Source organism: Pristiophorus japonicus, chromosome 6 (genome assembly GCF_044704955.1).
Source record: "Pristiophorus japonicus isolate sPriJap1 chromosome 6, sPriJap1.hap1, whole genome shotgun sequence".
Taxonomy (NCBI): Eukaryota; Metazoa; Chordata; class Chondrichthyes; family Pristiophoridae; genus Pristiophorus; species Pristiophorus japonicus.
This window is the reverse complement of record NC_091982.1, coordinates 234,765,038-234,901,529: the sequence shown is the minus strand read 5'-3', so window position 1 is coordinate 234,901,529 and position 136,492 is coordinate 234,765,038. Positions and strand designations below refer to the sequence as shown.

General features: G+C 44.5%; 2 protein-coding genes across 5 annotated transcripts; one reads left to right on the top strand and one right to left on the bottom strand.

The window, feature by feature from the left end:
* Nucleotides 1-41,003: 41,003 nt before the first annotated feature.
* eif2a (eukaryotic translation initiation factor 2A) lies at nt 41,004-103,832 on the bottom strand. 2 transcript variants are annotated; one of them, XM_070882399.1, is made up of 14 exons: nt 103,759-103,832; nt 89,611-89,680; nt 86,943-87,017; nt 86,395-86,513; nt 80,472-80,571; nt 69,852-69,934; nt 66,297-66,370; nt 65,045-65,189; nt 56,011-56,127; nt 50,882-51,453; nt 44,416-44,526; nt 44,068-44,178; nt 43,765-43,830; nt 41,004-41,246 (listed from the first exon to the last, which is right to left on the bottom strand). In XM_070882399.1, exons 1-14 carry the CDS (start codon nt 103,784-103,786, stop codon nt 41,181-41,183), a joined length of 1,737 nt encoding a protein of 578 aa, XP_070738500.1. In that variant the 5' UTR covers nt 103,787-103,832; the 3' UTR covers nt 41,004-41,180. The 2 variants fall into 2 exon arrangements, with proteins under 2 accessions (XP_070738500.1, XP_070738499.1); XM_070882398.1 differs by lacking the exons at nt 89,611-89,680; nt 103,759-103,832 and adding an exon at nt 89,362-89,539.
* A 406-nt stretch (nt 103,833-104,238) lies between these two features.
* LOC139265403 (stress-associated endoplasmic reticulum protein 1) lies at nt 104,239-128,048 on the top strand. Of its 3 annotated transcripts, none has more exons than XM_070882395.1 (4): nt 104,239-104,389; nt 108,484-108,606; nt 114,315-114,390; nt 127,007-128,048. In XM_070882395.1, exons 2-4 carry the CDS (start codon nt 108,523-108,525, stop codon nt 127,045-127,047), a joined length of 201 nt encoding a protein of 66 aa, XP_070738496.1. In that variant the 5' UTR covers nt 104,239-104,389; nt 108,484-108,522; the 3' UTR covers nt 127,048-128,048. The 3 variants fall into 3 exon arrangements, with proteins under 3 accessions (XP_070738496.1, XP_070738497.1, XP_070738498.1); XM_070882396.1 differs by lacking the exon at nt 104,239-104,389 and adding an exon at nt 104,400-104,720; XM_070882397.1 differs by lacking the exon at nt 104,239-104,389 and adding an exon at nt 105,480-105,509.
* Nucleotides 128,049-136,492: the final 8,444 nt, after the last annotated feature.

Below are 136,492 nucleotides of genomic sequence, written 5' to 3'. Positions count from 1 at the left end.
GGCAGTAAGGTGGCAGATGGAGTATAATGTGGGGAACTGTGACGTTATTCACTTTGGAAGGAAGAATAGAAAAACAGAATATTTTTTGAAACTTTTACATGTTGGTGTTCTGAGAGATTTGGGTGTCCTTGTGCAACAAACACAGAAAGATAGCACACAGGTACAGAAAGCAATAAGGAAGGCAAATGGCATGTTGTCCTTTATTGCAAGGGGGTTGGAGTATAAGAGTAAGGATGTCTTGCTACAATTGTACAGGGCCTTGGTGAGACCACACCTGGAGTACTATGCACAAGTTTGGTCTCATTATCTAAGGAAGGATATACTTGCCTTGGAGGCGGTGCAACGGAGGTTCACTAGATTGATTCCTGGGATGAGAGGGCTGTCTTATGATGGGAGATTGTGCAGAATGGGCCGATACTGTCATGTATTCAACTATCATTGTAACCCATGTATAAGCTGACCTAAGTTGTACACCTTGAGAACATTGATCACAAGGGGGTGAACTTGTGGGAGACACTCCTAACCTGACTTTCAGCTATAAAAAGGGAAGCTCCACCCACCTTCATCACTTGAGGTCTTGGTAATAAAGGTAACTGCTCACAGAGTGACCTTCTCTCAAGTATGGGCCTCGTGTGCATTTATACTGTATAGTAAGGACATATCAAATACTCTCTGGAGTTTAGAAGAATGAGAGGTGATCTCATTGAAGCATACAAGATTCCGAAGAGGATTGACAGGGTAGATGCTGAGAGGTTGTATCTACGGGCTGGAGTGTATAGAACTAGGAGGCACAATCTCAGGATAAGTGGGAGGCCATTTAAGACAGAGATGAGGAGGAATTTCTTCATTCAGAGGGTTGTCAATCTATGGAATTCTCTGCCCCTGAGGGCTGTGGATGCTGAGTCTCTGAATATATTCAAGGCTGCGAGTTAGATTTTTGGAGTCTTGGGGAATCAAGGGATATGAAGATTGGGCGGGAAAGTGGAGTTGAGGTCGATGATCAGCCATGATCTTATTGAATGGCTGAGCAGACTCGAGGGCCGTAAGGCCTACTCCTGCTCCTATTTCTTATGTTCTTAAAATTACTTTAACCCATTACTGGGCTCTTGGTGGGAGAGCAGGATACACTCTATCATTTCCTTCTGACTACTAGCTATTTTTATGTTGTCTGTATCTATATAAAGGTCTTTTTTTCCTCAAAAGAAACTTCTGCAGATATGGGAATGTGCTTAATCTCTTTCTGATGTTGTTTTACACACTTAAATGTTCGGGTAAAACTGTTGCAGTTTTTTTTTAGCACTAGTAGATCTGATATGTTTGTCTCGCCATCGGAAATCTTGGATTTGAAGAAATGTTTAGAGATAGTGATCCAACCACAGAGATCATGTGACAGAATTCAGCACAACAGAAAAGCCTGAGACATTTATAATGATCATTTGAACTCTGAGATCATTTGAACTCTGAAATTAGGCTACAGATACCCTGGTATCTACTATTTTTTTTATAAGTAGCAAATACTGGACAGATTATACATGATTTTATTTACCCTTACTGTTATGTTCAGAATAACGCCACAAGACTGTATGCTGTAAGCTCAAACTGATGTGACCTTAGTCTCTTTAATGTAACTGCAGAGTGAAGAATCAGCATGGCAGACAACCTTTTATACTTGGGTGAGTTGGTTGGATTATTGCTGCACTGCAGCGCGGCTGGTCTGATTAGACTGTCGGGCATAGTGGGTTCATCCTCGTGATTGACAGCGAGGTCGATTGCTGGTTGGGTGTGTGGGTGGATCAATGATGGTGATTCCTCGTCAAACTATTCTTGGTTGTCAGTGAATCGCAGTTTGGTCTGATCCAAATGCTTTCTGCACGTTTGTCCATTCAGAAGTTTGACAACAAACACTCTATTCCCCTCCTTGGCTAAAACAGTGCCAGCAACCCATTTGGGACCAAGACCGTAATTAAGAACAAATACAGGGTCATTAACCTTAATGTTGTGCGATACAGCCGCGCGATCGTGGTACATGTTATGCTGGTGACACCGGGTTTCTACATGATCATTGAGATTCAGGTGGACTAAGGAGAGCCTGGTTTTGAGTGCTCTCTTCATTAACAATTCTGTCGGGGGAACCCCAGTAAGTGAATGGGGTCGCGACCAGTAGCTGAGCAGAATCCGAGATAACTGGGTCTGCAGGGAACCATCCGTCGTGCGTTTCAAGCTCTGCTTAATAGTTTGGACTGCCCGTTCCGCTTGACCGTTGGATGCGGACTTAAGTGGGGCGAACCCGACATGTTTGATGCCATTGCGGGTCATGAACTCGTTGAATTCCGAGCTGGTGAAACTTGGTCCATTGTCACGAACAAGGATGTCGGGCAAACCATGGGTGGCAAACATGGCCCGGAAGCTTTCAATGGTGGCAGTGGACGTACATGATGACATTATTACACATTCAATCCGTTTAGAGTAAGCATCTACTGCTACGAGGAACATCTTTCCTAGAAAGGGGCAAGCAAAATCTACGTGGATCCTGGACTACGGTTAGGAGGGCCATGACCACACATTCAGTGGGGCTTCCCTTGGTGCATTGCTCAACTGTGAGCAAGTGTTACATTGGTGTACGCATGACTCCAATTCTGAGTCAATGCCGGGCCACCAAACATGCGACCTGGCGCTGGCCTTCATCATGACTATGCCTGGGTGGGTACTGTGTAGGTCGCGTATAAACGTTTCCCTGTCTTTTTTTGGCAAAACCACGCAATTCCCCCATAGGAGACAATCCGATTGGATGGACATTTCATCCTTGCGTCGGTAAAATGGCTTAATTTTGTCTTGCATTTCCCCAGGAACAGCCGACCAGCTCCCATTAAGGACACAGTTTTTTACTAGTGATAGCACAGGATCCTGGCTAGTCCAGGTCCTGATCTGGCAAGCCGTGACGGGTGACCCCTCGCTCTCAAAAACAAGAAGCAAGTCTCCGGGTTGCGCCATTTCCACCTCGGTGGTGGGCAATGGGAGCCGACTGAGGGCAACAGCACAGTTCTCAGTGCCTGGTCTGTGACGGATTACCTAGTGCCCATCTTTGGATGCGGGACGAAGCATTGGTGTTAATACCTTTGCTTTCTGAAAACAGGGAAATGAACAGTTTGTGGTCGGTTTCAAGCACGAACCGGAGTCCAAATAGGTATTGGTGCATTTTCTTAATTCCGTATACGCATGCTAATGCTTCTTTCTCAACCATACTGTAGGCTCCTTCAGCCTTAGATAAACTTCTGGACGCGTATGCAACCGGTTGCAGTTTGCCTGACACATAGGCTTGCTGTAACACGCAACCGACCCCGTACGAAGATAAAGAACATAAGAACATAAGAATTAGGAACAGGAGTAGGCCATCTAGCCCCTCCAGCCTGCTCCGCCATTCAACAAGATCATGGCTGGTCTGGCCATGGACTCAGCTCCACTTACCCGCCCGCTCCCCGTAACCCTTAATTCCCTTACTGGTTAAAAATCTAACTATCTGTGACTTGAATACATTCAATGAGCTAGCCTCAACTGCTTCCTTGGGCAGAGAATTCCACAGATTCACAAGCCTCTGGGAGAAGAAATTCCTTCTCAACTGGGTTTTAACTTGGCTCCTCCATATTTTGAGGCTGTGCCCCCTAGTTCTAGTCTCCCCAACCAGTGGAAACAACCTCTCTGCCTCTATCTTGTCTATCCCTTTCATTATTTTAAATGTTTCTGTAAGATCACCCCTCATCCTTCTGAACTCCAACGAGTAAAGACCCAGTCTACTCAATCTATCATCATAAGGTAACCCCCTCATCTCCGGAATCAGCCTAGTGAATCGTCTCTGTACCCCCTCCAAAGCCAGTATATCCTTCCTAAAGTAAGGTGACCAAAACTGCACGCAGTACTCCAGGTGCGGCCTCACTAATACCCTATACAGTTGCAGCAGGACCTCCCTGCTTTTGTACTCCATCCCTCTTGCAATGAAGGCCAACATTCCATTCGCCTTCCTGATTACCTGCTGCACCTGCAAACTAACTTTTTGGGATTCATGCACAAGGAGGGGTCATTCAACCTGACTGCCTGCCTCTCTTCCGCTCTTACATCCGGTCCAGGGTGTCCTTGGAGATGGAGCACGCGGTGTCCACCGGTACGCTCGCGGCCTTCCGCGAGAGGTGGGCACCGGAGGGACTGGAGTGCTTCATCACGCCCGGCAACCAAATTTTAATTTGATTTTACGTTTTAAAGTTTAATTTGTTTTAATTGCCGGTGTTTTTAGTGTCCCCTTCCCTTTTATAGGGGGCACTGGGGAAAAATTGTGATTTTAGTGCCCAAAAAAAACCCCCAAAAAAACAAAAAAAAAAAACAAAAAAAGGAAAAAAAGGGCCTTGTAAATGTCTGGTGTGTCACCCAGGTCGGGTGGCATGGTTTAATGTGTTTTGTTTTGCAGATAAACTCCAAAAAGAGTTTCATGCACAAGGACACTCTAAAAGAGTTTCATGCACAAGGACATGCGGTGTCCACCGGTACGCTCGCGGCCTTCCGCGAGAGGTGGGCACCGGAGGGACTGGAGTGCATCATCACGCCCGGCAACCAAATTTTAATTTGATATTACGTTTTAAAGTTTAATTTGTTTTAATTGCCGGTGCTTTTAGTGTCCCCCTCCCCTTTTATAGGGGGCACTGGAAAAAATGTGATTTTAGCGCCCCCCAAAAAAAAGAAAAAAAAAACACAAAAAAAAGAAAAAAAGGGCCTTGTAAATGTCTGCTGTGTCATCCAGGGCGGGTGGCACGGTTTAATGTTTATGTTTTTTTTCAGGTAAACTCAAAAAGAGTTTCATGCACAAGGACACGCGGTGTCCACCGGTACGCTCGCGGCCTTCCGCGAGAGGTGGGCACCGGAGGGACTGGAGTGCATCATCACGCCCGGCAACCAAATTTTAATTTGATTTTACGTTTTAAAGTTTAATTTGTTTTAATTGCCGGTGCTTTTAGTGTCCCCCTCCCCTTTTATAGGGGGCACTTGGAGAAAAATTCAATTTTGTGCCCAAAAAAAAAAAAAATGGCATTGTAAATGTTGGTGTTTCCCCCAGATCGGGGGGCACGGTTTAATGTTTTTACGTTAACTCCCTAAAAGAGTTTCATGCACAAGGACCCCCAAGTCCCTCTGCACCTCAGCATGTTGTAATTTCTCCCCATTCAAATAATATTTCCTTTTACTGTTTTTTTTCCCAAGGTGGATGACCTCACACTTTCCGACATTGTATTCCATCTGCCTAACCTTAGCCCATTCGCTTAACCTATCTAAATCTCTTTGCAGCCTCTCTGTGTCCTCTACACAACCCGCTTTCCCACTAATCTTTGTGTCATCTGCAAATTTTGTTACACTACACTCTGTCCCCTCTTCCAGGTCATCTATGTATATTGTAAACAGTTGTGGTCCCAGCACCGATCCCTGTGGCACACCACTAACCACCGATTTCCAACCCGAAAAGGACCCATTTATCCCGACTCTCTGCTTTCTGTTCACCAGCCAATTCTCTATCCATGCTAATACATTTCCTCTGACTCCACATACCTCTATCTTCTGCAGTAACCTTTTGTGTGGCACCTAATCAAATGCCTTTTGGAAATCTAAATACACCACATCCATCAGTACACCTCTATCAACCATGCTCGTTATATCCTCAAAGAATTCCAGTAAATTAGTTAAACATGATTTTCCCTTCATGAATCCATGCTCCATCTGCTTGATTGCACTATTCCTATCTAGATGTCCCGCTATTTCTTCCTTAATGATAGCTTCAAGCATTTTCCCCACTACAGATGTTAAGCTAACCGGCCTATAGTTACCTGCCTTTTGTCTGCCCCTTTTTTCAACAGAGGCGTTACATTAGCTGCTTTCCAATCCGCTGGTACCTCCCAGAGTCCAGAGAATTTTGGTAGATTATAACGAATGCATCGGCTATAACTTCCGCCATCTCTTTTAATACCCTGGGATGCATTTCATCAGGACCAGGGGACTTGTCTACCTTGAGTCCCATTAGCCTGTCCAGCACTACCCCCGTAGTGATAGTGATTGTCTCAAGGTCCTCCCTTCCCACATTGCTGTGACCAGCAATTTTTGGCATGGTTTTTGTGTCTTCCACTGTGAAGACCGAAGCAAAATAATTGTTTAAGGTCTCAGCCATTTCCACATTTCCCATTATTAAATCCCCCTTCTCATCTTCTAAGGGAGCAACATTTACTTTAGTCACTCTATTCCGTTTTATATATCTGTAAAAGCTTTTACTATTTGTTTTTATGTTTTGCACAAGTTTACCTTCGTAATCTATCTTTCCTTTCTTTATTGCTTTTTTAGTCATTCTTTGCGGTTGTTTAAAATTTTCCCAATCTTCTAGTTTCCCACTAACCTTGGCCACCTTATACGCATTGGTCTTTAATTTGATACTCTCCTTTATTTCCTTGGTTATCCACGGCTGGTTATCCCTTCTCTTACCGCCCTTCTTTTTCACTGGAATATATTTTTGTTGCGCACTATGAAAGAGCTCCTCAAAAGTCCTCCACTGTTCCTCAATTGTGCCACCGTTTAGTCTGTGTTTCCAGTCTACTTTAGCCAACTCTGCCCTCATCCCACTATAGTCCCACTGTAGTCCCCTTTGTTTAAGCATAGTACGCTCGTTTCCTACACAACTTCCTCACCCTCAATCTGTATTACAAATTCAACCATACTGTGATCACTCATTCCGAGAGGATCTTTTACTAGGTGCATCAAGATGCATCACAAGCTAGTACTAAATGTTTACACGGGTCATACAATACAAGTAACTTGTTAAAACATAGATTTCTGGCCTTATCGAAGGCTGTCTCTTGAAATTTATTCCAAACCCAGTCATCCCCCTTACGTAGCAATAAATGCAAATGTTCCAGCAAAGTGCTCAACACGGGTAGAAAGTTACCAAAATAGTTGAGGAGTCCCAGGAACAAATGCAGCTCCGTCACATTCTGTGGTCTGGGTGCATTCTTGATGGCCTCCATCTTAGAGTCCGTGGGTCTGATGCCTTCTGCCGCAATCTTTCTCGTCAAAAATTCACCTCTGGTGCCAGGAAAACACACTTGGAGCGTTTCAGCCTGAGTCCCGCTCTGTCCAGTTGCTTTAGAACCTCTTCCAGGTTGTGCAAGTGTTCGGTGGTGTCACGACCAGTGATCAGGATGTCATCTTGAAACACAACGGTGCACGAAACCGATTTCAGCAGGCTCTCCATGTTCCTCTGGAAGATGGCAGCAGCCGAGCGAATCCCAAAAGGGATTCTGTGGTATATGAACAGTCCTCTGTGCGTGTTGATGCACGTCAATTTTTTCGAAAGTTCAGCCAGCTCCTGTGTCATGTAAGCAGAGGTTAGATCCAGCTTGGTGAACGACTTACCCCCTGCTAGCGTTGCGAACAGATCCTCCATTTTGGGTAGTGGGTACTGGTCTTGTAACGAGACTTGGTTGATCGTTATTTTGTAGTCTCCGCAGATTCTGACCGTGCCATCGCTTTTCAACACCAGAAAAATTGGACTGGCCCACTCGTTGAACTCGACTTGCGATATAATTCCCTCTCGTTGAAGTCTGTCCAGTTCGATCTCGACTTTCACCCACATCATATATGGAACCGCTCGGGCCTTGTGATGAACGGGCCGTGCTCCAGGAACAAGATGGATCTGCACTTTGGCGCCTGTGAATAGGGATAGAAATTTGTTTAGCACTTGAGCACATGAGGCGTCATCCACCGAAGACAGTGCTTTGATGTCTTCCCAGTTCCATTGGATGTTTTCTAGCCAGCTTCTGCCGAACAGCGTTGGGCCATCGCCTGGTACAATCCATAGTGATAAATCATGCACAGCTCCATCGTACGATACCTTCACTGCCGCACTGCCGATGACTGGTATGAGCTCTTTGGTGTAAGTGCGCAGCTTTGTATGAATTGGGCTTAGTTTTGGCCTTTGTGCCTTATTGCCCCACAATTTCTCAAAAACCTTCAGGCTCATAATTGACTGACTCACCCCCGTGTCCAATTCCATGGAAACTGGAATGCCGTTTAATTTGACTTTCAACATTATCGGAGGGCTTTTGGTGGTGAAGGTGTGTACCCCATACACTTTCTTTTCAGTCTCAGGTTGAGTTGCCTCTCTTACTCGTTCAGCTTGATCCGCGCCGGATCGGTCATCTTCTGCCGACTCTGACCCGTTTGCACATTTGCTGGAGGTGGCCCATTGTTCCACAGCCTTTGCACACATAGTGCTTGAATCGATATTGATGGGCTCGATGATTACCCCTGCAGCGCCAACAGGGTGTTAATGGATTCGCAATCACGCCCCATGGCGAACTCTGAGTCATCCTAGGTCTGGCCTCTGCAGGCGTGTAGGCCCTGCCATGTACAGTTCTGCCTGCTGAAGGCATTATTTTATGCACAGCACTTGCCGGTGAGCTTCGATGCTGAGAAGATATCTGCTTAGTGTTATCATTCGTGGACATGAAAGCCTGGGCTATCGTGATGGCCTTGCTCAGATCTAGGATTCGGCAGACAGCAGTTTGCGAAGAATGACCTCGTGGCCGATTCCAAGCACGAAAAAGTCCCGCAACATTTCCCAAAAAAATCCAGCAAATTTGCACGGTCCCACAAAGCATCTTAGGTCGTCAACATAGCTTGCCACGTCCTGGCCCTCAGAGCGATGGTGCGTATAAAAGCAATACCTAGCCATTAAGATGCTCTCCTTCAGCTTGAGGTGTTCCCGAACCAGCGTGCACAACTCTGCATATGTCTTGTCCGTTGCTTTCGTCGGTGCTAGCAGATATTTGATGAGGCCACATATCGTGGACCCACAAACGGTGAGGAGAATTGCCCTGCGCTTGACCGTGTTACTGTCCATATCCAGCTTGTTGGCCACGAAGTACTGGTCAAGACGCTCAACGAAGGCTTCCCAATCATCACCCTCAACAAATCTCTCAAGAATACCAATGGCAGCCATAACTGCGTGAAAGTTCGTGATCTGTTACTCATCGCCAATTGTTATGTTCAAAATAACTCCACAAGACTGTATGCTGTAAGCTCAAATTGGTGTGACCTTAGTCTCTTTAATCAAACTCCAGAGTGCCAAAGCAGCATGGCAGACAACCTTTTATATTTGCTTATACGAGGTGTGCAGGTGACCCTTGGGTCTCCAACAGTGCGCCTCTTGGTGGTAAGTCTTACACTATTATAAAGTTTACATACATAACACCTAGATTAAAAAAACACACAGCAGGGCACAAAAAATAGGAAATATTTATTTTATCTAAAATATAAATAAAGGAATGAAAGAATGATAGAATATGTATTAAAACTAAATTCTTGGCTCTCTCAATGGCTCAGCCATTTAAAGTCAGTGGGTAGCTGAGCCATATGTATCAAAACGGTCCCAGGTACAAGCACTGGTTTGTGTTGGGCTACATGGGGTGGCAGTGAGTAGAGTACCGCCAAGTGGAAAGGTCAGTGGATTCCTGTTCTGGAGAGTGAAATGGAGAGTTGAAGGTTGTTCCAGACGGTCAAGCTAAGGCAATTTAATGATCAGCCTCCAATGGTAAGGTGCAGAAGGAAGGATGCACAAAAGACCTGAGTTAAAGTCACATGGAGTTGAGGATGACTTGCTTCCACACTAATGAGTTCTCAGGTGACGGATGAGACCAATGCGGGATCTACAGTCTCTGTCACAAGTGGGGCAGACGGTGGTTGGAGGGACGGGTGGGTGGGGTGCTTGGGTTGCCATACACTCCTTCCGCTGTTGGAGCTTGGCTTCGCTTGCTCCCAGCGATGAGACTTGAGGTGTTCGCCGCCTTCCCGAATGCTTCTCCTCCACTTTGAGTGATCTTCGGCCAGGAATTCCCAGGTGTCGGTGGGGATGTTGCACTTTTTCAATGGGGCTTTGTGGATGTCCTTGAAGTGTTTCCTCTGCTCACCTGGGACTCGCTTGCTGTGTCGGAGCCGGAGTAGAGCGCTTGTTTTGGGAGTCCAGAAACGGTCATGCGGACGATGTGTCCCATCCATCAGAGCTGATCAAATGTGGTCAATGTTTCGATGCTGGGGATGTTGGCCTGTTAATACGGATTCTTTTTCCCTCAATCTGTTTCAGCGAATACACTGACGCGAACACCTTCTTGCCTTTTCTATAAAAGATCTTTATTGAAGATTCTCCGGCCGGGACTTGTCAAGACAAAGGGACACTCTCAATCAGAGCCTGTTTACCTTCCCCTGGACAAGCCCCTTTTCAGCGCAACACAACAACAGTTATACATTTTCAAAACAGAACACATTTGATTAGCACTTGGTCTATCCAATCCCTTTCTGCCTCCCCCCCCCCCCCCCCCAAGTACGTCCAATGGCAGGCACGAAAGTCTCCCAATTAGGGCTGGTGTCAGGGTCAGGTTAGTTATAGTTTTGCTACACTGTCTTCCCTTATCAGTAAAGAGCCCAATTAGTTTCCCTTCCTCCTTATCAGTAAGAGCCATTACTTTTCTCCTCCTATCTAGGATTGCTTTCTTTCTTTGTGTCGCCTTGCGTCTTTTTCATGACCCGTGTTTAACCTCAACCTCAACTCTTGGTAACCCCTTTTCTTTCTGTCGATTCTGCAGTTGTCTGCATCTTGACATTTCTTTAGCTATTTTCCCATGATTCCTTATTTCCATCCCTCTGCCACATTTACAATCCTTCTGTATCCATTCTCATTCCCCCCTTTTATCATTCCATGATAACCCTGGTGACTATTCCAGGAGTATCGCATTCAGCCATTCGCACTCTCTTTCCAGATCCTCCTTGTTGGCTGTGAGTCCGCCTCGAGCCTCTTCGCAAGGTCTTATCAATGTCTGTTTAGGTTCTCACATCGTATGCTGTCGGAATATTATTTAACTGATAACTTCTGGAGCCTTGGTACAAGGCCGAAGAGAGGCCTTTTACCTCCTTATGGGCCAGTGCAGGAACCAGCACTTTAACCCTTGTCCCACTGGTACCCCTAATGTCAAATTTTTCTCTTACATTTCCCCCCTTTTGGCCCTTGGCTATACGCCAAGCTGGCCATATTTCCCAATAACTATCTCCCTGTAGGCAAGTTCCAGATAGGTTCGTTCACCTGGGTGGCCATCTCCCAAGCTTCGGGACCTCCTGAAACCTTCCCACAGAGTTATATAAGGTAAGTCCTTCCTATAGGACTGCTTAAATTTTCATCCCTTATGGCCTTAATCATAGTGCCTGCCCTGACTTATCGTTTAACTGTTTAATTCGTGCACATGTTAATCCCATCATGACCATCAGAACCAGACCCTGTATTACTACAAGTACATGTGATATTATTCTTATCCATGGGTGAATTTGAATATTAAGTCCAATGTCCCACAGCTTTGAGTACCAGGGCTGATCAGCCAGCATTGCGTTAGTGTCTCTCTGTAAGTTGTCTATTTCTTCCATCAGCTGGACATACTGTCGTCTTTGATTCTGGATTCCTTGCACCAAACGTAATTGTTCCTCATTTAGTTCGGGTATCTGTTTGCCTTGCGGTTCCCATACCGCCTCTTCATACCCTTCTCGGAGGGTATCCGTGATTGTTCCGTGGATGATTTCCGTTGTCTCGGGATATATGTGGTATCCATTTACATCTATTTTTCCCATGGGCCTGAAACAGAAGTTAGGGTTGGTGATGACACAGGGGGTGACTCCTCCCCTGGTCTTAATCGTCGGGTTGGCTGCTCCTGTGCTCCATTCCCTTGTGGAGCAGCGATTGTTTCGGAATCGTGTTCGAGAGGAGTGATACTCAGCATGCATCCGTTTGTTTGGTGGAATCTGCAATCATCATTCATCATTCGTGGCGTACCTCGACATAAAACCACTTGGTTAATTTTATAGCTGTCAATTATATCAATGCCTTTGGTACTATTGTTAATTTTAATCACCCATCTGGCAGGCTGATGGTAACGTAACCGAGTTTGGTTTCTCACTTCACCAATATTATCGATCTGATATAAGGAGTCTCCCTTTGTTACATCATACTATGGTATGGACAACACAAATCCGATCATATTCACCAGCCCAGTAATACATCTGAATTTCGGCACCCATGCGTGACTATTCCTTCGTACCTCGCATGTGTTATTCATTTTTTTTATCTAGAGTCCAATTGTTAAGTATGCTGTTCGGAATCCAATCTGGTATGTCTCCATTCTGGAGTTGCTCCAAATTATGTTATACCTCACTTAATATCCAGGCCCCATACCTGGAGCAAACTATCTCAGCCTGTAATCGTTTACTTATATCTTTCCACATTGCGTAGATCAATTTTATTGTCTTGGCATTTCGGCAATGTATGGGCCACGTAACAGTTCCCCTTCCGCGCCATCTCCCAACCGCGCTTGTAGAGCTTGGTTATCCAAGTCCCTCCCCACTAAACCACTCAAGACTACGCCATTAAGTTGTTAACCCGGTCGTATATTGCCTACAGGCCTATGGAATTCATCGTCATAACCCCTGCCGCATAACCCGTGCCTAGTGTTTCCAGTATTCCCCTTTTTTTTCGACCTTGCCCTGTTCCATTTCTGACACTAAATCTCAGGGTAGTGGGTTCCGGGCCTTCGAGGATCCGTTGTGCCAGGTTCTGGTATAGACTTATAGTTTCATTCCCACAGAAGCTAGGAAAAATGATATCCATTAGGTTTAGGATAAGTAGTCGCTGACGCACCCCAAATTATATCCTTTCTTTCGATTCTTTTATTACTAGCCCCCCCCTTTGCTCCGTTCTCTTCCCACCCTTCTGTTTCTCTTGCGGGGTGGATTTGGCTGCTTGTTTGCAGCTTTGTCCGCCCAGGCATGAGCTTCTAGAACTGAAATTCCATCCAGTTGGATTTCTGCGCCCTTCCCCTTTTGGTCCTATGAACTTGCTCCTGTCCTCGGAATATACTGGCGCCCATGGCATCGGCAGCCTGCTGCATTACAACCTTACTTAATACACTATACATAGCCATGCGTTAAAATAAGTTCTGTCCTTGCTCCAGTTCTTGGCTGCTGGGTTGCATATTTCGGCAGTCAAATTAAACAAAGCTAGTTCATATAATTGTGTCTTTCCTGCATGTGCTATATCTCTCGTAATCCATCTGTATTATCCAGTGCCTGCATGGGCCTCAAGGTCCCCAGTATCCTGAATCTCCAGAGTCGAAGTAGCTGCTGAGTGTTTTATCTGCAAATTTTAAACAAATAGCCTGATCGTCACCAGGTGTTAGGTTCTGGTCTACTCATCTTTTATCCATGCATGTTGCGGTCACTCTGTGAAATCGGAGGTAAGGTTAGGTTGGGTTTGTAGACTACACTTACCCACCGTGGGGTACATTGGCTCTATTGCCATAGGTGATGGTGCTATGGCTGCGCACTGCACTATCCGTCTGGCCCCGTTTTAAAAAAAAATCTCTTCCAGCTTATTTATCTTAGCTTTTAACTCTTGAATTTGTTTTGTTTGAGTATCTTTCTTTTATTTGTATCAGGCGAGTATTATTACATAGGCTAGTTCTGTTTTTTTTAAATTCTGACTATCGCACCATTTCCTCTGTTAGGTGAGTCTTTTTTATTCTATTAAGAAATCCAAATTAGTAATGTCCAGTATAAAACAGCTGTCAATGGAAAGGGTTAACTCCTTTACAGGTTTGTAAGAAAGCCTGATGTCATTACGTGACTTCACGTAATCATCCGAAAAATTATTTTATTTTAAGTCTTTGTGCCTTCAAAACTTGCTTAGAAATTAGGAATCTGTTAAAACAGCAGAAATCATTAGTAAAGCCATCATAATAAAAGTCTTCTCATCAGGGAAGACAGCATTTTAGAGTAAACTCCAATGTTTTCTTAACTTCTAATTGCCAAAGATTTTTTTGATTGATTTAAAACGAGACCACACATTTTTAATAGCTATTTTGTTTACTGAAATCCAATTTTCACACACGCTGTGTACATTCTAACATTTTGTTTTATTTTACAGTCCCGTTCACTGGGCAAATCTTGTGTTTTATTTCTCTCTCAGCACAAAATCTAAACATCCATGCCAGTTCCATTTTCTATAAGAATTTTAAAATTTTGTAAGATTCTCTAATTCCCAGTTCTTTCTGTGCTGAGTTCGCATAGCTTAGATCTTTTCTCCTCGTTATTTTCAAAACCCTCCTGCTTGTTTAGACTGTTCGGGACTTTTCTTGATAAATAACGTCCATTTTGGAAATCTTTCAAACTGCAGTGAAACTTTCTCATAATTTAAAATCATTATCACTAGAGTGTCTTTTACCTCTTCCAATTTTTTTTCCTTTTCCTAATTAAACCAATATCTTTTTCACAGCAAACATCAACTAGTATTTCGTAAGTTATGTCTTTTTCCATCACAAACACATTTTTTTCAGCACTTATTTAGTACGTTACATCTTTTTTCAAACCTTTTAGTTTTATATCTCCTTTTTTCTTTGAGATCAGATTTAATTTAATAATTTTTTTTGAATCCACCTCAGTATTTTGCTGTGCCTTCTCTTAATATCTCAAAATCCCAATTCAAATTTTGTAATTTCAATCTTTATTTAAACTTTTTTTTTTGAGCTAGAAGCCTTTTTAAAAGGCATTCTTTATCTCATTCCGAGACTAAATTTATATCTTTCAACCCAATGTAATCAATCATTGCATGTTTTCTTTCTACAAGTAAGTGAGTGTGTCAAATAAATTTTTTTTTTTTTCAACCACCGGGACCATGTATTTTTTATCTTTTACTCAACAAACCTATCCTTTGTGCATTTCCTAGCTCTGTAACTTATCATCCGAATAAATCCACACCTGCGTTTCTAACTTAAAATGTCTTAAAACTTCCCACATGCAGGACAACACTACAAAGGGTTGAAAAAACTTTCACTCTGTTTGGAGAAGTGGGTGGAGCTAAAATAAACAAACAGCTGTTCCACTCTTCCAAACAGGCTTTTAAAACATGAAAACATAAAAATTAATTCCGCAGTCAAAAAATCACACAAGTACTCTCATTCAAAAACAGACATTCACAAAAGTCTCTCTTCATTCAATAAAGCTGATTAATTAATTTTTTTCTTTGGCCGGCTCTATTTTTGGATCCATGATTGCCCATTCCCATGTCGCCCCACGGTAAAGAAATATTTTATCCTTACACAATTCCTTTTATCCTTACACAATTCCTCGCGTCGCCCCGTGATTTAGTTGTACACAATTCCTCGCGTCGACCTGCGATTTAGTTTTACACAATTTCCCTTTTCTTCCGCGTCGCCCCGTGGTTTTCCTATTCGCGTCGCCGCGCGATAGTCTATTTCCCTATCCCTCCGCGTCGCCCCGCGGTTTTCCTATTCGCGTCGCCGCGCGATAGTCTATTTCTCGTGTCGCCCTGCGATTTCCTTTTCCCTCTACTTCGCCTCACGATTTAAGTCCAATCAGCGCCTAGACGGACTAAGTGATATACAAAGTCGACGTCGTACCTGACTTGGACACTTATTTCCTAAGTTAAAAGGTATTTGCCAGATTGATCTGGATCTCGTTCAGACGCTACCTGAGAACCAGCGAGTGGCAAAACTTTCTTCAGACTTTTGGGACTGGAGCAAACCGAAGTGGTATTTAAAAAGTACTCACTCCAGTGGCCACTTTCCTCCTGTCTCGTCCGAGGCTAGTTCAGCTCTTAATTCGCAAGCTTTCGGCAGCCATCTATTGAGATCCCACTTCTGACACCAAATGTTAATACGGATTCTTTTTCCCTCAATCTGTTTCAGCGAATACACTGACGCGAACACCTTTTTGCCTTTTCTGTCAAAGACCTTTATTGAAGATTCTCTGGCCGGGACTTGTCAAGACAAAGGGACACTCTCAATCTACCTTCCCCTGGACAAGCCCCTTTTCAGCGCGACACAACAACAGTTATACATTTTCAAAACAGAACACATTTGATTAGCACTTGGTCTATCCAATCCCTTTCTGCCTCCCCCCCCCCCCCCCCCCAAGTACGTCCAATGGCAGGCAAGAAAGTCTCCCAATTAGGGCTGGTGTCAGGGTCAGGTTAGTTATAGCTTCGCTACACTGTCTTCCCTTATCAATAAAGAGCCCAATTAGTTTCCCTTCCTCCTTATCAGTAAGAGCCATTACTTTTCTCCTCCTATCTAGGATTGCTTTCTTTCTTTGTGTCGCCTTGCGTCTTTTTCATGACCCGTGTTTAACCTCAACCTCAACTCTTGGTAACCCCTTTTCTTTCTGTCGATTCTGCAGTTGTCTGCATCTTGACATTTCTTTAGCTATTTTCCCATGGTTCCCTATTTCCATCCCTCTGCCACATTTACAATCCTTCTGTATCCATTCTCAGGCCTGAGCGAGAACACTGACGTTGGTACGCCTATCCTGCCAATGGATTTGCAGGATCTTGCGGAGACAGCATTAGTGGTACTTCTCCAGTGCTTTGAGGTGCCTGCTGTACATAATCCATGTCTCTGAAACATATAGGAAGGTGGGTATCACTACTGCTCTGTAGATTATGAGTTTGGTGCCGGGTTTGAGGTCCTGGTCTTCAAACACTTTCTTCCTCAGGCAACCGAAGGCTGCACTGGCACACCGAAGGTGGTGTTGGACTTCGTCATCGACGTCTGCCCTTGTTGACAGTAGGCTTGCAAGGTATGGAAAATGGTCCACGTTGTCTAAGGCCTCATCATGGATCTTGATAATCAGGGGGCAGTACTGTGTGGCGGGGGCAGTTTGGTAGAGAACCTTGGTCTTATGGATGTTTAATGTAAGGCCCATACCTCGTTGAAGGTATTGACGATGGTTTGGAGTTCGACCTCCGAGTGTGCGCAAACGCAAGCGTCGTCTGCTTACTGTAAATCACTGACAGAGGATGGGACCACTGTGGATCTAGAGGCGACGGAGGTTGAACAGTTTCCTCTTTGTTTTGTTGATTAGCTCCACTCCAAGAGGCTGCCAGAAATTGCTGAAATAGTGAGTTGAGGCCATGAAATGATTTGAAGATGAGGATAAAGATTTTAAATTTAATGTGTTGGTGGGTGGAGCCAATAAAGAAAGAAAGAAAGAACTTGCATTTATAAAGCATCTTTCACAACCTCGGGCATCCCAAAGTGCTTTCCAGCCAAGGCAGTACTTTTGAAGTGTAGTCACTGTTATAATGCAGGTTAGGAAAAACAGGTTAGTGTTACATAGGATTATCTAGGATATACGGCACAGAAACGGGCCATTCGGCTCAACCAGTCCATGTCGGCATTTATGCTCCACTCGAGTCTCCTCCTGTCTTTCCTCATCTAAATCAATCAGCATAACCCTCTATTCCCTTCTCCCTCATATGCTTGATCAGCCTCCCCTTAAATGCATCGATACTATTCGCCACAACCACTCCCTGTGGTAGCGAGTTCCACATTCTCACCACTCTCTGGGTAAAGAAGTTTCTTTTAATTCCCTATTGGATTTCTTGGTGACTATCTTATATTGATGGCCTCTAGTTATGCTCTTCACAAGTGGAAACATTCTCTCTCTATTCATTCTATCAAAATTTTTCATAATTTTAAAGACATCTATTAGGTCACCCCTCAGCCTTCTTTTTTCAAGAGACCCAGCTTGTTCATCCTTTCCTGATATGTATACCCTCGCATTTCTGGTATCATTCTTGTAAATCTTCTCTGCACCCTTTCCTATGCCTCTATATTCTTTTTATAATATGGCGACCAGAGCTGTACATGGTACTCTTAAGTGTGGTCTAACCAAGGTTCGATACAGGTTTAGCATAACGTCCCTACTTTTCAATTCTATCCCTCTAGAAATAAATCCTAGTGCTTGATTTGCTTTGAATTAACTGCGCAGGCAGCTATTACCGATTATGATATAATTGGGATTATGGAGACATGGCTCCAGGGTGACCAAGGCTGGGAACTCAACATCCAGGGGTATTCAACATTCAGGAAGCATAGACAGAAAGGAAAAGGAGGCAGGGTAGTGTTGTTGGTTAAAGAGGAAATTAACATAATAGTAAGAAAGGACATTTGCTTGGTTGATGTGGAATCTGTATAGGTATAGCAAAGGGCAGAAAATGCTAATGGGAATTGTGTACAGACCACCAAACAGTAGTAGTGAGGGTGGGGACAGCATCAAACAAGAAATTAGGGATGCGTGCAATAGAGGTACAGCAGTTATCATGGGCGACTTTAATCTACATATAGATTGGGCTAACCAAACTGGTAGCAATACGGTGGAGGAGGATTTCCTGAAATGTATTAGGGATGGCTTTCTAGACCAATATGTCGAGGAACCAACTAGAGAGCTGGCCATCCTAGACTGGGTGTTGTGTAATGAGAGAGGACTAATTAGCAATCTTGTTGTGCGAGGCCCCCTGGGGAAGAGTGACCATAATATGGTAGATTTCTTTATTAAGATGGAGAGTGACAGTGGTAATTCAGAGACTAGGGTCCTGACTTAAGGAAAGGTAACTTTGATGGTATGAGATGTGAATTGGCTAGGATAGACTGGCAAATGATACTTAAAGGGTTGACAGTGGATAGGCAATGGCAGACATTTATAGATTACATGCATGAACTTCAACAATTGTACAACCCTGTCTGGAGTAAAAATAAAAAGGGGAAGGTGGCCGAACTGTGGCTAACAAGAGAAATTAGGGATAGTGTTAAATCCAAGGAAGAGGCATATAAATTGGCGAGAAAAAGCAGCAAACCTGAGGACTGGGAGAAATTTAGAATTCAGCAGAGGAGGACAAAGGGTCTAATTAGGAGGGGGAAAATAAAGTATAAGAGGAAGCTTGCAGGGAACATAAAAACTGACTGCAAAAGCTTCTATAGATATGTGAAGAGAAAAAGATTAATGAAGACCAACATAGGTCCTTTGCAGACAAATTTAGAATTTATAATGGGGAACAAAGAAATGGTAGACCAATTGAACAAATTCTTTGGATCTGTCTTCACTAAGGAAGACACAAATAACCTTCAGGAAATACTAGGGGTTTGAGGGTCTAGCGAAAAGAAGGAACTGAAGGAAATCCTTATTAGTCAGGAAATTGTGTTAGGGAAATTGATGGGATTGAAGGCCGATAAATCCCTAGGGCCCGATAGGCTGCATCCCAGAGTACTTCAGGAGGTGGCCTTGGAAATAGTGGATGCATTGACAGTCATTTTCCAACATTCCATTGACTCTGGATCAGTTCCTATAGAGTGGAGGGTAGCCAATGTAACCCCACTTTTTAAAAAAGGAGGGAGAGAGAAAACAGGGAATTATAGACAGGTCAGCCTGACATCGGTAGTGGGTAAAATGATGGAATCAATTATTAAGGATGTCATAGCAGTGCATTTGGAAAGCGGTGACATGATAGGTCCAAGTCAGCATGGATTTGTGAAAGGGAAATCATGCTTGACAAATCTTCTGGAATTTTTTGAGGATGTTTCCAGTAGAGTGGACAAGGGAGAACCAGTTGATGTGGTATATTTGGACTTTCAGAAGGCGTTCGATAAGGTCCCACACAAGAGATTGATGTGCAAAATTAGAACACATGGGATTGGGGGTAGTGTGCTGACATGGATTGAGAACTGGTTGTCAGACAGGAAGCAAAGAGTAGGAGTAAATGGGTACTTTTCAGAATGGCAGGCAGTGACTAGTGGGGTACCGCAAGGTTCTGTGCTGGGGCCCCAGCTGTTTACACTGTACATTAATGATTTAGATGAGGGGATTAAATGTAGTATCTCCAAATTTGCGGATGACACTAAGTTGGGTGGCAGTGTGAGCTGCGAGGAGGATGCTGTGAGGCTGCAGAGCGACTTGGATAGGTTAGGTGAGTGGGCAAATGCATGGCAGATGAAGTATAATGTGGATAAATGTGAGGTTATCCACTTTGGTGGTAAAAACAAAGAGACAGATATTATCTGAATGGTGACAGATTAGGAAAAGGGGAGGTGCAAAGAGACCTGGGTGTCGTGGTACATCAGTCATTGAAGGTTGGCATGCAGGTGCAGCAGGCGGTTAAGAAAGCAAATGGCATGTTGGCCTTCATAGCAAGGGGATTTGAGTACAGGGGCAGGGAGGTGTTGCTACAATTGTACAGGGCATTGGTGAGGCCACACCTGGAGTATTGTGTACAGTTTTGGTCTCCTAACCTGAGGAAGGACATTCTTGCTATTGAGGGAGTGCAGCGAAGGTTCACCAGACTGATTCCCGGGATGGCGGGACTGACCTATCAAGAAAGACTGGATCAACTGGGCTTGTGTTCACTGGAGTTCAGAAGAATGAGAGGGGACCTCATAGAAACATTTAAAATTCTGACGGGGTTAGACAGGTTAGATGCAGGAAGAATGTTCCCAATGTTGGGGAAGTCCAGAACCAGAGGTCACAGTCTAAGGATAAGGGGTAAGCCATTTAGGACCGAGATGCGGAGGAACTTCTTCACCCAGAGAGTGGTGAACCTGTGGAATTCTCTACCACAGAAAGTTGTTGAGGCCAATTCACTAAATATATTCAAAAAGGAGTTAGATGAGGTCCTTACTACTAGGAGGATCAAGGGGTATGGCGAGAAAGCAGGAATGGGGTACTGAAGTTGAATGTTCAGCCATGAACTCATTGAATGGCGGTGCAGGCTAGAAGGGCCGAATGGCCTACTCCTGCACCTATTTTCTATGTTTCTATGAAATAGCAGCGCATTTGGAAAGCGGTGACAGGATCAGTTCAAGTCAGCATGGATTTATGAAAGGGAAATCATGCTTGACAAATCTTCTAGAATTTTTTGAGGATGTAACTTGTGGAGCGGACAAGGGAGAACCAGTGGATGTGGTGTATTTGGACTTTCAAAAAGCTTTTGACAAGGTCCTACACAAGAGATTAGTGTGCAAAATTAAAGCACATGGCATTGGGGGTAATGTATTGACGTGGATAGAAACTGGTTGGCAGACAGGAAGCAGAGAGTCGGAATAAACGGGTCCTTTTCAGAATGGCAGGCATTGACCAGTGGGGTGCCGCATGGTTTAGTGCTGGGACCCCAGCTATTTACAATATACATCAATGATTTAGATGAAGGAATTGAATGTAGTATCTCCAATTTTGCAGATGACACTAAGCTGGGTGGCGGTGTGAGCTGTGAGGAGGATGCTAAGAGACTGCTGGGTGGCTTGGACAGGTTAGGTTAGTGGGCAAATGCATGGCAGATGCAATATCATGTGGATAAATGTGAGGTTATCCACTTTGGTAGCAAAAACAGGAAGACAGTATTATCTGAATGGTGGCAGATTAGGAAAGGGGAGGTGCAACGAGACCTGGGTATCATTGAAGTTTGGCATGCAGGTACAGCAGGCGGTGAAGAAGGCAAATGGCATGTTGGCCTTCATAGCTAGAGGATTTGAGTATAAGAGCAGGGAGGTCTTACTGCAGTTGTACGGAGCCTTGATGAGGCCACACCTGGAATATTGTGTTCAGTTTTGGTCCCCTAATCTGAGGAAGGACGTTCTTGCTATTGAGAGAGTACAGCAAAGGTTCACCAGATTGATTCCTGGGATGGCAGGACTGACATATGAGGAGAGACTGGATCAACTGGGCTTGTATCCACTGGAGTTTAGAAGAATGAGAGGTGATCTCATAGAAAGATATAAAATTCTGACGGAATTGGACAGGTTAGAGGCAGGAAGAATGTTCCCGTTGCTGGGGAGTTCCAGAACCAGGGGTCACAGTCTAAGAATAAGGAGTAAGCCATTTAGGACCGAGATGAAGAGAAACTTCTTCACTCAGAGAGTGGTTAACCTGTGGAATTCTCTACCGCAGAAAGTTGTTGAGGCCAGTCATTAGATATATTCAAGAAAGAGTTCGATATGGGCCTTACGGCCAAAGGGATCAAGGGGTATGGAGAGAAAGCAGGAAAGGGGTACTGATGTTGAATGATCAGCCATGATCTTATTGAATGGCGGTGCAGGCTCAAAGGACAGAATGGCCTACTCCTGCACCTATTTTCTAAGTTTCTATGTTTTATGGCCTTGCTAACCTGTGTCGCAACTTTTAGTGATCTGTGTCTTTGTACTCCGAGATCCCGTTATTACTCTACCCCAACTAGACTCGCACCCTCCAAGTAATAAGTGACCTATTCTTCCTACCAAAATGTAATACCTCAAATTTATCTGTGTTGAACTTTATTTGCCTATTATATACCCATTCTGCAAGTTAATTCATGTCCTCCTGTAATTTGTTGCAGTCTTCATTGGTATTGACTATCCCCCCAATTTGGTGTCATCCGCAAATTTAAAAATAGTTTTTGATTCCAAAATCTAAATCGTTAATGTAAATTGTGTACAGCAGTGGTCCCAGCACTGATCCTTGTGGAACACCGCGAGCCATTTTCTGCCACTGTGAATAGCTGCCCTTTACCCCTACTCTCTGCTTTCTGTCTTGAAGCCAGCTAGCAATCCATTCTGCTACTTGACCCCTGACTCTGCATTCTCTGACTTTGTTCGTCAGTCTATTATGGAGTACCTTATCGAAGGCCTTTTGAAAATCTAGATAAATTACATTTACTGCATTATCATTGTCTACTCTCTCTGTTACCTCTTCAAAAAATTCAATGAGGTTCTCTCCTAATTTGTATTCTCCCTTATTATGCAATCCCCTGCTCTCTATGTACTTAACGTATGTCTCTTTCTTCACCCTCAATTGTTTCCTTATAGCATTATACACTTTTTAGTGATTAGTTTGTTCTTTCCTTTTAGCTGAAAATATTTTTCCGGCACTCTATTGAACACCATTTTAAATGTTTCGCATTGATGTTCTACATCGTTGTTTGCCAATATTGTTGTCTATTTTATTTTCTCAAGTTCTCAGCCCCTCAAAATCAGCTTTTCTCCAAATTATTAACCTGTTTTTTGTCACACTTATGTCCTCTCAATTATCATCTCAAAGCATATTGTATTATGATCACTATTGCCCAGATGTTCCCCTACTTTTACTTCTCTTATCTGCTCTGATTCATTCCCCATTACTAGATCCAATAGCGAATCCTCCCTTGTTGGGCTTTTTACATATTGGGTTAGAAGGGAGTCCTGTACACATTGTAGGAACTCTATTCCCTTATCCCCTTTACCTACCTCTTCTGATCAATTACTATCTGGGTAGTTGAAATCCCCCATGATTATTTGTTTTTTTACTCATATCCCTAATTTGTCTGCAATATTTTGTAGTGCCAAGGTCGATGCCAGGTGGTCCATCCGGTTTTATTCTTATTGTTTCTTGTAGCGTTTTTGCTTTGAAATGGCCCAGCAAGCCATTCAGTTATAGAGGTCAGTTGAGAGTCAACCACATTGCTGTGGGTCTGGAGTCACATATAGACCAGACCAGGTATGGATAGCAGATTTTTTCCCTAAAGGAAATTAGTGAACAGTGAACAACTAGTGAATGAATATTAAGCAGGTATTAATAATACATTTTATTTATATAGCGCCTTTAACATAGTAAAAAGTCCCAAGACGCTTCACAGCAGCGATAAAGGGACAAAACATATAAATTTGACACCGAGCCACAAAAGAAGAAATTATGGCAGATGACCAAAAGCTTGGTTAAAGAGGTAGGTTTTAAGGAGCATCTTAAAGGAGGAAAGAGAGGTCAAAAGGCGGAGAGGTTTAGGGAGGGAGTTCCAGAGCTTAAGGCTCGAGCAGCTGAAGGCACGGCCACCAATAGTTGAGCAATTATAATGAGGGATGTTCAAGAGGACAGACATCTTGTGGGATTGTGAGGTTGAAAAAGATTACAGAGATAGGAAGGGGCAAGGTCATGGAGTAATTTGTAAACAAGGATGAGAATTTTGAAATCGAGGCGTTGTTTAACCAGGAGCCAATGTAGGTCAGGGGTGATGGGTGATCGTGACTTTGTGCGAGTTAGGACAAAGGCTGCTGTGTATTGGATGACCTCAAGGTTATGTAGTGTGGAATATGGGAGGCCAGCCATGAGTGATTTGGAGTGGTAAAGTCTAGAGGTAACAAAGGCATGAATGATGGTTTCAGCAGCAGAAGAGCTGAGGCAGGGCAATGTTACGTAGGTGGAAAAAGGCGGTTTTAGTTATGCCGCGGCTCAAATATGACACCTAGGTTGCGAATAGTCTTGTTCACCCTCAGATTGATGTTATGGAGAGGGATGGAGTCAGTGGTTAGGGAACACAGTTTGTGGCGGGGACCAAAGATAATGGCTTCGGTCTTCCCAATACTTAATTGGAGAAAATTTCTGCTCATTCAGTACTGGATGTCAGACAAGCAATCTGACAATTTAGATACCAAGTAGGGGTCGAGAAAAGTGCTGGAGAGGTAGAGCTGGGTGTCGTCAGCATACATGTGGAAGCTGACTCCGTGTTTTTGGATGATATTGCCAAAGGGAAGCATATAGATGAGAAAAAAAGAGGGGGCCAAGGACAGATCCTTGGGGGACACTAGAGGTAACGATGTGAGAGTGGGAAGAGAAGCCATTGCTGGAGATTTTCTGGCTATGATTAGATAGATAAGAATGGAACCAGGCGATTGCAGTCCTACCCAGCTGGACATTGGTGAAGAGGATGGAGTGGTCAACCGTGTCAAAGGCTGCAGACAGGTCCAGAAGGATGAGGAGGGACAGTTTACCTTTGTCACACTCACAAAGGATATCATTTGTGACTTTGATGAGAGCCGTCTCAGCACTGTGGAAGGGGCGAAAACCAGATTGGAAGGGGTTCAAACATTGAATTCATGGAAAGATGGTCATGTTTTAGTGTGTGACAGGACATAAAAACAGCAGAGTTTTGGACAAACTGGAATTTATGGAGGGTGAAGGTTAGGTGGTCCACAAGGAGGGTATTTGAAGAATCAAGTCTAGAATGACAAAAGTATGGATCAAGGTTTCAGTGGTGATGTGGCCTCAGTCAAAGTGGAGGCAGGCAAGGTTGCAGAGGTGAAAATAAGTGGCTGAAGATTATGTGTAAAAAGACTTGCATTTGTCATCATCATCTTCATCATAGGCAGTCCCTCGGAATCGAGGAAGACTTGCTTCCACTCCTGAAGTGAGTTCTTTGGTGGCTGAACAGTCCAATAAAAAGACTTGCATTTGTGTAGTGTCTTTCATGACCTCAGGACGTGAAAAGTGCTTTATAACCAACAAAGCACTTTTGAAGTGTCAGTAAATTGCGATTGAGAATTATAAAAGACTTTGAATGACATATATAGATAGGCTGGCAGAATGGGCAGATAGGTGGCAGACACCCAGAGAGCTGTGAGCATATGGAATTCTCTATCACAGAAAGTTGTTGAGTCCAGTTCGTTGGGTATATTCAAAAGGGAGTTAAATGTGGCCCTTACGGCTAAAGGGATCAAGGGTTATGGAGAAAGCAGGAATGGGATACTGAGGTTGCATGATCAGCCATGATCATATTGAATGGTGGTGCAGGCTCAAAGGGCCGAATGGCCTACTCCTGCACCTATTTTCTATGTTTCTATGCAGTTCAATATAGAAAAATGTTAAGTACTACATTTTGCAAGTAAGAATAGAGGGAAATATCAATTAAATGACTTTTAAAAGTGGAAAGGCCTTGGTGTAGAAATGCAAAGCTAATAAAGGTACACCTTGGTGCACAGCTACACTCGCTCAGTAAAAGTGGATCTTAGTGTGCAGATACACAGCTCAATAAAGCTGGCAGTGCAATTAGATAAGGCCATAAAAACACAAACAGAAGCCTTGCTTTTGAGGCAAAGAGTCCAGAAGCAACGAGGTAATGTTGAAGGATTACAAGAAGGCATATAGGGATAGATTGCTCCCATTGGTTGACATGACAGTAACAAGGGGGCACAAATTTAAGTAGCATCATAGAATGGTTACAGCACACCAGGTGGCCATTTGGCCCGTCGAGCCTATGCCAGCTCTCTGCAAAGGCACTTCAAGTAGTCCCACTCCTCTGCCCCCGTAGCCCTGGAACTTTTTTCCCCTTCAGCTACTTATCCAATTCCCTTTTGAAACCCACAATTAAATTTGCCTCCACCACCCTCTCAGGCCGTGCATTCCAGATCCTAACCACTCGCTGCCTAAAAAATATTTTCCTCATGTCGCTTTTGGTTCTTCTGCCAATCACCTTAAATCTGTGTCCTCTGGTTCTCGACCCTCTCACCAATGGGAACAGTTTCTCTCCATCGACTCTGTCCAGACCCCTCATGATTTTGAACATCTCTATCAAAAGAAGTAAAGGTTGAATTAAAAATACCTACACGGGTAGTTTGAATCTGAAATTCTCTGCCATAAACTGTTGTTGAAGCAGAGTGCATATATTTTTTTTGAAGGGATTTGTTGCGTGAAAAGTTTATTATTAAGGCATATAGTGAATGAGCAGGAGAATAGGATTAGACTAGGTGCTTCCCGTGGAGAAGACCACTGGCATAGATTTATTGAATCAAATGACCCGTATCTGTGATATAACATTATATGCCTATCTCATTGAAACGTATAAAATTCTGTCGGGGTTGGATAGACTGAATACGGGAAGGATGTTTCCCCTGGCTGGGAAGTCTAGAACAAGGGGTCACAGACTCAGGATACAGGGTAGGAATTTTGGACTGAGATGAGGAGAAATTTTTTCACTCAAGAGGGTGGTGAACCTGTGGAATTCTCTACCACAGAAGGCTGTGGAGGCCAAGTCACTGAATATATTTAAGACGGAGATAGATAGATTTCTAGAAACAAAAGGCGTCAAGGGGTATGGGGAAAAAGCAGGAATATGGTGTTGAGATAGAGGATCAGCCATGATCATATTTTATGGCAGTGCAGACGCGAAGGGCCGAATGGCCTACTACTGCTCCTATTTTCTATGTTTCTACGTCAGCACACAACACAAATGCAAAATACTGCGGAGCTGGAATCGGAAATAAAAACAGAAAGTGCTGGAGGCACTCAGCGGGTCAGGCAGCATCTGTGGAGAGAAAAACAGAGTTAACGTTTCAGGTCGATGACCCTTTGTCAGAACTGGCGAATGTACGAAAATAACAGATTCTACGTCAGGGTCAGTTCCAAGTGCCCTGTAACATCGCTACGGGCTCAACAACTGAGATAACTCTCAAGGTGGTATTGGCGATGTCGGGAAGTACGGACCATGACTTTGGCCATAGAGATCCCCTCAGTAAAGCAGCAATATACTGTAAATTGAGGACCTCACCTGAATCTGACATTATGGGTGGCGTTTTAACTTCAAAAAAACTTACTTGCTGTTTTAACGGAGGCAGGACAGGGGCGGGCAGCAAACCTGCTCCCAGGAGGCGGGTTGGCACTTTAAATATTATAATGAGACATGGAAGCCTTAGATTCAAACTGCAGTGCAGGTTTTACTGTGGACGGCCAGTATTCCCAGGCCTCAGGATTCCCGGTAGCTGCAGCGAAGTGAGGACAGCCTCGAGGAGCACGGATTGTGGGCTGGGAGGAGCAAGGATGCTTCTCCCCCACCACCCCCCCCCCCCCCAAGCTCCCCACATCATCGCCCTCCCCCCCCATACAAATTCCTCTCGCCGCTGCCCCATACCCCCCCCCCACCCAATACAATTTCCTCTCCCCCACCATCGCCCCCCCCCATACAAATGTCTCTCCCGCCGCCGCCCCCCACCAGTCAGAGATTGGACCATCCCCCCGTCCCCACGATGGGATCGGACCTCGCACCTACCTGGAGTTGCAGCCTCCTCCAGAGAGTTAAAACTCCACAGATTGCTAGGAAACCCAGACTTCCGCCCCACTCCCTGCGGGTTGAAACTTAAAAATTCCGGCCTATGAGCTTGAACTAGGAGCCCATATTCAGCCACTTCATAGGTGAGGTATCATTCTGCCCAACCAGTGAATTACCATAATGCAAAGCAAGGAAGATTTATTTCATAAATGCAAAGTTTGACTCATCCAAGTAAACGCAGCCATAGGAAAAGGAGTAGGCCACTGAGCCCCTCGAGCCTGTTCTGCCATTCAATGGGATCAGGGCTGCTCTGCATCTTAACTCCATCCACCTGCCTTGGCTTCATAATCCCTTAATTTCCCACATTACAACAGTGACTCCACTTCAAAAAGTACTTCATTGGCTGTAAAGCTCTTTGAGACTCCAGTGGTCGTTAAAGGCATTATATAAATGCAAATCTTTTTTTTTCTTTTTAATACCCTTGTCTAGCAAAAATCTATCGATCATGGATTAAAAATTCATTGAGTTGGCATCTACTGCTTTTTGTGGGAGAGTTCCACACTTCCACCACCCTTCACTTGAATAAGTATTTCCTAACTTCTCCTGAATGGCCAGGCTCTGATTTTAAGGGTTTTCTCCTCTTGTACCAGACTCCCCCACCAGCAGGAAAAGCTTCCCTCTATCTGCCCTATCATTTCCTTTCAAAATCCTAAACGTCTCAATCAAATCACCCCTCAACCCTCTGTATTCCAGAGAATACAAACCTAGCCAATGTAATAATCTCTCCTCATAATCTAACTCTTGGAGCCCTGGTAATATTCAGGTGAATCTGCACTGTACTCCTTCCATGGCCAATACAGGCAACTCTCGATTATCTGGATCCCTCAGGGATTGGGCTATGCCGGGTAAATGATTTCTAAGTTAGAGCGGTTGACATTATAAAGTTAAAACCATATGCCTTCCCGGGCCGAAAGGACTCCGAACGCACCGGCTGGATGCCTTCCCGTGCCGAAATTTTAAATACTGTTACAACGGTTTCCCGTTGAATCCACGTGTGGATAATCGCGAGTTGCCTGTACATCCTTTCTAAAGTGCGGTACCCAGAACTGTACACAGTGCTCCAGATGTGGTCTGCCCAGGGCTTTGTATAGCTGCAGCAAAACATCCTCCCCATTATATCTCGCTCTCTGGTTATAAAAGGCTAACGCTCCATTTGCCTTTTTGATTATCGAGCTGTGGCTGAGTAATGGTAAACTTGTAATTATGTCATGACTCAACAACTGTGATAAAGCCTCCTAGCAGGAATATGCAATAGTCTGATAAACTTGGAGAAAGAAACAGAGTTAACGTTTCAGGTCGATGTCCTTTTGTCAGAGCAGAAAAAAGTTAGAGCTAACTTTTTAAACTTTTTTCAGTTCTGATGAAAATTTAACAGATGTTTATCTTTTTAGAAATGGCATCTGTGGCCATGCATCTCCATCACAAGAATGAGTGGACAGAGTCAACAACAACATCAGGCACTTTATAGGACTGAGGGAAAAGGTTTGGTTCTGACGAAAGGTCATCGACCTGAAACGTTAACTGTTTCACTCTGCACAATTGCTGCCTGACCTTGCTGAGTATTTCCAGCATTTTCTGTTTATATTTCAGATTTCCAGCATCTGCAGTATTTTGCTTCTGTAGTCTGGTAAACTTTACTGGCCTGGTTGCAAAATGCTATGGCATTCATTTCTTTGCAAGATTCTGGTAATTTTCCAATCTGTAACAGTTGTGGATCAAGTTCCTCATTGGTTATTAGTAGAGTGGCTCCTGGAAGTAAAACGCCACTGCAAATTTGCAAACCTGCCAGCTAATCGTCAATCAAAGCCTGGCCTGACTAGTCTCACTCTCCTGACTCAATGAAGACTCCTTGTAGAACAATTAAAAATAACACTGTCATTGAAACATATGAGATTCTGAGGGGGATTGACAGGATAGATGCTGAGAGGATCTTTCCCCGGGCTGGAGAGTCTAGAACCAGGGGTCACAGTCTCAGGATAAGGGGTCGGCCAGTTAGGATTGAGATGAGGAGGAATTTCTTCACTCAGAGGAAAGCTGCACACTAAATTTGTTCAGAATACAAGACCACTCCCTATTAAAATTCACAGCTTTTCTTTCCATTTTGAGTAAAAGCACACTGCATGAAACAGCATGCTGATCTGTTAATGTCTATCTAAAGCATGAATTGATCAGGGCAGGAGTTGTACATAATCGCAAAGAGATTACATTCAGCTTTGACTAAATTTCTTTGAACTGAAAACTCTCTCTTCCGAGGATAAACAAAACCTTTGGCTGGAAGTGATGTGATGAAACTCTGCTGGTAGTATTTGGATTGCTGAACCAGTGATTCTCAACATTAGAATGCCTTAATCTTTTATTCGTTTTTAGCCTGTAGAACCTATAACCATGGGTCTCTTTATGTCCCCCCGCCGGCTTCTCTCTTAATGTTGCTGACTTACGTATGTTTCCAGCCAGTAGCCAACCTCCATTAGGCTCACCAAAGTGGCTGCACTTCACATGTCATCCAACAGTGAGTGTCAACAAGCAAGTGGACTAGTGGAGAACAGGGTTATTACATCCAAGTCCAAACCTGCCCTCACTCAACATCCACACACACGCATTTTGCAGAAGACCCTTGCTAGGGAACACGTTTTCCCAAACTAGTTTCTTATTAATGAATTCTTCAAGGAATGCAGTGATAACAATTCCATTAGTTTAGAGATTTTCAAATGATTTCCCAAAACATTGTATTAATCAATGAGCATTCTGCGATTCTGCACTTTCTACTTTAGAAATCTGTAGAAACTGTGAAATGCGGAGACATGGATTGTAATCCTGAACATGCCGAGATACCAAACTAAGCTCCAACGCTGAAAAGAATTGCATAGAATTTACCACACAAACAGGCCATTTGGCCCGACAGGTCTATGCTGGTGTTTATGATCCACACGAGCTCCCTCCCACCTTACTTCATCTCAGCCTATCATAGAAACATAGAAAGTAGGTGCAGCAGTAGGCCATTCGGCCCTTCGAGCCTGCACCACTATTCACCATGATCATAAGAACATAAGAACATAAGAATTAGGAACAGGAGTAGGCCATCTGGCCCCTCGAGCCTGCCCAGCCATTCAACAAGATCATGGCTGGTCTGGCCGGTGGACTCAGCTCCACTTACCCGCCCGCTCCCCATAACCCTTAATTCCCTTATTGGTTAAAAATCTATCTATCTGTGATTTGAATACATTCAATGAGCTAGCCTCAACTGCTTCCTTGGGCAGAGAATTCCACAGATTCACAACTCTCTGGGAGAAGAAATTCCTTCTCAACTTGGTTTTAAATTGGCTTCCCCGTATTTTGAGGCTGTGCCCCCTAGTTCTAGTCTCCCCGACCAGTGGAAACAATCTCTCTGCCTCTATCTTGTCTATCCCTTTCATTATTTTAAATGTTTCTATAAGATCACCTCTCATCCTTCTGAACTCCGAGTAAAGACCCAGTCTACTCAATCTATCATCATAAGGTAACCCCCTCATCTCCGGAATCAGCCTAGTGAATCGTCTCTGTACCCCCTCCAAAGCTAGTATATCCTTCCTTAAGTAAGGTGACCAAAACTGCACGCAGTACTCCAGGTGCGGCCTCACCAATACCCTGTACAGTTGCAGCAGGACCTCCCTGCTTTTGTACTCCATCCCTCTCGCAATAAAGGCCAACATTCCATTCTCCTTCCTGATTGCCTGCTGCACCTGCAAACTAGCTTTTTGGAATTCATGCACAAGGACCCCCCGGTCCCTCTGCACCGCAGCATGTTGTAATTTCTCCCCATTCAAATAATATTCCCTTTTACTGTTTTTTTCCCCAAGGTGGATGACCTCACATTTTCCAACATTGTATTCCATCTGCCAAACCTTAGCCCATTCGCTTAACCTATCTAAATCTCTTTGCAGCCTCTCTGTGTCCTCTACACAACCCGCTTTCCCACTAATCTTTGTGTCATCTGCAAATTTTGTTACACTACACTCTGTCCCCTCTTCCAGGTCATCTATGTATATTGTAAACAGTTGTGGTCCCAGCACCGATCCCTGTGGCACACCACTAACCACCGATTTCCAACCCAAAAAGGACCCATTTATCCCGACTCTCTGCTTTCTGTTAGTCAGCCAATTCTCTATCCATGCTAATACATTTCCTCTGACTCCGTGTACCTTTATCTTCTGCAATAACCTTTTGTGTGGCACCTTATCGAATGCCTTTTGGAAATCTAAATACACCACATCCATCGGTACACCTCTATCCACCATGCTCGTTATATCCGCAAAGAATTCCAGTAAATTAGTTAAACATGATTCCCCTTCATGAATCCATGTTGCGTCTGCTTGATTGCACTATTCCTATCTAGATGTCCCGCTATTTCTTCCTTAATGATAGCTTCAAGCATTTTCCCCAATACAGATGTTAAACTAACCGGCCTATAGTTAACTGCCTTTTGTCTGCCCCCTTTTTTAAACAGAGGCATTACATTAGGTGCTTTTCAATCCGCTGGTACCTCCCCAGAGTCCAGAGAATTTTGGTAGATTATAACGAATGCATCTGCTATAACTTCCGCCATCTCTTTTAGTACCCTGGGATGCATTTCATCAGGACCAGGGGATTTGTCTACCTTGAGTCCCATTAGCCTGTCCAGCACTACCCCCCCTAGTGATAGTGATTTTCTCAAGGTCCTCCCTTCCCACATTCCTGTGACCAGCAATTTTTGGCATGGTTTTTGTGTCTTCCACTGTGAAGACCGAAGCAAAATAATTGTTTAAGGTCTCAGCCATTTCCACATTTCCCATTATTAAATCCCCCTTCTCATCTTCTAAGGGACCAACATTTACTTTAGTCACTCTTTTCCGTTTTATATATCGATAAAAGCTTTTACTATCTGTTTTTATGTTTTCGTAATCTATCTTTCCTTTCTTTATTGCTTTCTTAGTTATTCTTTGCTGTCGTTTAAAATTTTCCCAATCTTCTAGTTTCCCACTAACCTTATACGCATTGGTTTTTAATTTGATACTCTCCTTTATTTCCTTGGTTATCCACGGCTGGTTATCCCTTCTCTTACCGCCCTTCTTTTTCACTGGAATATATTTTTGTTGAGCACTATGAAAGAGCTCCTTAAAAGTCCTCCATTGTTCCTCATGGTCATGGCTGATCATGCAACTTCAGTACCCCATTCCTGCTTTCTCTCCATACCCCTTGATCCCTTTAGCCACAAGAGCCACATCTAACTACCTTTTGAATATATCTAATGAGCTGGCCTCAACAACTTTCTGTGGTAGTGAATTCCACAGGTTCACAAATCTCTGAGTGAAGAAGTTTCTCCTCATCTCGGTCCTAAATGGCTTACCCCTTATCCTTAGACTGTGACCTCTGGTTCTGGACTTCTCCAACATCGGGAACATTCTTCCTGCATCTAACCTGTCCAGTCCCGTCAGAATTTTATATGTTTCTATGAGATCCCCTCTCATTCTTCTAAATTCCAGTGAATATATGCCTAGTTGATCCAGTCCTTCTTTATATGTCAGCCTGCCGCCCCGGGAATCAGTCTGGTGAACCTTCGCTGCACTCCCTCAATAGCAAGAATGTCCTTCCTCAGAGTAGGAGACCAAAACTGTACACAATATTCAAGGTGTGGCCTTACCAAGGTCCTGTACAACTGCAGGAAGACCTCTCTGCTCCTATACTCAAATCCTCTCGCTAGGAAGGCCAACATGCTATTTGCCTTCTTCACCGCCTGCTGTACCTGCATGCCAACTTTCAATGACTGATGTACCATGACACCCAGGTCTTTTTGCACTTCCCCTTTTCCTAATCTGTCATCATTCAGATAATATTCTGCCTTTGTGTTTTTGCCACCAAAGTGGATAACCTCACATTTATCTACATTATACTTCATCTGCCATGCATTTGCCCACTCACCTAACCTGTCCAAGTCACCTTGCAGCCTCTTAGCATCCTCCTCACTGCTCACACTGCCACCCAGCTTAGTGTCATCTGCAAACTGACAGATATTACATTCAACACATTCTTCTATTCCTTTCTCTCTCAATTATTTATTTAGCTTCCCCTAGAGAGGCGAATAGAAGGCAGGCACTTCCTCACTGCGATGGCGGGAAAGTTACCGGGGGAGTCACCCATTTCAGGCAGTGCTCCTGCTCATGACTGCAATAGTGGCAGAAGCCTGGAATCAGAGGTTATTCATGGCTAGGAATGGTGCATGGTGCAGGAAAGTTCAAGATGGAAGTATATTGCATAAAAGGGAGCAATTTGGCTCCACTGATGAAACAGTGGATAAAGGTACTGCTCGCTTGTAGGATTAAACCGTTCTCACAAACAGCAACGAGATTATTGACCAGTGATTGTTTTTAGTGGTAGTTACTGAAAGAACGAACATGCACTTATATAGCATCCCTAAGAAGGAATGTTGGCCAGAACAACAGGGGCACTCAGTATTCTTTGTAGTGCCACGAAATCTTCAACATCTACTTTGATCAACCATGATCTTATTGAATGGTGGTGCAGGCTCGAGGAGCCAAATGCTCTGCTCCTGCACCTATTTCCTATGTTTCTATGTTAAGTAGGAGAAGACAAATGGGAAGGGACATCCAATAACCCAACACGCCCTCAGTATTGCACAAGTGCCAGCCTCAAAGCAGAGCTTGAACCCACGAAACTGCTGCCAACTAAATGAAGCGGACACTGCACTTTAAGCATTTAGGACCGGACTTTCCCTAAAGTACCCTCAACGCCCGATTTCCCGCTGAGAAGAACTGCTAACGTTCGGTGCAAAAAAGCTGGCAAAAATTTCCATTTTAATATTCGAAGTAAAACTAATCGCCCGGTGAGAAAATGGGCGTTGCACACTCATTGTTGGCGGATTTCTCAGCGGGTAAGTGGAAAGTTAGCCAAATGGGCGGTCGTTACTGGAATGGACAGTAAGTAGTAAAATTTAGTCCGAGGCTGCAGTTGGGCCTAGGGAGGGGGGGGAAATTTTTAAAACAAATTTCATTAAAAAAAAAATAACGTACAAAGCATTCCCAAGACAGTTTTAACCCTAATCGCCATGTTAAAATTTAAAAAAATAACCTTTAACTTACCTTTCTTTGCAGGGTCCCCCCTTACTGCCCTGTTTAAGCAGCTTTTACAGGGCGGATCTCTTGGCGATCTGGACGCCGGCGGGTGAGGCCAAACTTACGCCCCTGGCGGTTGTTCTCGGCCCGGTTTGGGCCCGGCAGGCGACTTCAGATGTGGGCGATAATGTTGAAAAGCTTACGTGGAAACTCTCAGCAGAAAACCAGCTGTAACGCAATGAAGCTGAAAGTCTGGCCCATAGAAACATAGAAATTTACAGCGCAGCAGGAAGCCATTTCGGCCCATCATGTCCGCACTGGCTGACAAAGAGCCGCACGGCCTTCGATCAGCAGCCCTGAAGGTTACATATAAACCTATGAACAATGAACAATGGCGGAAAGGTAAAGAGCACCCAACCCAACTAGTCCGCCCCACACAACTGCGACACCCACTGCACCGCAACAATCTACACTCCACCCCACCCGGAGCTATGCAATCTCCTGGGAGAGGCAAAAACCAGATAAAAACCCAGGCCAATTGGGGAAAAAATAAATCTGGGAAAATTCCTCTCTGACCCATCCAGGCGATTGAAACTAGTCCAGGAGATCACCCTGGACGTATTCTATTCCCTGCAGTAATTACCATCGTATCTGCACCAGCCAACAAGAGGTTATCCAGTCTAATCCGACTTACCAGCTCTAGGTCCATAACCTTGCAGGTTACATCATTAAGTGCCCACCCAAGCATCTTTTTGAATGTGGTGAGGGTTTCTGCATCCACCACCCTTCCAGGCAGTGAGTTCCAGACCCCCACAACCCTCTGTGTGAAGAAGCCTTTGATATGATTTGTAGTCCACTGGTAAGCTAGACCACTGTAAATCACACAAGACTGTGAAAGTCTTGAGTTATGATGTCAGTATCACCTAGTGGATTAAAAATCATATCACAAATACTTAGACGTGTAACAACCAATATTCCCTGTAACCATTTTTTGGGCTGCATGGCCCTTTCAAAATTCCACGCTTACACGGTTTTTTCCAATGTAAAAGCTGGATCACAGGCTACACGGGACCCCAGAGCGCTGAGCAGCTTAAAGGGAACATTGGTAACAACCCTCTTAGTTGACACAGTTGGGAGCATTCTTACCAAAGTTAGAAGGGTGTAGCTTCAATCCACACTCCAGGACTTGAAGAACACAAAGAGGGGAATGTTTCCTGGGTCGGCGCCAAGGATCATCTAGACTCAGTAAATATCAGAAAAATGGGCAGGTCTGTAAAAGAACTGGACCGATTTTCCATCTCTTAATTTAAATATCGGTAATGTCACTGGGCAAGTAATCCAGAGGCCTGGACGAATGATCCAGAGACATGAGTTCACATGCCACCACGGCAGCTGGGAAATTTAAATTCAGTCAATTAAATAAATTTGGAATAAAAAGCTAGTATCAGTAATGGTGACCATGAAACCACCGGATTGTTGTAAAAACCCATCTGGTTCACTAATGTCCAATAGGACAGGAAATCTGTTGTCCTTACCCGGTCTGGATAAAACTAGATACAATATTCCAACTGTGCCATTTGTATAGATTTAAGCATTATTCTTTAGCTTTATTCTCCATGTTTACATTTACCAAACATAGCGGCCCGTGTTTTCCTGGGCCTACAATTGCGCACACGGGTTAAGGGCCCCACAAGTTCTGGGTTTTCATGCTCAAAATGCATATGTGAAAACCCAGAACTTGCGATCTGTCAAGAATCTTCTACGCATGTCTACACGTAAAGGCCCAGGGGCATGAGCTTCTGTGGATCCAGGACCATCAGGTAGGTGCGTAGATTTTTTGCCGATCGGAGACCTCCAAATGTAAATTCAGGCCCAGGATATTATTTTAAAAACCTTTCTCCCCACTTTTAAAGATTTGCGTATCTGAACTCCTATGCCTCGATTTTAAAATTCTCATCCTTGTTTTCAAATCCCTCCATGGCCTTGCCCCTCCCTATCTCTGTAATCTCCTCCAGCCTCACAACACCCCCCACCCACTCCCCCCCGCCCCCCCCACCACCCCCACTCCCCCCCCCCCGATATCTGCACTCCTTGAGCAGATTTTAATCGCTCAACTATTGGCGGCTGTGCCTTCAGCTGCAAGACCCAGGCTCTGGAATTCCCTCCCTAAACCTCTCCACCTTTAAGGTGCTCCTTAAAACGTACCTCTATGACCAAGCTTTTGGTCATCTGCCCTAATATCTCGTGTGGCTTGGTGTCAAGTTTTGTTTGAAGTGTCTTGGGACGTCTGAGGAAAGACGTTCTTGCTATTGAGGGAGTGCAGTGAAGGTTCACCAGACTGATTCCAGGGATGGTAGGACTGACATATGAGGAGAGACTGGATCGACTGGGCCTTTATACATTGGAGTTTAGAAGGATGAGAGGGGATTTCATAGAAACATATAAAATTCTGACGGGACTGGACAGGTTAGATGCAGGAAGAATGTTCCCGATGTTGGGGAAGTCCAGAACCAGGGGACAGTCTAAGGATAAGGGGTAAGCCATTTAGACTGAGATGGGGAGAAACTTCTTCACTCAGAGAGTTGTTAACCTGTGGAATTTCCTACCACAGAGAGTTGTTGATGCCAGTTCATTGGATATATTCAAGAGGGAGTTAAATATGGCCCTTACGGCTAAAGAGATCAAGGGGTATGGAGAGAAAGCAGGAAAAGGGTACTGAGGTGAATGATCAGCCATGATCTTATTGAATGGTGGTGCAGGCTCGAAGGGCCGAATGGCCTACTCCTGCACCTATTTTCTATGTTTACTATGTTAAAGGCGCTTATATAAATAAAGTTGTTGTCGGTCTTAAAATGTTATCAAATGTAATTCCCTCTCCTTATGCTTTGCTCACTATATATCACTTCGCATTTCTCCGCTTTAAGTTTCACATCCCTCTAGGCAGAAAATATTCCATTAACCACTATTGTTTTCTGTCATTTAACCAATTTCCTATCTATGCTGTCACATTCCCTTTACTAGCATGTGCCTTCATTTTATTAACAAGCCTCCTATGCAGCCCCTTATCAAATACTTTTTGAACATTCATATCTGAAACATCTGTTATTTCCTCAAAGGACCATTACATGTTGTCAGATATAGCTATCCCAGGTAATTACAAGGCAGTTAGTTTAACATCCCTGGTGGGGAATTTTTCGAGTCGTTAAGTAAAGATTCAATCACTAAATATCTAGATCATGTGAAAATAATTAAAAGCAACCAACACAGCTCTCAATCATCAGCAAAGTGATGGAAGGTGTCATCGACAGTGTTATCAAGCGGCACTTACTCACCAATAACCTGCTCATCGAAGCTCAGTTTGGGTTCCGCCAGGACCACTCTGCTCCAGACCTCATTACAGCCTTGGTCCAAACATGGATAAAAGGGCTGAATTCCAGAGGCGAGGTGAGGTGAGAGTGACATGAAGGCAGCATTTGACCGAGTGTGGCATCAAGGATCCCTAGTAAAACGGAAGTCAATGGGAATCAGGGGGAAAAACTCTCCACTGGCTGGAGTCATACCTAGCACAAAGGAAAATGGTTGTGGTTGTTGGAGGTCAATCATCCCAGCCCCAGGACATCGCTGCAGGAGTTCCTCAGGGCAGTGTCCTCGGCCCAACCATCTTCAGCTGCTTCATCAATGACCTTCCCTCCATCATGAGTTCAGAAGTGGGGGTGTTCTCTGATGACTGCACAGTGTTCAGTTCCATTCGCAATTCCTCAGACAATGAAGCAGTCCATGCCCATATGCAGCAAGACCTGGACGATATTTAGATTTGGGCTGATAAGTGGCAAGTAACATTCGCACCACACAAGTGCCAGGCAATGACTATCTCCAACAAGCGAGTCTAACCACTGTCCCTTGACGTTCAATGGCATTACCATCGCCGAATCCCTCACCATCAACATCCTGGGGGGCTCCATTGACCAGAAACTTAACTGGACCAGTCACAAATACTGAGGCAACAAGAACAGATTAGAGGCTGGGTATTCTGCGATGAGTGTCTCACCTCCTGACTCGTCAAAGCCTTTCCACCATCTACAAGACATAAGTCAGGAGTGTGATGGATTACTCTCCACTTGCCTGGATGAGTGCAGCTCCAACAACACTCAAGAAGCTCGACACCATCCAGAACAAAGCAGCCCCCTTGATTGGCACCTCATTCACCACCTTCAACATTCACTCCCTCCACCACCGGCGCACCGTGGCTGCAGTGTATACCATCTACAAGATGCACTGCAGCAACTCGCCAAGGCTTCTTCGGCAGCACCTCCCAAAGCTACGACCTCTACCACCGAGAAGGACAAGGGCAGCAGGCGCATGGCAAAACCATCACCTCCAAGTTCCACACCACCCTGACTTGCAAATATATTGCCGTTCCTTCATCATCGCTGGGTCAAATTCTTGGAACTCCCTCCCTAACAGCACAGTGGGAGTACCTTCACCACACGGACTGCAGCGGTTCAAGACGGCGGCTCACCACCACCTTCTCAAGGGCAATTAGGGATCGACAATAAATGATGACCTTACCAGAGCCGCCCACATCCCATGAATAAATAAAAAAAGGAAAACTGTGCTTGACAAACTCGATAGAGTTCTTTGAGGAGGGGGCAGATGTGGTAGGTGGGAAAAATGCAGTGGATGCGGTGTACATGGACTTCAAGAAAGCCTTCGACAAGGTACCACACATGAGACTATTGGAAAAGATTAATGGGGTATGGAATTAGGGAAAGGGAGGAAAATTGGATTATAAGCTAGTTAAAAGGTAGGAAACAGAGAAGGGCGGGTGGGAAGTGGGTAGCAGTGTTTCAGTGTTCTGTTCTGGGATTGCTTCCGTTCACTGTGTACATCAATTATTTTGATATAGGCTTTGAGTGAGTGGTGTCAAAACTTGCAGAAAGGGGAGGCATAGTAAATAATTGAGGACCAAAGGAAGCTGCAAGAAGACATTGATAAGGTGGTGGAATGGACAAATAAAGTGGTAGTAAGTGTGAGGTGGTATATTCTGGTTAAGATAAATCTGTAAATCAAATTTTACTTTGTAATGCTAAATATTATACATAATATTTGTAAACCATTTTTCACCAAGTTGAGATCGAAACATTTTTTACCTTATGCCAAGGGATCAGTTTTGCCTCAGTGGTAGAGGTACGGTAGCTGAGTGGTTATGTTACTGGGCAAGTAATCCAGAGGCCTGGACTAATGATCCGCAGAGGCGAGTTCAAATCCCACCACGGCAGCTGGGGAATTTAAATTCAGTTAATTAAACAAATCTGGAATAAAAAGTTAGTGTCAGTAGTAGTGACCATGAAACTACTGGATTGTTTTAAAAACCCATCTGATTCACTAATGTCCTTTAGGGAAGGAAATCTGCCGCCTTTACCCGGTCTGGCCTATATGCGACTCCAGACCCACAGCAATATGGTTGACTCTGAAATGCCCTCTGAAATAGCCTAGCAAGCACTAAGTTGTAACAAACTGCTACGACAAGGTCAGCACTGTGGGAGTATCTTCACCGTACAGACTGCAGCGGTTCAAGGCGGCGGCTCACCACCACCTTCTCAAAGGCAATTAGGGATGGGCAATAAATACCGGCCTTGCCAGCGACGCCCACATCCTGTGAACGAATAAATAAAACCACTCCCTCCTCAAAAGCAAAAGGTTGTGGTTCAAGCACTACTCCAGAGACCGGAGCACAAAATCTAGGTTGACACTACAACGTAGTACTGAGGTCATGCCATCTTTCAAGCGAGATGTTAAACCGAGGTGCTATTTGCCCTCTCGGGTGGACATAAATGATCCCATAGCACTATTCGAATAAGAGCAGAGGAGGTGTCCCCGGTGTGCTGGCCAACATTCAACCCTCAACCAAAACCCAAAACAGATTATCTGGTCGTTATTTCATTTGTTTGTGGAATTTTGCTGTGCGCAAAATTGGCTGCCACATTTCTCTACGTTATAACATTGACTACGTTTTAAAAGTACTTCATTGGCTGTAAAACCTTTGGGATGTTCTGAGGCTGCAAAAGGTGCTCAATAAATGCAAGTTCTTTCTGCTATATTAGTTAGTCTTTGACTGTGGGACTAAAAAAGTACAATTTACTGACAGAACACAAGAGTTTCTTTTATTCTCTTATCCTAATACAGAATCTTTTAAAATACTGTCCGAATCTTTTACATTGCATAGTATTTAGATTTTTAATCACTTAAATTTCACAATGAAAATCATTTTCTCATGGTATGTGAAACCAGGTTTGCGCTCCTCTTGGATAAATTTACAGACCCAGTTCCAAGTCTTCTAGCTCCTTCAAAAGACCATCTTCTTTCTGCATTTTCTCCATCTGTAAATGGAGAGAGATGGAGTCAAAGAAACCACAGCCTGCAGTAATGATATAGTTAGAACCAGGTAGACAGAAAAGCTTGTATCGAAACAAGCCAAATGTTGGCTTCCCGGACAGCTCAGATGGTGAATTACTCGGCATGGAATGGAAACCAAAGACCAGAAAAGCCCAAGATTTGATCTTTAATTCTGACTGGATTGGACAGGTTAGATGCAGGAAGAATGTTCCCGATGTTGGGGAAGCTCAGAACCAGGGGTCACAGTCTAAAGATAAGGGGCAAGCCATTTAGGACTGAGATGAGGAGAAATTTCTTCACTCAGAGAATTGTGAACCTGACCTCCATCACAGAAAGTTGTTGAGGCCAGTTCGTTAGATATATTCAAAAGGGAGTTAGATGTGGCCCTTACGGCTGAAGGAATCAATGGGTAGGAGAGAAAGCAGGAATGGGGTACTGAAGTTGCATGATCAGCCATGATCATATTGAATGGTGGTGCAGGCTCGAAGAGCCAAATGGCCTACTCCTGCACCTATTTTCTATGTTTCTATCCCCTCAGAGCAAGCTAGTCTCAGCCAAGGTGGCAACATGCTCACTATACCTTGGTGTCCCAGGGCCAGAGATGGAAAGAATAAGCCTGGGTTCTTGTTAGTGGTCACTAGCTAGTGACATCTGTTGAAGTGTGTTTATTTGTGGACATTGGACGAGGACAAGATTGTACTCAGCCGTGATGCTGCCCCAAATCAAAACCTTGCTGGCATTCACCGTCTTAGGGTTACACATAAAGTGCTGGCGCCCATGGAACTGCACCCCAGCACAAATCAGTGTCTACCGCTGGTAGAAAATTGGAGGGATAACAAGAGTTACATTTTGACGAAGGGTCATCGACCCGAAACATTAACTCTGCTTCTCGCTCCACAGATGCTGCCTGACCTGCTGAGATTTCCAGCATATTCTGTTTTTATTTCAGATTCCAGCATCCGCCGTATTTTGCTTTTGTAAGAGCTACATTTTAACCATGTACTTGTAGAATGAACAATTAGGTCCTATTACACTGCTTGATTGTGCTGGTTCATGGAAGAGTTTACATTTGTCATGATGCAAATTAATTTTTGCAGAAGCTTGAATTGTAACCTAACCAGTGCAAATTTTAAGCTCAATTTCCCGATTGCGCCCAAAATAGAAGATGTACACCACCGGATCACACATGAAAAAATTGTGACTTCAGTGAGGTAACAGAGGGCTGCACCATACCAAAGGCATGAACTGCTAGCTCCAGAATAAGATGGAAAAAGGAGAGAAGGGAAAAAAACAAAGGTAAAGTCATTCAGTAGCTGCATTACTGAATGTTGTAATATCTTTTTATGAGCTATGCAATCCCATTAAACAGATCATAGAATCCTTACAGCACAGAAGGCGGCCATTTGGCCCATAGTGTCTGTGATGGTTCTTTCAAAGAGCTATCCAATAGTCTCACGCCCTGCACTTTGCCTATAGCGCTGCAAATTTCTCCTTTTTAAGTATAGATCTAATTTCCGGTATTCTGCATGAAAAACTGCAGAACACTGGTAGTAAACAGTATTTCAGCACCTTTAAAAAAAGAAAAAAATGGAAAATGCTGGAAAGCCAGCAAAAAACCCCCAGAAAGGATGAGTTCCCATTTTGGGTGTAGACATTTCGTTATAACTCCAACTTGTGTTTTCTCTTGTCAGACGTTGTCAAGTTGATTCCAGGATTTTCTATTTCAGCACCTCAAATTGTTAAGACACTTTGTTGGGCACAGTACAGGGGCCTTTAGGTGGCATCCTAATGAGGGCAGAAACCAAACCGAAAAATGTTTGGTACTCTAGGTGCACGCCCCAGTGCAGTACTGAGGGAGTGCTGCACTATTGGAGGTGCCGTCTTTGAGATGTGATGTTTAACCGAGGCCACGTCTACTCCCTCAGGTGGACATAAAAGATCCCATGGCACTATTTCGAAGAGGAGCAGTGGAAAGGATCGTGAATCTTTGGAATTCTCTACCCCAGAGAGCTGAGGTGGCTGGATCATTGAATATATTTAAGGTGGAGATAGACAGATTTTTGAGCAGTAAGGGAGTCAAGGGTTATGGGGAGCGGGCAGGGAAGTGGAGTTGAGGCCAAGATCAGATCAACCATGATCTTATTGAATGGTGGAGCAGGCTCAAAGGGCCAAATGGCCCACTCCTGCTCCTATTTCTTATGTTAACCCCCCCCACCAATGTCCTGGCCATTATCATATTGCTATTTGTGGGAGCTTGCTGTGCACATATTGGCTGTCACGTTTCATACATTACAACAGGGACTACACTTCAAAAATTACTTCACTGGCTGTAAAGCACTTTGGGGCATCCCATGGTCGTGAGAGACGCTATATAAATGCAAGTCTTTCTTTGAGACGTACTGAGATAGTGAATGGCACGATATAAATACAAGTCTTTCTATCCTTGATATCTGCCAGCACCGTGCAAGTCCTGAGGGGGGAAATATTACATTCTTTTGGTACCTGGTTTTTTTCTAGCTGCTTGCCAGAAGCTTCTTGTTCTCTCAGTTGTTCAATTGCTTTAAGTTTCTGCAACAAAAAGAGTTATGTTGTAAAGAGGTGAACAGTTGCAGGTTTTACAACAACCAAAAAACTTCAAAAACCCATTTCTGTGACAAATGGGGCTTAAATCATGTTTTTTTTCCTGCAAATTAGGCAAGAAATCTTTGAACTCATTGATCAAAATAGAAATATGCAAGAGATGTATATCTTCTGGTGGTGCTGTTTCTCCCCCCTGCCTCCCCCAACCTCTTCCCCAGAACTTACTTTTTTGATGTTCTTAATTTTCTTTTCTACTTCCGGGTCGCCATGGCCCTCGGCACACTGTCTAGGTTCAGGGTCAGATGGTGCTTCCTGTATGACCTCAGGCTTGCTCTCCTGCAGGAAAGAGGGGGCGGGGGGGGGATGGGGGAAAGGTGTTAAGATCAAGAATCTCTGCTTTCAGGCCATCAGAGTTTTCCTGGATGCTTTTGTGCCCTGTAAATCAATGTTGTTACCCGTTTGCTTTACGACTTGTACCCACAGAGAGCAAGGGTATGAAGTAAAGTTGTGGAAGTATTGGAAACTGCGATGGTGTTTCATAGCTACGGCTTAGCGGGTAAAAATAAAAAATACCTGTTTTGCTGCCTTTCTAGCCTCCCGCTTCTTTTGATTTTTTAGAGCAGCTTTTGACAGTTGCTTATCTGCAGTTTGTGGTTTCATGTTCTGAGGTGGCTCTTCCTCATGCTAGTGGGAAAGAAAACAAGTTATGCACCAGATCAAATCTCAGTGTATTGGCCTCAAAGCACTGCATTAGATGCAAGTGTACACGGTAATATAAAAGGAAAGTTTTTAAATGCAACTTCTTTCTTTGTTATATCTGCCATCAACAGTCTTTGGTTTAAGACTTAACATTTTGCTCTTTGAAAATTCAAAGTTCCCAATACAGATCCAGTTCTCAACCTCAAGCAGACTACGCACTATTACATTTCTTTCCAAATTCATTTTAAATCCACACATATTTACTCTTCCAATTGTCTTCCCTCCTCTCCTGATGATTCCTGCTGGGCGCAGTTCCTTAAATATCAGGTAGACCTCCAGTACATCACTTAAGTGGAGATTCTACCTGTGCGAGCCTTGACATTAAATGACCATGAATTGCATCATTGCCAAGCCAGAACCTGTCCTCACTCAACATAACTACCAAACAGGAGTCTCTGGATAGCGATCAGGGACAAGAACCCGAAGCGATTTTCCTATTCCTGGCTCAGGGCCACTCAAGTCAATTGCGATACCCCTGCCTATTGTCCCAATTGATATCAGCAAACTCAACATCGACCAACCAGCGATCTTCCTTTAATGTACAGCCGAGTAGCATACTGGACAATACTATTAGCTGTGCCAACAGGAGAGCTAATTCTTAAAGTATACATATTGCTACATTTTGTAAACCAAGCCTTTTGAAGAAACAGGAGTAACTTTTACTATCATTTTCTTCTTCCTCATTATTACTGATCTCTTGAATATATTGGGCAGGTTGAGCACAGGCCAGACACTTGCCTCACACAGGCAGGACAAAACTTAGAGGGAGAATTAGAATCATGAAATAGAACGGTTACAGCGCAGAAGGAGGTCATTCGGCCCGTCGAGCCCGTGCCGGCTCTCTGTAAGAGCACTTCAGCCAGTCCCACTCCCCCGCCCTTTCCCCGTAACCCTGCAATTTCTTTTCCTTCAGGTACTTATCCAATTCCATTTTGAAAGCCACGATTGAATCTGCCTCCACCACCCTTTCAGGCAGTGCATTCCAGATCCTAACCACTCGCTGCGTAAAAAGGTTTTTCCTCCTGTCGCCTTTGGTTCTTTTGCCAAAGGAGATGGAATATAAAAGCAGGGAAGTCTTGCTACAACTGTATAAGGTATTGGTGAGGCCACACCTGGAATACTGCGTACAGTTTTGGTTTCCATATTTACAAAAGGATATACTTGCTTTGGAGGCAGTTCAGAGACAGTTCACTAGGTTGATTCCGGGGATGAGGGGGTTGACTTATGAGGAAAGGTTGAGTAGGTTGGGCCTCTACTCATTGGAATTCAGAAGAATGAGAGGTGATCTTATCGAAACGCATAAGATTATGAGGGGACTTGACAAGGTGGATGCAGAGAGGATATTTCCACTGATGAGGGAGACTAGAACTAGAGGGCACGATCTTAGAATAAGGGGCCGCCCATTTAAAACTGAGATGAGGAGAAATTTCTTCTCTCAGAAGGTTGTAAATCTGTGGAATTCGCTGCCTCAAAGAGCTGTGGAAGCTGGGCCATTGAATAAATTTAAGACAGAAAGTGACAGTTTCTTAAATGATAAGGGAATAAGGGTTATGGGGAGCGGGCAGGGAAGTGGAGCTGAGTCCATGATCAGATCAGCCATGATCTTATTGAATGGCGGAGCAGGCTCGAGGGGCCGTATGGCCTACTCCTGTTCCTATTTCTTATGTTCTTATCACCTTAAATCTATGTCCTCTGTTTCTCGACCCTTCACCAATAGGAACAGTTTATCTCTATCTACTCTGTCCAGACCCCTCATGATTTTGAACACCTCGATCAAATCTCCTCTCAACTTTCTCTGCTCTAAGCACCAGCTTCTCCAGTCTATCCACATAACTGAAGAGTCACAATTCGTTTTAATTACACTAAACATTACCATTACAAATGCATGGGAGCCAGCAAATGGTATGTTGGCCTTTATTATAAAAGGATTGGTGTACAAGTGTCTTTCTGCAATTATACAGGGCCTTGGTTGACCACAACTGGAGGATTGTGTACAGTTTTGGTCTCCTTACCTAAGGAAGAATCTACTTGCAAGGGAGAGAAGTGTAAATTAATTCTGTTATTGGGCACGAAATACTGTAACAATAGGAGAGGCGTTTCAGATGTGCATTTCAAACACCTGAATATTAACGGTCAGAAAGAAAGCAGCAGCTTTAACTGTAGTGTGAATATCGTCAGAAAAATAAACAGCTGGCACAATGCTCACAAGATAGCGTTACAAATTTGGGTCTGCTGTAGACTTTCTTGGATTCAGTGGCATCAGTTGCTCCTGTAAGTGGTCTGATTGTCCTACTTTTATTGAAGCTGACTCACAATGCCCTCTACAGGTTGAACCTCCTTTATCCGGCACCACCCCTCGTCCGGAATCATTCCCGGCCGTTCCGACATGAACAAATTGAAGTCCTTTCTCGCCTGACATCACGACCCACCGCTGCCCCCACCCCCCCACCATGAGCTCTCTGTCGCACACCCAGCCCCAAGCCAGCCAGCCCCGATATCCCCTTGCTCAGTACCTGTACTATCCAATTTAACGTGACCTCCCCTCATCCGGCAAAATCCCTTATCCGGCAAGGGTGCCAGATAAGAGAGGTTCAACCTGTATCTAGTTGTACAATGGTGTAACCCAGTGGCATAATAATAGCATCCCCTATGATCTGGACTGTATCCTTGTGCGTTCAGCATGAGTGGTTCTTCAATCACTTCGAAGTTAGATGAGTAACACTTTGAGAGACGAGGCAGGATACAAATCATTAAGCTGCTTTATTTCACAGCATGTAAATGTACAGAGCCACAGCTTTGATTGGATTCTCTTATTTCATGCAATACAACTTCGTCTGCATAATAATAAATATGCTATGCTGCCCCACATCAGTGGGTAATCTTACTTGACTTAATCAGAATAACATGTCTGCATTATCTTTCAGGACAGGGCAGAACTTCATCTCCCTGACATTTCGTCTTTTCTTCGTTTCACCAGTGTCAGCACACTTGCCTGAGTCAGAAAGTTTTGGGTTCAAGTCCCACTCCAGAGACTTGAGCACAAAGTCCAGGCTGGCACGCCAATGCAGAACTGAGGGAGCACTGCACTGTCAGAGGTGCCGATTTTTGAATGAAATGTTAATCGGAGGCCCTATCTGCTCTCTCTCAGATGGATGTAAAAGATTCCACGGCACTATTTTGAAGAAGAGCAAGAGGATTCTCGGAGTCTTGTCCAATATTTATCGTCCAACCAATATCACTAAAACAGATTATCTGGTTATCATCTCATTACTGTTTGTGGGATCTTGCTGTGCACAAATTGGCTGCCGTGTTTCTTAAATTACAACAGTGACTACACTTCAACAATACTTCATTGGCTGTAAAGCGCTTTGGGACATCCTGAGGTTGTGGAAGGCGCTATATAAATGCATGGCTTTCTTCTTTCTTTCTGTATCAGCTTTTACTCAAACTGACTACCCTCCACCCAAAAGGTTAATGCACCACCAGCCTAACTTGCTAATGACCCCTGCAGAGTTCAAGTGAACAAGATTGTTGTTGCAGCAAGCGTGAACAAGCAAACTCTTGCTCCTAATTCTTATGTCCTTCACACTAGAATATTAAACTATCTTCGATCGTCTCCAGTATGGTGGTATAGATGTTCCGAATGAATCACAATCTATATCTCGCCACCCAGCTGTCCTGTGAATTTAACCTCTTGAGAGCTATATAACTCATTACTTTAACATATATTGCACAAAGGATCCCTCATAGTGAATGTGACAAGATAGGATTGGAAGATGGTCCACTTGATCGCGCCTTACTATTTTTCTATGTCCACTTGAACCACGCAGGCAGAAGAATAGGACCAAATTTTAACGTCCCGAGCAATGGACAAAACCTATTACAATGAAAGAAAGACTTGGATTTATAGAGCGCCTTTCACGACCACCGGACGTCTCAAAGCGCTTTACAGCCAATAAAGTACTTTTGAAGTGTAGTAATGTGGGAAACGCAGCAGCCAACTTGTGCACAGCAAACTTTCACAAACAGCAATGTGATAATGACCAAATAATCTGTTTTTGTTATGTTGATTGAGGGATAAATATTGACCAGGACCACCAGGGATAACTCCCCTGCTCTTCTTCAAATAGTGCCATGGGATCTTTTTACCTGAGAGGTCAGACAGGGCCTCGGTTTAACGTCTCAGCCGAAAGACGACACCACTGACAGTGCAGCACTCCGTCAGATCAGCCTAGATTTATGTGCTCAAGTTTCTAGAGTGGGACTTGAACCCACAACCTTCTGACTCAGAGACAAGTGTGCTACCCACTGAGCCACAACAGAGGTATAGAGTACAAAAGTGTGTAAATTATGATGTATAAAACATTGGTTCGGCCCCACTTGGAGTATTATGTCCAATTCTGGGCACCACACTTATCAACGAAGTGAAGGCCTTAGAGAGGGTGCAGAAAAGATTTACGAGAATGATTCCAAGAATGAGGGACTTTGGTTACATTGATAGACTGGAGAAGCTGGGGTTGTTCTCCTTGGAGCAGCAAAGATTGGGAGGAAATTTGATAGAGGTGTTCAAAATCATGTTCCCATTGGCAGAAGGGTCGAGAGCCAGAGGTCACAGATTTCAGGTGATTGGCAAAAGAGCCAAAGGCAACATGAAAAAACGTTTTTATGCAGCGAGTTGGTAGGATGTGGAATGTGCTGCCTGAGAGGGTGGTGGAGACAGATTCAATTTTACCTTTCAAACTGCAGTTGGATAAGTGTCTGAAGGAAAAAAAATTGCAGGGCTATGGGGAAAGGGTGGGGGAGTGGGTCCAGCGAAAAGTCGGCATGGGCTCAACGGGCCAAACGGCCTTCTTCCGTGCTGTAACCATTCTATGATCCTGCTAATTAGAGCAGTGGTTCTCTAACAGGGCTCAGCAAGGACCCTGGACATCTGTAGAGACTTTCCAGGGTATAAGAACATAAGAAATAGGAGCAGGAGTAGGCCATACGGCCCCTCGAGCCTGCTCCGCCATTCAATACGATCATGGCTGATCCGATCATGGACTCAGCTCCACTTCCCCGCCCGCTCCCCATAACCCCTTATCGTTTCAGAAACTGTCTATTTCTGTCTTAAATTTATTCAATGACCCGGCTTCCACAACTCTCTGAGGCAGCAAATTCCACAGATTTACAGCCCTCAGAGAAGAAATTCCTCCTCAGCTCAGTTTTAAATGGGCGGCCCCTTATTTTAAAATTATGCCCCCTAGTTCTAGTCTCCCCTATCAGTGGAAACATCCTCTCTGCATCCACCTTGTCAAGCCCCCTCATAATCTTATACGTTTCGATAAGATCACCTCTCATTCTTCTGAGTTCCAATGAGTAGAGGCCCAACCTACTCAACCTTTCCTCATAAGTCAACCTCCTCATCTCCGCAATCAACCGAGTGGACCTTCTCTGAACTGATCCGCGAACAAAACCTCAATTGGTGATGGTGAGCAGGCTGCTGCGGAGGGCCCCGGCCCTGCTGAACGGGATGGCGACCGGTTACCATGGTAGCGGAGCCGGCTGTGCATAGTGAATGTGGCATTCTCTCAATCGTGCCAGTTTGGCTCAGCTGGTAGAAGTTTGAGAGTTCAAGCCCCAATATGGACTTTAGCACATAATCTAGGCTGCCACTTGTGCAGTACTGAGGGAGTGATGCGTTGTCAGAGGTGCCATCTTTCAAATGAGACGTTGAACTCAGACCCCCACCTATCTGCTCGTGATTTTTAAGATTTCACGGCACTATTTGAAGAAGGGAAGGGAGCTTTCTTGGTATTCTGATCAACATTCCTTCCTTGACCAACACCACCTAAATCAGCTTATCTGGTCATTCGTTCATTTGTTGGTGGTTGGGACCTTGCTGTGTGCAAATCAGTTGCATAACAACAGCAATGAGGATCTGATAAAGTGCTTTATAAATGCAGTGCAGCGTCACTGCTCAACTCATGAGAGTGGGGCTTGAATCCACAATCTTTTGATCCAGAGGGAACCAAAAGATACTGAAGCATTAAAATCTAAGCTTTGTATTTCTCATTTCCCTATTACATTCACACCTTATTCTTAAACACTCAAGTAGGCCAGAACAATAGGGCATTTTTCAGAAGTTTCTCATAGAAAGTTCTGAAACTTTACTTTGACTTCACTGCACATTCCAACGGTGGGAAGTTTGTAGGAATTACAAAAATATATTATTTGACTTGTACAAATTTTTAAAAGGGCATCCAAACTCAACTAAGAAAACTTACTGAGTCACACTCACCAGTTTTGTGCTAGTTATTGGCTTGTTTCTCAATGCTGGGGGTCTGTAAGCCTGTGCTGGTTTGGCGTCAATACTAGGGACATCATTGGGAACAGTCTGGTATTTGATGGCCTTCTCCGGGAAAGCCCCATCTACAAATGGCTGCCACTGCACTTCCCAGAGTTCAGAGTTCGCCGCCACTTCAACCTTGTGATGGACTGCGCCACTGTAGTGCCAGATCTTGTAGCCATTGCTAACCCGTAGTCTCGGCGCGCAAGTTGCTGTCACAATGTGCTCTCCATCCGGGCACCATGAGAAGTAGGTTGTATCAGCGGCTTGGGGCTTAGAAATCTGTTTGTATTTTTTTACATCCCAGACTTCCATCTGTCCTCGGAGGTTTCCAAAGCCTGCTAGCACCAGGATGTGTCCTTGAGGGCTGTAGAATGCTGCATTCCGAGGGCCAGTGCCGAAGTCAAAGACTGGGTCGCACTTATGGTTGTAGACTGTAGCTTTGGCAGGCATGAAACCGTACACGGCACAAAATTCTACTGAGTTTGGATTCCAGACTACGTCATAAATTGGGCCGTTTTTAGCTGAAAGAAAAGAATTGTTTGTACAGTGAGATGCTGTCGCTTGACTCGAGTGCATTACTGCTACAATAACAGCTTCCATATACATAGCATCTTTAACTTGTTTAAAATGTTCCAGGGCGCTTCAGAGAGGTTGCAATCGGACGAAAATGGACGCCAAGCCAAAGAAGGAGATATTCGGAGCTTAGTTCAGTTGGTAGCATTCTTGCTCGAGTCAGAAGATTGTGGCTCAACATACATTTCAGCACATAATTTCGGCTGACATTTCTGCAGTACCGAGGGATGAAACAAAGGCTTTGCCTGCCTGCTCAGATGTGTGTAAAAGATCCCAGGCACTATTTGAAGAGCAGGGAGTTCTCCCAATGCACTGACCAACATTCACCCCTCAACCAATACAAGCAAAAGCAGATTATCTGGTCATTGATGCATTTGCTGTTTGTGGTTCTTGCTCTGCGCTAATTGGCTGCCCTCGTTTGTCTAAATAACAACCGTGACTGCACTTCAAAAGTAATCCATTAGTTGTGAAGCACCTTGAGACATTACGAGGGCTTGATGAGGCACAATATAAATGCAAGCTCAATCAATCTATCTAGCTATAATCCCGGGTGGGTACGACTATTCCAACGCTCTCCTGGCCAGCCTCCCATCTTCCACTCTCCATAAACTTGAGCTTATCCAAAACTCTGCTGCCTGTATCCTCACTGCTGTTCACCGACCTACAAAGCTAATAACACATTGCAGGATGTGGCCACTCCACAGCTAGAGATGAGTAGTGAGGCTGAGGAAATCGTCTGTTGGAGGGACAAAATGACTTAGGCATAGAAACATAGAAAATAGGTGCAGAAGTAGGCCATTCGGCCCTTCGAGCTTGCACCACCATTCATTATGATTATGGCTGATCATGCAACTTCAGTACCCCATTCCTGCTTTCTCTCCATACCCCTTGATCCCTTTAGCCGTGAGGGGTAGTGCAGCAAATTCCTGGAGGTCTCAAGTTGTCTGACTGGTATATTGTTACAAACAAGGATACTGGTGCAGGGAAAGAAAATCACAAGCAACATCATGCCGATTTTTCCTCTCTCTTTCTAGTTAATAGAATATATTGCATTGAAAGGACACTGGCATTCTGTTAAAATTCTTTCCGCAAAGTCATTTCTATTTCACAAGGTAGATACAGATGGGGAAGGTCATTCAGCCTATTCTTGCTCATCCATGTTAGACCACCTGTGCTCCTCTATTACAGGATCCCGCTGTTTCTTCAACATCTCAAGGATTTTACCTCCACTAACCTAAAGGAATCCCATTCCACAGATTGATTATTTTGTGTGAAGCCTTCTGCTCCTTTGAACGGTTGCCTCTGGCGTACTGTCACAACTTAATTGGAAGCAGTGTTCCAGATTTTTGTTTTCTATACTATTCCGCCTAGATCTCTCTGCTCCCGAGGTCAGAGAAAGAGTGGATGTCCTCTTTGCAGGCCGCTGTAAATGCTCTATCAGGTGCTAGAAACTGCACAATATTTATCTCAATCTGTGAAATAGGCCTGGTCCCTGGTTGCTTATATACAGGTGTGGAATCAGGGACTCTGCTGTATGAGGAACATACACTGAGGACCCACACTCTTGTACTTTGCCACAGCACGATGCAAGAGCAATCATAGTATTCTACTTTTATTTCTGAACGATCTACACTCTAATGTATGATTGCTCTCCTCTGCATAGGTTATTTGAATTAAGTAACTTGTATAATCGTGGAAAATCTCCCTCTCCCCCTGACATGTAGTGAACTCCAAATGGACTGGCCAGATGAGATTTGAATATGCTAATCTTGAGCAAACCTCTCAGTGTGGACAAAAGCATACCAAAGTGACTCGCCCTCCATTTTACTTTCTTTACTGTGAGGGAGTAAATAGATTTTGTTCCGACACTTCCCCTGACAGCACAAGCAGAGCTTAGGGCAGAGGCAGCTGAAGGCACATAAGAAATAGGAGCAGGAGTAGGCCATTTGGCCCCTCGAGCCTGCTCCACCATTTAATAAAATCTTGGCTGATCTGATCTTGGGCTCAGTTCCACTTCCCCGCCTGCTCCCCATAACCCTTCACTCCCTTATTACTCAAAAATCTGTCTATCTCCACCTTAAATATATTCAATGACCCAGCCTCCACAGCTCCCTGGGGTAGAGAATTCCACAGATTCACAACCTTCTGAGAGAAGAAATTCCTCCTCATCTCAGTTTTAAGTGGGCGGCCCCAGCACGTGATCAGGAAGATCAATGGTATCTTGGCCTTTATTGCAAAGGGGATGGAGTGTAAAAGCAGGGAAGTCTTGCCACATCTGGAATACTGAGTGCAGGTTTGGTTTCCATATTTACGAAAGGATATACTTGCTTTGGAGGTAGTTCAGAGAAGATTCACTCGGTTGATTCCGGGGATGAGGGGGTTGACTTATGAGGAAAGGTTGAGTAGGTTGGGTCTTTACTCATTGGAATTCAGAAGAATGAGAGGTGATCTTATCGAAACGTATAAGATTATGAAGGGGGCTTGACAAGGTGGATGCAGAGAGGATGTTTCCACTAATGGAACTAGAGGGCATGATCTTAGAATAAGGGGCCGTCCATTTAAACCAGAGATGAGGAGAGGGTTGTAAATCTGTGGAATTTTCTGCCTCAGGGAGCTGTGGAAACTGGAACATTGAATAAATTTAAGACCGAAATAGACAATTTCTTAAACAATAAGGGGATAAGGGGTTATGGAGAGTGGGATGGGAAGTGGAGCTGAGCCCAGGATCAGATCAGCCATGATCTTATTGAATGGCGGAGCAGGCTTGAGGGGCTGTATGGCCTACTCCTGTTCCTATTTCTTATGTTCTTATTCTGAAACTATGCCTCTAGTTCTAGATTCTCCCATGAGGGGAAATGTCCTCTCTGCATCCACCTTGTCGAGCCCCCTCAGTGTCTTATATGTTTCAATAAGCTCACCTCTCATTCTTCTAAACTCCAATGAGTACAGGCCCAACCTACTCAACCTTTCTTCATAAGTCAACCCCTTCATCTCAGGAATCAACAGCCACCAATGGTGGAGCGAAGAAAATCGGGGATGCGTAGAGGTCTGAATTAGAGGGGCACGGTAATCTCAGAGGGTTGCAGGGCAGGAGGCGATTACAGAGATGGGGTGGGGCAAGGCCATGGAAGGATTTGAGAACAAGGATGACAAGGAACTCAGTGTGTGGAAAATCATGGGCATGAATGTATATCCAACAACGCTGGACACAAACAAACCAATAAGGTTTCCAACTCTGGTTGATCATGTGACATTTGATCACGTGATCTTACTGCAGTTTGCGAATGTTACTGCGTTTACTGTATAAAGGCTAGGTACCGTCATTGCCAAACGATTAACTCCCCCCCCAGTCTCCAAAACTTTACCCACCAGTCAATTTATCGAATTCATAATGTTGATACTATGCCCAGACATTTCCATTCAATTTATGATTGCACTGTTATAAAATTATAACAATTTTAGGTCATCAGTAGCAAAATAATTCTATTTCAACTGTAACCAAAAATGCAACTAAATAACGAAATTTGACAAAACGTAAATCAGAGATTTCAGGAATCATGTGACCATGACAGCAACCTTGCTCTTCCTACAATGCTGAGAGCATTTTTTAAACTACTATATTTAAAATGCCTGCTGACCAAATTGTCTTACAATTGTGCATTAGCAACTGTGCAGTACGAATAAAGCGAACACATACCAGGAGGATTCCTTTGATTTCTGTCAACTCAATGTGCGCAAGTTACTGTTAACAATAGACAGAGTCAAAATTCTCAGAAAGCAGGCAGGGAATTTCCTCGTGGCTGATTGCGCTCCACGCTATAACTTCGTTGGGAATGTAGCGAGCCACAGTTCCGGCAAATTTGTGGAGTCGAGGTGACACTTGTTATGAGGAAATTTCAGGACGCTTCTCGAAATGGGAGGCAAGGAATGCGCGAGACAGAAGACAGCCAGAGATGATGGTGGAGGCCAGAACTGCAAGTACTGAGTGGCTGAGGCCAGTCTCCCAGAATTGAGGAGTGATCTCCCGAGTTGCTAGCGACAGTGTCTGGGCGATCGCTCAATTCCGGGAGACTCCCAGACAATTCAGGAGTGCTGGCTACTCTACCAACCAGTGTTAAAATATTAAACAAGGTACTTACCTTGATGCTAACCAATTTAGGCATAAAGCTGTAGATTTTTATGTTGGATCTCAATGTATCTCAAATATGCACAATGCACAATCACTAATTAGCATAGCCTGGTGACACAGGTGACACAATTTGAAACGTCAACGATCCTATTTTTCTGGTAAGCTCACATTTATCTACTAGAAGCATGCAATATTTTACTTGTTGAGGAGAAAGCTAGAAATCTGTAGCCAGTCACTGTATCTTTGACAGGATTGCGTGGCAAATAGTTTTACTTAAGCAAAAAAGGTTGATTGTATTCATTAAACAAGCAAACGGCAGGCATCAGCAGCTTCCTGAACTTATTTACAAAGCTAAATGGATGAAAAAAATACATACGCAGCTGCACTAATGCACTTTCTCCGTTGGACGCTATATAGTGCAGGGTTTGTTCACCGTAATAAGATGCTCCAGACTTGTCTACGTCTGTGCTGGCAATTACCAACACTGCAGTTCCTGCAGGAAGACAATTAGAAATCTCAAGATAACAACAACTTGCATTTATATAGCGCATTTAACAAAGTAAGAGGCCCCAAGTCATTTCACAGGAGCAAAATCAAATACTGAGCTCATAATGCAATATTAGGACAGGTGGAGGAAGTGCATCTGGGAGGGTGCTGAGCACCTCGAGCCTCATCGCCGAGAGCATGCAGAAATCAAGCGCAGGCAGCGGAAAGAGAGTGCGGCAAACCTGTCCCACCCACCCCTTCCCTCACCAACTATCTGTGACAGAGACTGTGGCTCTCGTATTGGACTGTTCAGTTACCTGAGAACTCATATTAAGAATGGAAGCAAGTCTTCCTCGCTTCCGAGGAGCTGCCTATGATGATGATGATTAGGTCAGGTTGGTCAAAGAGGTAGGTTTTAAGGAGCGTCTTAAAGGAGGAGAGAGAGGATGAGAGGCGGAGAGGCTTAGGGAGGGAGTTTCACAGCTTAGGGCCTTTGCAGCTGAAGGCACGGCCGCCAATGGTGGAACATATACAGTCGGGTGGGACACAGGGGTCAGAACTGGAGGAGCACAGAGATCTCAGAGGGTTGTAGGGCTGGAGGGATTTGAAAACAAGAATAAGAATTTTAAAACTGAGGTATTGCTGGACCGGGAGCCAATGTCAGTTAGCAAGCCCAGGGTGAAAGGGATTTGGTGCAGGTTAGAATACGGGTAGCAAAGTTTTGGATGAGCTCAAGTTTATGGAGAGTGGAAGATGGGAGGCCAGCCAGGAGAGCGTTGGAATAGTCAAGTCTGGAGGTAACAAAGGCATGGACGAGGGTTTCAGCAGATGAGTTGAGGCAAGGGCTGAGACAGGTGATGCTACAGAGATGGAAGTAGGCGGTCTGGGTGATGGAGCAGATATGTGGTCGGAATCTCACCTCAGGGTCAAATAGCATGGCAGGGTTGCGAACTGTCTGGTTTAGCCTCAGACAATGACGAGGGAGAGGAATGGAGTCAGTGGCTAGGGAGCAGAGTCTGTGGCGGGGACCGAAGGCAATGGCTTCAGACTTCCCAATATTTTCCCAAGACTAAGGAAGCAATTAGACAGTTACAATTTTGAGAGAAACTTTACAAAAGAAATAACTTTTTTTGCTTTTTCAATCTCTTCCCTCTGTCCAATTTTGTCTGTTCCTGCACTGAGGATGCTGACTCATGCTTGTGTATGGGCCACAGATACTGGCTGATGATACTTGATCAAAACAAAAAGGGCCAATGTACAGCAAAATTCTAAAGGGTCAAAGTGTAATAAAAAGGCAAGCCTGAAAGCTCGGTGCCTCAATGCGAAGAGTATTCGGAACCCAGGAGAGGGCTCTGAGCTAGTTAGAGTGGGTGAGAGCGCAGATGAACAGGACCCCAAGGAAGAATGCAAAAGGCAGGAGGCAACAGAGCAGAGTAGCACTGGGGTAAGTGTAAACCACAAGGTGATAGGAAGGGACAATATGTATGAATATAAAGGGGCTGCAGGAGAGGTCAAAACTAAAAATCATGGTTTAAAAACTAGTATTAAAACACTCTTACCTAAACGCACGCAGCATTCAAAATAAAGTAAATGAGTTGACAGCACAAATCATTACAAATGGGTATGATTTGGTTGCCATTACAGAAACGTGGTTGCAGGGTCCCAAGACTGGGAATTAAACATACAGGGGTATCTGACAATTCGGAAGGATAGACAAGAAGGGAAAGGAGGTGGGGTAGCTCTGTTAATAAAGGATGATATCAGGGCAGTTGTGAGAGATGATATTGGCTCGAATGAACAAAATGTTGAATCATTGTGGGTGGAGATAAGAGATAGTAAGGGGAAAAAGTCACTGGTGGGCGTAGTTTATAGGCCCCCAAATAATAACTTCACGGTGGGGCGGACAATAATCAAGGGAATAATAGAGGCATGTGAAAAAGGAACGGCAGTAACCATGGGGGATTTTAACCTACATATCGATTGGTCAAATCAAATCGCACGGGGTAGCCTGGAGGAGGAATTCATAGAATGCATACGGGATTGTTTCTTAGAACAGTATGTTACAGAACCTACAAGGGAGCAAGCTATCTTAGATCTGGTCCTGTGTAATGAGACAGGAATAATAAACGATCTCCTCGTAAAAGATCCTCTCGGAATGAGTGATCACAGTATGGTTGAATTTGTAATACAGATTGAGGGTGAGGAAGTAGTGTCTCAAACGAGCGTACTATGCTTAAACAAAGAGGACTACAGTGGGATGAGGGCAGAGTTAGCTAAAGTAGACTGGGAACACAGACTAAACGGTGGCACAATTGAGGAACAGTGGAGGACTTTTAAGGAGCTCTTTCATAATGCTCAACAAAAATATATTCCAGTGAAAAAGAAAGGCGGTAAGAGAAGGGATAACCAGCCGTGGATAACCAAGGAAATAAAGGAGAGCATCAAATTAAAAATGAATGCATATAAGGTGGCGAAGGTTAGTGGGAAACTAGAAGATTGGGAAAATTTTAAATGACAGCAAAGAATGACTAAGAAAGCAATAAAGAAAGGAAAGATAGATTACGAAAGTAAACTTGCGCAAAACATAAAAACAGATAGTAAAAGCTTTTACCGATATATAAAACGGAAGAGAGTGACTAAAGTAAATGTTGGTCCCTTAGAAGATGAGAAGGGGGGTTTAATAATGGGAAATGTGGAAATGGCTGAGACCTTAAACAATTATTTTGCTTCGGGCTTCACAATGGAAGACACAAAAACCATGCCAAAAATTGCTGGTCACAGGAATGTGGGAAGGGAGGACCTTGAGACAATCACTATCACTCGGGAGGTAGTGCTGGACAGGCTAATGGGACTCATGGTAGACAAATCCCCTGGTCCTGATGAAATGCATCCCAGGGTATTAAAAGAGATGGCGGAAGTTATAGCAGATGCATTCGTTATAATCTACCAAAATTCTCTGGACTCTGGGGAGGTACCAGCGGATTGAAAAGCACCTAATGTAACGCCTCTGTTTAAAAAAGGGGGCAGACAAAAGGTCGGTTAGTTTAACATCTGTAGTGGGGAAAATGCTTGAAGCTATCATTAAGGAAGAAATAGCGGGACATCTAGATAGGAATAGTGCAATCAAGCAGACGCAACATGGATTCATGAAGGGGAAATCATGTTTAACTAATTTACTGGAATTCTTTGCGGATATAACGAGCATGGTGGATAGAGGTGTACCGATGGATGTGGTGTATTTAGATTTCCAAAAGGCATTCGATAAGGTGCCACACAAAAGGTTACTGCAGAAGATAAAGGTACGCGGAGTCAGAGGAAATGTATTAGTATGGATCGAGAATTGGCTGGTTAACAGAAAGCAGAGAGTCGGGATAAATGGGTCCTTTTCCGGTTGGAAATCAGTGGTTAGTGGTGTGCCACAGGGATCAGTGCTGGGACCACAACTGTTTACAAAATACATAGATGACCTGGAAGAGGGAACAGAGTGTATTGTAACAAAATTTGCAGATGACACAAAGATTAGTGGGAAAGCGGGTTGTGTAGAGGACACAGAGAGGCTGCAAAGAGATTTAGATAGGTTAAGTGAATGGGCTAAGGTTTGGCAGATGGAATACAATGTCGGATAATGTGAGGTCATCCACCTTGAAAAAAAAACAGTAAAAGGGAATATTATTTGAATGGGGAGAAATTACAACATGCTGCGGTGCAGAGGGACCTGGGGGTCCTTGTGCATGAATCCCAAAAAGTTAGTTTGCAGTTGCAGCAGGTAATCAGGAAGGCGAATGGAATGTTGGCCTTCATTGCAGAGGGATGGAGTACAAAAGCAGGGAGGTCCTGCTGCAACTGTACAGGGTATTGGTGAGGCCGCACCTGGAGTACTGCGTGCAGTTTTGGTCACCTTACTTAAGGAAGGATATACTGGCTTTGGAGGGGGTACAGGGACGATTCACTAGGCTGATTCTGGAGATGAGGGGGTTACCTTATGATGATAGATTGAGTAGACTGGGTCTTTACTCGTTGGAGTTCAGAAGGATGAGGGGTGATCTTATAGAAACATTTAAAATAATGAAAGGGATAGACAAGATAGAGGCAGAGAGGTTGTTTCCACTGGTCGGGGAGACTAGAACTAGGGGGCACAGCCTCAAAATACGGGGGAGACAATTTAAAACCCAGTTGAGAAGGAATTTCTTCTCCCAGAGGGTTGTGAATCTGTGGAATTCTCTGCCCAAGGAAGCAGTTGAGGCTAGCTCATTGAATGTATTCAAATCACAGATAGATTTTTAACCAATAAGGGAATTAGGGGTTATGGGGAGCGGGCGGGTAAGTGGAGCTGAGTCCAAGGCCAGATCAGCCATGATCTTTTTGAATGGCGGAGCAGGCTCGAAGGGGCGAAATGGCCTACTCCTGTTCCTAATTCTTATGTCCTTATGAACCTTCTTCACTTAGAGTTGTTAACCTGTGAAATTCTCTACCGCAGAGAGTTGTTGATGCCTGTTCATTAGATATATTCAAGAGGAATTTGGATATGGCCCTTACAGCTAAAGGGATCAAGGAGTATGGAGAGAAAGCAGGAAAGGGTACTGAGGTGAATGATCAGCCATGATCTAATTGAATGGTGGTGCAGGCTCGAAGGGCCGAATGGCCTACTCCTGCACCTATTTTCTATATTTCTATCAAAGTAGCCATTCTGGTTCGAGTCAGTAAATGTTGGTAGGCTATTTAGCAATTGGGAGGGGCGGTCATAATTATTAACCCTATCCTCGCCCAGCATCCACACACATGCACTTCCTAGCAGGTTCGCTGGATAGCAATTGGAAGCAAGAACTCGGACTGATTTTTCTCTCCCTGTTCTTGAGTCATCAAGGGCAATTGTTGCACTCCTATTGCTACATCCTGGAACCTTGTGCTCTGTGTGGTTTGGTAATATGATGGGTAATATCTTCACCCAAAAAGCCACTATTACATCATTAAGTTTTAGTGGTTATTTGCAATGTTATTTCCCAAACAAAAACCCCCAGTTTCTGAAGCCACCTGTCCAGATTAATAATTGTACACACAATTGAGAAGGGGAGCTGTATTTCTCTGCAACTTGTATTACTTTGAGGAACTCAGTTATTGATATTATTAAAATACTGATACCAGGCAAAATCTAAATGAAAGCTGTAATTTTAAGGATCGTTAGGCTAAGTGGCCACAAGAGGGCAACAAGCTGGACAAAAGAGTACCGGGAAGTGGGTTTGTATCCACATGGAAAATTCCCACGCTCAACACGCCAATCTGGGAGGGGTGGTGAGTGGAAATGAAGGAGAAGGTATCAGAGGGAAAGACAAACTCACACAGGTCTGTACATCTACTACTGGTTGGCTCAACCTAGTTGGCTCACTGGGTCCGTGCAGCAGAGCTGGTCTCCAGTCGTCTTGGTTAATCGTTGCCATTGGACCAAGACCTAGCTCTGTCAAGCCCGTGTGGTGACTGTTGTGCAACAGCCACCACACATTAAAAAAATCTACGCACAGGCATCTTCCACCCGTCAGGATGTAGTTAGGGACCCGGAATATTAGGTCCTTCATTGAACTCCTGTGAATTCATCCCTTTTCAGCGTGGAAGCAAGTCATCCTCGTTTTGAGGGACCGCCTATGATGACGTAGAAACATAGAAAATAGGTGCAGGAATAGGTCATTCGGCCCTTCGAGCCTGCACCACCATTCAATATGATCATGGCTGATCATGCAACTTCAGTACCCCATTCCTACTTTCTCTCCATACCCCTTGATCCCTTTAGCCATAAGGGTCACATCTAACTCCTTTTGAATATATCCAACAAACTGGCCTCAACAACTTTCTGTGGTAGAGAATTCCACAGGATCACAATTCTCTGAGTGAAGAAGTTTCTCCTCATCTCGGTCTTAAATGGCTTACCCCTTATTCTTAGACTGTGACCCCTGGTTCTGGACTTTTCCAACATCGGGAACATTCTTCCTGCATCTAACCTGTCCAATCCAGTCAGAATGTTATGTTTCTTTGAGATCTCCTCTCAATCTTCTAAATTCCAGTGAATATAAGCCTAGTCGATCCAGTCTTTCTTCATATGTCAGTCCTGCCATCTCAGGAATCAGTCTGGTGAACCTTCGCTGCACTCTCTCAATAGCAAGAATGTCCTTCCTCAGATTAGACCAAAACTGAACACAATATTCCAGGTGAGGCCTCACTAAGGTCCTGTACAACTGCAGTAAGACCTCCCTGCTCCTATACTCAAATCCTCTCGCTATGAAGGCCAACATTGTAACAGCTGATTGTAACAGCTCAACCATTGGTGGCCGTGCCTTCTGTTGCCTAGGCCCTAAGCTCTGGAACTCTCTGCCGAAACCTCTCTGCCTCTCTACCTCTCTTTCCTCCTTTAAGACGCTCCTTAAAACCTACCACTTTTAAAAAAAGGAGGGAGAGAGAAAACGGGGAATTATAGACCGGTTAGTCTGACATCAATAGCGGGGAAAATATTGGAATCAATTATTAAGGATGAAATAGCAGCACATTTGGAAAGCAGTGACAGGATTGGTCCAAGTCAGCATGGATTTATGAAAGGGAAATCATGCTTGACAAATCTTCTAGAATTTTCTGAGGATGTAACTAATAAGAGTAGATAAGGGAGAACCAGTGGACGTGGTGTATTTGGACTTTCAAAAGATTTTTGACAAGGTCCCACACAAGAGATTAGTGTGCAAAATTAAAGCACATGGTATTGGGGTTAATGTACTGACGTGGATAGAGAACTGGTTGGCAGGCAGGAAGCAGAGAGTCAGGATAAACGGGTCCTTTTCAGAATGGCAGGTAGTGACTAGTGGGGTGCCGCAGGGCTCAGTGCTGGGACCCCAGCTATTTACAATACACATTAATGATTTAGATAAAGGAATTGAGTGTAATATCTCCAAGTTTGCAGATGACATTAAGCTGGGTGGCGGTGTGAGCTCTGAGGAGGATGCTGAGGCTGCAAGGTGACTTTAACAGGTTAGATGAGTGGGCAAATGCATGGCAGATGCAGTATACTGTGGATAAATGTGAGATTATCCACTTTGGTGGCAAAAACACAAAGGCAGAATATTTTCTGAATGGCGGCAGATTAGGAAAAGGGGAAGTGCAACGAGATCTGGGTGTCATGGTACATCCGTCATTGAAAGTTGGCATGCAGGTACGGCAGGCAGTGAAGGCGGCAAATGGTATGTTGACTTTCATAGGTAAAGGATTTGAGTATAGGAGCAGGGAATTCTTACTGCAGTTGTACAGGGCCTTGGTGAGGCCTCACCTGCAATATTGTGTTCAGTTTTGGTCTCCTAATCTGAGGAAGGACGTTCTTGCTATTGAGGGAGTGCGGCGAAGGTTCACCAGACTGATTCCCGGGATGGCAGGACTGACAATGAGGAGATACTGGATCGACTTGGCCTGTATTCACTGGCATTTAGAAGGATGAGAGGAAATCCCATAGAAACACATAAAATTCTGACGGGACTGGACAGGTTAGATGCAGGAAGAATGTTCCCGATGTTGTGGAAGTCCAGAACCAGGGGACACAGTCTAAGGATAAGGGGTAAGCCATTTAGGACTGAGATGAGGAGAAACTTCTTCACTCAGAGAGTTGTTAACCTGTGGAATTCTCTACCGCAGAGAGTTGTTGATGCCAGTTCGTTGGATGTATTCAAGAGGGAGTTAGATATGGCCCTTTCGGCTAAAGGGATCAAGGGGTATTGAGAGAAAGCAGGAAAGGGGTACTGAGGTGAATGATCAGCCATGATCTTATTGAATGGTGGTGCAGGCTCGAAGGGCCAAATGGCCTACTCCTGCACCTATTTTCTATGTTTCTATGTTAACATGTCATTTGTCTTCTTCACCGCCTGCTGTACGTGCATGCCAACTTTCAATGACTGATGTACCATGATACCCAGGTCTTGTTGCATTTCCTAATCTGTCACCATTCAGATAATATTCTGCCTTCCTGTTTTTGCCACCAAAGTGGATAACCTCACATTTATCCACATTATACTGCATCTGCCATGCATTTGCCCACTCATCTAACCTGTCCAAGTCACTCTGCAGCCTCTTAGCACCCTCCTCACAGCTTGCCCTGCCACTCAGCTTAGTGTCATCTGCAAACTTGGAGATATTACACTCAATTCCTTTGTCTAAATCATATATATTGTATATTGTAAATAGCTGGGGTCCCAGCACTGAACCTTGCGGTACCCCACTCGTCACTGCCTGCCATTCTGAAAAGGACCCATTTATTCCTACTCTTACAGGTTATTTTAAGGCTGACAAAGTGACAGCTTGTTTGCCCTCCCACTACCCCTACCCCTCCCCCTCCCCCCCGTTTCATGGTGTGGCGTATGGCACAAAGGAGCCTAAAGAAATGGGCTAAAAGGAAACATTTGGAATATTGGGAATGGAACTTCGGGATATCGCTCGCATTAAGCTGCACAGCTGTCTGGAGGTTCCACCCAGCCCTGGACTGGCTTTTCAAATGGGACACTCTGCGCATGAGCGAAACTTAGAATGGGCAGCGCACCCAGAACATTTTTTTAGGGAAAACATTGCTTGGGGGATGTTAAAGCAAAGCGTACTCTATCAATACTTTCCAAAATCTGCACTTATTCCCTTCTGTTAATTATACCATAAATCATCCCAGTTACTCAAACCTGCCCCAGCATACCGTTATTTTCAGTAGGGCATGTCTGCAAGTGTACTCCTTTAAGGGGAGAGATAACAGGGTGGAGAAATTTAACTCCGAACTTTGTATCGTGCGACAGAGCACTCAGACTGGCTATATAATAGTTTAACTTAATGGAACGTGCCTTAACTCCAAACCCGCTGGCTATACGGCCTCTTTAAGGATGGTAACTTAAAGTGTTAATCTCAATTCAAGTAGAACATACCTTTCTTATTCCAAAGCATTGTCACTTTGTCAGCCTTAAAAAAACTTTTATTTGCCAAGGCAGAGCTGGGACCATCAAAGTTTGGGTACTGATACAATCGAACAAAAGACGGTGCACCCTTAGATCCAGGCACATAAACTGCAACCTTTTACAAAAAAGAAAAATGTTAGTTCTGTCCGATTTTGAATTTGCATTTCAGAACATATTCTACACAAGACATCACTACCCAATTTATAGACACCATCCAACTTACAGACATCCTTACTTCATATACAGATGTCAGGCATCACCTCGGGCACGTACAGACATCATCGCGCGCACGTACAGACACTACCTCACCTCGCGCATGTACAGACATCACCTCACCTCGCACACGTACAGACATCACCTCGCACACGTACAGACATCACCTCACCTCGCGCACGTACAGACATCACCTCACCTCGCGCCCGTACAGACATCACCTCACCTCGCACACGTACAGACATCACCTCACCTCGCACACGTACAGACATCACCTCGCACACGTACAGACATCGCCTCACCTCGCGCACGTACAGACATCGCCTCACCTCGCACACGTACAGACATCGCCTCACCTCGCGCACGTACAGACATCGCCTCACCTCGCGCACGTACAGACATCACCTCACCTCGCGCCCGTACAGACATCACCTTGCGCACGTACAGACATCACCAACTTTCTTCTTTGGCATCCTCCTCAACAGTTCTGGAGTATGCTAAGCTCAATGTAATTTTGCCTGCCATTTAAACTCTGATAATATCTACATAAATTTAATGTCTGACTGAACTATAACTAACCTCAATGGACAATTTCCTCCAGTTCTTTGGTAAACTGCTATGTGAAATGAGTCATGTTGGGTGACTGTTTTGGGGTGGAGTATGGCAATCAGCAAAGGGCAAATAGTGCCCTGTACAGCAACCCCCAATTGGTCAATATGAAATGTCACTCACAGAAGCTGTGGAAAATTCTACTTGCACCATACCTCTTAGCCAGAGAAAGGAGAGACAGGCGGTTTGTGAACTAGATCGGAATGAGGGATATTTCTATTATTAACTTATATTTGTATTCTTTAAAAAAAACTTTGTTTTATAATGTTTAACATAACCGACAGAATTTTTTTCCTAAATTAAATTAGTTAATAGTTGATAAAAGCCCTAGTCAACTATCATCTTTGCAAACATACCATTACAAAACACACAGCACAACTGGAAGTGAATGATAAAGTACCTTGCAGGGCTGAGGTCCTGGTGACAGAGCAAAATCTGTCACCTTCTGCAAATGGAGTTTGTTCGCTATTTTATCTGGAGAGGAGGGTGAATCAACATCAATCAAATGCAACACAGAATATTGTTTTACTGAATTCCTCTATTTACACAAGATTATACATTATTACAAGTAAATTTTGTCTGATAACCTTATAATACATATTATTTCAAATTCTCTGCCCGGATTTTGTACAGGAGATGATCCCAATAGTGGATATTCAAGGGGCTATAGGGAGGGAGGAACTTAATACCATCACTATCACTAAAGAAGTAGTACTCGGAAAAATAATAGGACTAAAGGCAGACAAGTCCCCTGGACCTGATGGCTTACTTCCTAGGGTCCTAAAAGAAGTGGCCGCAGAGATAGTGGTTGCATTGGTTGCAATCTACCCAAATTCCCTGGATTCTGGGGAGGTCCCAGCGGATTGGAAAACCGCAAATGTAACGCCCCTATTTAAAAAAGGAGGCAGACAAAAAGCAGGAAACTATAGACCGGTTAGCCGAACATCTATCGTTGGGAAAATGCTGGAATCCATTATTAAGGAAGCAGTAGCAGGACATTTGGAAAATCATAATTCAATCAAGCAGAGTCAGCATGGTTTTATGAAAGGGAAATCATGTTTGACAAATTTGCTGGAGTTCTTTGAGGATGTAACAAGCAGGGTGGATAAGGGGAAACCAGTGGTTGTGGTGTATTTGGATTTCCAGAAGGTATTCGATAAGGTGCCACATAAAAGGTTAGATAAAAGTTCATCATAATATATTAGCATGGATTGAGGATTGGCTAACTAACAGAAAACAAAGAGTTGGTATAAATGGGTCATTTTCCAGTTGCAAACAGTGACTAGTTGGGTGCCACAGGAATCGGTGCGAGGGCCTCAATTATTTACAATCTATATTAATGATTGGATGAAGGGACCGAGTGTAATGTAGCCAAGTTTGCTGATGATACAAAGATGGATGGGAAAGAAAATTGTGAGAACACAAAAAATGTGCAAAAGGATATAGATAGATTAAGTGAGTGGGCAAAAATTTGGCAGATAGAGTATAATGTAGGAAAGTGTGAGGTTATCCACTTTGGCAGAAAAAATAGAAAAGCAAATTCTAACTTAAATGGAGAAAAATTGCAAAGTGTTGCAGTACAGAGGGACCTAGGGGTCCTTGTGCATGAAACATAAAATGTACAGCAAGTAATCAGGAAGGCAAATGGAATCTTGGCCTTTATTGCAAGGGGGATAGAGTATAAAAGCAGAGAAGTCCTGCTACAACTGTACAGGGTATTGATGAGGCTACACCTAGAGTATTGCATACAGTTTTGGTCTCTGTATTTAAAGAAGGATATACTTGCATTGGAGGCAGTTCAGAGAAGGTTCATTAGGTTGATTCCGGAGATGAAGGAGTTGACTTATGAAGATAAGTTGAGTAGGTTGGGCCTATACTCATTGGAGTTCAGAAGAATGAGAGGTGATCTTATCGAAACATATAAGATAATGAGGGGGCTCGACAAGGTGAATGCAGAGAAAATATTTCCACTCGGGAAATAAAACTAGGGAGCATAGTCTCAGAATAAGGGGATGCCCATTTAAAATTGAGATGAGGAGGAATTTCTTCTCTCAGAGGGTTGCAAATCTGTGGAATTCTCTGCCCCAGAGAGCTGTGGAGGCTGGGTCATTGAATATATTTAAGGCGGAGATAGACAGATTTTTGAGCGATAAGAGAGTAAAGGGTTATGGAGAGCTAGCAGGGAAGTGGAACTGAGTCAAAGATCAGATCAGGCATGATCTTATTGAATGGCGGAGCAGGCTCAAGGGACCAAATAGCTTACTCCTGGCTCTTATTTCTTATGTTCTTAAGAAATAGAATAGAGTGGAAGATGGGAATTGGTGAGTTATGGGTTATATCACACAAATGGGAATTACACAGATCTTTTACATGAGCGTAATTTAATCTGTATCTCATCAGATCCCACCAAACGCACTATCTGCACAAATTTATGTTTAATTTTAGAACGACCGTTCAAAAAAAACATCCTAAGTTTCCCCCAGCCTCTCCTTAAAAGATGTCGATTTTTGCTGAGGTACACAGTTCTCCAGGATCTCTCCCAAATGGCCGTTTTTCATGTGCGATCGTGTGCGTGGACAGGTCTATCCTCACCTGACAACCACATGTGCACTTTCCAGATGGGATCAGGGGATGGCAACCAGGAATGGGAATCCTAGCTGACGTTTTGCTTTCCTTCTCCGAGGGTAGTCCGACAACTTAGATCAGCCAACTCGACGCAGGCCATAGATTGATCCAAGGACCTTCTGGGTATGTATGGTTTAGTACCACACCACATTCTATAGTGAGGGAACTATGCTCATTTACTCTTTTAGCTGCTCAGACCGTTTTTTTGTGGAGGACTGGGTGGTGAATATAGAATCACAGAAATTTACGGCACAGAAGGAGGCCATTCAACCCATCGCGTCCATGCCAGATGACACACAGCTATCTAATCCCACTTTCCAGCTCTTGGTCCGTAGCTCTTGATACGGCACTGCAAGTGCATATCCAAGTACTTTTTGAATGAGGTTTCTGCCTTTACCAACTTTTCAGGCAGTGAGTTCCATACTCCCCACCACCCTCTGGGTGAAAAAAGTTCTCAACTCCCTTCTAATCCTTCTAGCAATTATGTTAAATCTATGCCCCTGGTTATTAAGCTCTCTGCTTAGGGAAATCGATCATTACTGTCCATTCTATCTAAATTTTATGCACCTCAATTAAGTCTCTCCTCAGCCTGCTCTGTTCCAAAGAAAACGACCCCAACCTTTCCTCGTAGCTAAAATTCTCCAGTCCTGGCAACATCCTTGTAAATCTCCTCTGTACCCTCTCTAGTCCAATCAATCTTTCCTGTAATGTGGTGACCAGAACTGTATGCAGTTGTTGCATAACTAGTGTTTTATACAGTTCAAGCATAACCACTCTGCTCTTATAGTCTATGCCTCGGCTTATAGAGGAAAGTATCCTGAATGCCTTCTTACCACATACTTTGGTATGACACAATTTACAATGTATCGCAAATTTTGGAAAACAAAATCCTATTTTCATATAATATGTAGTACCCATTGAACTGTTCAATTTATCACATCTACATTTGGAGTAACATTTTTTTTAAAACATCAATACTATGTATAAAAAAACTATAGAATTTGCGTTGTATTTCAGTGTGACATCTGTTTTCCCTACAGACTCGAAATAAACAACAGCTACAAATCATAATAGACTAGCACTATCAGAATATTCAAAACATGGAAATGTCCTTGGGATCTGCAGTCATCTGGTCTGCTTATCAACCTTGTTATGCAATTTTTCCTTGCGCTGCTTAAAAATAAATCTAAAAGCCAAAAATCATTTAAGCAAATGGTTCTTCAACATTCAACACTTTTAAAAAGCACTTCATAATGTATAAATACTACTCATTGACTGATTTTCTGCACAATTTAACGGGCTTCTTAGTGATTCGGATGGGATTACATACCAAATGCATTGCCCTCAAAAAACTGCACTTCATTGTTTACATTTCGAGCGCAAATACTCTCATCTTCTGACCAACAAGGGCACCTAAACCGGGAAAAAAAGGCAGCTATTAACACATTCAATGCAGATAACTAAAAAGGTATAGTTTTTGTTTTAGAATCGCTCAGATAATACTGTACACTAAGAATTGTTATACATTTTCTGCACTCTTCCATATTTCTTCTCTACTATCTAATCAACATTTTTTGAAAACCCTTTTTTAATTTGCTTCCTATTGCAGTATGTGGCAGAATTAGGCGTTCTTGTGGAAAGCAATAAAGGAGGCTCAAATTTGTCAGTAGGAGCAACTGTCTTGACCGTGGAAAATAAATCCTATTGCATGTATTGAAAACAACGCTAAGATTAGCTAGTCTCCTCAGAAATGGACTGACATCGATTGAAAATGTTTAGGTTGCTTTCGAGTACGTCGACTTACAATAGGCATCCCTATGTATTGTGCATTTGAATTTTGCTGGTGACATTTTATTGCCCTCTCATTGACAGCAACTCAATCTTTCGGTGCACTGTCTATAGAATGTACACTCTGACACATCTTCACTGCTTTGAAGTTCTCACTCAGACAGCCAACCTCACAGCAGTTTGTGGGACGACAGCCATTGTATCTTGGACTCGGAGAGTACAGCATGTAAGTGAAGACCCACAACCACCAAGTTCTATTCTCCCGCACTGTTCTACCCGAGTACAGTCAAAGGAGATCATTGAATGATGGGCCCCATGCACTGCCAGAGGTATGAAGCTTGCTTGCTGAGAGTGCCATCTTCAACACCCGATCAATATAAAAGTACCTGACATGTAAACATTTTGGGAGGGTATATGAGTAATTTGAGCCATGACATGTGGCAAGTCCAGAACACTTGGGAGTGTGGAAATGTATTTTTATCTAAGCTGATACCATAGGGTATTTGTGTGTCCTTTGCAATATATATATAACAAAATGGAGTCCTGGTCCATCCAGAACTTTCTGCATTTTAGCAGTCAGCTTGCACAAACAGCTAAACCTGGTTTGAGATGGCTGATGGCCATCAGACAGCTAGGAGACAAGTCATGCTGAGACAAGTACCCCCCCCCATGGTGCTCTCCTATTGTCTACACGACAAGAGTTCCATGTCACCCCACCCTTTTCTTCTAGACTCAAACCACCAGCCATTATCTCTTGTAGAGACCTCATCCATTTGATGCAAACAGATAAACTGACTAGGAAACTGAACAATCCTGACACAATGCAAGACAGGTAATAGCTCATTACCACACTCTCATGGAGTAATGGCCGGCTGGCCAACTAATAACCCTGACAAAAGAAAATATCTGGAAACCATGTCAGGACAAGGATGTAGTAATTAATTCTTTATCTATATTCACTGACTACGAGACAGAGCCAATACACAGGGAGAGGCCATAACTTGGGTTTTACTGTATAAATATCTTGTGAAACTGTACCATTGCGGAGGTGTTCACTTAGCCCTTGACTGAGTGTGACCTGCCCCTTGCTAGCAAGTAAATTAAAGAAACTTCTGCCGGAGCTGTAAGTGTCGGAGTTATTCTTTTCGGAGGTCGAGATTTCGACAGTTACTTCTTGGAGGTTCCACTGAGATTGCATACTCTCTGTCCTGTGAGTAAAACGGATACAGGCATAGTGCCTCTCCAGTGAAAGGCTTCAGTGGCCAAAACAAGGTGAGCCTTTTGCTCACAAGAGGTTTCTTCACTGTTGAATCGCATATTTAATCTGTTGTCCACAGGGGAGGTACTGCAATCTACAAGACATGACATTTAAAAGCTAAAGTTATTTTTTTTTAACCATTTCTTTCTCAGCTTGCAAGCAGAAGGGAACGGGTTCTGAAAAATCTCGAAACAGCCCGGGGAAGGTTTCAGTAGGTAAGGTAGAAACAGCGCTAGTCGATCGAAAAAGGTTCCTGAAGGTTCTTATGTGAGAAGATTAGAAAAAAAAAAGCGCTAATCGATCGAAGGTTCTTATGTGATAAGAGTTAGGGTATGGAACCATAAGTTTTATCAGTTTTATAAGTTTTATTAGGATAAGTTAAGGACTCGGTCTGTAGTGGCGTACAACGCAGACTGAGAATTGATTATTTGTTTAGATAGAGTGTAAGGTTATGATTTGTGTACTCGCGTGAATATTGTTTGTTGTCCTTGTTATATTGTTGTGTGCAATACCTTTGTGCGACATTGCCATTAGAGAAACGGGAAGAGTCACTAGGGAAAATTGTGATTCGGGAAAAAAAAACAAGGATTGGTTAAGAAAAGAAACAGTAACTGATTGATCAACTATGGTTGGTTCGTGCCAACATATCTCACACACCCAGACTGAGCCCGAATTAAGAGCCTTTTCAGGCCACGTAACGGCCAGGAGAAGTGGGCGTAGAGAACTCGGTTGGCCGAAAGGATTGTGAGATCAGAAACTGTGGAAAATCTTAATCATCCAGAATGGGGGCTGGAGCAAGTAAACCACCACCAAAAGGGACCCCAGCCCATTTTTTGCTCCAGAATTGTGGTCAGTCTTCAATTGACCACCTAAGAGAATGGGTAAAATGGACTAAGGGTGAAAACAGGCCATTTCCACCCGATGTTTCATTTAATTTAGAGAGAATAACCTGTCTAGAAGAATGCCTTACAGACAGAGACCCAGGTAGAAGAGGGGGAAAAAAAGTTAATTGGTCGGCGTTTGGAGATTGGAAAAGGGAAGCTGAGGAACGACACGAGAAGAGCCCAAGCAGTGTACTAGAGGGAGAAAGCAGGGGAATGAACGGGTAGAGCAGGTGAATCGCCCTCGACATAGCAAACATCCATCTGTTATGGTTGCTAAAGAGACAAAGACACACTCACCAAGTGCCCCTAAGGGTTGGGAAAAAGATGAGGATGAGGAATGGGATGATGATTGGACTCCCTCTAGCCATCGACCACCGTCGTATGTTCCACCCCCGATGGGTGCTCCAAGCCAACAAAGAGGAGACGGTCCTTGGGCCGGAGCACAGGGAAATGGGGTAACACCCGCTCCCAACAATGCAGGTGCGGCTGCAGGAAAAATAGATCAGTCACAAGGGAATCAATACCATGACAGCCCTGCAGGTGGCACACAAAGTCTTACCCGTGGACAAGGGCCCGGTAACCTGGAGCCATCATCGTCTGCATACCCAGTAAGACTTTTTCTCAGTCCACTCTCTGGGGGGGCTCCGGTCCCTATTTATCGACCATGGTCACCAAGTGAGTTAAGAATAATTGTGGAAAGATTGGCAGACCCTAAAACCAATATTGAAAAGGCCATAGACCAGTTAAAAGTGATCATCTTGTGCCATGAACCCAGTATATTAGATGATCAAATCTTACTGAAAGCATGGTTAAAGGACACGAAATTTGCCGAACTTGAGATAAAATTCAAGGATTTTAAAACCCATCGAGAGGCTCCGGATGCAGATCCCAGCACGAAGCCAGGAGAGCGGTTCTGGGAAAGATGTTGGGAAGCCTTGCATTTGGTGTTCCCAAGGAAAACGAATTGGTCCAAAATTATGGAAACTACACAAAGAAAGGAGGAGGATGTTGAGGATTATGTAGAAAGAGTGCGAGAGATCATGAACCAATGTTCAGGCATGAAAATAGAGGAGGTAGAAGCTCCTATGATCAGCGCTGTGGTAAACGGGCTACGACCCGGACTCAGAGATCCCTTTAAACTAGTTTGTCTCGGATGGCGACAGGAATCGCGATCCAAGGTTGTATCTATGTTAAAGGACAGACAAGAGCGAAATAGAGAATCTAAAAGCAAGGTCACTGTGTTTGTGGAACAAGCAGCTGCAACAACACCCACCATGGTGACACCGTCCTACGGCCCCCCCCAGGGTAGAGGAAGAGGGCGAGGCAGAGGAGGACATTTCACGGGAAGAGGGAGAGGAGGTGCAGGGCGGGAACAATATGATACCTGTCACAATTGTGGTCAGATTGGACACTGGGCTAGAAATTGCCGGGCAAAACAGCAACAACCAAATGATGATTGGACTCAACGGTCAGGTAATAGAGCACCCCCCCACCCTCCAGGACCCAACCCGTATGCGACCCAAGTCCAGGTACATGCTAGACCTCAGACTAATTTCTCTGTGCAAGATCCATTTGGATCACAGAATCAAAAGCAATTCGGCCAACAACCAAATTGCCCGTATAATGATCAATGATGCCCAATCCCAGACCCGAGTGCTGCGAACAAACAGCTACCCGTCGTTTTGTTAAATGCCATAGGAGAACCTGAAGTAAAATTACGAATACAAGGAAAGGATATCTCATTCCTAGTGGATACTGGCGTCACCTATTCGGTCCTTTCAAGGGAGGATACGAAGGGAATTCCCACTTCCACTAATCAAACCTCAGTGATTGGACTATCTGGACACGCGCAGCAAATGTTTTTCTCAGACCCTATCAATGTACAATTAGAAGATTACGAAGATAGTCATTCATTCCTACTGTCTAATGAGATTCCAGTGAATCTGTGTGGACGTGACCTGTTATGTAAAATGAGTGCCACGATCCTCTGTTCCCCAGCTGGTATGGAGGTTCGAGTCCCCATAGATAAATGTGGCGCATATCCACTACTTCAACCCACAACTCCCATATTGTATGCCTGGAAAAATTTGGACCCCACAGTAAGCAAAACCCTATCCTATTTGGTTGGTTCATATTGGTGCATAACAAGGTTAATCACAGACTACCTCAAATCTCAAACCTTGGGAAGTTGGTACGAAACATTACACTGCACAGCATATTGTGACAACACGGGATCAGACGCTACAGCACAAATCTTTTATCAACCAGTCCTGCACCAGAAACATCAATTGATGATTGAACAAATTTTTATCGGACCCGAAGGGATAGCGGCAGGGGTTGAATTATCCTCCTACAGTCAGAGCTTGTTTAGGGTTAAAGGGAGCGTTCCACACTGCACCCTTGCGGTTGCAGGCACACACAAACCCCAGGATTTAGGACGAATGGTTAAAAGAATGCAAGGATCCCCAGTACAAGAGGAATGGCACACACTTAATGGAACTTTGGGGCAACATGAAAGGGGGGGAGGCTATTCTGTCAAGTTGAATGGGAAAATATACTTCGATGCTGTCTTAGAAGAAAGGATGCTTTCAGCCACTAGCTTCCCATTACAACAAAGCACAGCAGAGCTTCTTGCTAAAGTTCCAGAACAACTATGGTCTACACACGCTAATGAAGTAGGAAAGATGCTCACCGCACAACCATATAAGGTAGCGATCAATTCAACCGCCCCACTCCCCAAGAAGCCCCAATACCCCATGTCTCCAGCCGCAGAACAAGGTATCGAGCCAGTCATTAAGTCCCTGCTGGCCCAGGGAATAATCGTTCCAACTAGAAGTCCATGTAACACACCGATCTTTCCGGTGCAGAAGCCCAATAGTGACAAATGGAGATTTGTCCAAGACCTACGAGCTGTGAATCATTCTGTATTTCCAACTTATCCGGTGGTACCCAACCCGGCAATTATACTTGCCAGTATTCCGGCATCCTCAACGTATTACACAGTAATTGATCTGTGTTCAGCATTTTTTTCAATACCCATTCACCCAGAGTCTCAATTCCTGTTTGCCTTCACGTATAAAGGACGCCAATATACGTGGACAAGACTCCCGCAGGGATTTACCGAGAGCCTTACTATATTCTCACAATGCCTAAAGAGGGATCTGGAAGATGTAATTTTACCAGCAGGTTTTACACTTGTGCAGTATGTTGATGACTTATTGCTCGCCTCACCCTCCAAATTGGCCTGCGAAACGGACTCCCTTGTGTTATTAAAAGCCCTGGCCTCGAAAGGACACAAGGTTTCAAAGGCAAAGTTACAATTTGTCTCAGAAAAGGTTCGGTATCTAGGGCACGAATTGGTCAGAGATACGAGACAATTGACACAAGACCGAGTAAAAGCATTCTGCTCTGCCCCACTACCAGTAACCAAGAGAGAAATGAAACACCTCCTCGGCATGACAGGATACTGCCAGCAATGGGTTATGAGTTATTCCGAGATCGTTAGACCACTGTTAGACATGTCCATGCCCGCACTACCAGAGAAGTTGATTTGGAATGAGGTATCCCGGAATGCTTTCCAGAACCTTAAACAGTCCCTCACTTCAGCACCCGCCTTGAGATTACCAGATTACACTAAGCTATTCAACTTATTTGTGCATCACAAGTCGGGTTTTGCACAATTTGTTTTGACTTAATTACATAGGGACAGGCAGCGGCCGGTAGCGTATTTCAGTACCCAACTAGACCCAGTGGCACGCGGACTACCAGGATGTCTTCCTTCGTTGGCAGCAGCTTATTATGCTATGCAACAGGCTCAGACAATAACTCTAAATCATCAGACCATTTTGTATATCCCACACTCTTGTCGAGATTTTACTTACTAAATGTGCCACCCAACACCTAACCTCTGCAAGAACCACTAAATATGAAGTCGAACTGTTATCAAATACGAACCTTATCATCAAAAGATGGACTACCTTAAATCCAGCCACTCTACTCCCCACGGAAGAAGACGGCGAACCCCATTCATGTGAAATGGTAACCGAATTAGTGACTAAACCACGTATCAATCTAACAGATGTACCAATGTGTAACCCTGATTTAGTGTACTATGTTGACGGATCAGCCCTACGAAATGATAGGGGCCAACCTAGAGTGGCTTATGCAATTGTAACTCAGTTTAATGTTATCGAAACAGCCTCTCTTCCAGACTCCTTTTCAGCCCAACAAGCCGAATTGTTTGCGTTAACTCGAGTCTGTATTCTGGCTGAAGGACAAACAGTTAATATCTACACTGACTCCAGGTATGCTTTTGGGGTATCACATGATTATGGACAAATTTGGAAGATTCGCGGGTACCTGACTTCTTCAGGAACCCCTATCAAAAATGCAGAACAAGTGGAAAATCTTCTGTGAGCCATTCAATGCCCCTTGAAACTTGCCATTATCAAATGCCAAGCACATACAGGCCAGTCGAATGAGGTGGCACTTGGGAATGCCAGAGCTGATAATGCAGCTAAGTCAGCAGCTCTGTCAAAAGGGGGGATGCAGGTGTCATTGTTCCCACGAAGGAAAAATAATTGCTCAGACCCGCCACCCACTATTAATGATGTGCTGGCCTTTCAGACACAGGCCAGTACGGAGGAGGTGGTGACCTGGACGAAGGATCAATGTTATAAAAATCCAGAAGGAATACGGGTTCACCACAACGGCCGCGTGGTGGCGCCCAGATCCTTACTTCCATGGATAGCCTGATGTGTTCATACATTCACACATGCAGGCAAAGGGGGGATTGGCAGATTATATTTTGGCAACTTGGTATGCACCAGGTATTTCGGCAATTGCAAAACAAATCTGTGAAAATCGTGTTACCTGTCAAACAATGAATCCGGGTAAGACGGAAAAAGTAGAATCTGCCTCCCACCCAAATCCAGTCGGGCCTTTTGTACATTTACAAATGGATTTTATTGAATTACCTATGTGTATGGGAAGGTGAGACCACTCGAGTAGGGATGGCGCGAAAGGACCAGGAGCTGACGTCCTATAATTGCACCTACTTTATTTGTGGCCATAAAGCCTACCCATGGTTACCAGCCAACTGGACAGGGTCCTGTTACTTAGGATATGTGGTACCCTTTATCAGGTCAATAAAGACTCTAAGGGATGCCTATGGAAGTCATAGATTTAAACAGGATTTGACATGGCTAAACGGAACATTCAAGGTAATGGTGCCACCCTATGGAATAGCATCGACCGAATGGCAGTTACGGGAACTGGCTAACTTAGTCGAATCAGTAGCCAACGCAACTTCCCAAGTCTTAGAAGAGGTAAATGATGAAATGGTAGCTATTCGAACAGTGGCTCTCCAAAATCGTATGGCCTTAGATTATCTCCTAGCCAAGGAGGGAGGGACATGCGCATTAATAGGTGAAGAATGCTGTCCCAGATAAATCAAAAGAAATCGGCAGTCTAGCTGAATACATCAGGAAAAAGGTATAGAGTATAAACAGACAGTTGGCCAGGACGGTATCATCTTGTGGGGTTGGGCATCGGGATGGTTGGGATCCCTAGGGAAATTTGTGGTACAGGGTTTGATCATATTCCTGCTGATAGTCTTCGCCCTGTATCTATTATTTGTCGTCGTTAAGTGTTGCTGTGCCAGGGTGGGAGAAACTATTTTACCTACCAAGACCACGGCTAGATAATGGTAGCAACAACTGCTGAAGGCTCTTGTGTGGAAATGGAAATGGAGAGACTGTACAAGATCAGAATGGATTGAGTTGTCCTTGTGAAGGACAAAATGGGGGAATGTGGAAATGTATTTTTATCTAAGCTGATACCATAGGATATTTGTGTGCCCTTTGCAATATATATATAACAAAATGGAGTTCTGGTCCTTCCAGAACTTTCTGCATTTTAGCAGTCAGCTTGCATAAACAGCTAAACCTGGTTTGAGATGGCTGATGGCCATCAGACAGCTAGGAGACAAGTCATGCTGAGACAAGTACCCCCCCATGGTGCTCTCCTATTGTCTACACGACAAGAGTTCCATGTCACCCCACCCTTTTCTTCTGGACTCAAACCACCAGCTATTATCTCTTGAAGAGACCTCATCCATTTGATGCAAACAGATAAACTGACTAGGAAACTGAACAATCCTGACACAATGCAAGACAGGTAATAGCTCATTACCACACTCTCATGGAGTAATGGCCGGCTGGCCAACTAATAACCCTGACAAAAGGAAATATCTGGAAACCATGTCAGGACAAGGATGTAATAATTAACTCTTTATCTGTATTCACTGACTACGAGACAGAGCCAATACACAGGGAGAGGCCATAACTTGGGTTTTACTGTATAAATATCTTGTTAAACTGTACCATTGCGGAGGTGTTCACTTCGCCCTTGACTGAGTGTGACCTGCCCCTTGCTAGCAAGTAAATTAAAGAAACTTCTGCCGGAGCTGTCAGTGTCGGAGTCATTCTTTTTGGAGGTCGAGATTTCGACAGGAGGAAAAGGTGACTTTGGACCTACAGTACCCAAAGTTCGTCACCATGGTTTTTTTCCTCGTGTCATTTCTGGATCTGTTGTAGATTAATTGATAGCTATGATTAGTCAACTCCATTATCGTTGTATCATGCGACTAGTAGAAGGCAAACTAGATGGACCTTGATCTTCTTTCGTCTAGCAATTCCTATATTTAGAAACATGCAGGCCTTAAAGCCATCTCAGGTGAATCTAGCTGTTCCTGAACCCGGTGTTGTCTTTACTGGAGCTCTTTCCCGGAGCAGTTCAGCCATAAGGTGGCAAATTTGCAATGCTGGGACAGATTCTTTTTGTTGGTATTTTGCTTAGAATGTTTACTATGTAACTTCTCAAGTTGGTATTGGGGATTAACTTCCCTTGGTTATATAAACATCCTTTCCAACTGCACACAATGGGCCCAAATTTGGCCAGTACAGATTTCTGGCGCATTCACCAGAGGTGCGCCGCTTTTGTAGAACTCCAAGGGCACCAAAAATCTTCGGGCTGAGTTGGGCCACTCCCCAACCTTTCCTCCATGGTGGTGTAGCATGGCGACTGGATTCGGGGGCGGAGCCAGGTCCTGGTGCTGAAAACAATGCTGGAACCTCTGCATATGCACGCTAGAGTGCGCGGCATTCGTAGTAGCTCCTCGCCCCCAGAATCTAAGAGTGTGTGCTACAGGCTGTGTGGGAGGGGCCGACGTTCGCCGTCCCTATCCCAGGCCGAGTGGGCTGCTGCTGCCTTCCCACGCAAGAGGGCTGGTGGGGAGGGAGGGGGGTGGGCAGGCGGGCCTGCTATGGATCTCTTCCCGCCCCCCCCCTCCCCCCACCCCCAAGTCTGCCACATTGAGTCTTCTCCACACCCCCCCCCCCCTCCCTGTTCAGATGCCGCTTTCTTCTGCACCTATCCCAGGCTGAAGGGACTCTCACACGGCCAGCCACTGCAGAGTTTAGTTGAAGATAGGATTTACTTCAGTTCTTTATTTGTTATTGAATGCTTATTACCCTTTGTGCTTTGTTTGGTGCTTGGTGGTATTTTAAATGTAGTTACTTGCGCCGATTCCTTAACTCTAGGTAAGGTTTCTCTGTGCGGACAGAAGTGGCAACATATGCTGGCCTAAGTTAGTTTAGAGCAACTATTTGCTGGCCAAACTCGCTTAAATGGCCAAAACAGGCGTAAGTGGCTGGGAACGCCCTCTTTTGAAAAAAAAACGAAACTAAAAATAAACCTAACTAACTCACTTACACTGGCGCAAATTAAATGGCCAGAATTGCAACTAAACAGATACTCCAGAAAAATCAAGTTGCTCCAAAAAAAACGGAGCGACTCCTGGGGAAATTTGGGCCCAATGATTGAAGAAAGCAAATAAAGTTCAAAGTCCCCTGATATTTAAAGTACCATGAAAATTGAAAACAATTGCTGTCGTGTTAATATAATAAAGTCGACAGTGTAAATTACTCTATGTATTCAAAAATACATTTCTCATACTTACCAGCCTTGCATTTTCTTTTGGAAGAATGACTTGAGACATTGTCCAGTTTTAAGATCCCAAATCTGCAGGTTGGGCTCCCCGTGTACATTATTTTTGGTTGCTAAAGACAAGAAAAGCATTATGGAACACTGAATTTTAAAATCTCTTGAGGTGTAAAGGCATGTTGTTATTTTTGATGGTTTCCGTTAGCTACATTTCTATCATATGTAAACCATACCTCTTTCCATAGCCATCTCTCACTGAAAACCTGAGAAATGTCACCAAAATAAAAGCACTCCCACGTTTTCAAAAAATTTTTTTTTTTGACAATTTTCTCCCCTTCTGTCCTATCTTGAAGGCATTGATTCCTTGCTGGGATTACAGTTCCAGTAATGTGGCCATTAAACACGTGTGCACCTTGGCAGTGGGTGTTAGTGGGGTAACTGACTACAGAGGAGTCACATTTGAGCCCGACACTGTTCTCACCCAATGCTTGCACTCATGCACTTCCAGTAGTGCATCCCAAGATAGTGATGGGAGCAGCAACTCCAGCCAAATTTTCTCTCCCCAACACAGGGATGCTGAACTGTTCAGCTAACTCAAAATAACCTGGGATCTTCTTGCCCAGTGCAACTCAGCTTCTCTGAGCCATGGAGGATTAGGGGCAAGGGGGTGGGAGTGGGGGGGGGGGGGTTGCGAGCACCAGTACTGTGCTTTTAAAGCTGCAGTCATCCCACGTATATATGTGAACAGGCATTTACAAGTTTTTTTTTACTTGTGAGGTCCCCTTTAATTGACACTGCAGGACATTCTCAACTAATTCATCTGTTGCAAGTATAGGAAGACTACTTGGGTTTTTTATATAGCAAAAACAAATTGTTATATATGCCATGTCAGGAAAGCAAAGTCACAGAAGCTTGAATGGATCTTTTCAATAAATTGATTATAACTGCAATGAAAACCAGATGCAGGAACACATGTATTAATCATGCCTTCTGGCGTGTTTTTACATTCTTTAGCTGCCAGAAGTTGTATGTCAATAGGGATTTGTGGTGTTTTGACTGAAAAATTACATGGAATTAACAGCCCACAAACTGGTCCACATCGTGTTTATGCTCCTCACGAGCCCCCTCCCACCCCTCTTCATCTAATCCCATCAACATATTCTTCTGTTCCCCTCTCCCTCATTGTTTATCTAGCTTCCTCTTAATTGCATCTATGCTATTCGCCTCAACTACGCCCCGTGGTAACGAGTTCCACATTCTTAACACTCTCTGGGCAAAGATATTTCTTCTGTATTGCCTATAGGAGGCTCGAGTGGAGCATAAATGCCAGCATGGACTGGTTGGGCCGAATGGCCTGTTTCTGTGCTGTATATCCTGTGTAATCTCATTTCTCTAGTTCTGGTCTCCCCCAAAAATGAAAATATCTTCTCTACCTTTACCCTATCAAATCCCTTCATAATTTTAAAGACCTCTATCAGGTCACCCCTCAGCCTTCTATTTGCTAGAGAAAAAATCTCCAACCTGTTCAGACTTTCCTGTTAAGTATAACCTCTCAGTTCTGGTATCATCCATGTAAATCTTTACTGCACCTTCTCCAGTGCCGCTGAGAACTTAAGGAGCAATGTATACATTTATAAAGCTTGTATAACAGATTTTACAGCAATTTAAAAAAAATTCCTTTTCTGCAGAGTTCAGGTAGAATGTGCTCTAATAAAATGCTGCCACATCAATTTTGTTAGCCTGGTAAACACTCAGCAATATTTACAGTTGTAAAATGTTGGCAATACGTTCCAATGTCGGCACTGTATACTGGTAAAATGTGCTGACTGTTTCCTGGGTAATACTTACAGGGTACTTGAAAATGTTTTACAAGCACCTGGGGATAAAGTTACTACTTTGCCTAAGGATAGGCCAAAAATAATTACTGTGGAAACAGACATTAAGTTAACACATTTACTAATAAGTTGTTATTAATAGTTTATGTATATATAATATGTACAGATTTTTTTTTAGCCATCACGGAGAATAACACTGAATAAATGAATAACAGAATAATCCATAAAGAGAATCTACACACGACACAGAGAATGGTCCTTAATATTTATTTAGCCTGTCTACCTTCCACTTGTAACTTGAAGTACAATACAATTAGTCACGAGGAATAATTGGTGGAAATCCACGGGCAGAGAGTGTTAAATGAATTGAGTGGTTTTAATCAAAGCTCTGTGCTTAAGAATTCTTCACAAAATCCATTGAAATATTTTCAATAATGGAAAAAAGTTATCTTCAACGTTGTTTCCAGTGGCACAGATTTAAGGTGATTAGTAAATGCTCAGAGACGCTGATTGCACAATAAGATACCATGTGCACTGTACACATAATAAAATTGGCTGCCATTTTGCCATATACGGTTAATTTGACAAGATTTTGTAAACGTTTTCACACTGTATCAACAAAATTAAAATGGTCACAGAGCAACAATTTGCTAATAGCAAAATGCCACATCATTATTTATCTACAGAGACTCATTACATCACTACTATTTTCATTTGTTATTTCCCAGGGCCTCTAGACTGTGAACAGTTTAACCCTTTCCCCCAAGTTTTGTGTCACCCGACGGTTACTTCCTAATTCACTTAGTCTTTTGAGGAATAGAATGATGCAGCGCAGGAGGCCATTCGCCCCATTGTGTCTGTGGAAGAGCTATCCCATTAGTCCAACTCCGCTGTTCTTTCCCTGGTGCCTGCACATTTTCTCTCCTTCAAGTATTTATCCAATTCCTTTTGGAAAGTTACTATTGAATCTACTTCCACTACCCTTTCAGGCTGTGCATTTCAGATCATCATAACTCACTGCGTAAAAAAATTCTTATCGCACCGGGATGGCAGGACTGACATATGAGGAGAGAATGGATCGACTGCGCCTGTATTCACTGGAATTTAGAAGAAGGAGAGCGGATCCCATAGAAACATATAAAATTCTGATGGGACTGGACAGGTTAGATGCAGGAAGAATGTTCTCGATGTTGGGGAAGTCCAGAACCAGGGGTCACAGTCTAAGGATAAGGGGTAAGCCATTTAGGACCGAGATGAGGAGAAACTTCTTCACTCAGAGAGTTGTTAACCTGTGGAATTCTCTTCAGCAGAAAGTTGTTGATGCCAGTTCGTTAGATAAATTCAAGAGGGAGTTGGATTGGCCCTTACAGCTAAAGGGATCAAGGGGTATGGAGAGAAAGCAGGAATGGGGTACTGAGATGAATGATCAGCCATGATCTTATTGAATGGTGGTGCAGGCTCGAAGGGCCGAATGGCCTACACCTGCAACTATTTTCTATGTTTCTATGTTTTTTTCTTTTGCCAATCACCTTAAATCTGTGTCCTCTGGTTACTGATCCTTTTGCCACTGGAAATAGTTTCACCTTACTTACTGTATCAAAAACCATCATGGATTTGAATACCTCTATCAAATTTACCCTTACCAAAATGGCTCTTATCAAGGTCACAAATGACTTTCTATATGACTGCAAGGTAAACTATTCCTGCTTGTCCTTCTTGGCCTGCCTGCAGCCTTTGACGTGGTTGACCATATCAACTTACCCAACACCATTCTACCGTCATCCACTCGACTGGTTCCATTCTTATCTATCAAATCATAGCCAGAGAATCACCTGCAATAACTTCTCTTCCCGCCCCCGCATCATTACCTCTGGTGTCCCCCAAGGATGTATTCTTGGCCCCCTCCTATGCCTCATCTACATGCTGCACCTCGACGACATCATCTGAAAACACAGCGTCAGTTTCCACATGTACGCTGACAACATCTAGCTCTACCTCGCCACCAATTTTCTCGACCGCTCCACTGTATCTAAATTGTCAGATCGTGTCCCCGACATCCAGTACTGGATGAGCAGAAATTTCCGTCAGCCACTGTCTTCGGTCCCCGCCACAAACTCCTTTCCCTAGCTACTGACTCCATCCCTCTCTTTGGCATCTGCATGAGGCTGAACCAGAGTGTTCACAACCTTGATGTCATATTTGACCCTGAAACGAGCTTCCGACCACATATTCACACCATCACTAAGACCATCTATTTCCACCTCGGTAACTCCACCCTTGCCTCAGCTCTTCGGCTGCTGAAGCCCTCATCCATGCCAGTTACCTCTAGACTTGACTATTCCAACGCACTCCTAGCTGGTCTCCCACATTCTACCCTATGTAAACTTGAGGTCATCCTAAACTCGGCTGCCCACGTCTTAATTCTCACCAAGCTCAATTCACCCATCACCAATGTTCCCTTTAGGAATACTATATCATTTCCATCAAAAGCTACAAGTAAGCATTACATAATAGGAATAAAATTGCACTCTCTTTCTTAACACCCAATAAAGCAAATTTAAAATAACAAAAAATAATAATCTTGCTGCAAACAATGCTATTCCCATAAAATATCAAAGCTGAAAGCGTTCCCAGTACTAAAGTGAATAATTGCATTAATGTTTGATTTTCCATTAAATGACCTTGGTAAATGCTCAGGGACACTGATTGCACAATAAGATACCATGTGCACTGTACACATAATAAAATTGGCTGTCACCTTGCCATATATGTTTAATTTGACAAGATTTTGTAAACGTTACTAATTAATTTCTAACGGTTTTCGTGCTTAAGAATATTCGTTACATGGTGATTTGGGCGTGGAAATGTTTTAAATTTAATTTAGAAGAAGTAGAGGGGATCTCATAGAAACATAAAATTCTGACGGGATTGGACAGGTTAGATGCAGGAAGAATGTTCTCGATGTTGGGGAAGTCCAGAACTGGGGACACAGTCTAAGGATAAGGGGTAAGCCATTTAGGACCGAGATGAGGATAAACTTCTTCACTCAGAGTTGTTAACCTGTGGAATTCTCTACCACAGAAAGTTGTTGAGGCCAGTTCATTAGATATGTTCAAGAGGGAGTTAGATGTGGCCCTTACGACTAAAGGGATCAAGGGGTATGGAGAGAAAGCAGGAATGGGGTACTGAAGTTGTATGATCAGCCATGATCATTTTGAATGGTGGTGCAGGCTCGAAGGGCTGAATGGCCTACTCCTGCACCTATTTTCTATGTTTCACACTTCATGTTACAAAAAGCCAAGACAGTTGTTTTAAACTAATTTTCTTGTCAATGTTTTCTCTTTTTTTCAAGGCACTGACTTCTTAGTGGAGTATAGTTGCTCAGGTGCCATATACTCGACAGTACCTTACTCAACTGGCAAGTAATCATTTGTAAACCTCGACAGTGACTGCTGGCAGATTCTTCAACTGCAGGCACCATCCCAACTGAGCCCCATCCTATCCTGGCCTTGGAGGGTTGGAATGGCACTGTTTGCCTCGTTGCTGGATAGATCGTAAATCAGAACACCAACATCTGTTCGGGTCAGCCAACTTGAGACATGCGCAAATTAACTGGAACATGGGTTTAAACTTTGCATGCCCTGCCCAAGGCTCCATGGCTCGCATTTATGTGGACAATCACAACAAAAATCTTGGGCACAATCTTTGGAATTCTCTACCCCAAAGGGCTGTGGATGCTGAGTCATTGAGTATATTCAAGACTGAGATAGATAGATTTTTGGACTCTAGGGGAATGAAGGGATATGGGGATCGGGTGGGAAAGTGGAGCGGAGGTCAAAAGGTCAACCATGATCTTATTGAATTGTGGAGCAGGCTTGAGGGGCCATATGGCCTACTCTTGTTCCTAATTCTTATGTACTTATGACAGCATCTAAACAAAATAAAAACTGCTAATTTTACATTTATCCTCAACCAATTATTATGCAAACCTTTATAGCAAACCCCACCCCATCTGCCTCCAAGCAGTCACGTGAAATGTCTAGCTGGTGTGAATACAAGAGACAAAGTGCCGAACATGGGCTTACTGTAAATTGAATTACTCACTAATATAAGGTTGCCATGTCACCAAGATGTTGCTTTGAGGAGAGAATGCCAGCAAAGCCACTTTAGGCAGGTCAAGAGTGTGCAATAACTGACCGTTTAGGGTACCCAGGATATTTACGCTGGAGAAAAAGAGAAACTATTTAAACAAAGGCTTATCACAACTGGTCACAGAATAATCAATCAATATAACATGGTACTAAAAGAAGAAAGGGCTTGGATAACTGGATGGGTAGCCGTTTGCAGCATGTTGAAATATATAAATGTAAAAGTGCTGCATGTATGTATGCTTATTTATCTAGTGTCATCTTTTCTGCCAACACTCGTGTTCTTCTGCTCATTCATATGGCAACACGCCACCTTAATAGACGGCGACACGCCAAAGCCACACTACCCCCACAAACCGAAACTTTTACACAGGTAAAGTTCGACGGTAATCTGAACTTTTTAATGTGACAGCAACATGGTCAAAGGAGGCGGCTTAAAGTACATATGTGACACATTTTACAGATGGAAGGCTTTGTGACGAGAAAATTAAGGTCACTACTGACTTTTCCCCATTGCACCAAGCGAACAAGGAACCATCTTTGCTGTAAGTGAAGCCTTTGCAATTTTTCCTGTCATCTCTGCAAAAGAGAAAGGATACAATTACTGGGAGAATTCAAACCAAGACAAACTAAGAATGTTCTTCTAGGCTCTACCTCCAGAGAAACAACTTTGCCCAAATAAATTTATAACAATGTAGATACATATAAAAAAAACAGAAAAATAAAATGAACTAGAATCAATATAAGATAGTCACTTATGGCTGGGGAGTCTAGAACCAGGGATCACAGTCCCAGAATAAGAGGACAGCCATTTAGGACTTAGATGAGGAGAAATTCCTTCACTCAGAGAGTTGTGAATCTTTGGAATTCTCTACCCGAGGACTGTGGAGGCTCAGTCAAGACAGAGATAGATAGATTTTTGAATACTAAGGGAATCCAGGGATATGGGGATAGTGCAGGAAAGTGGAGTTGAGCGAGAAGAGCAGCCATGGTTTTATTGAATGGCGGAGCTGGCTCGAGGGGCGAATGGCCTGCTCCTAATTCTTATGTTCTTATGTGACCAAGAAATCAAATAGGGAATTCAGAAGAAACATCTTTACCCAGAGACTTCTTTACCCAGAGAGTGGTGAGAATGTGGAACTCGCTACCATGGGGAGTGGTTGAAGTGAATGCTATAGGTGCAATTAAAGGGAGGCTATATAAGCATATGAGGGAGAAGGGAAGAGAGGGTTATGCTGATAGTTAGATGAGGAAAGATGGGTGGAGGCTCAAGTGGAGCATAAATGTTGGCATGGACTGGTTGGACCAAATGGCTGGTTTCTGTGCTGTATATCCTATGTAATCCATTAGGGGACATGCAAGAAGATAAACAATCGATATAATTGGTTCTTTTAACTTACCCAAATTTAATTTTGACTTTCTTATAATTAAAAAGTTATTTTCATTTTTTTTGTGGGGTGGTGGGGCTTCCCACGCTGTCTATCATTTTCTGGCTGAGGAGGCAGAGACACACATGATCTACTCCTCAGCCTCAGCCATCGGCATACCAGTCGAGCAGAGCTGGTCTCCAGGTGTCTTGGTTAGCCCTTGCCACTGGACCAAGACCTAGCTCTGTCAAGCCCGTGTGGTGGCTGGTGTGCATGCCTGTCCACTTGTCCTTCGTGGAAAAGTTTTTCAGAAAAATATTACGGTTTCACAAACAACCCCTTTGACCACAAAGCCATAAAACAGTGGTCAGCACGTAAGGTCCTGGACGCCCTACGAAAGAAGGAGAGGGTAGACCCTGTCGGGTGGTTCCCCGAGCAGATTGTCGAACTCGTTTGGCAGAACGTCTCATCGCCAGAGCTTTCACACAAGCACCAAGATGTAGCTTGATTGGCGGTGAGGAGGGCCCTACCCGTCAGAGCGTTCATGCACAGTCAGCGTCTCAGCAGCATGGCACGGTGCCTCCGAGCAAGCTGCGGGACGGATGAGACTGTCACCCACCTCCTTCAAGATTACACCTTTGCAAGGCAGGTCTGGAAAGAGATGCAGTGGTTACTGTCGAGGTTCATCCCAAGCAGCTCTGTAACACAGGACTCTGTGCTCTACGGGCTGTTCCCAGGGACACACACCGAGACAGACATCACCTGCTGCTGGAGGGCCATCAACTCGGTGAAAGACGCACTTTGGTCTTGCCGAAGCTTGCTGGTCCTCCAGAGCAAGGAGATGTCCACGTCTGCGTGTTGCAGACTGGCACAATCCAAGATCCAGGACTACGTGTTGAGGGACGCACTAAAGTTTGGTGCTGCCGCCGCAAAGGCACAGTGGGGAAGAGCCAGTTTAAAGCCCTTCCGCCACGGTAAACCCAGGGCTGGTATCAGTATAAAACTCCCCTCGGGCTGCAATGGTAAACCTTTTGTATACATAGAGCACCATGATCTGCAAACACCTATGTAGTGCCATGTATAATGCAAGTTCTGTTGCGTAATGCATGTTGGAAAGAAATGTAACTGTGTACCATATGGTGACACATGTAATGTAACTTGATGAACATACCACAATGTATCCTGGATTGTATGAATCATACCTTGAAATGTAAAGTAAAGAGATGTATTGAACGGAACTGCAGTCAGCATCCAAATGTAATGTATGGAATTGCTGACCGCATCCAAATGTACTGAACTGCTTTCGAATGTATTGTGCAAATTTTTATATGAATAAAGTATATTTTGAAACGTAAAAAAACGGCCACCCCACGTTAAAAAATCCACGCACAGGCGTCTTCCACCCTGAAGGATGTAGTTTGGGTCCTTCATTCGAAACACCTATGAACTCATCTTTTTTGGTGTGGAAGCAAGTCATCCTCGTTTCGAGGGACCGTCTATGATGATGAGTATAACTGGTCCCAAGAGATATCAGAGAGTGGTACAGAGCAACTTACCCATTGAATCTTCCTTGCATAGCGAGAAACACCTGGCTTCTGCTCCTGGCACCAAGCTCTGTCCCCATCGTTATTGGGAATTCGTGGCTTGGGACTGCCGCCATAATTCCCCAAATCTTATACACTAACCTACCACTGGGCAAAGGTTTCGACTTTGAAAAGTGATTTTCTTGCTACAATTTCCATCTAAATGTTGTGCCACATTAAAAGAGTCACAAGGATAATTTAAAAAAAGATTATATAAAATACCTTGTGAAAGAGGTGTTTTCTGTATAGGTAGGAGGGCCATTGAGCATGTAGACTCCTTCGGAGCCTCGAACTGTAATACACAATCAGAAAGATCCACTGTAAAAATATTTCACACTCCATTCATAATATTACGGTTCAACTTTATCAAATGATGAAACTGGCACTGAATACGACTTCAAGCCCAGTGATAACTCATGTTTGGTGAGAAGATCATTAACAAGCTGGGAATTGTGTAACAATTATCAATATTAGGCTCATTTATTGGCAAATTCAGGACAGCACCATGTCATTCCAACCTGCGAAATGTATTTATTTCAACCTTTTCTCCACAGAATATTGCAACTCCTGGTAATTTTTTTAAAAAAACAATGTACTGCACTTCAAATAAAGGCGGGTTGGTGTGCTTAGAAGATGGCACTCTCTACCAATCAAAAACTAAAAGGAGTGTAGCAACCCTCGCCCTCATCAACCCCCTCCCTCCTTTTCACCATTTAGGTTTTGCCAAGTTAATTCTGAGAAATATTTGCCCAGAGACATGTGTGCAATCAATGGACCTGGAAATGAGCCAGGCACTGGAAAATAGCAATCAGTAAACAGAAAATTCATTTTAAAAAGAGTTTTGTTTTTAAATCCAAGATTAAATGTGAAACTCAATCCTTATGGGAATATGGTTAAAAACCAAAAAGAATTTGCAAATTGTAATATGCTGTTTATGGAATATTAATGTAGGGAGGGAAAGGAAAACAAAATATATGCTGTACTTTCACTTATATAATCATCTTATTACATTGTTAAAATATCTCAATGTTCGTGAGGCCTAAACTGCATCCTGTGAAACCCAGGAAGAGGACCTGCGGAAAGGAGAACAGTGGGTGGGGTGTGGGGATGGTGTGGGGGTGTACCTCAAAGCACTGGAGAAGTACCACCAATGCGGTCTCTGCAAGATCCTGCAAATACATTGGCAGGATAGGCGTACCAACATCAGTGTTCTCGCTTAGGCCAACATCCCCAGTATCGAAGCACTGACCACGCTTGATCAGCTCTGTTGGACGGGCCATATCGTCAGCATGCCTGATACGAGACTCCCAAAACAAGCGTTCTACTCGGAGCTCCGACACGGCAAGCGAGCCCCAGGTGGGCAGAGGAAACGCTTCAAGAACACCTTCAAAGCCTCCTTGAAAAAGTGCGACATCCCCATCGACACCTGAGAATCCCTGACCCAAGACGGGAGGCAGGAGTTCGTGGCGTTGGTGAGGCCAAACAAAAGGCGTGCTTGTGCAGCTTCAGCGGGGAGAGAAGGCAAAAAAGTAGAAGAAAGAAATTGAAAGGTGATGTCACAGACAAGGGGGTAAGTGATTGGCTGGTGATTGGTGAGTAGCTTTTCTATTTTCTTTTCTATATCAGTAAGTAACCTTTAGCCTTGTTGTTGCCAGATTAAGTTTATCTAAGGGTTAAGTCAATGGCAGGTCAGCTCGGACACATGTTACGCTCCTCCTGTACTATGTGGGAAGTCAGCGACGCTTCCGGTGTCCCTGACGACTACGTGTGCCGGAAGTGCATCTGCCTGCAGCTCCTGACGGACCGTGTTGCGAAACTGGAGCTGCGGGTGGATTTACTCTGGAGCATCCACGATGCTGAGAATGACGTGAATAGCACGTTTAGTGAGTTGGTCTTACCGCAGGAGAAGGGTACATAGCCAGATAGGGGATGGATGACCAACATGAAGAGCAGTGCAAGGAAGGTAGTGCAGGGGTCCCCTGCTGTCATCCCCCTGCAAAACAGATACACCGCTTTGGGTACTGTTGAGGGGGATGACTCAACAGGGGAGAGCAGCAGCAGCCAAGTCCATGGCACCGTAGGTGGCTCTGCTGCACAGGAGGGCAGGAAAAAGAGTGGGAGAGCTATAGCGATAGGGGATTCAATTGTAAGGGGAATAGATAGGCATTTCTGCGGCCACAACCGAGACCCCAGGATGGTATATTGCCTCGCTGGTGCAAAGGTCAAGGATGTCTTGGAGCGGGTGCAGGACATTCTGAAAAGGGAGGGTGAACAGCCAGTTGTCATGGCACATATAGGTACCAACGATATAGGTAAAAAAACGGAATGAGGTCCTACGAGACGAATTTAGGGAGCTAGGAGTTAAATTAAAAAGCAGGACCTCAAAGGTAGTAATCTCAGGATTGCTACCAGTGCCACGTGCTAGTCAGAGTAGAAATCGCAGAATAGCTCAGATGAATACATGGCTTGAGCAGTGGTGCAGAAGGGAGGGATTCAAATTCCTGCAGCATTGGAATCAGTTCTGGGGGAGGTGGGACCAGTACAAACCGGTCTGCACCTGGACAGGACCAGAACCAATGTCCTAGGTGGAGTGGTTGCTAGTGCTGTTTGTCAGGAGTTAAACTAATATGGCAGGGGGATGGGAACCTATGCAGGGAGACAGAGGGAACTAAAATGGAGACAGAAGCAAAAGCTAGAAAGGAGAATAGTAAAAGTGGAGGGCAGAGAAACCCAAGGCAAAAAACAAAAAGGGCCAATTTACAGCAAAATTCTAAAGGGTCAAAGTGTGTTAAAACGACAAGCCTGAAGGCTCTGTGCCTCAATGCGAGGAAGTATTCGGCATAAGGTGGATGAATTAACTGCGCAGATAGCAGTTAACGGATACGATGTGATTGGCATCACCGAGACATGGCTCCAGGGTGACCAAGGCTGGGAACTCAACATACAAGGGTATTCAGCATTTAGGAAGGATAGACAGAAAGGAAAAGAAGGCAGGGTGGCGTTGCTGGTTAAAGAGGGAGTGAAAACGGGTAATTATAGACTGGTTAGCCTGACATTGCTGGCGGGGAAAATGTTGGAATCAATCATTAAGGATGAATTCGCAGCGCATTTGGAGAGCAGTGATAGGATTGGTCCGAGTCAGCATGGATTTATGAAAGGGAAATCATGCTTGACAAATCTACTGGAATTTTTTGAGGATGTAACTAGTAGAGTGCACAAGGGAGAACCAGTGGATGTGGTGTGTTTGGACTTTCAAAAGTCTTTTGACAAGGTCCCACACAGGAAATTGGTGTGCAAAATCAAAGCACATGGTATTGGGGATAATGTACTGACGTGGATAGACAACTGGTTGACAGACAGGAAGCAGAGAGTCGGGATAAACGGGTCCTTTTCAGAATGGCAGGCAGTGACTAGTGGAGTGCCACAGGGCTCAGTGCTGGGACCCCAGCTATTTACAATATATATTAATGATTTAGATGATAGAATTGAGTAATATCTCCAAGTTTGCAGATGACACTAAACTTGGTGGCGGTGTGAGCTGTGAGGAGGACACTAAGAGGCTGCAGGGTGACTTGGACAGGTTAGGCGAGTTGGCAAATGCATGGCAGATGCAGTATAATGTGGATAAATGTGAGGTTATCCACTTTGGGGGCAAAAACACGATGGCAGAATATTATCTGAATGGCGGCAGATTAGGAAAAGGGGAAGTGCAGCGAGACCTGGGTTCATCAGCCATTGAAAGTTGGCATGCAGGTACAGCAGGCGGTGAAGAAGGCAAATGGTATGTTGGCCTTCATAGCAAGGGGATTTGAGTATAGGAGCAGGGAAGTCTTGCTGCAGTTGTGCAGTTGTACAGGGCCTTGGTGAGGTCCCACCTGGAATATTGTGTTAGTTTTGGTCTCCTAATCTGAGGAAGGACGTTCTTGCTATTGAGGGAGTGCAGCAAAGGTTCACCAGACTGATCCCAGGGATGGGTGGACTGACATATGAGGAGAGACTGGATCAACTGGGCCTTTATTCATTGGCGTTTAGAAGGATGAGAGGGGATCTCATTGAAACATATAAGATTCTGACTGAACTGGACAGGCTAGATGCGGGAAGAATGTTGCCGACGTTGGGGAAGTCCAGAACCAGGGGACATAGTCTTAGGATAAAGGGCAGGCCGTTTAGGACTGAGATGAGGAGAAACTTCTTCACTCAGAGAGTTGTTAACCTGTGGAATTCCCTGCCGCAGAGAGTTGTTGATGCCAGTTCATTGGATACATTCAAGAGGGAGTTAGATATGGCCCTTATGGCTAAAGGGATCAAGAGGTATGGAGAGAAAGCAGGAAAGGGGTACTGAGGGAATGATCAGTCATGATCTTATTGATTGGTGGTGCAGGCTCGAAGAGCCGAATGGCCCACTCCTGCACCTATTTTCTATGTTTCTATGACTGCCCTAGGTGGAGGAAAAGCATTTGGGAGGACACCAACACAGAGTCTCTATGCCGGGAGCAAGCTGAAGCCAAGTGTAAACAGCGGAAGGAGCGCACGACAACCCAAGCACCCCACCCACCCGTTCCTTCAACCACCGTCTGCCCCACCTGTGACAGAGACTGTCGGTCCATCATCGGACTCATCAGTCTCCTGAGAACGCAGTTTTAGTGTGGAAGCAAATCATCCTCGACTCCGATGGACTGCAGTGACTGTTATAAAAGAAAAAAAAAGATTTGCATTTATATAGCATCTTTCACAACCACCGGACGTCCCAAAATGCTTCACAACCAATGAAGTACTTTTGAAGTGTTATCACTATTGTAATGTAGGAAAGGCGACAGACAATTTGCACACAAGAAAGCTCCCACAAACAGTAATGTAATAATGACCAGACAATCTGTTTTAGTGATGTTGTTTGAGGGATAAATATTAGAGGACACCGGGGATAACTCCCCTGCTCTTCTTCGAAATAGTGCCATGGGATCTTTTACGTCCACCTGAGAGGGCAGAGAGGGCCTCGCTTTAACGTTTCATCCGAAAGATGGCACCTCCGACAGTGCAGCACTTCCCTCAGTACTGACTTTCTAAAAGTGTTGTCAATCATGCTGAACATTCTCCTTGCCTCGGTGATTCTTCATGGCCTAGTGGAGATCCAACAGTTCAGATCAAAACATCATCGTAAATCCATTCAGCCTGTAGCTGCCATGGTTCAGTCAATGATGGGTTCCATTGATGCATGACCCTTTTAATTCAGGGATAGCACACTGAAGCTGTCACTCACTTTAACCACATATACAGCAGCACTGAATTTTGAGCTTCACATCAGCACCCAGAAATGCAAAAAATGTTGCATTCTCCCCCTCGCCCACCCCCTCATCAGTTCAATGGGTATCCAGGAAAATGTGGGAAGGAAATAAACTGAGAATTTCTCCTACAACATCTGACAGTTTTACACGTAATGCCGAAAAGAGGAGAACTTTTTAATTAAAGTAATCTCCCACCCAAATAGCAATGTGCTGCTTTAATTTACAGAATCGATCCCCAGGTCAGAGTACTTATGGGCTTCTTTTTTTCCCCTTTCAATTAGATATTTTTATTTGGAAGATTGTTGTTGGAATTGCAATAGTCACTACAGTACCATCAATGTTACAAAATGATGGTGATTCATTCCTTTAAAATTGGACTGAGGTAGTTTCAAACTGATAAATGCACTTCCCAAGGTAGAACTACACTATAGAGACCAGGTCGGTCCCACCTTCGAATGCTGATCTGTGCTGAGTTAGTAAATGGATTTGGTGGCCTTGGGCCAGGGAGGATGTAGTATATGCAAGCACTCTAATAACGACTCCACATCCACAAAGTAAGGGTAAAGTACTTGAACTGTAGTGACCTTAGTCCTTTATTGCAGCTCCTAGAGTGAGGACACCAAGAGGTGAGCTCCCTTTTATACTTGGTTACCTGCAGTGTACAGGTGACCCTTAGGTCTCCAGCAGTAGCACTGTCTGGTGATACAGGTATGGTGTATACAGGGTGAAGGTACATTCAGTGGTCTAGTGTTACAGTACATATATTACAGAGAGTAGCATTAAGCTGAGGTTCGCACTCCTGATTACTATCTGAAGATTATTCCCGCTGCATGATTTGTACGTGCGGACATTAAATAAGAGTCATAGTTGGGCTCACACAAGAACGAGGAGCAGGCGTACACCATGCAGCCCCTCGAGCTTGCTCCGCCATTCAATACGATCACGGCCGAACTTTGACCTCAACTCTACTTTCCTGTCCTATCCCCATATCCCTTGACCAGGATGACTGCTGCCAATGAACCGGAAGTTGGTGCCAACGACTGGAAGCTGCGCAGAATCGTTTTGCGCGTCCATCAGCTGAAAAGACCCAATGATTGGCTTCGGAAACAACCTAGAGCGGCTCCAAAACGATCGGCCCTGGAGGCTGCTAGCTAGTCAGAACATCGGAACAGCTAGTCATCGCCCTCTAAGAATGTTATACATTTCAATGAAATCACCTCTCATTCTTCAAAACATCATAGAATATAGGCGCCTTCTGCTCAATCTCTCCTCATAGGACAATCCTCTTATTCCAGAACATCGGATAAGAACATAAGAAATAGGAGTAGGCCGTTTGACCCCTCGAGCCTGCTCTGCCATTTAATAAGATTATGGTTGATCTGATCTTGGCCTCAACTCTACTTCCCTGCCCGCTCCCCATAACCCTTGACTCCTTTACCATTCAAAAATCTGTCTATCTCCACCTTAAATATATTCAATGACCCAGCCTCCACAGCTCTACGGGGTAGAGAATTCCAAAGATTCATGACCCTCAGAGAAGAAATTCCTCATTTCCATTTTAAATGGGCGACTACTTATTCTGAAACTATGCTTCCTAGTTCTAGATTCCCCCTCGAGGAGAAACATTCTCTCTGCATCTACCCTGTCAATCTCCCTCAGAATCTTATACGTTTCAATAAGATCACCTCTCAGTCTTCTAAACTCTAATGAGTACAGGCCCAACCTATCTTCATATGACAATCCCTTCATCTCAGGAACCAACCTAGTGAACCTTCTCTGAACTGCCTCCAATGCAAGTACATCCTTCCTTAAATACGGAGACCAAAACTGTACGCAGTACTCCAGGTGTGGTCTCATCAATGTCCTGTACAGTTGTAGCAGGACTTCCCTACTTTCATACTCTATCCCCCTTGCAATAAACATTCCATTTGCCTTCCTAATTACTTGCTGTACCTGCATGCTAACTTTTTGTGTTTCATGTACAAGGACCTGCAGATCACCACACCAATAGGTTATGTTGACTTGCTCGTAATTTTATGAGATACCGTCCGTCCCACCCCATAACTTCTAATGTAATCTTTCACTGTTTATGAGGTACTAAATCTCTAGCAAGAGGTGAAAGACGTTTACGGAGTGAAACCCAAACCATTCTTTTAGACAACGGTCAAAAAAAAATGAACCCCTTCAGTGCTGCCCTTCCCCATACAGGAGGGCGGGTATCACTACTGCCCTGTAGACCATAAGCTTGCCGCCAGATTTGAGGGGCTATTCCTCGAACACTCTCTTCCTCAGGTGACCGAAGGCTGCGCTGGCGCACTGGAGGTAGTGTTGGACCTCGTCATCGATGTTTATACTCAAATAAAACAAAAAAAAACACAAACTGTGCATGTGCAGCTACTTCAAATTCGTTGGCAGCAGTCGCTGACTCCCTTGAATCCATTAGTGTTCAAAAATCTATCGATCTCAGCCTTGAATATACTCAACGGCTGAGCATCCACAGCTCTCTGGGGTAGAGAATTCCAAAGATTCACAACCCTCTGAGTGAAGAAATTTCTCATCTCAGACTTAAATGGCCGATCCCTTATCCTGAGACTATGACCCCTAGTTCTAGACTCTCCAGACAGGGGAAACACCCTCTCACTGTCAGCTCTCTAAGAATTTTATATATTTCAATGAGATCATCTCTCATTCTTCTAAACTCCAGAGAGTATAGGCCCATTCTGTTCAATCTCTCCTCAGTGGACAGCCCTCAATCTAGTGACTATATCGCACCAAAGAGGATCACTCTGCAGGCTATTGAATGAAGAATGGAAACTTGGGTGAAGTATTTGAGGATTGCCAACACCCATAGAACGAAACTCAACATTGGTCAGTGCCTTCTGAAAAAGGAGAAATAAAGTGAAGAAAATTGAAAACAGAAAACTTATCTGGATTGGGAAAAAAAAAATCAGACAGAATGAGGTCAATGTGAATAAAGTGTATTATAAAGACTTCAAATGGCTGGTACAGGTTCTGTTATGTATCTGTAAAGCATGCACTCCCATGTTCCGCTACCAGGGAGATCATCCCCTGAAGTCCCAAGGGATCCCAACATCCCTTGGGAGCACTGTATATAAGCCGGCCCCTAAGTTCCTAACTCTGGAGTGTCTTATTAAAGACTGAGGTCACTGTTACTTTAACTTCCCTGTGTGCAGCCTCATCTGTGTTAGGAACACAACAGGTTCGACCTCCAGAATCCGGAGTTCCGGAATCCAGAATGTTCCGGAATCTGGACACCTGGCTGATCCGTGGCGCAGTTGTCCGAAAACCGGAAAATGTTCCGATATCCGGACTCCCCCTGCCTCGGCGAACCGACTTCGCCCCGGCCCCCCTCCCTCCCCTTTACCTTGGCTGCCCAACCCCAGCTACCTCGGGCCAAACAAGGAAGTCCTCCATGGCGGCAGGGCCCCGCCCGATCATGTCCTCGGCGGCAGGGCCCCGCCCGAACATGTCCTCGGCGGCGAGGCCCCAACCGACGACCTCATCGACATGGCCGGCGACTCGAACAACTCCTCGGCGAGCGCACCCCCCCCCCCCCCCGTCATTCTGAAATCCGGAAATACCCGAACCTGGGCTCAGGTGTTTCCGGATTCGTGATGTCAGAAAGACGTTCCGAAGTCCGGAAAATCAAGAAAACCGGCTCGGCCTCGAGGTTGCCGGATTCGGGAGGTCGAACCTGTAACACAGTATAGTGCAGTCCCAATCAAAGGTCACTGCTACTCATTTCCAACTAATCGGGGAAACTGCCCTTAACACCAACGCTGCGATTCTTCCCTTCTAAAAACAGTTTTTAATCCCGTTGTTACCCGACACCTAATCCTCTCCAATTTGTGGTAACTTCTCAAAGGCATTCTGAAACTCCGTTTACACCGTAGCCACTGCATTTCTAGCATCCACTACATTGTTTTAACAGCAGCTTTGTTAGTTTTAAAAAAATCACAAAGAATTTTGATTAAACTTAAGCATCTTTTCAACAACACCACTGTTAACGTAGTAAAATGTCCCAACGTGCTTCACTGGAGCGATTATCAAACAAAATTTGACACCCAGCCACATAACGAAATTTTGGGACAGAGGCTTGGTCGAAGAAGTAGGTTTTAAAGAGTGTCTTAAAGGAGAGAGAGAGGTTGAAAGAGGAAGAGGTCTAGAGGGAATTGCAGAGTTTAGGGCTTAGGCAGCTAAAGGCACAAGCACCAATAGTGAAGTAATGAAAATCAGTGATGCAAAAGGTGCCAGAATTGGAGGAGTGCAGAGATCACAGAGAGCTGTAGGAGGTTACAGAGATAGGGAGGGATGATGCCATGGAGCGATTTGAAAACAAGGATGAGAATTTTAAAATCGAGGTGTTGCCAGACCAGGAGCCAATGTAAATCAGCGAGCACAGGGGCGATGGGTGAATGGGACTTGGTGCGAGTTAGGATACGGCAGCAGAGCTTTGGATGAACTCAAATTTAGATAGTGCAAGGTGAGAGGCCGGCTAGGAGAGCCTTGCAATGGTTGAGTCTACTTTTGCTGTTTCATTTGTACCTGTATATCATTGGCAGAACTGACTCGCAGATATCACAAAGAGCAGTATTGTATGGTGACAGATTAGTAAAAGGAGGTGCAACGAGACTTGGGTGTCATGGTACATCAGTCACTGAAGGTAGGCATGCAGGTACAGCAGGCAGTAAAGAAAGCAAATGGCATGCTGGCCTTCATAGAGAGAGGATTTGAGTATAGGAGCAGGGAGGTCTTACTGCAGTTGTACAGGTGAGGCCTCACCTTGAATATTGTGTGCAGTTTTAGTCTCCTAATCTGAGGAAGGATGTACTTGCTTTTGAGGGAGTGCAGTGAAGGTTCACCAGACTAATTCCCGGGATGGCAGGACTGATATATGAAAAAAGACCTGGATCGGCTAGGTTTATACTCACTGGAATTTAGAAGAGTGAGAGGGGTTCGCATAGAAACATAAAATTATGATGGGACTGAACAGGTTAGATGCAGGAAGAATTTTCCCGATGTTGGGGAAGTCCAGAATCAGGGGTCACAGTCTAAGGATAAGGGGTAAGCTATTTAGGACCGAGATGAGGAGAAACTTTTTCACCCAAAGTGATAAACCTGTGGAATTCTCTACCACAGAAAATTGTGGAGTCCAGTTCATTGGATATATTCAAGAGGGAGTTAGATGTGGCCTTTATAGCTAAAGGGATCAAGGGGTATGGAGAGAAAGCAGAAATGGGGTACTGAAGTTGCATCAGCAGCCATGATCATATTGAATGGTGGTGCAGGCTCGAAGGGCTGAATGGCCTACTCCTGCACCTATTTTCTATGTTTCTATGAACCTGGATTAATATCAGTAGCAATTCAGTCGTTAGCCCAGAGCCACTTAACTGCCCAACAACGTCAGTTCCTACTACTCAGTTTCTATCAATGGAGGTCATCTGCAAATATCCTTTGAATAAAAATATTTCAAAGTCAACAGAATCATACAAAAAAGTTGTTAAATATAACAATTTTTTGTTTTAAAAGGAGAGGTATTTTGAGCCCCCCTATCTTAAGAGTGCAAGAATTTTACTCTAAAGTTGCTCAACATCAATCAAGTTGCATCTAGGACAGACAGATCTTCACAGAGGAAACTATTTTTGTCCACTACACACCACGAGGACATGTGCTTCTTTTCCAAAATACAGCTTTCTGTTACATAAGAATTATAATGGGTCAAAAAAACTGGGACTGGCCAAATGCTTGAAAACTTCTGTCCAGATTGTGTACAACTACTGTTTAACTATAAACTCAAGAGCACCACAGAAACAATTTATATTTACATAGCACCTTCAGAGTTAATAGTACATGTGGTAGACAGTGTGAAAGAAAGCTGTAGAATGCAGGAAGATATCAATGGACTGGTCAGGTAGGCAGAAAAGTGGCAAATGAAATTCAATCCGGAGAAATGAGGCGCAATGCATTTGGGAAAGGCCAACAAGGCAAGGGAATACACCATTAATGGTAGGATACAGAGATGTGTAGAGGAAGAGAGGGATCTTGGAGTGCATGTCTGCAGATCCCTGAAGGTGGCAGGACAGGTAGATAAAGTGGTTGGCAAACAGAATACTTTCCTTCAGCTGCTTGGACCCCAAGCTCTGTAACTCCCTCCCTAAACCTCGCCATCTTTCTTTCCTCCTTTAAGACGCTCCTTAAAACCTACCTCTTTGACCAAGCTTTTCGTCATCTGCCATAATTTCTTCATGTCAAATTTATCTGTTTTGTCTCATAATACTGCTGTGAAGCGCCTTGGCATATTTTACTACGTCAAAGGTGCTATATAAAAATAAAAGTTGTTGTTTTTTTATTAGCCTAGGTATAGAATACAAGAGCAGGTAGGTTATGCTTGAACTGTATAAAACACTAGTTAGGCCACAGCAACAGTGCATACAGTGCTGGTCACCACATTACAGAAAGATGTGATTGCACTAGAGAGGATGCAGAGGAGATTTACAAGGATATTGCCAGGATTGGAGAGTTTTAGCTGAGGAAAACTTGTTTACTTTGGAACAGAGGAGGCTGAGGGGAGACCTTATTGATGTGTATAAAATTATGAGGGGCCCCGGGTGGATAGGAAGGGCCTATTTCCCTTAGAGAGGAAAATGACCAGGAGGTACAGATTTAAAATAATTGGTGGAAGGACTAGAGGGGAGTTAAGGAGAACTTTATTCATCCAGAGGGTGATGGAGGTCTGGAACTCACTGTTTCAAAGGGTGATAGGAGGCAGAAACCCACATTGCATTTAAAATGTACTTGGATGTGCATTTGAAATGCCATAACCTATATGGCGATGGAACAAAAACTGAAAAGTGGGATTAGGTTGGATAGCTCTTTTTTGGCCAGCACAGACATAGTGGTCAAATAGCCTCCTTCTGTTCTGTAAATTTCTATAATGACTGTAAATTACTTCTGAACTCTAACCGTTTGCCTTCCTCAAAAACTACTTAAAACATTCCTTTTTTGGGGGTAGTGTCTTTTTTTTTCCAGCAAAACAACATCTTGTATTTATATAGCACCTTTAACATAGTGAAACATCCCAAGGCACTTCACAGGAGTATTATGAGACAAAACATTTGAAACCGAGCCACATAAGGAGAAATGAGGGCAGGTGTCCAAAAGCTTGGTCAAAGAGGTAGGTCCTAAGAAGCATCCTGAAGGAGGAAAGAGGGGGAGAGAGAGGTGGGGAAGTTTAGGCAAGGAGTTCCAGAACTTAGGGCCTAGTTAAAAACGGCACAGCCGCCAATGGTTGAGCAGTTATATAATCAGGGATGCTCAACTACATAATTATCACTGCACTTGAAAATATTTCAGGTGTACAAAGTGTAAGACATACGACACATCTCATTTATGCAAATTGTGTATCTTCTTTAAAAGGTAGGTGTACAAATTGGCATCTCAAAATAGATTAGGATTGTCACTTCCTCAAAATATACTCTTTACTACATATGAAACACTGATGGATTCACTTCTTTGAAAGTAAATCACACGACTGTAAATGTTTGAAAAGATAATTAACAGTGATTTATTAACTTGATCAATGGAGTTAAGAAGCCTTTGCACCACAATGTCGAAGGTGAAAAAAAGCTATGTCCCAAAGAATTCAGCATCATAGGCGGTCCCTCAAACGAGGATGACTTGCTGCCACGAGTACACAGGTATTTCATTGAAGGACCCGATGTTCCAGTCCTGAACTCCAATTGAGGGTGTGGAAGATGCCTGTTGGTGAATTTTTTAATGTGTGGTGACTGTTGCACATCAGTTACTACACGGGCTTGATGGAGTTAGGCCTTTATCCAGTGGCAAGGGCTAACCAAGATGACTGGAGACCTGCTCTGCTGCACAGACCAAGGGCGCACACATATCGCAGTGCGGGCTGGCCTATGCTGCCCCTGGGCCCTCAGCTCTTCTGGGCCCCTTACACTCATTTCGCTAAAGAATTAGGTCACCTACATTAAACAATTTCAACAGTAACAACTCACATAGCATAACCGATATCCTAAGGTGCTTTACATGGAGAGAGCAAACGAGTTTGAGAGGAATTACAAGAGATGATCAAAAGCAAAAAGGTGGCTTTTAAGCAGCATTTAAACATGGGAGTGATGTAGCAAGGCAAAGAGGTTTGGAAGAGAGTTCCAGATTCAGGCCAAGATGGCCTTTCAATGCAATTAGTACAGATGTGTCAGTGTCATCCTTGTACTATATTTAGATCAGAAACACCCACTTTACTTCTGGGTTACACTGCACCTTGCCTCAGTGCATGTACTCTGTACTCCCTCTGCAGTATACACCTGCTGATTACAAAGTTTAATGCGTTCTGCACAAACAACTCTTCCAGATCTAGACTCACCTATCAATTAAGGTGGTCAGCCATTCGAGTTTGAATTGGCCTGTCCCGAAAATCATTAAAATGGAGAGAGAGAAAAAAAACTAAAAGCCTTGTTTATTTTAAAAATATCGAAGTTGGCTACGTTGCTCTACTATTCTGTCTGGTGGTCTGATAGTATAAATATCTTCGGAAGCAAAATCACTATCAGGAGCAAGTGAAAAAAAAATCAGGAGCCAAACCATAATTTCATTTCGGTGCCCTGCCCTTTACTTTGTTTTAAACTTGACAAACATCCAGCCACTTATTGCTCTATCCCCCACTCTCTCTGAGGAAAAGAGGTTCAACAGCGAGGCAGACGCCCAGGCTTCAGGCCTGTTGGACCCTGGGGAGAAACATCATCCTCTCGCAATCCATTGCCGCGGGGTACTCGCTCACCTCTCGGCAGTAAACCCCAGCCCCCCCATACAGCAGGACAAGGGCCGATTGCTGGGCCCAATCTAACCGGCTACTATGGATGTGCAGCTTCCACACACACACACACATTATATTTACTAAAATATTTAAAAATTACACTTTTGCCAATCTCTCCGGCATCAACAACTTTAAAAACAAAACACAATTCAGCAACAAAACAAATCGATATTAAAAAAAAAACCCTCCATACAAAAATAAAAGCCCGCAATGAGAAAAGCCACTGACCTGCCAGCAACGGCGTGGAGAGCGCCATCTTAAGTCGGAAGTGTCGTCGTGAACCCCGCCCCCCACCCTGGGCGTGGGTTCAGCGGTGGAGTCCCGCCCCTCTCTGTGTGGGTTCAGTGGTGGAGCGCGGAGACCCGCCCCCTTCTGTGTGGATTCAGTGGTGGCGCATAGAGCCCCGCCCCCCCTCCGCCACGCGGGTTCAGACGTGAAGCCCCGCCCCCCCCTCAGTGTGGATTCAGTGGTGGAGCCCCGCGCGGGTTCAGAGGTCGCGCCCGAGCCGCTGCCACTCGCCTGCCGCCGCCAAGCAACACGTAGCTCGAGCTGGCCCTTTCGCCATCTCGCTCCGCGCCTCAGCCAATGACAAGTGTGTGTGGGGGGGGAGGGTGGGGATTGACAAAAAAAAGTCAAGTAAGGAAGGGGGGGTGGGGGAATCTGAATCAACGATAAAAAAAACAATTTGATTTAAAAATTGTTTCTTTTTAATCACCAAGATCCGTCGTGTTGTGTTTGGAGAGCGGAGGGACTATGTTGTGGCGGCGGAGGGCGCGGCCAGTGTTTCCGGCGCGGTGCCGCCCTCCCCCCAGCGGCTCCTGAAGCTCGGAGAGCGGCGGGGCGGCGGCCGGGCCAGCAGGTGAGAGCGTCCTGCTCCCTCACACACAACACCTCAGGCCTCCGTTAACGGGACAATATCGCTCTCTGTGTATATATAATCATTTAAAATCAGTATCAGTTGGGTTCCTTGCCCCTCGCTCTCCAGACAGCTGTCAGGCATCGAGCTGCTGAGTGGGGCTGGGCTGCTGCTGAAGGAAGGTCTGAGGCTCATTCTATGAGTGAGACCCATCGACATGAGATTGTTGTTTAACAACCAATTTATGGTTTTAAAACCATGCCTTTGCGAGCCCTTCCCCTCCCCTCCCCCCTTAAGACGACGTCTTGCTGTAATTAAGGATTCATTTGATAATGTAAGGATTTATTTGTGAGGTACAAGGTGGCGATGCCACTCAGTTGTGTTTTATTGCCCACAGTCTCAGTGTTATTGTCCATGGGTTGGAGATCACTATACCTGCTTTTTAAAGTCTTTCTGCATGGCGTGTATTGTTACTGCCATTCGCACATTGTTTCTGGGGAGGGGGAGGTTTCTTGTGGATAGGGTGGTGAAGAATGTGTTGTGTTTTTGTGCCTGTGATAATTTGCACTCATGTGGTGCCTCCCTCCTGCCTTTTCAGACATGTCCCATGCTGAACGTCTTGGACAGTTACTCCTTGTAATATGGGCAAACAGGATTTGGCCACAGCAAGGTCCCACCAAAGTGAACCAGTTAGTGGTATTTGGTGTTGGTTGAGTGAAGAATGTTGTCCAGGATACTCTGGGTCTTTTTAACATCTGCGAATCACAGATGGAGCTTTGGTTTAAGCTGTCATATGAAGGTTGAGACCTTTTTGATAATGCAACATACTCAATAATGTGTTTCTCAGGCAAGAATGCTATCAGCTGTGCCAAAACCCATTCTTAATGTCTGGTTAAGCTTGTGGTTATAGTTTTGGTTTCTCTAGCTGTGAATCTGATGAATGTTCCTCCCATATGGTGTAGTACCTATGGTGGGAAACTGGTATCGTAATCAGATTGTGCAATGGTTTAGGGATGGGGCCAAGAGGGTTAAGTGCTGTGTCCACGTAGTCTGTGGTTGTCACTCTTGTGCAGCTTTTAGCACAACAGGATCGTGCTTCACCAGAAGAGGAAACCCATTTCTGGTAATGATTTTTGTGGGTTTTTGTTGGAGGAACGGAAGAGATTTGATCAAATTAAATGAAAACCAGTTAATTTTATTAGTGATTTTTTTTAATTAACCCTCTTCTCACTTCAGGTCTTCACTTAGCAAAGAGAATGGAGAGATGAACGAATGCTGTATAATCTTTTGCTGAGGAGGGGGAGGGAGAAAACCTGGAGAACAAGTGCCTGCCTACCTTGCATGTGGCATCTGCTCTCTTCCTCTTCTTCCCTTCCCCCCCCCCAACCGCCCGAAAATAAATTGACTGAAGGTGGTAATTTGCCACGTGGAATTAGAGATGTGAATCCCTACTGTTTTATTTTATTCTAGGAATTGTTACTATGTTTACATACATTAGATAAATCAGCTTAACTCAAATGTGACTTGCCTCTTAAAATGTGTTGTGCACCATTGTCACATGTAAAGATAATGGTTTAATTCCTGCTTTTTAAAAAAAGATTTAATTAGTGTTAGAACTGTTTTGAATTGACGGTGTTTTTCTGCCTGTGAATTACTTGAAAATAAGCATTAAGAAGATAATCTGATGTGTTTCAACAGAATGTATTTTTATATTTAAAAGAAGTGGATTGGCATGTAAAACAAATGCTTTATGTAACATATGGATGAGAACGAGCATCAGCTCTTTCATCCACTGTTGCACCTTTAGTTTATAGTATCCTGTCTGTGCTTATCACATAATGAATGTTGAGCTGTATTTTGAGTAGTATTTCCAAGAAAAAAGAAATATGTGCACTTTAGTGCCTTTCGTGACCTCGGGACATCCTGAAAACGACTGTCCAATCTCCCTTTTCTCTCTTCTTGAACCTGTGCTCCTCAAACCTGTGCTCATCTTGCCTGCAACTCCATGTTTGAATATCTCCAATCTAGTTTCTGACCCAGTCCTAACCAAATATGTAAATTACATCTTTTGTGGTTGGTGTATTTATCCCTCTTTGACCTCTGCAGCCTTTGACATGTTCGACCACGCCATCCTCCATTGTCCAACTCTGTGGGATTGCCCTCACTTGGTTTCACTCTTGCCTATCCAATCATAATTATAGCAACTCTACAATGGCTTCTCTTCCCACCCTGCATTGTTGCCTGAGGAGCCCCCCCAAGGATCAGTTTTTGGCCTCCTTCAACTACATACTGTCCCTTGGTGACCTAGTTTGCCGATATGGGTTCACATTCCACAAGTATGCTGGTGACATCTATCTCTACCTCTCCACTACACCTCTTGTGTGCTCCACTGCCTTTGTGTTATCCGACTTTTTATCCAATATCCAGTCTTGGGTGAGCTGCAATTTCCTCCAGTTAAACAGTGGGAAGACTGAAGCCATTGTCTTTGTCCCCCACCCCCATAAGCTCTGTAACCTCACCAGCCTTTCCATCCCTCTCCTCAGCCATAGGCTCAGGCTGAACCAGACTGTTTGCAATTTCTGTATCCTATTTGACCTTGAGCTGAGCTTTCGGCCCATATACTCCCCATCACAAGGACCATCTATTTCCACCTCCATAACATCGCCTGCCTCTGACCCTGTCTTAGCCCATCTGTCGCTGAAACCCTCATCCATGCCTTTGTCACCTCCAGACTCAATTGCTCTAATGCTCTCCTGGCTAGGGTCCTATTGTGCCTGCACCCTCAATAAATTTCACTTCATCCAAAACCTTGCTGCCTATCCCGCACCAAGTCTTGCTCACCCATCACCCTTGACCTTGATGACCTACGTTGGCTTTTGGTCTCTCTTCCCCCATCCCCCCCTCCTCCATTTTAAATTTCATTCTTGTGTTCAAATCCCTTCCTGGCGGTACCCCACCCTATCTCTCTAGCCCTACTCTCCTTACCTCTGACTCTGGCCTTTTGTGTAACCCCACTCCCATTGGCAATCATGCCTTCAGCTCTCTCGGCCCCACTCTGTGGAATTCCAGCCCTAAACCCTTCCACCTTTCTCTCCTACTTTCCGATCCACCACTTTGACCAGACTTTTGGTCACCCTTCTAATATCCTTCTTTGTCGCGGTGTCTATTTTTGTCAGAATTGTGTGTCTCGTGTAACGCCAGAGATGTTTTCCGAGGTTAACATTGCTATATAAATGCAAGTTGCCTTTGTGTTGAGCTAGGTTGAAGTGGAACCACACAAGGTCAGCCCCACAGAATAGAGGCAATGGAGGAGGACGTGCAGTATGTTGCAATAGTTTATTGGCTATCTGGTTGTCTGAGTAACTTGTTCACTGGTTCTGGGTTATCGCCTCATCTTTGCCCCCCTCCTTACTACTTCCTAATTCTTATCGACTGCCTTGTCATTTCCAGATTATTTTGCCAATGCCGTCTTTGTCCTCCATAAGCACTAACTGATCTGCAGAGTGAAAACAACAGTTTATTTGACTACCAGTGTGCAGTGGATTTGAATAAAATATGCATACATTTGTCGTCAACTGGGTTAATTCAATAAGTGGAATATAAACTCCTGAAAAGAGGTAGTAAGGACATGAAGCAAAAATATTAATGAAGTTTCATTCAAGGCAGGGATGTTAATGAAATGGAGCCTCCCCATAATTTTGCGTGTCAAGTCGGTAGACTTGGGATTGGGCTCACTTGTCATCGTACGTAGTTTCCAGTCTCACTGCCACCAAGATGCTAAGTAAAGGTCAGGCACTTTCCCAAAAGGGAGGGGGAGAAAAGTCGGCCTGGGCTTGAGCATTTCATTAGTAGCGGATTTTAAAACAGCTTTGCTAGAGGCTTGGAACTGCTCGAGGTGATGAGGGAATATCCAAAAAAGGGGCAGAACAAAAATAAACTTTAAGTAAGGTAGTGTGGGTCTTTTGAGGTCGCCATTGCCTCCTTTTAAAATCATTTTGAGTTTTACTGCGAGTCCAAATGACTACTTCAAATGTTAATTAAAACTCATTTCCTTTCATTTGAAGTTGGAATTAATTCCCTTTTTTGTTGAATTTTAGTCAGTTTGTGGTAACTAACCAGATCGGACCAGCGGAATAATGGTGGCCAAACAGAGGATCCGGATGGCGAACGAGAAACACAGTAAAAACATCACACAGCGAGGGAATGTTCCTAAAAGTTCGGTAAGTTTTGGTTTATGTCTCTTTCCTAAATGTTCATAAAGTTGAACTAAATCACTAGTGTGTAGTGTGTCCTTTCGTCCTGTGGAATTATGATTTGTGGCTGATAAATTACACGTCTCAGATAGATTTACTTCTCTAAACTGGTTTAATGATTGGACTGTCCGACTAATAACTGAGACGTTAAGGGTCTAATTTTTTTCCCTTTCCAAACCCTATTTGGGATTTTCAATAGGGTGACCAAAACGCTTTGTAGAGAAATTAAAACTACTCTGTTTTCTTTGGAACAGAGGAGGCTGAGGGGAGACCTTTATTGAGGTGTATAAAATTATGAGGGGCCTAGATAGAGTGAATAGGAAGGTCCTATTTCCCTTAGCAGAGGGGTCAATGACCAGGGGGTATAGATTTAAAGTAGTTGGTAGAACGATTAGAGGGGAGATGAGGACAAAAAAATTCACCCAGAGGTGGGGGTCTGGAACTTGCTGCCTGAAAGGGAGGTAGAGGCAGAAACCCTCATCACATTTTAAAAAGTACTTGGATGTGCACATAAATAGCTGTGACTTACAGGACTATGGACCTCGTGCTGGAAGGTGGGATTAGGCTGGGTAGCTCTTTTTTGACCGGTACGGACACGATGGGCCGAATGGCCTCCTTCTGTGTCGTAATTTTTCTATGAATCCATTCTACATGGGAAGCTTCAGGCATCACTGAAGTACTGTCTTGAGTTTATAAAATTGAAATCAAAAGCATCTAAAAATTGAGCTTATATTAAAAAAAAAAATTAGGTACTCGATTGGGTAATTGCTCAATCTAACTTTTTCCCTCACCACTTATCAGGAAGACCTTCCAATACCCATTTTTGACTTGGTCACGGTTTATTCAATGTGCCCTTTCTCACTGATTTGATTTTAATTCCCTCCTGAGACCTTCTGCCAAACTCTTGGCAAAAGCTCCTAACCAGCAGGTATTGTAATGTCACTTGAGGTGGCCTAGGCTGGGATGTTTGTGTGAGGTAGTGGAAATGTCAGTATTTTCGTCTCGCCTGGTTGTAAGTGGAAAACCCAATGATGCCTCCACCAGGATAGTACAGCGATGAGCTTATTGTGATCTTCTGCTTCTGTTTATCATAATCTTAAAATCAGTCAGGCTTCCCTGTGTTAAATTGTCCCATGTTGTTAGCTATTGAGTGTGTGTTACGTTCGGTCGCCTGAGGAAGAGAGTGTTTGAAGACCAGGACTTAAAATCTGGCACCAAGCTTATGGTCTATAGGGCAGTGGTGATACCCACCCTCCTATATGGCTGAGACGTGTACCATATACAGTCGACAAAGCGCTGGAGAAGTACCATCAGCATTGCCTTCGCAAGATCCTGCAAATCCATTGGCAGGATAGGTACACCAAAGTCAGCGGTCTCGCTCAGGCCAACACCCCCAGCATCGAAGCACTGACCGCGCTTGATCAGTTCCATCGGGCAGGCTACATCGTCGGCATGCCTGACATGAGACTCCCAAAGCAAGCGCTCTACGCGGAGCTTCGACATGGCAAGCGAGCCCCGGTGGGCAGAGGAAACGCTTCAAGGACACCTTCAAAGCCTCCTTGAAAAAGTGCAACATCCCCACCAGCACCTGGGAATCCCTGGCCCAAGACTGCCCAAAGTAAAGGAAGAACATCCAGGAGGGCGCTGAGCACCTCGAGTCTCGTCGCCAAGAGCATGCAGAAATCAAGTGCAGACAGCGGAAGGAGCGTGTGGCAAACCAGTCCCTCCCATGTAATTCCCATATTGGACTGTTCAGTCACCTGAGAACTCGCTTTTTGAGTGGATGCAAGTCTTCCTCAATTTTGAGGGACTGCCTAAGATGATACCGGGAACCAAACACCGGGAGTCTGACCCACCAGGCCTTTTAGTCTTTCATTTTAGTCTAACATTTTTAATGTTTTAATGTTTCCTTTTAATATTTTAATACAGACTTTTTAAAGTGGCGGGCCTTCTTCCCTCCAACGACGATCAGGCCTCTCCTCCTTGATGATGGCTGGAGCTCAATCAAGCCTCGGATCACCTACAATCAAGGACGCTATTTGGTGCCGAGCTTGCGGCCAACATCTCGCCGTAGGCAACTAGGCCTATATAGCAGTGCCTGGTCTCCAGTCATCTTGGACCCCTTGCCACTGGACCAAGACCTTGCTCAGCTAAATCCGTGTAGTAACCGGTATGAAACGGCCACCCCACGTTAAAAGAACTCATACACAGGCATCTTCCACCCCTTCAAAATGAAGTTTGGGACCTGGAACGTCAGGACCGTTACGGACAACTCCAACAGCGACAGGCCGGAATGTTGCACAGCCATTGTTGCCCGGGAGCTTAGACGCCTCGACATCGCTGCCCTAAGTGAGACCCGGCGGGCAGGGGAAAGCCAGCTCAAGGAACAAGGTGGAGGTTACACCTTTTTCTGGAAAGGGAAACCAGAGGAAGGACGCCGTCTTCACGGAGTCAGCTTCGCCATCAAAAATGAGCTGGTCGATCGCCTCAAAGATTCCCCCTGCAGGGTTAACGAACGCCTCATGACTCTTCGACTCACCCTATCCCGGAACAAATGAGCCAGTCATCAGTGCGTATGCTCCAACACTCAATGCAACGGACGAGATCAAGGAGGGTTTTTACTCCAGCCTCAAAATCCCTGTCCCACATCCCCGCGGACGACAAACTGATCCTCCTAGGTGACTTCAGCGCCAGGGTCGGCAAAGACACAGCCCTCTGGGGAGGTGTGATTGGCAGAGGGGGGGTAGGGAAAGCCAATTCCAGCGGTACCCTACTCCTGACAAAATGTCTAGAACATGAACTTCTCATTACCAACACCCTGTTCCACCAAAAGGACAAATACAAGGCAGCATGGCAACACCCTCACTCCAAACACTGGCACTTGCTCAATTATGTCATCGTCCGAGCCAGGGATCGCAAGGATGTGCGCATCACCCGCGCCATGACAGGAGCTGACGACTGCTGGACGACCACTGCCTAATCCGATCCATCAGCGACATCAACATAACCCCGAAGCGGAGGGGACAGCAGGAGCAGTGCCGCAAAAACGTCAATGCCAGGGCACTTAAAGACCTAGCTAAGACAGCCCTATACAGCCAACGCTTCATAGCTAACTTGGCATGTCTTGATGACGCCCACAGTGCTTGGTCTGCCCTCCAGGCCTCCATAACCAGTGCCTGTGAAGAGACGCTTGTCACTCAACCAGAAAACACCAGGACTGGTTTGATGAGAATGATCAGGAGATCCAAGAACTAATAGATCGCAAGCGTAGAGCATTTCTGAGCCTTAAGCAGCAACCCAACTTGGGAGCTGCAAAGCAACATTACAGGCGGCTCAAGGCTGAGGTCCAACAAAAAACCCGGGACCTAAGGAACAAGTGGTGGATGGAGAAAGCCGACAGCCTTGATGTGCGAGGATTCTTCATCGCAGTCAAGGCCACCTACGGTCCAAACTCCCAAAGCCCCACCCCACTACTGGCCAAGAATGGGGAAACACTCATCAAGGACCACTGAGGCAATCAAGGCCCGCTGGAAGGAGCACTTTGAAGATCTCCTCAATCAAGACTCTGGCTTTGACTTGAGTGTTCTCGACTCCATCCCGCAGCAGGCGACCCGCCACCACCTCAGTGAAACCCTAATGTTGCATGAGGTAGGAAAAGTCATAAGACAGCTCAAAAATAACAAGGCTACGGGAGAGGATGGAATCCCTGCTGAGGCACTAAAATGTAGTGGAGAGGCACTGTTGGCGCGGATACATGACCTCATCTCTCTCATCTGGAGGGAGGAGAGCATGCCGGGAGAGCTCTGAGATACAGTGATTGTGACCATCTTCAAAAAAGGGGACAAGTCCGACTGCGGCAACTACAGAGGAATCGCCCTGCTATCAGCCACTGGGAAAATTGTCGCTAGAGTCCTCCTCCACCGTCTACTTGTGGCCGCATTCCTCCCGGAGTCACAGTGTGGATTCTATCCCCTACGGGGCACAACGGAAGTGATTTTTGCAGCACGACAGCTGCAGGAAAAATGAGGGAACAGCGCCAGCCCTTATTCATGGCCGCCTTCGACCTTACAATGGCCTTTGACACTGTCAACTGCGAGGGTCTATGGAGCATCCTCCTCCGTTTCAGATGCCCCCAAAAGTTCCTTAACATCCTCCGCCTGCTCCACGACGACATGTAGGCTGTGATCCTTACCAACGGATCTATTACAGACCCAATTCGCGTCCAGACCGGGGTCAAACGGCTGTGTCATCGCTCCAACCCTCACCATGCTCCACCTTAGTCAACAAGTTCCCCGCTGGAGTGGAACTAAAGTACAGAACCAGTGGGAAGCTGTTTAAGCTATGCCATCTCCAGGCCCGGTCCAAGACCACCCCAACCTCTGTCGTCGAGCTACAGTACACAGACGATGCCTGCGTCTGCACGTGCTCAGAGGCTGAACTCTAGGACATTATCGACGTCTTTACCGAGGCATACGAAAGCATGGGCCTTATGCTAAACATCCGTAAGACAAAGGCCCTCTACGAGCTTGTCCTCGCCGCAGAGCACTGCCCCCCAGTCATCAAGATCTACGGCGCGGCCCTGGACACCGTGGACCACTTCCCTTACCTCGGGAGCCTCTTATCAACAAAAGCAGACATTGATGAGGAGATTCAACACCGCCTCCAGTGTGCCAGCGCAGCCTTCGGCCGCCTGAGGAAAAGAGTGTTCGAAGACCAGGCCCTCAAATTTACCACCCAGCTCATGGTCTACAGGGCTGTAGTAATTACCCGCCCTGCTTTCTGGCTCAGAGACATGGACCATGTATAGTAGATACCTCAAGTCGATGGAGAAATACCACCAACGATGCCTCTGCAAGATCCTACAAATTCTCTGGCAGAACATGCGCACTAACATTAGCATCCTCGACCAGGCCATTATCCCCAGCATTGAAGCACTGACTACACTTGATCAGCTCCGCTGGGCGGGCCACGTCGTCCGCATGCCAGACACGAGATGCCCGAAACAAGCGCTCTACTCTGAACTCCTTCATGGCAAACGAGCCAAAGGTGGGCAGAGGAAACGTTACAAGGACACCCCCAAAGCCTCCTTGGCTTATTTTCAGGCAACTTGCATTTAATCAAAACTTGACACTTTCGTGGAGAATAGAATTCATTTCTGTTGATTTAATTGACAATCGATTTTTTTCTTTCTGAAGGACACCCTCAAAGCATCCTCACCGACTCCTGGGAGTCCCTGGCCGAAGATCGCCCTGGGTGGAGAAGGTGAATCCGGGAAGGTGCCAAGCGCCTCGAGAGTCGTCGGTGAATGCATGCGGAAAACAAGCGCAAGTTGCGGAAGAAACGTGCGGCGAAGCAGTCCCACCCTCCCTTAACCTCAGCAACTGTCTATCCCACCTGTGACGGACTGTGGTTCTCGTAATGGACTGTTCAGGCACCTAAGGACTAATTTTAAGAGTGGAAGCAAGTCTTCCTCGATTCCGAGGGACTGCCGATGATGATGATGATGTGTGTGACGTTATATTTCAGTCACAAGTTTGTAGTAATGCTTTTTGTAAATTGTTAATTGGTTTGGTTATTCAGGTTTATCAAACTTCCATTTTATTTCCATTGATACAGATTATTTTTGTGAGCGAGCCTGTGAACTAGTAATAGTGCAGTGTCTATTGTCGTTACAGAAAACAACACCGGACGAAAAATCATCGGTCGGTCCCTGGCTGTTGGCACTTTTCATTTTTGTTGTTTGCGGATCAGGTAATTGTTTTCTTTTTACTATTTTTAAACTCCGATCTGGAGTTTGAATCTACATTTAAGCTGCCTGAAATCTCCCTTCCTTCTTTGTGAATAAAATCTGGTTAAAATGGTCGCCAATCTTAAAATTGGGAAGGTGCGTGACATGAAAATAGCTTGCGTGAAATGAAGTGAATTCAAAACTTGCTGCTCATGGATATTACACTTCACAAAGTCTAATGTTTTCTAAGCAGTGGCTTGTTTTCAGGCAACTTGCATTTAATCAAAAATTGACACTTTCGTGGAGAATAGAATTCTTTTCTGTTGATTTAATTGACAATCGATTTTTTTTTTCCTGAAAGTCTTGTATGTTCTTTCAATTTGATTTATTTTTATTTAATTTCTTTCTCCCTCCTTTTGCTCCTGGCTTTTGGAATATCTGTCATTGTTCTGGTTGACTGCTGTTTCCCGGCTCCTCTGATGAATGTTCCTTTCACGCCACACAGTTTTGAAAGCAGGTGTACGAGAGGAGATCGTTTACAATTGTCATCATCATCCTAGGCAGTCCCTCGGAATCGAGGAAGACTTGCTTCCACTCCTGAAGTGAGTTCTTGGGTGGCTGAACAGTCCAATACGAGAGCCACAGTCCCTGTCACAGGTGGGACAGATAGTCATTGAGGGTAAGGGGGGGTGGGACTGGTTTGCCGCACGCTGTTTCTGCTGCCTGCGCTTGATTTCTGCATGTTCTCGGTGACGAGACTCGAGGTGCTCAGCGCCCTCCTGGAAGAACTTCCTTCACTTAGGGCGGTCTTTGGCCAGGGACTCCCAGGTGTCAGTGGGGATGTTGTACTTTATCAGGGAGGCTTTGAGGGTGTCCTTGTAACGTTTCTGCTGTCCACCTTTGGTTCGTTTGCCGTGAAGAGCTCGGAGTAGAGCACTTGCTTTCGGAGTCTCGTGTCTGGCATGCGAACTGTGTGGCCTGCCCAGTAGAGCTGATGGAGTGTGGTCAGTGCTTCAATGCTGGGGATGTTGGCCTGGAAAAGGACGCTAATGTTGGTGCGTTTGTCCTCCCAGGGGATTTATAGGATCTTGCGGAGACATTGTTGGTATTTTTCCAGCGACTTGAGGTGTGTACTGTACATGGTCCATGCCTCTGAGCCATACAGGAGGGCGGCTATTACTACAGCCCTGTAGACCATGAGCTTGAGGGCCTGGTCTTCAAACAGTCTTTTCCTCAGGCGGCCGAAGGCTACACTGGCGCGCTGGAGGCGGTGTTGGATCTCGTCGTCGATGGCTGCTCTTATTGATAGGAGGCTCCCGAGACATGGGAAGTGGTCCACGGTGTCCATGGTCGCGCCGTGGATCTTGATGACTGGGGGGGGCGGGGGGCAGTGCTGTGCAGCGAGGACAGGCTGGTGGAGGACCTTTGTCTTATGGATTAGCGTAAGGCCCGTGCTTTCGTACGCCTCAGTAAATACGTTGACTATGTCCTGGAGTTCAGCCTCTGTATTCTTCATCACAGTTTACAATTGTACCAGAAACTAAATGGGATAAAAAATATTAATCCTGAGCACTATTCTAAGGCGAACCAGCGTAAGGGAACATGGGTGCAAACTGATAAAAGGTAAGTTCAGGACTGATGCCAGGAAGCACTTCTTTACACCCACTGCCCAACACCTATAGAGATATAAAACAGAAAATGCTTTTCAGGCAGCATCTGTGGCGAGAGAAACCGAGTTAACATTTCAGTTCTGGCGAAAGGTTATCGATCTGAAACGTTAACTCTGTTTCTCTCTCCACAGATGTTGCCTGACCCGCTGCGTGTTTCCAACATTTTCTGTGTTTATTTCAGATTCCCAGCATCCGCAGTATTTGTATCTATGACGATGTTCTGTGTAGTAGAGAGAGCCATTAAAGATGCAGTTGCAAGCTGTGATGGAGTTGCAGGTTTTGATGGAAAGATGAGCTAATGGAACGACTGGCCTACCTCACCTGTACTTATCTTTCTGAACCTGGAACTCTTTGTGACCATCTTACTTTAAAAAAATATATATATATAAAAATATCTTAGTAATTTTCCCAGTTACGTTGCACTTGTTGGCAGTGTGGCTCTAGAATAGTGCCATGTCGCATTGTAACATGAGATGGGAAGATTAGAAAATAAACATTTTGAATAACAGGTAGAGTATATTGGTGTTTTTTAACCAGGATACTCGCCCATGGCGTGATGTGCATCTGTTTCTTGCTCGGCAGTAGTACAGGTGGTTTTAGTGAATTTGTGGTGCCCAGAAAAGTCAGATAAATATCACATACCGTGATAGCCAGTGAAGATTGAATATGATTTTTAATTTTTTAATATGGTAAAATTCTACTGCTAAAGGAACAAATTATTTCACTCCAGGATTACAGTTAAATCAGCTGCCCTTCTTTAATGTTGTAGCTTGCCACATCTTTTGCATGTCTGCTTGCTTTTAATTGGTTGCTGTTATATAAATTTGACTTTTGGCCATTTTGCGCTCCAGATGCTCGTAGAGTTCTGTAAATACATTCATCTGCATTATAAAAGTAATCTACCAGCAATGTCTGGCAATGACCAGCAATGTCTGGCAATGAAAAGTTGGGTAAAGATAATTCAGTTCCCTCCAGTCTCCATATTCCTGCAGCCTTCGCTTCTGTTGTCCTTGACTCTCGCACAAGTGTGCCGCTCTCTCTTCCGCACGTGCTCTCTCTTTCCAGCCCAGAAAATGCACTGTGCCTTGGATAAAAGACTAGATAGGCTTAGCAGACTTTTTAAAAATCCTGCTCTTTAACTTGTGTAAGATATGCAAGAGTGGTCTGGGACAAGATAATTGTCGAAGAAAACCGAGGAGATGAGAGTTTTGTTTACGCAGCGAGTTGTTATGATCTGGAATGCACTGCCTGAAAGGGTGATAGAAACAGATTCAGTAGTAAGTTTCAAAAGAGAATTGGATAAATACTTGAAAAGGAACAATTTTCAGTGCTATGGGGAAAGAGCAGGGGAGTGGGACTAATTGGATCGCTCATTCAAAGAGCCTGCACAGGCACGATGGGCCGAATGGCTTCATTCTGTGCTATATGATTCTATGACTGGTTCCTTTCTTTTCCACATTCCACCCCCTGTGAAGAATTATTTAACCTGCTTTGAGTGCCTTTCTGGTAGAACTACTAATATCAAATGCTCCTTAAGCTTATCTAATTCCATGGCTAATTAATATAGATTTTAAATGCAGCAGTGTTTGTATTTGGAATACGTGTGACTTGTATTTTTTACCTATTTCCATCAGCCTTATCTAAAAGTGACCTTGAGGGAAAAAAGCTCTAATCATTTTAGAACGGTGAATGTTGATAAGCTTATTTGGTTCCATTCTTGCATTCTGTGTTCCTGGGAAAATATCTTCTATGAAATATCCGTTTTTCTTCACAAAGGCAGTGGCTCCTTCCTGCATTGCCTGCTGAATCAGTGAACCCATGTTTTTAAAAAAAAAACAGTTTAGTGCACTGGTGTGCAAAATACTGCCCAGCTAATCATCACGGAAACTGAAAAAGCCAGAAATGTACTTAACTGAAAGAGAAAGATAGAATACCTTTATCATAGAATCATACAGCACAGAAGGAGGTCATTCGACCCGTTATTCTATGCCGGGAAAGAGCAGTCTGATTAATCCCACTTCCCTGCTATTTCCCCCCAACCCTTCAAGTATTTATCCAATGCCCTTCTGAAAGTTATCATTGAGTCTGCTTCCACCACCGTTTCGGGCCGTATATTCCAGATCTCAAAACTTACTGCGTTTATAAAAAACAAAATTCTCATCTCCCCGCTGGTTCTTTTGTCAATTACTTTAAATCTGTGTCCTCTGGTTACTGACCCTCCTGCCAGTGGAATAGTTTCTACTTATTTACTCTTGTCAAAGCCCCTCATAATTTTGAATGTTTATTAAATCTCCCTTAACCATCTGGGCTCTAAGGCGAACAATCTCAGCTTTAGTGTCTCTATACAACATGCTGTTGTTTCTTGTAACTGTTTGCTTAAAGATGTAGAGATGCATTATATTCATCCAAGGGAAAATCCTGTCAGTAACTGGTTCCTCCAGCAACACTTCTGAGGGGGAGGGGGCAGGAGGAGTTGGAGGAGAATTGGGGGGGGGGGGGGGGTATTGGGGGGTGGGGGGAGGGCGCGGTGGGTGGGTGAAGAGCGGTGGCGGACAAGTTGTAGGACCTTCTTGTGGGTCTGCCCCGGGACTGGCAAAGACAATTATTCACGGGTCCAGGATGAGCGTGGCCTGTGGGGGATTGTCGCTCTGGCTGCCTGCCTCTTGTTTGCTGTCCAGTCCGTATCTGTGTAGCCTTGGAGAGGGAACTTTGGAGGTCCTTGCGTGACTAGTGGGCATCGCAGGGAGCTGCATGTCTCATTGACACCGATAATATTATGCTTTGAATTATGAATTAGATTTTATGTTTAGTTATATTAGTGGTGCCTCTTCAGTTTGAGGGGGTACTTATGCAGTTTGCCTTTCTGCCAGTGTCACTGGGGCAACTCTGCATCACCCCTGTTCGTTAGAATCATAAAATAATACAGCATGCAAGGAGACATTTGGCCCTTCGAGTCTGTGGTGGCTTTTTCAAAGAGCAATCCAGTTATTGACGCTCTTTCCCCATAACCCTGCAATTTTTTCCTCATTCAGGTATTCAATTCCCTTTTGAAGTGCCATAACCTACAGGGCTATGGACCCAAGAGATAGAAAGTGGAATTAGGCTGGATAGCTCTTCTTTGGCTGGCACAAATGCGATGGGCCAAATAGCCTCCTTCTGTGCTATAACGTTCTATGGATCTGTGACTATTGAGCCTGTACCTAATATGTGGTGGAGGCAGATTCAATTGTGGCTTTCAAAGGGGAATTGGATAAGTACCAGAAGGGGAAAAGTTGCAGGGCTACGGTGAAAGGGACAGAGGAGAGGGACTAGCTGAAGTGCTCTTGCAGAGAGCTGGCATGGGCTCGAAGGGTCGAATGGCCTCCTTCTGTGCTGTAACTATTCTATGATTCTAGGCAATTGTTTCTCCAGCAGACCCTGAAGGAAGGGGAAGTGTTCATGCCGTTGTTTGGGAGGTGTTTAATAGACTGAATTTCTTCAAACCAACAAAGGTGGTGAAAACAAGTAGCTATAATTTATCCGCCCCTGCTCTCTCTTTCCCCCCCCCTCTCTCTGTACTGGGTGGCCAAGGATCAGAAGTGTTACTGGAGGAACCAGTTACTGACAGGATTTCCTCTTGGAATAGTATAACACATCTCTGCATCAAGTGGTGAGGGTAGGAGTTCTCCTTTAATAATATTTCTGCTCATTGGCAAAGGTTTCACAGTGCTGTTCAAACATCACTACTGTGTACATGGTCACAATGACCCCATTAAAATATGCAATTTTATTGATTTATTTTTACACATTTCCCAGGGTGCAGTATAACGGTTAGGCCACGTAGCCACTCAAAATATGCTGTTCTTTAATGAAGTACAGGTGCGGCGTCGTAAATCCGGAAAGTTCAGGAATCTGCCCCGGGACCAATCAGTGGCAGGATCTTCCGGAATCCGGACCCAGTGACCTCGGGGCCCCGCCACTGCCCGACCTCGGGCCTCCCCGCTGGCCTGCCTGAACACTTCCACTGAGACAGGCCCTGCCCGAACACAGCTCCTCTTCAGCAGACTCCGCCCAAACAGCTCCTCGGCCGGCCTGAACAGTTACTCGGTGGGGTCTCTCTCTTTCCCCGCCCCACCCCCCCCCCCCCGCCGCCGTTCCGAAATCCGGGTGTACCCAAACCTCGGCTCGGGTGTTTCCAGATTTGTGACGTCAAAAAGATGATCGGAAGTCCGGAAAAGCCCGGAATCCAGAACAGCCTCGGTCCCGAGGGTTCCGGATTCCGGGCTTTTACGGACTTCCGATCGTCTTTCTGATCTGTACATGCGACGTTATATAATATGATTTACAAATAAATATTCAGCTTTCTGCCATCCTTTCTACAGACCTCATTGTGATCAACTAAAAGCATGTTTTGGCCTTGGAAAGAGTGCAGTGGAAATTCGTCAGACTGTTACCAAGGCTCCAAGGGTTAGATTATAAGCAGAGATTACATAAACTGTGTTTGTATTCCCTGGAATGCAGAGGGTTAAAAGGCGATTTGATTGAGGTTTTTAGGATTTTGAAAGGAATTGACAGGGTGGAGAGGGAGTTTAGGATAAGGGGACATAACCTTAAAATCAGAGCCAGGCCATTCAGGAGAGAAGTTGGGAAACTTCTTCACACAAAGGGTGGTAGCAGTGTGGAACACACTCCCACGAAAATCAGTGGATGCCAGTCAGTTAATAATTTTAAATCTGAGATCGATAGATTTTTGCTAGACAAGGGTATGAAAGGATATGGAACCAATGCGGGGTGCATGGAGTTGAGATACATATCAGCCATGATCTCATTGAAAGGTGGAACAGGTTCGAGGGACTGAACGTCCTCGGCTTGTTCCTATGTAATAAGGATTTTAGGGTGTTGTGGATGGGGCTTATTATCACACTCCTCCTGGCATTTTAATGGGCAAAACTTGGACCACGACTTCAAATAACGAACAACAACGTTTTTGGCAGAACAATATGCTGCATCATCCATAAACATTTTTCTTGAGTATTGAATATGAGAGTAATCATTAGATACTTTTTAATTAAAAATTATTTCAAATATCCTTATCCTGTGACCAAACAACATTTTTGTACTATTTATTTCATTATTTTGTTCCCCTCCCCAAATCTTCCTGCACCAGCTAGGTGAAGGATAGGCTGGAGACGTGCCACCATGAACTGCCAGTGCTGCTGTGGGCTAATCTCTAGGGTGCTCACAAATGCCATGGGATGATTGCATGCTTTTTCTCCCCCAATCCTCTCTGGGTATTAAAGAGCCTGGTTGTCTCTGAATGCCTTCATAGAAGCAAGAGTCAGGAACTTTGAGTTGAATTGTAGCCAAGTCCTTATGCTCCCCTCTTCCATTCCTATTGTAATGTATTTGCTTCATAGAAACATAGAAACATAGAAAATAGGTGCAGGAGCAGGCCATTCAGCCCTTCTAGCCTGCACCGCCATTCAATGAGTTCATGGCTGAACATGAAACTTCAGTACCCCCTTCCTGCTTTCTCGCCATAACCCTTGATCCCCCGAGTAGTAAGGACTTCATCTAACTCCCTTTTGAATATATTTAGTGAATTGGCCTCAACTACTTTCTGTGGTAGAGAATTCCACAGGTTCACCACTCTCTGGGTGAAGAAGTTTCTCCTCATCTCGGTCCTAAATGGCTTACCCCTTATCCTCAGACTGTGACCCCTGGTTCTGGACTTCCCCAACATTGGGAACATTCTTCCTGCATCTAACCTGTCTAAACCCGTCAGAATTTTAAACGTTTCTATGAGGTCCCCTCTCATTCTTCTGAACTCCAGTGAATACAAGCCCAGTTGATCCAGTCTTTCTTGATAGGTCAGTCCCGCCATCCCGGGAATCAGTCTGGTGAACCTTCGCTGCACTCCCTCAATAGCAAGAATGTCCTTCCTCAAGTTAGGAGACCAAAACTGTACACAATACTCCAGGTGTGGCCTCACCAAGGCCCTGTACAACTGTAGCAACACCTCCCTGCCCCTGTATTCAAATCCCCTCGCTATGAAGGCCAACATGCCATTTGCTTTCTTAACCGCCTGCTGAACCTGCATGCTAACCTTCAATGACTGATGTACCATGACACCCAGGTCTCGTTGCACCTTCCCTTTTCCTAATCTATCACCATTCAGATAATAGTCTGTCTCTCTGTTTTTACCACCAAAGTGGATAACCTCACATTTATCCACATTATACTTCATCTGCCATGCATTTGCCCACTCACCTAACCTATCCAAGTCACTCTGCAGCCTAATAGCATCCTCCTCGCAGCTCACACTGCCACCCAACTTAGTGTCATCCGCAAATTTGGAGATACTGCATTTAATCCCCTCGTCTAAATCATTAATGTACAATGTAAACAGCTGGGGCCCCAGCACAGAGCCTTGCGGCACCCCACTAGTCACTGCCTGCCATTCTGAAAAGTACCCGTTTACTCCTACTCTTTGCTTCCTGTCTGACAACCAGTTCTCAATCCATGTCAGCACACTACCCCCAATCCCATGTGCTTTAACTTTGCACATTAATCTCTTGTGTGGGACCTTGTCGAAAGCCTTCTGAAAGTCCAAATATACCACATCAACTGGTTCTCCTTTGTCCACTTTACTGGAAACATCCTCAAAAAATTCCAGAAGATTTGTCAAGCATGATTTCCCTTTCACAAATCCATGCTGACTTGGACCTATCATGTCACCATTTTCCAGATGCACTGCTATGACATCCTTAATAATTGATTCCATCATTTTACCCACTACTGAGGTCAGGCTGACCGGTCTATAATTCCCTGTTTTCTCTCTCCCTCCTTTTTTAAAAAGTGGGGTTACATTGGCTACCCTCCACTCCATAGGAACTGATCCAGAGTCAATGGAATGTTGGAAAATCACTGTCAATGCATCCGCTATTTCCAAGGCCACCTCCTTAAGTACTCTGGGATGCAATCCATCAGGCCCTAGGGATTTATCGGCCTTCAATCCCATCAATTTCCCCAACACAATTTCCCGACTAATAAAGATTTCCCTCAGTTCCCCCTCCTTACTAGACCCTCTGACCCCTTTTATATCCGGAAGGTTGTTTGTGTCCTCCTTAGTGAATACCGAACCAAAGTACTTGTTCAATTGGTCTGCCATTTCTTTGTTCCCCGTTATGACTTCCCCTGATTTTGACTGCAGGGGACCTACGTTTGTCTTTACTAACCTTTTTCTCTTTACATACCTATAGAAACTTTTGCAATCCACCTTAATGTTCCCTGCAAGCTTCTTCTCGTACTCCATTTTCCCTGCCCTAATCAAACCCTTTGTCCTCCTCTGCTGAGTTCTAAATTTCTCCCAGTCCCCAGGTTCGCTGCTATTTCTGGCCAATTTGTATGCCACTTCCTTGGCTTTAATACTATCCCTGATTTCCCTAGATAGCCACGGTTGAGCCACCTTCCCTTTTTTATTTTTACGCCAGACAGGAATGTACAATTGTTGTAATTCATCCATGCGGTCTCTAAATGTCTGCCATTGCCCATCCAGTCAACCCCCTAAGTATCATTCGCCAATCTATCCTAGCCAATTCACGCCTCATACCTTCAAAGTTACCCTTCTTTAAGTTCTGTTCCATGGTCTCTGAATTTACTGTTTCATTCTCCATCCTAATGCAGAATTCCACCATATTATGGTCACTCTTCCCCAAGGGGCCTCGCACAATGAGATTGCTAATTAATCCTCTCTCATTACACAACACCCAGTCTAAGATGGCCTCCCCCCTAGTTGGTTCCTCAACATATTGGTCTGGAAAACCATCCCTTATGCACTCCAGGAAATCCTCCTCCACTGTATTGCTTCCAGTTTGGCTAGCCCAATCTATGTGCATATTAAAGTCACCCATTATAACTGCTACACCTTTATTGCATGCACCCCTAATTTCCTGTTTGATGCCCTCCCCAACATCCCTATTACTGTTTGGAGGTCTGTACACAACTCCTACTAACGTTTTTTGCCCTTTGGTGTTCTGCAGCTCTACCCATATAGATTCCACATCATCCAAGCTAATGTCTTTCCTAACTATTGCATTAATCTCCTCTTTAACCAACCCCACCTCCTTTTCCTTTTATTCTATCCTTCCTGAATGTTGAATACCCCTGAATGTTGAGTTCCCAGCCCTGATCATCCTGGAGCCACGTCTCCGTAATCCCAATCACATCATATTTATTAACATCTATTTGCACAATTAATTCATCCACCTTATTGCGGATACTCCTTGCATTAAGACACAAAGCCTTCAGGCTTGTTTTTTTAACACCCTTTGTCCTTTTAGAATTTTGCTGTACAGTGGCCCTTTTTGTTCTTTGCCTTGGGTTTCTCCGCCCTCCACTTTTCCTCATCTCCTTTCTGTCTTTTGCTTTTGCCTCCTTTTTGTTTCCCTCTGTCTCCCTGCATTGGTTCCAATCCCCCTGCCATATTAGTTTAAATCCTCCCCAACAGCACTAGCAAACACTCCCCCTAGGACATTGGTTCCGGTCCTGCCCAGGTGCAGACCGTCCGGTTCATGAGTTCTTTACTTGCTATTAAGAACTAGTTTGCTTATTAACAAAGGTTTAACAATCATAAGACACATTACCAGTTCATCCTTCTTTTTAGGCGGTCCCTCGAATCGAGGATGACTTGCTTCCATGCCAAAAATGGATGAGTTCAATGAGTTCACAGGTGTTTCAATGAAGGACCTAATATTCCAGGTCCTGAACTGCATATTGAAGGGTGGAAGATGCCTGTGCGTGGATTTTTTTTTTTAAACATGTGGCTTGATAGAGCTAGGTCTTGGTCCAGTGGCAAGGGTTAACCAAGACGACAGGAGACCAGCTCTGCTGCACGGACCTAGTGCGCGCACATATCGCAGTGTGGGCTGGCCTGTGCTGCCCCTGAGCCCAAGCCTCTCCTGGGCCCCGATCACATCGCTCTGCACTCTCTCGCCGCTCCTTCGCCCCGACCTCGCCGCTCCTGCTGTACCTGCCCATGCTCCAATCACCAACCTAGATTATGGTGATGTCCAATCCAGTCGCGCTCTTCACTGCCGTTGCCCTCCTGCACCAACTCGCGCTGCTCCCTGGAGTGGTATGCTGTTCCCGGGCCGCCGCTCGCCGTCCGTTTAAGGGCTGACCTGCCGGAGATGCTCCCTCGCAGTTCATCCACTAGGCTCACAACTATATACCTCATCGTGGGTGACCAAGACCCAACTGACTGGGGGTTTTATTGAGTCTTGTGAACATCACGTGACTGGCTAAGCCATTCACAATAAACCTGTGAGCATCGTCACAGGTGCATACATTACACCTATATCCATAAATTCCTCATGCTAAGGCCATGAACCAATTCCAGGCCTCTGGAACAGACTCCCAGAAGGTGTACAAGAGCATGATGGCTTTCTTTTCTCCGGTCTATGGAAGCTGCTATGCGCTCTTGTTCCAGGATAAGTAACTTACCATGTAGAGATTGAATGCAAATCCACATCTTGTGAATTGATCCCACAGTGCTGTAGTTTTGTGACATTGGTGTACGCCCTGGGCTAGGAAAATGAATGGGAGATAAGTCATCCTGGGTTCCCTGCTCCTGCGTACCTTGCCTGTGTAGAAGCTAGGAGAAAGAAATGAGTCAATAATGAACGGGACAATGCTGCAGGATTTTCAAGTCTTTACCTGCCCAATGCTTGGTGAGCACTTGGCATCGCGGTGATGTGCAGATTGCTTTTCAACATACTCAAGGTTACGGGCAGACTTCAGCTGACTGATGCCATTGATGTACTGGCTTACTGTAAGTACCTTGGGTGCTGGATGTATGTGGCCACAAGTAATGTAATCTTGCTTGGCCATGGTTCCCAGCTTATGAGCCTCATCAGGTCTGATGTTCCTACACAGGCCCAAGATCTGACCATACCACCACCAACAGATCTGCAGCAAGGAGAGCTTCATGTCCAACATTTCTTCCTCCAGTATTTAGTTGTCGGCTTCCATCTTCCATCAGAAGGATGATGAACCGACAGGCACATTTCGGGATCTTTTGACAGTTTGCAAGAAAGGATTTGGAGAAAGGATTGCTTTCAATTTTGTGTTAAGGCATAGAATCTCCATTGTTTTTTTTGAAAGGCTCTGAGACAATATAATAAGCAATTCATTAGCTTGTCTTGATAATCGATAAACAACGCACGCCCATTATGTTGTAGAGTCGCTGATTTTTAAGGACGTGTTTGCAACGGAAGGTTTATAGCTGCAGATTTTTTCAGATGTGTGCAAGGTAAAGCGATCAGAACATCTCACAGGGTTATTCTTTCAGGTGCTTTAAGCACCTTGTTCTGCAGAAGGTATTGGAGGAACAACGTGTTTGACATTTGAAACCTGCTCGAAGTGCCCCTCATAATAGCCCACTGGAAAATCCTGCGATTAGTGGATAAGTATTTGATTTGCCAACCTGCATTAAAATAAATCTCTTATTTCCTAAAAGTAAATCAGACAATGGCCATTAACGTCTACAGTAAGAACTTCCTTTCTCTGAACAGTCGCCGAACATTATCAAGCACAACAACATCTTTCTGAATGTTAATTGGTCGTGATAAATGTCTAAAGCAGAACCTCCTTTCGTTATTAAAATCGAATTTGGATTCTTCAATTTTTTTAATTTTTTAAGATATTTGAATAGTGACTGCAGTTCATTCCAGCAGTGTGAAAACATGGAATTAACGTGCAAACCAGCCTTCTCATTTCAAAAGGTGTCAATTAATTCAGTTCCCTCACAGGCCCAGGATTCTTTCAAGCCAGTACTCTGCTGATGTCATCTGCACTTAACTCTTTATTATAATTTTATGTAACTTTTTTGTTAAGTCCTGGCAGTGACGGTAGTTGTTGCAAGATTTGTATTAATTCTTCATTTGATTTAAAAATAACTTGCTCTTTATTATTTTATTTCACCCTGCAGCTATCTTCCAGATTATTCAGAGTATCCGGATGGGCATGTGAAATGGACAAAGTTCAGAGTTCTGTACCTTTTTAAGTGTCTTGCTGTTAATTCCAGCTGTGAGTGACCATTCCAACACTTCCTTTGGCTTACAAACGATGGATCTTACAGAATTAATCTGTCTGTAATTGCTTTTGAAAGAACCTTTTAATTCCATGGTGTTGCTAACAGTCTAGTTCATTCCTTCGCGTGTCCCAAGAAGGCACGGACACAGTAAAAGCCATCCAGCAATTTAATTTTGTATTTTAATCAGGGAAACAGTTTGTAAGTTCATATTTAATGTGAATATTTTATCATTATATATCGTCGGTATGTAGGTAAGAACCCTTCTTGTGTATTAAGAACTTTTTTCCCATTCTTTCACAAATCCTTTAAAATTATAGAAAAGATGGTTCTGCTGCCTGTCCACTTTGAGATACAAAATGTGCATCTTTCTAAATTAAATTTATAATTCCGGAAAAGTGCCTTCTTTTGTATATTAAAATGTGCAACCATTTTAGGACTTAGACAGGAATGCTTCTGATTTTTGAAAGTAAATTGATTTAGATTTTTTTTTCTGTTGAAACAAGGGTGATCAATCTCTAATGTCTTGAAATGTTTTAATGTCTGATCGATGTAATAGGTCTAATTTTTTGGGAGAGAGAAGAGAATGCGGTGGGGTGGGGGGTGGGGTTAGGGTTTACTGAGGCAATCCGGGTGCTGAAAGCATGCACTTACATGCTTCGAATCAATAGCTTTCCCATTCACTTCAGGGGCAAGCACAGTTTGTTCAGAGTTGTGTTCACAGGCAGTTTCTTCTCTCAGCAGTAATTGAAACGAGCAAAATACAAGAAGCTTCTCCATTGTCAACACTGTACTGTCTGATAATGTAAATCACGGCATGCTGATATCGCCACATTTCCTGACCGCTTGGTTGCTGCTTTGTCTTATCAGGACCAATCGATTGTGTTTGACTGTAAGCAACTACAGCATTTGTCGCCCAAATAAATATATTTTTGCTTGATTTGGCTTGATGTACTCATTTTAAATCTCGGCGCCTTTCAAATGTAAATGACTTCTGAACAGTTTAATAAGAGTCATTGCGATAAATAATTACCTTCAAGGGCCATACACGCATACTACTGATTTTCTATTGGGAGTTGAAGTGGGGTTAGAGGGGGGTGGGGTGGGGTCATCGAACCAGGGCAGACAGATGTCATTCAGCCCTTTAAATCATGTATTCAATCCTTGCTTATTACATTTTCATTATTAAAATGTGGGTGCAAGAATTTATAATGAAATCTGCCAATGTAAACCTGTCACACTGTAATCGCATTCTCCCACCAGTGGTGGTGCTGCAGCTGCAAAGCCTGCATTGCACTGGCATGTGCCACACTTGCTCCTGATTGGCTCAAGTGCTCTGTTCATAAAGCCGAACGACTGAACAGGCAGAGCACCTAACAATAAATGAGTAGTTTGTCTTTTCCCATTTTCTTCCACAACTACCAGCGAGAGGGGAAGCAATGGAATTGGAAAAATCTTTTTCGAAAATACTATCGGCTGCCATCTTGCTGTCTCCGTAACCCGAGGCCATAGTATTACGAAAGTTTGTAATGGAACCAATATAAAAAAGAAAGTTACTCGATTCACAAAAAATGTTATACTTCTTATTAACGTCATTTTAAATATTTAAAATCTCTCCAGCAATGTTTCCATCTTAGTTCCTGGAACCTGTGTTCGTGGATCTTTAACTACATTGGGTATTGGTGGTCCTGAATGAAGAGGCTCGATCAGGTAGCAAACTACAATTGCCAGAACACACCAGTGTATCTGCATGTATTCTGGGCTGCAGCTCCCAGAATACAAGTTCATTCCAACCACCTCTGAGTCTAATGATCACATCTCCACCCCCTCCCACCCCCCCCCCCCCCCCCCCCCCCCCAATGCTTTTGATAGGGTGATGCCCAACCCACTAGGATTAAGGGAAGATTGGACATTCACAGCATTCTCTATTTAACTGCTCCATTGCCTGAACCTGTCCTACACTACCTGTGAGCATTGCAATAGTGGCTGCTTAACAAATTTTTAATTAAAATGTGATGTACTGCAACCCCCCCATATCACTGAGGGGGTTCAGAACATTCTACGGGGACGGGGGAGAAAGCCAGAAGTCGTGGTCCATGTCAACCAATGACGTAGTGAGGAAGAGGCTTGAGATCCTGCAGTCAAAGTTTAAAAAGCAGGGCCTCCAAGGTAGACATAGGATGATATGGCAGGTTAATGTGTGGCTAGAGATATGTTGCAAGAGGGAGGGCTTCAGATTTCTGGGACATTGGGGCCAGGTCTGTGGCTGGAGGGACCTGTTCAAGATGGGCAGGTTGCACCTGAACAGTGCTGGGACCAATATCCTTGCGAGCAGGTTAACTAGTGCTGTGTGGGGTTAAGTTTAAACTAATGCGGCAAAGATTTGGGCACCAGCATTTAAAAGTAGAAACAAGGTGCACAGAAGACTGGGAGAGACCGCTCGAGTTAGAAGAAATAGAATTAGGTGGGTTCATAGAAAGTACAAAGAGGTCTAAGTTAGGTTTGGAGTGCATGTGTGTAAATGCATTAAGTGTGATTAATGGTGGTGAGCTGCAGGTGTAAATAGCCAAGTGGGAATGTGATTTAGTGGCGATAACAGATCTAGCTCAAAAAAGGGAAAAATTGGATGCTTAATATTCCTGGGTTCAAGGTATACAGGAAAGAAAGGGAAGGAAAAATAGAAGGGGTAGCAGTTTTGATTAAGGAAAATATTAGTGCTAGAAAGATAGAATGTCCTTGAGGGATCAAAGGCAATCCATTTGGTTGGAGTTGAGAAACAATAAAGGAGTTATTACACTACTTGGTGTATTTTATAGGCCACCAAATAGTGGGAAGGAGACAAGCAGATTCACAAAGAAATTACTGAGGTACAAGAACTAAAGACAGTGATAATGGGAGACTTTAACTACCACACTGTTGAATGGGGCAGTGATTGTGTTGAGGGCAGAGAAGGGGGAAGTGTGTTCAGGAGAATTTTCTTGATTAGTATGTTTCCTGCCCAACTAGGAAGGAGACATTGCTGGATCTAGTCCTGGAAATTAGGTGGGCCAAGTGGAGATTGTCCTAGTTGGAGACCCTGTTGACAGAGAAGAAAATTGCAGGGATATGGGACTAACTGGATTACTCTTCGAAAGAGCTAATGCAGACACAATGGGCTGAATGGTCTCCTGTGCTGTGTACTATTCTATGCTTGTAAAGTGGCCTCTCTTATTGCACACATTACATTTTACTAGATTAAAAGGACTGATTATTTTGTTAAGCGGGTGTATACAAGAAAATCCCATTGCTTAATCTTCTCTGAACCAAACTGCGAAGAGGTTTAGATAAGTGCGATTTTTTTTTTTTAAACTGATAAAAGAATGCACAGACACATGTAACCATCCTGCTAGAAGCACCCAGCCCATTCTTGCGTTGACATGCAGGGTTATCTGGGACTAAATGGGTAGAATCGAGTGCTGGATCTACTTCAGGGAGCCTTGTATACTGATTACCCAAATAAAAGTTAAAAGTTGCCATATTTCTCCAGCTCAGCTGGAGTATTGTGTCCAATTCTGGACACCACACGATGTCAAGGCTTTGGAGAGGCTGTAGAGAAGATTTGCTGGAATGGTAGCAGGGATGAAGGACAGCTATGTGGAGAAGCTGTGATCATTCTTCAAGCAGAGAAGGTTAAGGGGAGATTTAATAGAGGTGTTCAAAATCATGAAGGGGCTTTGATAGAGTAAATAAGGAGAAACTGTTCCCCGTGGCAGGAGGGTTGATAGGAAGAGGACACAGATTTTAGATAATTGGCAAAAGAATCAGCGGGGTGATGAGAATTTTTTTTTAAATGCAGCGAGTTATGATCTGGAATGCACTGAGTGAAAGGGAAGCAGATTCAATAGAAACATAGAAAATAGGTGCAGGAGTAGGCCATTTGGCCCTTTGAGCCTGCATCACCATTCAATATGATCATGGCTGATCATGCATTTCAGTATCCCATTCTTGCTTTCTCTCCATACCCCTTGATCCCTTTAGCTGTGAGGGCCACATCTAACTCCCTTTTGAATATATCTAACGAACTGGCCTCAACAACTTTCTGTGGTAGAGAATGCCACATGCCCACAACTCTGAGTGAAGAAGTTTCTCCTAAATGGTTTACCCCTTATTCTTAGACTGTGACCCCTGGTTCTGGACTCCCCCAACATCGGGAACATTCTTCCAGCATCTAACCTGTCCAATCCTGTCAGAATTTTATGTTTTTTTTATAATAACTTTCAAACGGGAATTGGATAATTTGGAACAGGAGGAGGCCATTTAGCCCCTCGTGCCTGCTGAACCATTCAGTAAGATCATGGCTGATCTGTACCTCAACTCCAGTGACTTGCCATTGCTCCATATCCCTCAATACCCTTGCCTAACAAAAATCTATCAGTTTTGAATTTTTCAATTGACCTAGCCGCAACTACTTTTTGACGGAGAGCGAACCGGGGGGCAAAATTTGTGTGTGCCATGAGAATTGCTGGTGTCACCGGCAACTCGAGTTAACGGCTGCTGAAAATGGCTGCAGTGCTACTATTGAAGAATTTGTGCTGATGGTTGGCAATGTGGAGAGCAACGCTAACTTACCATGCCATGCCCTCCTGGGTGGCCTCTGACCCGAAGTTCCCATCCACAGTCGGCGTTGCTGCTTCTTGTAGCCTGTGGGAGTGAGACTCTGCAGTTCGCAATACATTGCGGGCTATTAAAGGGCCAATGCATTCAAAACTAATAAAAATTAAAACCAGCCCTTACTGCCTTTAAACAAAAACATAAAAAATAATTCCCAAATTATTAGAGCTGAATTATCTTCCAGACCTAAAAATATAGTAAAATTGCGACAGCGCTAACACAAATGGCTCAGCAAACCAGGGAAGGAGCAACCAAGGTCTTGCATGCAGCAATGTGGAGGGGGTCAACACTAAGGGAGCTCCTCGACAGAAAGGACATTCTTGCTATTGAGGGAGTGCAGCGAAGGTTCACCACTGATGTCAGGCTAACCGGTCTATAATTACCCGCTTTCTCTCTCCCTCCCTTTTTAAAATGTGGTGTTACATTAGCTACCCTCCAGTCCATAGGAACTGATCCCGAGTCGATAGACTGTTGGAAAATGATCACCAATGCATCCACTATTTCTAGGGCCACTTCCTTAGGTACTCTGGGATGCTTTTTCTGGCCAATTTATATGCCTCTTAACACTATCCTTAATTTCCCTTGTTAGCCACGGATGAGCCACCTTCCCTGTTTTATTTTTACTCCAGACAGAGATGTATAATTGCTGAAGTTCATCCATGTGATCTTTAAATGTTTGCCATTGCCTATCCACCGTCAACCCTTTAAGTATCATTTGCCAGTCTATTCTAGCCAATTCACGCCTCAAACCATCGAAGTTACCTTTCCTTAAGTTCAGGACCCTAGTTTCTGAATTAACTGTGTCACTCTCCATCTTAATAAAGAATTCTACCATATTATGGTCACTCTTCCCCAAGGGGCCTCGCACAACAAGATTGCTAATTAGTCCTTTCTCATTATACATCACCCAGTCGAGGATGGCCAGCTCTCTAGTTGGTTCCTCGACGTATTGGTCTAGAAGGCCATCTGCAGTGTCCCGCACTGAAAGTCAGCTGCCTTCCACCAGCCATGCTGCAGCCACTGGGGTAGCACTGCATGACATTAGTAGGATAGGCAAGGCACAAACAAGACAGTCACTAAAGGAATGATTTACAGTGAGGAGTTGATTTCTTGATGTCATCATCATAGGCAGTCCCTCGGAATCGAGGAAGACTTGCTTCCACTCTAAAAATGAGTCCTTGGGTGGCTGAACAGTCCAATACGAGGACCACAGTCCCTGTCACAGGTGGGACAGATAGTCATTGAGGGAAGGTGTGGGTGGGACTGGTTTGCCGCAAACTCTTTCCGCTGCTTGTGCTTGATTTCTGCATGCTCTCGGCGATGAGATTCGAGGTGCACTTCTTCCACTTAGGGCGGTCTTTGGCCAGGGACTCCCAGGTATCGGTGGGGATGTTGCACTTTATCAGGCAGGCTTTGAGGGTGTCCTTGTACTGTTTCCTCTGTACACCTTTGGCTCGCTTACCATGAAGGAGTTCCGAGTAGAGTGCTTGCTTTGGGAGTCTCGTGTCTGGCATGCGAACAATGTGGCCTGCCCAGCGGAGCTGATCAAGTGTGGTCAGTGCTTCAATGCTGGGGATGTTGGCCTGGTCAAGAACGCTAACATTGGTGTGTCTGTCCTCCCAGGGGATTTGTAGGATCTTACGGAGACATCGTTGGTGGTATTTCTCCAGCAACTTGAGGTGTCTACTGTACATGGTCCATGTCTCTGAGCCATACGGGAGGACGGGTATTACTACAGCCCTGCAGACCATGAGCTTGGTGGTGGATTTGAGGGCCTGGTCTTCAAACACTCTTTCCCTCAGGCAGTCGAAGGCTGCGCTCGCGCACCGGAGGCGGTGTTGAATCTCGTCGTCAATGTCTGCTCTTGTTGATAAGAGGCTCCCGAGGTATCGGAAATGGTCCACGTTTTCCAGGGCCGCGCCGTGGATCTTCATGACTGGGGAGTTGCGGGGGTGCGGGGGACAGTGCTGTTCGGTGAGGACAGGCTGGTGGAGGACCTTTATCTTACGATGTTTAGCGTAAGACCCATGCTTTCACACGCCTCAGTAAATACGTTGAATATGCGTACTGTAGCTCAACGACGGAGGTTGGAGTGATCTTGGACCTGGCCTGGAGACGGCGCAGGTTGAACATGTTCCCGCGGGTTCTGTAGTTTGGTTCCACTCCAGCAGGGAGCTTGTTGACTGTGAGGTGGAGCATGGCAGCGAGGAAGATTGACCGGGTGTCTAGACGTGGATTTGGTCTGTAATGGATCCGTTGGTAAGGATCACGGCCTGGATGTTGTCGTGGAGCAGGCGGAGGTTGGAAACAAACTTTTGAGGGCATCTGAAAAGGAGGAGGATGCTCCATAGGTCCTCGCGGTTGACAGTGTCAACAGCTGGTGCTGTTCCCTGCATTTTTACTGCAACTGTCACGCTGTAAAAATCATGTCCGTTGTGCCCCGTAGGGGACGAAATCCGCACTGTGACTCCGGGAGGAGCTCCTCAGCCACAGGGAGAAGACGGTTGAGGAGGACTCTAGTGACGACTTTCCCAGTGGCTGATAGCAGGGAGATTCCGCTGTAGTTGCCGCAGTCGGACTTGTCCCCTTTTTTAAAGATGGTCACGATCACTGCATCTCTGAGATCTCCCAGCATGCTCTCCTCCCTCCAGATGAGAGAGATGAGGTCATGTATTCACGCCAACAATGCCTCTCCGCCATACTTCAATGCCTCAGCAGGGATTCCATCCGTTCCCGTAGCCTTGTTGTTCTTAAACTGTCTTGTGGCTTTTTCTACCTTGTGCAGTGCTGGGGTTTTACTGAGGTGGTGGCGGGTAGCATGCTGCGGGATGGAGTCGAGAACACTCGAGTCAAAGGCAGAGTCTCGATAGAAGAGATCTTCAAAATACTCCTTCCAGCGGGCCCTGACTGCCTCGGTGTCCTTGTTGAGTGTTTCCCCGTTCTTGGCCAGCAGTGGGGTGGGGCTTTGAGTGTTTGGACTCTTGATATTGTTAAAACGAAGCCTCCCGTGGGCTCATTGTACATTTCTCAATTATTATTCAACCTGTGCCAGAATGGATTAGTTAAAAAAAAAAAATTTTCAGTACATAAATCATGGAATGTGATGAGGTAAAAATCAACCACAGAATCGTTTCACACCTGGGGAGGCAGTGGGTTCAGAGAAAAAACAGCGTGGCCTTTTTGCGTTAATATTCTGGTATGAAACACACTGAAAAGTATAAATTTATTGAGATCTGTGAGTGAGTCAATGATTCATAAGAACATGAGAAATAGGAGCAGGAGTAGGCCATTTGGCCCCTCGAGCCTGAATCTTATTCAATAAGATCATGGCTGATCTGATCATGGACTCACCTCCACTTCCCTGCTCGCTCCCCATAACCTTTAGTAACCTTTAGCATTGTTGTTGCCAATTTAAGTTTATCTAGGGGTTAAGTCATGGCAGGACAGCTCGGACACGTGTTATGCTCCTCCTGTACTATGTGGGAAGTCACGGACGCTTCCAGTGTCCCTGACGACTACGTATGTGGGAAGTGTGTCCGGTTGCAGCTCCTGACGGACCGCATTGCGGCAGTGGAGATGCGGGTGGATTCACTCTGGAGCGTGCACGATGCTGAGAATGACGTGAATAGCACGTTTAGTGAGTTGGTCTTACTGCAGGAAAAGGTTACTCAGGCAGATAGGGAATGGATGACCAACAGGAAGAGCAGTGGAAGGAAGGTAGTGCAGGGGTCCCCTGCGGTCATCCCCCTGCAAAACACCACTTTGGGTACTGTTGAGGGGGATGACTCACCAGGGGAGGGCAGCAGCAGCCAAGTTCATGGCACCGTGGGTGGCTCTGCTGCACAGGAGGGCATAAAAAGAGTGGGAGAGCGATAGTGATAGGGGATTCAATTGTAAGGGGAATAGATAGGCGTTTCTGCGGCTGCAACCGAGACTCCAAGATGGTATGTTGCCTCCCTGGTGCAAGGGTCAAGGATGTCTCGGAGCAGGTGCAGGGCATTCTGAAAAAGGAGGGTGAACAGCCAGTTGTCGTGGTGCATATAGGTACCAACGATATAGGTTAAAAAAAGGGATTAAGTCCTACAAGATGAATTTAGGGAGCTAGGAGCTAAATTAAAAGGTAGGACCTCAAAAGTAGTAATCTCAGGATTGCTACCAGTGCCACGTGCTAGTCAGAGTAGGAATGACAGGATAGCTCAGATGAATACGTGGCTTGATGAGTGGTGCAGCAGGGAGGGATTCAAATTCCTGGGACATTGGAACCAGTTCTGGGGAGATGAGACCAGTACAAAGCGGACAGTCTGCACCTGGGCAGGACCAGAACCAATGTCCTAGGGGGAGTGTTTGCTAGTGCTGTTGGGAAGGAGTCAAACTACTGTGGCAGGGGGATGGGAACCTATGCAGGGAGACAGAGGGAAGTAGAATGGAGGCAGAAGCAAAAGATAGAAAGAAGCAAAGTAAAAGTGGAGGGCAGAGAAACCTAAGGCAAAAAGCAAAAAGGGCCACATTACAGCAAAATTCTAAAGGGGCAAAGTGTGTTAGAAAGACAAGCCTGAAGGCTCTGTGCCTCAATGCAAGGAGTATTCGGAATAAGGTGGACAAATTAACTGCGCAGATAGCAGTTAACGGGTATGATGTAATTGGCATCACGGAGACATGGCTCCAGGGTGACCAAGGCTGGGAACTCAACATCCAGGGGTATTCAACATTTAGGAAGGATAGACAGAAAGGAAA

Coding starts and splice junctions, on each gene's coding strand:
- eif2a (XM_070882398.1), bottom strand. CDS start 89,465: ATGGCGGCAGTCCCAAGCCACGAATTCCCAATAACGATGGGGACAGAG. Junction 44,527..50,881: donor CAATAACTAGCACAAAACTG/GTGAGTGTGACT, acceptor CTTTCCCACTAG/CATGAGGAAGAGCCACCTCA. Junction 44,179..44,415: donor CTAGAAAGGCAGCAAAACAG/GTATTTTTTATT, acceptor TCTTTCCTGCAG/GAGAGCAAGCCTGAGGTCAT.
- LOC139265403 (XM_070882395.1), top strand. CDS start 108,523: ATGGTGGCCAAACAGAGGATCCGGATGGCGAACGAGAAACACAGTAAA. Junction 108,607..114,314: donor GGAATGTTCCTAAAAGTTCG/GTAAGTTTTGGT, acceptor TTGTCGTTACAG/AAAACAACACCGGACGAAAA. Junction 114,391..127,006: donor TTTTGTTGTTTGCGGATCAG/GTAATTGTTTTC, acceptor TTCACCCTGCAG/CTATCTTCCAGATTATTCAG.